The 117,845-nt window shown below is 39.4% G+C and overlaps 1 protein-coding gene across 4 annotated transcripts; it reads left to right on the plus strand.

Moving 5' to 3' along the window:
* Positions 1 to 31,773: 31,773 nt before the first annotated feature.
* On the plus strand, positions 31,774 to 108,029 carry spata6 (spermatogenesis associated 6). Of its 4 annotated transcripts, none has more exons than XM_059984264.1 (13): positions 31,774 to 31,918; positions 43,636 to 43,773; positions 47,368 to 47,416; positions 47,512 to 47,553; positions 56,707 to 56,831; positions 68,733 to 68,813; positions 69,796 to 70,080; positions 74,742 to 74,847; positions 79,809 to 79,855; positions 81,174 to 81,349; positions 104,517 to 104,616; positions 106,092 to 106,177; positions 107,119 to 108,029. In XM_059984264.1, the coding sequence occupies exons 2-13, from the start codon at positions 43,693 to 43,695 to the stop codon at positions 107,276 to 107,278; spliced, it is 1,338 nt and encodes a 445-aa protein (XP_059840247.1). In that variant the 5' UTR covers positions 31,774 to 31,918; positions 43,636 to 43,692; the 3' UTR covers positions 107,279 to 108,029. The 4 variants fall into 4 exon arrangements, with proteins under 4 accessions (XP_059840247.1, XP_059840246.1, XP_059840248.1 ...); XM_059984263.1 differs by lacking the exon at positions 31,774 to 31,918 and adding an exon at positions 39,106 to 39,285 and having other exon boundaries at positions 81,174 to 81,275; positions 106,102 to 106,177; XM_059984265.1 differs by lacking the exon at positions 31,774 to 31,918 and adding an exon at positions 39,107 to 39,285 and having other exon boundaries at positions 106,102 to 106,177; positions 107,119 to 107,254.
* The last annotated feature ends 9,816 nt before the right edge of the window (positions 108,030 to 117,845 follow it).

The raw sequence follows: 117,845 nt of genomic DNA on the forward strand, positions 1-117,845 counted from the left end.
AAATTACTGAGATGCAATAAAGCAACCTAGGCATTTTTAGTAGTCCTCATTAAAGTAATGAAAATGACTTGAATTTAATTTTTTGCCATCTGCACATATAATTTTTATAATTAAAAGTTTTGCATAACCAGCAACACTGATGAAACTAATATCACATTTCAAAAGATTTGGAAGAAAAGTAAGATTGGTTCAATTAACAATGTTGGTTGGTGTAATTCTGGCATTGTATAAAAATCAGCTTCATTTATCAAACAGAAAGAAAAGCCAAACATTCAAAATCAACCAACAGCTTAAACTAAAGCAATCAAATCACAAAGCAAGAAATGACACATAGCTACCACTTAATTGCTCCAAAAATATCCATTTAGTTCTGCCTGCTGAAATAATTTCTGGGAAAAAGTGAAGGTTTATTAACAAAACTTATACCCAAAATAAATTTTAAAATTAAATAATTTAAATATCTTACATCGTTTTCTTGTGGAGATTTCCAGCAGGCTCAAGAGCCTGTATCGAGTTTTAGATCTTTTACTTAGTAAGAATCATGTTTTCATTCTTCTTGTCAATTTTGAATGACTTTTTTTTCAGTTAGATGTTGAGTATGAATGCTGGACACACAGGAGGTCTGGTGAATTGTACCCTGACTTCATTAGTAACCTAAATTTCACCTGTGATTATTAAAGTTTGCTTGAAGCAAAGAAAGAATTTGATAGATTATATGGCATTTATTAAATGTTAAGTGATAAGATTACCTTCTCGTTGTAAAATAAAGTATCTTTCAGTTTTTAGCAAGAAAATCCACAGACTAATGTAACAAAGCAGAAATAAAAAGAAAAAACTTATGTTAGCTATAGGAAATTGCTATTGAAAGAGCTCTTTAAAGCTTATTGGGAATATAGGAAAGAATTTTCAAAATAAATTGGAACAGAAAGAGGCCATAAAATGACCTTGGTTAAGAAGGATAAAGGAAAATCTGGAAAAAAAATCAGAATATTGAAAGTAAGAGGGTAACTAAATAAATAGGACTTGAAGGCAGGGGATGTACGTGAGGTTCAGAATGAACATTTCTTATCTGGTGGTTATCTGGAAAAAGCTGCCAGATGAGGTAGTGGAGAAATATTGTTACAGTGTTTAAAAGTGTTTGGGCAGATACTTGGATAGAAAAGGGACAGAGCGATATTGGCCTAATGCTGATGGGCCAAAGGAACTCATTTCTGTGCAATACAACTTTATAATTCTAAATAATAATTAACAGTGGGATTTTCAATGTCATTCTTGGAAAGATATGAAATTATCCATGTTGCCACTGTTTCCTTAAAATTAAATTCCATCTTCCGCAGTTCAGGTTGAAAATATTGAATCTGTACCAATCTAACTTGCTTACCATTTTCAATATTTTGGTTTTTATTTCAGAAGCCCTGGAGAGATAAAACAAAGGGAAGTTCTGGATGTAGTTTTTGACCAGACCGGGGCAGTTTTGGAGTTTCAAGTTATTCATGATAGGGCAGATGCAGAGAAATGCCAAGTAATGTAGCATCACATTCTGGTGCACTGCTTTCACTGATTTCCAGGCAAAATAATTAAAGTAACTTAGGCATGAGCAAATCTGCAGATGCTGGTTATCCAAAGCAACAGGAACAGAATGCTGGAGGCCGGGAAAGGAGGAAACGCCTGACATTTCTGGCTGAGACCCTTCATCAGATGACAATTCCAAGCAAAAAGGTGAGGGAGGGAGGGATGGAAGAAGGTAGGCAATAGGTGAAACCAGGAGGGGTAAGTTAAAGAGCTAGGAAGGTGATTGGTGAAAGTGGAGAAGGGGAAATCTGATCAGAGAGGGTAGGAGACAATGGAAGAAAGGGAAGAGGGAGGAGCACCAGAGGGTGGTGCTAGGCAGGTAAGGAGATAATTTGAGAAAAAGGAATAGGAAAATGGGGGAATGGTGAAGTGGGGGGGGTGCAATTATGACAAATCAGTGTTCATGCCATCAGGTTGGATGCTACCCAGATGGAATATAAGGTGTTACTCCTCCAATCTGAGAGTGGCCTCATCACAGCAGTAGAGGAGGCCATGGATTGACATGTCGGAATGGGAATGGGAGTGGAAAGTAGTATTGAAATGGGTTGTCACCAGGAGATCCAGCTTTTCCTGGCAGACAGTGAGTAGGTGCCCAGTGAAGCAGTCTCCAAATCAATGTTGGGTATCACTGATATACACGGGGCCACTCCGGGAGTACAGGATACAGTAGATGATCCCAACAGACTCACAAGTGAAGAGCCAACTGAAGAAAGTGGATACCTCATTCGTTCTGGAATGAGAAACCTCATCCTGAGAGCAAATGCAGCAGAGACACTGAGAGAAGGGGATTCAAAGAAAGGGGCTTTCCTTCCTCCACCATCAATGCTGCCTTCACACTCATCTCTTCCATTTTGCACACGTCTGCCCTCAATCCATCCTCCTGCCACCCCAGCAGGGATATGGTTCCTCTTGTCCTCACCTACCACCCAACTAGCCTCCATGTCCAGCACATAATTCTCCATAATTTCTGCCAACTCTGACAGGATCCCACAACTAAGCACATCTTTCTCTCCCCTCAACTTACCATTTTCAGCAGGGATCTCTCCCTTCGTATAAGATGATGAGAGGTATTGACCATGTGGATAGTCAGAGGCTTTTTCTCAGGGCTGAAGTGACTAGCACGAGAGGGTACAGTTTTAAGGTGCTTGGAAGTAGGTACAAAGAAAATATCAAGGGTAAGTTTTTTACGCAGAGAGTGGTGAGTGCATGGAATGGGCAGCCGGTGACAGTGGTGGAGCCGGATACAATAGGGTCTTTTAAGAGACTCCTGGATAGGTACATGGAACTCAGAAAAATAGAAGGCTATTGGTAACCCTAGGTAATTTCTAAGGTAAGGACATGTTCAGCAAAGCTTTGTGGGCCGAAGGGCTTGTATTGTGCTGTAGGTTTTCTATGTTTCTATGTTTCGTGACTCCCTTGTCCATTCGTCCCACCCCACTGATCTCCCTCTTGGCACTTATTCTTGCAAGTGGAACAAGTGCTACACCTGCCCTACACCTCCTTCCTCACTACCATTCAAGGCTCTGAACAGTCCTTCCAGGTGAGGCAACACTTCACCTGTGACTCTGTGGGGATCACTTACTGTATCTGGTGCTCCCAGTGTGGCCTCATGTATATCAGTGAGATACAACGTCGACTCACCAAGAAACTACAATCTGTCCACCCAAAAAGCAGTGTCTCCTGGTGGCCACCTATTTCAATTCTACTTCCCATTCCCATTCCGACATGTCAGCCCATTGCCTCTTCTACTGCCCCGATGAGACCACACTCAGGTTGGAGGAGCAGCACCTTATATTCTGTCTGGGTAGCTTTCAACCTGATGCCATGAACATTGATTTCTTGAACTTCTGGTAATTGCCCCCTCTGCACTTCACCATTCTCCCATTCCCATTTCCCTCTCTCACCTTATCTCCTTACCTGCCCATCACCTCCCTCCGCTGCTCTTCCCTCTTCCCTTTCTTCCATTGTCTTCTACCCTCTCCTATCAGATTTCTCCTTCTCCAGCTCCTTATTACTTTCACCAATCAACTTCCCAGCTCTTTATTCCCCCCACCTTCCCAGTTTCACCTATCACCTGCCACTTTGTACTTCTTCCTCCCCTACCCCAATCTTCTTGGTCTGACTTTTCATCTCTTTTTCCAGGCCTGATGAAGGGTCTCGGTCTGAAACATCAACTGTTTACTCTTTTCCATAAATGCTGCTTGGCCTGCTGAGTTTCTCCAGCATTTTGCGTGTGTTGCAAAATAACATAATAGCAATCCATTCTTGAGTTCCTTTGTTAGTGGTAGTTACTTTGAATAACAGTATATGGCTGAGACATGTAAATTAATAACACAGAAATATGTATTTAACATAACAAAACATAATGAAACATCAGATCATGGTCTATAAAGCATTATATATTATCTGAATGTAATTGTTCAACAAGCAATGAAACCAGTATTAAAAAATTTCATCCACATAAAATACCGATTCAGTCTATAGTTTTTGTTTTAAGTCCCCTGTGCATTTAATAATTTAACACGTTTTAAAACAATAACATTTAATGCATGTCTGGGTGCCACTTCCAGGATTTTCAATGGTGTATATGGCTCCTGTTGTCCACAGAGCACTCAGTCCAAGGGCTGACTTTCACACACAATGCTGGAGGTACTCAGTGGGTCAGGCAGGATTTATGGAGAGAAATGGAGTGAGTGCCAGTGAGTGCTGTTTCTTTTTGACGTATAGGGGTTCCCACCTGAGCTGATCTGGGAAACGTGCTGAAAACTTGACTCCCATGGAAACCCTTTAACAAATGTACTAATTTGACTCGCTTTTGGTCCATACACTCCTTTCTGCACCTTCAAAATGAACGAAGAACAGAAAAGCCCCTCATTGTCGAAAAACAATATAGAGGACTATCCTGGTAGCAGGCTCACAGACATAACCCCTTAGTTTCCCGCTGGCCAATTTCTTTAGATTTTATTCACAGTTGGAGGAATCTAGAATTACAGAGGGTAGAGTTCAAAATTTAATGCCCGGCCTTCCAGGAGTGAAAACAAGAAATGCAGAGGATGATAGAGGATTGAAAAACATAATGAAAACTTATACCAAATAGTTGCTTTTAAATCTGAGGTTGACAAGTTTTGTTATGGCAGAATGTTAAGGCAAATATAAATAAGCCGCATATATGAAGAAGACACAGTTCAGCCAGAATATTAGCTGGCTGAACAGTTTTGAGGGGCTAAATAGATTAGTCCTTTTCCCACATATGATAATTTCACTGTTCTTCAGCACCAGACTATATTTTTCTATAGATTCTGAGTAACATTACATTTATTGTTTAGTCAGTTTGCTGGAAACATTCATAAATATATTCCAATAGTTACTGCTACCAATGGAAATTGAATCGATATGTTGACTGAATCATATTTTTATGTGAGTGAAGTACTTTGAAAGCTTATGTCAGAGCTTGTTGTGCAATAATAGTCAGGTAATATGTGAGCCTTTCTCTAGACCAGCATCTGAAGTTTTGTCCAGTTATGTTTTAGCATGCTAAATCATTCTGTCTTTTTAAAGTTATATATCTTTGTCCTATACTGTTCAAGGATCACTGGGAAACCTTGCAAAGGAACTCAAGAACAGAATTTTGAGTCAATACCTTTCATGAGCTTTCTTATGAATTTTCAGCTGCCCAGTAATTTGGGGAGGAAATCAGACATAATGGAAACTTGACAAGAAATATAAAAAATGGATGGTGACTCTAATCCAATGTAGAAATCCGGAGAAAAATCTTTAATGAGTGATTAATGTGTGGAATTTACAAGGCAAAAAAATATAGTTGATGTGAATAGCATGGATGTATTTAATAAAGATCTAAATTATTTAGGTAAGATCTAGATCAGTGGTTTCCAAATTTGTTTGGGTTACCACCCTCACTGGCTCACAGACATCCCCAGTGCACCCTCTCCTATTCCAGTCATTCCATGAAAATTCTACAGAATATTGATTTTCAATGCACAGTGAAAGAAACTAGGAACTGTATATTCAAAGTAGTTACAAATAACACAAGAATTATTCAAGTCATTTTAAAGCTACAAATAAAGTAATTTATTTGTTTAATTACTGTAAAAACAGTTTTCATCGGCAACTTTAGAGCATTCATTAGTAGTAATACCACGTTGCTTTTTCACCTTCCAATGAGATGGATGGACTGGGTGCAGTGACATCAGCTTCTCAACATCAGGCTGAGTGTCAGTCAGGGGGAGTCTCAGATCCTCAAGTTCAGTAATTTACAATCTGTTTCTTTGCTTTGAAAGAAGGTGGGTGATTGCTCTGAAATTGTGCTCCACTAAATATAACTTTGGAAAGCACTAAAGAACGTGGTAACCTCTTTCCACAGTATAGGAGAGCATTGAGAACCAAAAGTCTTGGTATGATTTTTTTGAACCTTGCCTTCTGCTCAAAGTCATTTTGCAGCACAATCAGTTCTTCCTCCATTCTTCCTGTTAATTCCTCATTACAACCGTTTGGACATGGATTTATTACCCAGTCAGAATTTGGATTGAGAAAAGATGCTGAAATCTCTCTGATCTGTTTTTATACATCACACCCAGGTGGGCACAGTATATTTGAAGGTCATCATCTGGTATTCTTTCTTTCTCTTCCAACTCGGAGAGGCCTGGAAATTGGAAAAGGTCATGATGACAAATGTTTTACTTAAATAGGGTTAACTTGGATAGAAATGTGGAGACAACTGATTTGACTTTGATAAGATTCACATCATTTCCTTGCCATTGAAGACTGATTTCATTAAATTTTGCAAATAATTCTGACAAATAAGCAATGTCATGCTTAATATTCTTGAGTTGATTGCTGAATGAAGCATTCAAGTCTCAAAGAATTTTATCACAGTTTCCAAAAGTACATGAAAGCGTTTCAGGCAGTTTCCTTTCGAGAGCCATTTGACTTCTGTGTGCAACAGCAGGTGATTAAACTGTTCATCATTCTCAATACAAATCTCTCAAAGAAGTCGAGAATTGAGAGCATGGGACTTGATTTTATTTACTACTGTGATAACAGTATTTAATGATTTGTGCAGCCAATCACTTGGGTTGTCTATGAACTACACAGTGAATGGTAAATATGTTGGATAAACCTTTTCTCAAGAATGTAATAACCCCATGGTAGCGTCCTATCATTTATAATTTCCCCATCGGTTGCATCAGCAAAAATGATGGTGAGTGGAATGTCTTTCTCTTTGAAAAATTGCTCAACAACTTGAAATATTGACCCACGCCCATTCATATCTGTTTCCTGTCCCCTTGAAAATAACTGCTCTTGAACCATGCTTTCATCTTTAATGAAGCAACCATCAGCAAGAAGCTAAGGTTTGTTGCCTGGCAAAGTTGGCTCATCCAACTGCAGAGCAAATTCTGCTGTGCTAAGTATGTTGCACAATGTACCCTCATATTCTCAGGTGTTTCCTCTATTTACCTATGAACAGAGTTTTACTGAACAGAATTGCTTTAATTATTTGGTCTGATGATTTATGCAAATCCATACTCGGAACCTCCCATACTGCTGGCAGAACCAGTTCTTCTCCAATTGTATGGGACTTTCCGGATTTAGATATGGGAAGTGAAATGTTGTATTAAGCTTACAAACAATCACTGTTTTGTCGTGAAGTGTTGACAAACATCTTTTGAAGTGTTTCCCATTTCTGAAAGTTTTCACTAAGTGACTGAATATAGTCCAAATCCTCATTTGCTTTATCAGAATGGATTCTCCTCAAATCTTCAAGGAGTCTGTACAGTTTCATTGCCTCATTTGCAAAAACCTTTTCACACAGCGGACATATTGTCTTCTCTTAGTCGCTTGATAATGGTATAAATCTATAAATCTATATTTCAGATACTCCACACTATTCAATTCTTTATTGTTTGGTCTGCTTCTGCGATTTTCATTATGGATTAATGTCCATGGTCAATCTTCTATTGTTTAAGTCCAACACCAAACATTGAGATCAATAAAGGGCAAAGTTATGACATAATCATAGCTTAGGCAAAACCTAACTCTCTGCCTGAAGGTACATTAAGTGGGGCAGCAATATCTTGGTTGGGCTGTTGGTGAGAGAAATGTGTTCAATGCCATTCAAAAGGGCAGATTCTGAACTTTACCCCATTGAAGACCATACCCTAATTCACAGGAAATATGTCACTGCATGAGTCATACCAGCTAACAATGTACTACAGTAGTGAACAGCAATAATGACAGCAATTCTTTCAATCCAGATTTCTGATGAAATACCAAATGTTGAAGTGTTACATTGCTTTTTAACAACTATCATGTGCTTCGAGCAAAGTCTATGAGAGCAACTGGTTAGCAAGAGATGAGGTGACCATGTGATCTTTGTAATCAAATCCTTATATAATAACTAATTTCCTAAATTAAGCCAGTAATCCCGCAGTTGTCCCCCTTACTATTGAGCAGCCTCCACTGCCCCCTTAGAAACTTCCACTGCTGCTGGGGTTGGGGGGGAAGCTTGGGGAGCTACTGATTGAGATGAACCTCAGTAAGGAAGAACTAGAAGATCTCTTTGGAAGTCTGTAAATGAAGTAGGGTAGAAATTAGGTAAAATAGTCTATTCAGTGATATTTCTTGTCTCTCTCTGTAACTCCTTTACAGAAAGACAAATATTATTTATGTAATACTGGAGCCATTTCTGCACAAATATTACAACAAAAATGATTTTTTTCCTCAAACCTTCTTTCGCTAGATAATCCTGAAGTTTGCTCTTAGAAATGTACCTGTCTGTGAGAAAATATCCTTGAGATTCTTGTATTTTATTTGAAACTATGTGAGGACTAATTTTGCTGCCTGGGAGCATGAAGTCTTTTATCATTTATTTAAACTGTGGTTCTCTACCCAAGGGCTTTATACTAGGCCGTGCAAACAGATTGAATGGCAGCCACAGCTAGAAAAATTACCCTGATTATCAGAATTAAATATCTCGTAAGGGACAAATGTGACCTCAGTTTTCTGGTGTTGTTTATGAAGATTATTTGAAATCTGGCTGGGTGTACTCTGAAAGGTTTATAATAAACTACATTGATTCCATTTATAAAGGTTTTCAGGACACACATTTTATAAAGTCTCCATGATTCTGATATTAAACCTATAAGACCATAAGATATAGAAGCAGAATTAGGCCATGCGATCCATTGAGTCTGTTCTGCCATTCCATCATGGCTGATTTATTATTCTCTCAACCCCATTCTCCTGCCTTCTCCCCGTATCCTGTAACACCCTGACTAATCTATAACCTATCCACCTCCATATGAAATATACCAAATGAGTTGGCCTCTGGAGCCGTCTTGTGGCAAAGAATTCCACAGATTCACTACCCACTAGCTAAAAAAATTCCACCTCATTTCTGTGCTAAAGGGACATCCCTGTATTCTGAGGCTGTGCCCTCTGGTCCTAGACTTCCCCACAAAGAGAAACATACTCTCCACATTCACTCTATCTAGGCTTTTCGATAAATGATTGGTTTCACTGAGATTCCCCCTCATTCTCCTAAACTCTAGCAAGTACATACCAAGAGCCATCAAATGCTCTCATACATTAACCCTTTTATTCCCAGAATCATTCACATGAACCTCCTCTAAAACTGCTCACAATACTTTGTGCAAACTGACCTCAGAATTACACCTTTGCTTTTTTGTTCTAGTTGTCTTGAAGTGAATACTAACATCGCGTTTGCCTTCCTTTCCACCGACTCAACCTCAGAGAATCCTGCACGAGGACTCCCAAGTCCCTTTGCACTTCTGATTTTTGAAATTGCTTCCAGTTTAGAAATAGTATATGCCTTTATTCTTTCTACCAAAGTGTATGATGATATACTTCCTTGCATTATATTCCATCTGCTAATTTTTTGCCCATTCTTACAATCTGTCTAAGTCCTCCTGCAAACTCCTTGCATCCTCAACACTACCTGCCCCTGCACCTATATTGTATTGTCTGCAGACTTGGCCTCAAAGCCTTCAATTCCCTCATCCTCTTCATGCCAGTATAATGTGAACAGAAGCATCCCTACACTGCCCCCTGTGGAATCCCACTAGTCACCAACATTCCTTTAGTGTCTTCCACAGTGAAGACTGATGCAAAATACTTATTTTCATCCGTCATTTCTTTATCCCCCATAAATGCCTCTCCAGCAGTTCAAAATCCACTCTTGCCTCTCTTTTACTTTTGGTATATACTCAAAACTTTTATAGTTGTGCCATGGAGAGCATTCTGACAGGCTGCATCACTGTCTGGTATGGAGGGGCTACTGCACAGGACCGAAAGAAGCTGCAGAACGTTGTAAATCTAGTCAGCTCTATCTTGGGTACCAGCCTACAAAGTACCCAGGACATCTTCAGGGAGTGGTGTTTCAGAAAGGCAGTGTCCATTATTAAGAACCTCCAGCACCCAGGGCATGCCCTTTTCTCATTACTCTTTTCTCATCAGGTAGGAGGTACAGAAGCCTGAAAGCACACACTCAGTGATTCAGGAACAGCTTTTTACTCTCTGTCGTCCAATTCCTAAATAGACATTGAATCTTTCAACACTACATCACTTTTTATACACAATATTTCTGTTTTTGCATGTTTTTTAATCTATTCAATATACATAATTGATTTATTTGTTTATTTATTATTACTTTTTAAATTTCATTTATAATTATTATTATGTTTTTCTCTGCTAGAATATAGATTGCATTGAACTGCTGCTGCTAAGCTAACAAATTTCATGTCGCATGCCTGTGATAATAAACCTGATTCTGATATGAAAAAGCTTTAGGCATCCACTTTTATCTCATTGGTTGGCTTAACTTCATATTTTATCATCTCTCTCCTTATGGCTTTTTAGTTGCCTTCTGTTGGTTCTTAAAAGCTTCGCAATAATTGTTGTTAGATAATATGCGCTCTCTTTTGCTTTTCTGTTGTCTTTGCCTTCCCTTGTCAACTCTAGTTGCGTTGTCTCACCTGGAAACAGGGGTCTCATCTGCCAGACTGCGTTTTATAGACCAGTTCGTCATTCAACACCATCATATCCCAGAAACTGGTGGAGAAACAGTCCTTGCCGGGTCTCAACACCTCCCTCTGCAATTGGGTACTAGATTTCTTAACAGTAAGGTCGCAGTCAGTCCACGTGGGCAGCAACATTTCTTGACACATTAAGCTGAGCAGTGGCACTCCCCGAGGCTGTGTGCTCAGCCCACTGCTGATCTCACTGTTGACACATGATTGTGTCACAGGATCCAGCTCAAACTGTGTCATCAAGTTTGCAGATGACACAGCAGTGGTTAGTGATGACAAGATGGAGTATAGCGAGGAAGTGAAGTTGCTGATGAATCAGTGTGAGAAGAATAACCTAAGACTGAAAGTGGAGAAGACAAGGGAAATCATTGTGGGCTTCTGGAACATGCAAACTATTTCCCTCTGTGAATACATGGCTCCTTCTCAAAGAGCATTAAGTACGCTAAGTTGCTGGGAGTTCATGTCACGGATTACCGCTCCTGGTCGCTTAATATCACTTCACTGAACAAGAAGGCACAGCTGCCCCTTCATTTCCTAAGATTGAGGCAAGCAAGGCTCCCCTTCCCCAATCTTAACTGCATTTTACAGACGAAGGTCCTGACAAAGGGTCTCGGCCCGAAATATCGATAGTACTTCTCCCTATAGATTCTGCCTGGCCCTGTTGCGTTCCACCAGCATTTTGTGTGTGTTGCTTGAATTTCCAGCATCTGCAGATTTCCTCGTGTTTGCATTTTACAGAAGCATCTTTGGGAGCATCTTGACAAGTTGCATTTCCATCTGGCAAGGAGGCTGTCAAGCATTGGACCAGAAATCCCAACAGTGAGAGCAGCTGAGAGGATCATAAGGGTCTCCCTACCATCTGTCGGGGAGATTTATCAGGAGTGCTGCATACACAAAGCCCTTGGTATTAATAAGTATCCCACCCATCTATCCAGCATCCTCTTTGACTACCATCAGGCAGGAGACTGCGATGCATAAAAATAAGAATAATCAGGATGAGAAACAGTTTCTTCCTAACGGTCATTTATCTTCTGAACTCCCGACCGCAACTTATTCAAAGTGTCACTGGTTAATCTGTTCTGTACCTTATAATATTTAATATTAATGCACTTTAATTTGTTATTTATGTGTGATTCATCTGTAGATTTTATCCTTACCTTCATAAGCCATTCTATGTTTTGTGTACTACTGTGTTTTACATCCTGGTTTGGAGAAACATTGTCTCATTTCTACAGTATATGTATTATATGGTTATATATGTTATATACATGATTGTAGTTAAATGACAATAAACTTGACTTGACTTGACTTATCCTCACTTTAGAATATTTCTTCCTCTTTGGGATGTATCTATCCTGGGACTTCCCAATTGCTCTCAGAAATTATAGCCCTTCCTGTTCTGCCATAATCCCTGCTAGTGTCCCCTTTCAATCAGCTTTGTCCAGCTCCTATCTCATGCATCTGTAATGCCCTTTATACTGACTTTAGCTTCTCCCGTTCATACTGCAGGACGAATTCTATCATACTGTGATCACTGCCTACTAATGGTTCTCTAAGTTCCCTAATCGAATCTGGTTCATTACACAACACTCAATCTAGAATTGACTTCCCCTGGTGGGCTCAACCACAAGCTGCTCTAAAAAGCCATCTCATAAGCACTCTACAAATACCCCCTCTTGGAATCTAACACCAACTTCATTTCCCCAATCTACCTGCATATTGAAATCTCCCTTAACTATTGCAACGGTTTGACATGTATTTTCTATTTCCCATTGTAACTTGTATCCCACATCTTAACTACCATTCAGTAGCCTGTATAGAACTCCCATCAGGGTCTTTTTACCCTTGCAATTTCTTAACTCTACCCATTAAGATTCTACATATTCCAATCCTATGCCACCACTTTCATGAAAGGATTTGATATCATGTTTTTCTCAACACAGCAATGCCAACTCCTCTGTCTACCTGGCTATCCTTCTGTGACAAACACGAGGAAATATGCAGATGCTGGAAATTCAAGCAACACACACAAAATGCTGGTGGAATGCAGCAGGCCAGGCAGCATCTATAGGAAGAAGCTCTGTCGACATTTCAGGCCGAGACCCTTCGTCAGGACTAACTGAAAGGAGAGATAGTAAGATAGTTGAAAGTAGGAGGGGGAGGGGAAAATGTGAAATGATTTTCTCCTTCTGATCCCTAACTCTGTTACAAGATCATTTACTTAACTCTGTGTGCATTCAAATACTACACCTTTATTCCCGCATTCATCACCCTTTTTGATCTTTCCCCCATGTTACACTTCAACTCATCCACTGACAGCAATTTTGCCCTATCCTTACTTACAGACTCACTACACTCTGCACATACTTATATACCAACTGCCCCATCCTCAGTCTTATCCCTCAGGTTCCCACCTCCCAGCCAAAGTAGTTTAGTTTATATTAATCTGACTGTCTTCTCTCTGATCTGACTAATTTTCTGTAATACACAATTACCAAATGAGTAAAAAATGGCACAAAACTTGTGTCGGAAATCTAAATTTAAATATACAGCCACTTCAGAATTGCAGGTTTTACTTTCTCCCATCGCACATCTCTTCATTCTGTACTAGGGGGTGACTAGTTAATTTTATGAAATGATTTATGATTACTACCATTGACCGGATCAAAGGAGGAAGACTTGCACTCACAACACAAATTTTCTCTCCCTCTCTCTCTTCTTTAGATTACATATTCAGACATGTATATAAATGTAGATTTACTTTGGAAGTATATTAATTGTTAGTCAAAGAAAAATCATTATATTTTACCTTACCTTTATAATATGAGTTTGGTGTAACTTCCATTTTTAGTTTCTTTTTTTTCGTCAATGTAACATTTCAGTCTTGATACTACCTGCAACTATTTTTTACTCCCTTTTCCCAGTCCCATTTATGCTTTCCTATTAAGAGGGGTTTCCATCTTTCTAATTTTGCCTGAATTATCTGCACAATATCTATCATATACTGTATATAAGCCAGCATACATATTAATTTGTGTGGTTGTGCTTTTATTAATACTTTACATGTGCTTGTATAGAGGAGGACTAAGTCTCAAAGTTGTGGTTTCACCTGGTGGGCAATGCATGTCGGGGCCAGTCAACAGATGATCTTGGTGGGCTGGGGGGGGGGGGGGTCTGGACTATATACATGCATCATCTTTGTTGTTGTATTTTTTTCATTTTGTATATAGGTTTATTGATTTGTATGTGTGAGGGCCGTGCATTAAGTTGTGGGGTGTGGATGGGGGGTGTGGGGTGGGCATTGGGACTCCCATTCCTTGATTGTGTTCTTGTGTGTGACTGTTGGTAATGTGTTTCAGCACCTTGGCCTCATGATAACGCTGTCTTGTTTAGCTGTACTCATGCGTACTCAAGTATAGTTGAATGATAATTAAACTTGAATTCAATTGAAGTATATCATACATATAGAATAATTAAAAATTACTGTACATTTTCTCCTCAAAATGAATTGAAGTTTTATGATACATAACCTTTCTTCCAGTACGAAGCATACATATAATTTCTGTTGTCATTTTGTATCTTTAGCTTACCTTATGGTTAATTGATCTCTGCAGTCATTAGAAGTCATTGATAAAACTAAATGCAGTTTTTTTCTTTTTATAATGCATGATTTTGCAGCAGATAAGATCAACTTATTTCAAACACATAAACCTTTAAAGCAAAGGAAACAGCTTTAAAAAACAACAGATAAACAATCAGTTGAAGTTCAAGAACACCAAATAAATCAAGAAGATTTTTGCTCCCAGGCATCATAACCATCTTATAAACAGCTATGAAAGGGATAGTGAGGTAAAATATGTCCCGATGTCATCAGAAGGGAAATATATATGTGATAATATGCACTTCCAGCTTAAATCAGTACTATGGTCAAAACTATGGTTTTGAAACTCTAAGGTTTACATATTGCGGATTTTAAAGTTTGTAGGCTAAAAAGAGGAGGGAGTGAACTGTGCTTCAATGAATTTGAATTCACACATACGCCTCTTTCTCATCTCTGTATCACTGCGCTCAGGGAAATTAAATGATAACTAAAGCCCAGCCATGATTTTCCTATGTAAAAGGAAGAAAGAAGTCTTAGTCTGAATTACTTCATTTAAATTGTTTCCAATGGTAACATTTTCAAAAATATATCTGGATAGATTGATTCTGCTGCAGAGTTTCATAATGACTTGTGTTTATCTGTTCTATTACATCTTATGCTGCTGTTGCTTTTGATGTAATGGTTCTATAAGCTATTTGAACAGTTGATAGTTTTGAAATAAAGTCTGATGATTTCCTTCTTCCTTAATCCCTCTTTGTGGATTATTTTTTTTCTGAGTGACTGACAGCTCCAAGGCTCAAAACTGTGATCTTGTTGATAATGTTATACTCAACTGAGTAAACACGTTCTCAGACTTAAAGAGCAATATGCCTTCATAGATTCCCCAGTGCTGCATACCAAATAAAATGCAAATTGGCCATCCTCTGAGTTTCATTTTAACCTCGAGGTCCGCTGAAATTTGATTTGGTGATTGCAGATGAGATGCAAACTCAAACTGAAATTCAGGGAATTCTGGGGATAAAATTACTTGTATTATGTAGCAATAAGAAGTAAAATCTCTTTGTGAACCAACAGGTTGAAGCCCAGTCCTCCATCCTTTACTTTAAGTGAAGTATAATAATGAGACAGACCTGAATATGGGTGCTGGGGGGCGGGGGACATGGCAAAGAAGTTAGCAGGTGATGGACGAATTGGCCATATAATTGATACTGAAGAGAAAAGCTTTGGTCCACAGATATAGATAGATGGATGGTCTATTTATTTGGTATGCAAACAGCAGTAAGAATTTAGTTCAGAAAAGTATGGCATAAAGCACTTAAGGAGATGCTGCAAAGCAAAGTAATGTACAATAGGCGGAAAGATATTTTAATGCAATATACGTAGGATTGCCTGGGCACGGATCCCTAAGGGGAACAGAACAGGTCAATAAGGTAGTTAAAAAGGTGTCAGACATACTGTCCTTTATGAGCTAGAGTGTAAATGGGCCATCTATTAATCTGCTACCTCATAAGCCAGAGACCTGGCTTCTGATGGTGTCTTTGTGGTTTTTGAACACTCGCTGTGTGACCTTGAGTGTTTCCTCTCACACCCCAAATATGTGCATATTGATATTGAATATTGATATCATATTGAATTGGTCTTGGTAAATTTCCTATAGTGAAGTCTGGAAGAGCCGTTGGGATTGTGGGCAAAATAAAGGATTAATGCAGGTAGGGCTTGATGGTTAATTCAAACTTCATGGGCCCTGTGATCTGAGCCGTTAGTTTCTGTGACTCTGCAAAAACAGTGAGGTTATACAGGAATTGCATACAGCACTGTTTGAGATATGCATAAAGTTTTGGTCATTATATTAGTAGGAAAGAAATGATGCACCTGAAGGAGATTTTCTTTAGAACAGAAGACGACTTCCGGTAAGATGGCGATATGTTTGGATGCAGTGGCCTCTTGCAGGCCAGTCAACAGTATTCATTTTTTTTGATAAATATGGTTTTTATGATTGTAAGACTGTTCTGGGCTCCCAGAACTAGAGGTAGAGCAAGTCTATCACATCAACAAGCTGCTCGTTGTTCGGAGTAACTGGCCAACGTGCCACGGGAGCCAGCTGGTGGGCCGCAGAAGGATGAAACAGCCAATGGGTCAGACGAGCCGGACTGGGTTTGGCGGAGCTAACCTTGGTGCAGACTGTGTTTCTGCCTGCATCAGAGTTGGTGCGCAAAGGTGGTATGTGTGTAACTGTGGGTAACTTCCCTGGAAGTTTCTCTTGTGATCGCAAGACCCTATTTGGATATTGATAACATGAGATGCCGCAGGCCTTTTTCCCTTGGTTGGTTGTTTGAATGGCAAGGCAGCAGTGTGGCCTTGGTTGTAACAAGGACTAAGCCTCAAGCCAGGGGCTTGCTGCTGTTGCTGTCCAGGTGAGGAGTCACAGGAGGTGGTATAGCTTAGCATCCATGCCTGGTTGGGGACTGGCCTCTACCAGTGGTGCTGCCCTCCTGTGTTCGATCAGTGGAATGACAGGCTGGATTGCTGGGAATTGGACCATTAATTTGTGGGACTGTATATGTTTCCTTGAATGACTGTTTTTTCTCTCTCGCTATTTGAATGTGCTGTGTATGTTTGGCACCTTGGCCCCAGAGGAACATTGTCTTGTTTCAGCTGTATCCATGCATGGTTGAATGATAATTAAACTTGATTTGATTAATGATGTTTTGTTGCAGTAAATAGAAAGGACCTGTTTTCTTCAGCATTTGGGTCAAAAACTACAGGGCATAAATTTAAAATAATTGATGGAAGAATCAGAGACTTTTGTTCATCTGCTGCCTGAAAGGATGATAAAAGCAGAAATCATCATCACATTTCAACAGTCTTTGAATGTGTACTAGGAGAACTGTTACCTGCCGGCTCTGAACTTAGTGCTGGCTGGAAAGTGGGACTAGGCTGCAGAGCTCTTTTGCAATTGACAGAGACACAACATTTTCTTTCTCATTGGAAATTAACATGATTCTATGTTGGCTATACTCCAGAACATTTTAATGTATTTTTTTAAATCTCAGTAATAAGAAACACACATTAAAAATAAATAAATGTTGCAATTTTGATAACCCAGCCTGCTTCCTCAATGATTTTGTCTATGACCTTACCAAGTTTATTTTTAGCCCTTGAATATCATCCAAAAGAATATTTTTACCGGTTCCTTCATCAGCAGTATTTTCCAAATGTACAAGCAAGGTAAATGCCTTTCATGTCACAAGATAATAATTAATGTAACACATCCCTTCATTACATTGACCTCTAACAGCATTGATTAGAAAGCAGACTGTCACTGTTGAATATATGGGAGGGTTTTATCAGCATTGTCCTTGTATTTCCTGATTGTTTACGGCGACAAAAGTTGCAGTGGCATTGAAACATCTAACAGTACAATTCATTTCAGTGTTATTCGCAATTTATTTGCATCCTTGTCTTTAACAGTATTTTATTGTGAATATCAGTAAGCACTAAAGAACGTAACCATCACAAGGCATACTAAAAGCAGGCAATGCTTGAAAATATTTATTCCTTTTTTGTTGTCTGTATGCAGAATTTGTATGCCCATGACTAATAATTGCAATCTATTCAACAGGTTTGTCTATCTGTCCTCATTTCAATAAATAAATAGAAATTCCATGAAAAGTATTTTTATTTAATAATATACTCTGCCGCTTAATTACTAAAGAAGTCATGTCACACAGCTTTGTGATATATTAAATTTAGATCGGTCTTGCTTTTTTGTATTAGATCTAAAGCTTTGGGAAAAATTGTTGCAGTTGTTATCTTACAAACAATGCCAATCAAGACAAGATGCTTAGGGAAATATTTAATTATGTTTTAAACTACATAAATAGTTGCAAATAAGTTAATATATATTTTTTTAAATATAAAGAAAAATAGGTTCAGAAATACTTAGTGCTTAATTTTTAGCTCATGTATTAAAAGATTTTTTAATTTTATTGCTTTTCTTATAAATTGCATTTTCAGCCAGATTTAAATAAAGATTGGTATTGGGATTTGGTATTAGTTTATTACTGTCTCACGTACCAAGATACAGTGAAAAGCTTGTTGTGCATACTGATCATACAGTTAAATCATTACACAGTCCACTGGGCTAGATTGTAAAACAATAACAGTGCAGAACCAAGTGTAAAAGCTACATAAAAAGTGCAGTGCAGGTAAAAGATAGAGTGCAGGATCATAATGAGGTAGATTGAGAGGTCAGGAGTCCACCTTATCGTACAAGAGTCTAATAACTGTGAGATAGCTCTCCTTGAGCCTGGCGGCATTTGCTTTTAGACTTTTGTGTCTTCTGCTGATGGGTTGAGTGGGCTCTTTGATAATGTTGGCTGTTTTACTGAGGTAACAGTAAGTGTAGACAGAGTCTGTAGAGGTGGGGGGGCTGGTTCCTCTGAGGTGCTGAGTTGTGTCCACAACTCTCTATGATTACTTGTGGTCAAGTGCAGCGCTGTTGCTGTACCAAGCCATTAAGCATCCAGACAATGCTTTCTATGGTGAATTGAGAAAAATTGGTAAGGATCAATGTTAGCTGTCATGTCAAAATTCTTTAGCCTCCTGAGGAAGTAGAGGCATTGATGAGCTTCTGTGGCCATGACACCAAACTGGTTTGACCAGGCCAGGATTTTGGTAATGTTCATATCTAGGGACATGAAGCTCTCAACTTCTCAACCTCAAAACTGTGATGTAGACAGGACCATGTGCTCTGCCCGCACTTTTTAAAGTCAGTAACCAGCTCTTTTGTTGACCTGATACCTTGTAATTTTGTTTCTGTACTCCAACTATGGATGTGGCCCACTATGGACCCATCATCTGCAAACTTGTAAGTGGAGCTACAACAGAATTTGGCCACGCCGTCATGAGTGCACAAGGAGTAGACTTGTGTAGACACAAGGATGCAACCTTCTGGAGCTCCAGTGTTTAGAATAATTGTGGCCGAGGTGTTGCTGCCTATTCTTACTGATTGCAGGAAATCAAGAATCCTGTTGCAAAGGGAGGCATTGGCTTCCAGGGTCCGGAATTTGGTTATAAGTTTGCTTGGTGGCAGTATTAAATGCAGAAGTGTAGCCAATAACTATAATCTGATATAGGTGTATTTACCGTCCAGATGCTCCAGAATTTGTTTGTAAATTCTATTATCTAGTTTAGAATGACTTAATTTCCTGAAGCATATTGGGATAAGGACACAACAGTGACTACGGATGAGATTAATGCTTGTTCAGCAATTTGGTCATGGAGACGACTGTATATTTTCTTCAGAATAATTAATATTTGAAATGTTGTTAATTGCATTAATTGTATTAATAATCAACATGTCCAATGAACAGGATTTTATTCCCTTCTGAGTCTAATTATAAAGGCAGTACCTCATTTAAGCAAGAAGGATCTTGGGGTCAAAGTCCATAGGACACTCAAAGCTGCTGCGCAGGTTGACTCTGTAGTTAATGAGGCATATGGTGCATTGGCCTTCATCAATCGTGGAACTGAGTTTAAGAGCCGAGAGGTAATGTTACAGCTACATAGGACTCTGGTCAGACCCCACTTGGAGTACTGTGCTCAGTTCTGGTCGCCTCACTACAGGAAGGATGTGGAAACCATAGAAAGGGTGCAGAGGAGATTTACAAGGATGTTGCCTGGATTGGGGAGCATGACTTATGAGAATAGGCTGAGTGAACTCGGCCTTTTCTCCTTGGAGCGATGGAGGATGAGAGGACACTTGATAGAGGTGTACAAGATGATGAGAGGCATTGATCATGTGAATAGTCAAGAGACTTTTACTCAGGGCTGAAATGGACAGCACGGGAGTGCACAGTGTTTAGGTGCTTGGAAGTAGGTACAGAGGAGATGTTTTTAATGCAGAGAGTGGTGAATGTGTGGAATGGGCTGCTAGCCATGGTGGTGGATGCAGATACGATAGGATCTTTTAAGAGACTCCTCAACAGGTACATGGAGATTAGTAAAATAGAGGGGTATGAGTAACTCTAGGTAATTTCTAAGGTAAGGACATGTTTGGCACAGTTTTGTGGGCTGAAGGGCTTGTATTGTGCTGTTGGTTTTCTATGTTTCTATGTTTCTAATAGTTTAAAAAGGTTGATATACAATTATATTTATAACTTATTAGCTTCAACTGACAATGATAACCTATAAATCTGTTCATATTTCATTAGCTGAGTTATTATACATAACATATTTCAAAATATCCTATAAGGCAATTTTATTTACAATGATGAACAACATTTTTGCTTGAATTGATTTCATTTTTTCAGAAGCAACATTTCTTCTTAACTTATTTATGTTTTTAATTTATATCTACAGCAATTATAGTGCACAACTTATTGTTGAGACTTGATAAGTTAAAAAAAAACCTTAAAAAAGAACAAAATTACTTGCTGTTTCAAAATTCTCATCTATATTTGAGATGTGATTTAATAGTACTGGAGAGGATAACATCAAACTATATTTCACTAACTCTATTTTACTTTCAATATACCTTATCTATATTCAAAAACCAAATATTTCCCTTTGTTGCATTTTCATAAAACAGCTTGCTATTACACAGAGGGACTATTCCCTCTCCCTGTGCCAGGTAGTATTTTCAAGAAACTTTTTATAAGTCACATTAAGAAAGCATATTAGTGAAGTGTAGAGGGAAACTGTAAGTATTATTTTCACAATTTACATACTTATCTCCAAAGAAAAACAAATACAGAAGGAAATTTTAAGGTAGATTAAGGCAATTTCCCTTACTTGAATGTGGGATTAAAGTATTATATCTCTAATTAATTGTTTGAGGATAAGGGTAAAATAAATTTATAATTACAGTTATTTAGTCATGGGTTCACACCAATAAATATGACCACATATTGACATATTAATTCTGTTGCCAGTATTAAAAAGAGCCTGAGGATAGCTTGTGTGAAATTGGGTGTATAGCAAATACTCCTTGCCCAGAAAGTTGCAGTTATGATTTTTAATTTAGAGTGAGTCTCTAGTATGATGTTATGAGATTGCTGAATTGTTAGAAGTGCTATTTTTAATGTGATGTTACACTAGAAGGCCAAACCAAATTAACATTGCAAGCTATATGCCTGCCTGTTTTTTATATATCTCATCCAGAGGAATATGATGAGATTATTGAAGCATGGAGTTTTAATCCTCACCAAAAATAGATCAACTAGTCACGGGCTTCTTTGCTATGGGCTCTTTTGGAGAACAAAATGAATTGCCATGTAACTGTATATAACAACAGTCACTGAACCAAAGTTATAATCTGAAATATTTTGAGACATTTGATGAAAGATCTAATAAATCCAAGACTTGGTTTTCCTTTCTGTTATTCTTTACCATGGCATGCTTGATACTAATAGTCAGTGAAGAGAGAATAATGATAGTTGCAACATTGTGGGATCACACTCAAAATCAAGAACAGAATAAAAACAAATTGCTGCTTTTGGTAAATGTTCAAGAAAAATAATCTAAATTAATCAAGTTGCCACATACTATATTCTCCAAAAAGCTGTAATGATGCAGATATGGGTGATTTCTTTAGATGCTGGAAATCTTGGGCAAAGCACACAAAATGCTGCAGAAGCTCAGCAGGTCAGGCAGCATCTATGGAGGGAAATGAGCAGCCAATATTTCAGGCTGAGACTTCTTGATTTGTCACATGTTTTCAGCATGGAGAGACTTTGTTATGATTTTGGGAAAGCAAAAATTCTCCTGTGGGATATGCTTTCCCCCAATTATTTTCAATGATTTATGGATCCATAGAGTGTAATGCTTTTAATTGCAATGTCATGGACACAAACATAGAACTAGACAAGAACATTCAACAAGTGGATTCTATCCACTTCTTACTCACACATGTCAAAAGAACACTCACCAAATCTGTAGGCATTAATATGCTAGGTGTTACCATTAATTATAAACTTAACTAGTCCAGACATATAGTATATGTGACTGCAAGAGAATATCAGAATCTGTATCAAGTGACTTAACCCCTGACCTCTCCCCCAAATCTTTCCACTACCTGCAAGTCATGAATCAGGACAATTTAGGATGAATGCAACTCCAAAATACTCAAGACGATTGACATTATCCAAAAGGATACAGCTTATTTCATTATCACCTGTGCTACTACAATCCTAAACATTTTTGCCCTTCAACAAGGGCACAACGTGGCATCGGGGTTTACCACGTACACAATACATTGCTGCAACTTGCTATGTTTTTTAATGCCCCTAAAACTCTCTTGACCTAGCTTCAGCAAGTGCTAATTCTTGCACCTTTATCTCCAAGTCCAACATTATCCTGGAAATACATCTAAACATGTCTTCTATTCCTGGATCGAAGATCTGGAAACATCCACTTAACAGAATTGTACACAAAGCTTTGTTGCTGGAACTGTAAAGATTAAAGAAGATGTTTCTCCAACAACCTTTCAAGTACATTGTGAGATGAGCATTAAATGCCCACTCTGCCAGTAATGCCTTTACCCCATGAGTAAACAATTTCCACATTAGAAATTAAAAAAATACTGTTCATATCTTATTACTACTATAATTTATTCCAGCTTTCATTTGGCTAAAATTAATGAAAGCAAGACCAAACCAAATTAACACAGAGAGCCATATGTATGCATGTAAGTTTTCCTCTATCATAGAAGGAGGCACAATGGGCTGAATGACCTAACAATGCTCCTGCATATTATGTTCTTCCCGAATGACTGGACTCTGGCATAGTTGTAAAGGAACAGGAGAGGAGGTGGTGGACCTGGAGGAAGGTACGTGTAGTTCAGCACAAAGGCTGATCTTTAGTCCTCTCTACCAGCAGATAGCAGGGGTGAGATTGCAGATTGCTACCATCCTGAGAGAGGATATTTGAGCAGCTGTCACTCCACTGGTGCCACTTCTTAAAAGTGCTGCAAGTCTGTTGGATGTTAGATAACCATACTGAGCGACATTCAAAGACCACTTTTAAGCCTTGATAATCAGAGACACAATAGCATCAGTATGAATCTGTATGGAACATGTCTGAGCTCCCAATGGAGCAGCTGGCCTGCTCTGCCATAGCAGCTAGTATATAAACAACCAGAGCATAATTATTGGTCTGATGTGCCAGTGATTTCTTCTTATTTATTCATTTATGGAATGTGGACGCTGCCAGCTAAGCCAGCATTTCTTGCCCACCCCTAGTTGCCCTTGAGAAGGTGGTGATGAGCTGCCTTCTTGAACCGCTGCAGTCCCGAAGGTGTAGGTACACCCACAGTGCTGTTAGGGAAGGAATTCTATGATTTTTACCCAGCAGCAACAAAGGAATGGCAATATGTTTCCAATTCAGGATGATGGGTGACTTGGAGGGGGATTTCAAGTGGTGGTGTTCCCTGGTATCTGCTGTTCTCGTCCTTCTGGATAGTAGTGGTCGTGGGTGTCACCAGGTTTGGATATGGCCCAAGTGTGGAGTGAGAGACACTGAAGCAGGTCGATAGTTCACAGACTTTAATCCCATCAGTGTTAAAAGGAAAATAAAACAATAAACGCTCGGCCAAATAGGGCCATTAACTAAAACTCTCAAATGGAAAATGAAGCCTACACTGTGGCTGAAAAGAAAGTCTAAACATTAAACAAATACCGCTAGTCTTCAGAGTCAGTTGACTCGACAGTCCAATTTCTCAGGGAAGGCCGAGAGCAAACAGGCAGCAAAACGTTGCTGTGCTGTGTCCAAGTCTCGACAGCACTACCACGACAAGTATGAAGTTAAGTACTATCACGATTAAATAATAATTAGCTGACACATGCATATTCACAAGCGCAGTTGCTGTATCTACTGCGCTACCAAATCGGTGGTTGTGACAGTGGGTCTGGAAGGTGCTGCCTTAGGAACCTTGCTGTGTTGTTCAGTGCATCTTGTAGATAGTACACACTGCTGCAACTGTTTGTCAGTGGTGGAGGGACTTGATGCTTGTGGAAGAGGTACCAGTCAAGTGGGCTGCCTTGTACTGGATGGTGTCAAGCTTCCTGAGTATTGATGAAACAAACTCACCCAGGAGAGTGGTGAGTATTCCATTGCACTCCTGACCAGAGCCTTGTAGATGGTGGACAGGCCTTGGGGAGTCAGGAGGTGAGTTACACACTGCAGGATTCCTAGCTTTTGACCTGTTCTGGTAGCCATGGTATTGATATGGCTAAACCAGGCCAGTTTCCTGTCAATGGTAACCCCCAGAATGTTGATAGTAGGGGATTCAGTGATGGTGATGCCACTGAATGTCAAGGGATGATGGTTAGAGCCTCTTTTGTTGGAGATGGTCACTGCCTGGTACTTGTGTGGCACAAATGTTACTGGCCACCTGTCAGCCCAAGCTTGGATATCGTCCAGGTTCAGCTGCTATTGTCCAGGGTATGAACTGCTTCACCATCTGAGGAGTCATGAGTGGTGCAAAGCATTGTGCAGTCATCTGTGAACATCTCCATTTCTGACCTTATGATGGAAGGAGGTTCATTGATGAAGCAGCTGAAGATGGTTGGTCCTAGGACACTTCCTTGAGGAACTCCTTCAATGATGTCCTGAGGACGAGATGATAGACCTCCAACCACCTTCTTTTATGTCAGGTATGATTCCAACCAGCAGAGGATTTTCCCCCTAATTCCCATTGACTCCATTTTAGCTAGGGCACCTTGATTCTACTCTTGGTCAAATGGTGCCTTGATGTCGAGGGCTATCACTCTCATGTCACCACTCGTATTTAGCTCTTTAGCTCATCACCAAGGAGATGATGAGGTCAGGAGCTGAGTGGCCTTGACAGAACCCAAACTGGGCATCCTTAAGCAGGTTATTGCTGAGTAGGTGCTGTATGATAGCACTGTTGATGACCCCTTCCATTACTTTGCTGATGATTGAAAGTAGGCTGATAGGGCAGCAATTGGCTGGGTTGGATTTGTCCTGTTTCTTGTGTACAGGACATACCTGGACAATTTTTCACATTGCCGGGTAGATGCTGGTGTTGTGGCTCTACTGGAACAACTTGGCTAGTGGCACAGCATGTTCTGGAGCACAGGTCTTCAGGACTATTGCCGGCATTTTGTCTGGGCCCATAGCCTTCGCAGCTATTTCTTGATTTCAGCTGGAATCCCTCATTTTGCCCATCAGTTCCAATGGGTTCCAGGCTTCAGCAAAGCTTTGTGCAATCTTGCTGTAGGACTTCTTTAAGCTCCTGATATCGAATGTAGACCTTCTGTCAATGCAGTAAGCTTATCTAGCTGTTGTTTTCTCCACTGGTACACACAATGTCTATGTTTGAATTCCCTGCAGAAGAAATTAAATGTGACTCCAGTAGCTGGAACCTCAGTAACCTTTCCACTTGCGTTGGGTGCAGGCCACTCCTGTCTGAAAACTACTTAATTTATTTTTTAATTCTGACATCTGCAGTGGCCCTGAATGAAAGATCAGATGTAATTCTGATCTTTAACCTTCAGAACTGTTGAAGGCCAGAGAGGAGAGATCAGTTGACTGTGATGGATTTTAAAGATGAGCCTGCTAGGTCCAGAGTTCCAAAATATGTAAAACATGAGTGTGTTTTCTTGCAAATAAGCTTATCTCACATTAGACTACATTCATGAAGGCTTTACATAAATTACCATTGATGTTCGGTAAATGGCAGTTTCAGTGCTACCTGCTGTGACTGCCAGTCTAATGGCCAACTAATCCTTTGCTATCCATGACAATATAAACTAAAGTTGTGATGATACAACAGAGAAGGTGTGAACTATTGGTGAATGAAGAATACAGATTGCATTTATTAACATCATATTTGGAAAGGGGCCTTTCTAAGATGTTTTCCTCTCCTCCACCTTTTCTTCCTCATTTTTTCTTCTGCTCACTTATCATCTATATACTTGTACCTTCTTAATGACGATCGTAAAGTGTACATAGATCAAATGAATCTTGGCAGCCACTCTGTAGGATGCCACAGGAGCAATGCTTCAATAATTCTGCTCCATCATCGTTTAGCTTTTATTGAATACATGCTCCAAATGAATGTATGGTTTACACTTCCTAGTCAAGAGCTATGTTGTAACTAATTAAACTTTATTGTCCAATTCTTACCTTTACAATTTAGATGTTTGAACATATTACATACTTTAGAACTCTACAGCACAATGTAGGTCTTAGCTTACTCAACCTATCTTCATAAAACATATTCTCTAATTCCTAATCTCCTCTACACCCTCTCTAAAGTGCCTCCATCCTTCCTATAGTAAGGCAACCAGAAATTAGCACATTGTTGCAAGCTAGAGAAAATCTGCAGAAGCTGGAAATCACACACAAAATGCTGAAGGAACTCAGCAGGCCAGACAGCATTGATGGAAAAGAGTAAATAGTCTATCTTTCAGGCCGAGACTCTACATCAGGACTGCTGAAGGGTCTCAGTTCAAAACATCAACTGGTTACTCTTTCCCATAGAAGCTGTCTGGTTCCTCCAGCATTTTGTGTGTGTTACAATATTTCAAGTGTGGTCTAACTAGGGTTTTTTGAGCTACAACGTTACCTCACAGCTCTTGAACTCAATGCTCCAACTAATGAAAGCCAATGCATCATACACTTTCTTAATGACCCTATCAACTTGCACAGCAGCTTTGAGGGATCTATGGCTGTGGATCCGTCTCTTCCTTCACACTGTCAATAATCATGCCATTAATCTTGTGTTCTGTCATCAAATTCAACCTTTCAAAATGAATCACTTCACACTTTTCCAGAGTGAACTCCATCTGCTACCTCTCAGCCCAGCTCTCTATCCTTTCACTGTCCCAATGTGACCTACGACAACTTTCTACACAAACGACAATTCCACCAACTTTCATGTCATCTACATCCTTCCACTTCCTCATCCATGTCAATTATAAAAATCACAAAGAGCAGAGATCCCAGAGCTGATTCCTGCAGAACACCACTAGTTACCAGAGTAAGCTCCATCTACAAACTCCCTCTGCCTTCAACGGGCAAGCCAATTCTGGAAGCACGCAATCAATTTTCCCTGGATCCCATGACTCCTGTCTTTCTGAATGGCCCTAACATGAGGAATCATTTCAAATGTCTTACTAAAATCCATATACTCTACCTTCATCAATGTGCTTAGTCACATTCTCAAAGAATTCATTTAAAATTGTGAGGCACGACCTGCCACACACAAAGCTATGTTGACTATCACTAATCAGACTAGGTTTCTTCAAATGCTTCTAAATCCTGTTTGCTCAAATCCTCATGGTAAACAAACTGCTATAAATATAGGTAGTATAATTAATGCAAGGATATCGAGTCTGAACTGCATGATGCACCACATGTGGTTGTATGCAATCTGGATGCTGATGAAATAGGAACTTTTCACTTTTGAATTAATATAAGACTATAAGATATAGGAGGTGTATTAGGCCATTTGGCCCATCAAGTCTGCTGCCCCATTTCATTATAACTGATCCAATTTTCCTCTCAGCCATAATCTCGCACCTTCTCCCCATATTCCTTCATATCCTGACCAATCAGGAATCCAACAAAGCAATATATGCTAACAGTGCCATCTTGAACTATGGGGAAACCCATGTGCCTCACAAAACAGCATGCTTCTTCTATGTGCGGGTTTCTGGTGAAATGTATTCAGACCGTTTTGATTATATTATATCTTATGTAGAGTGAGCAACAAATTACAGGTGATTTAAATATCTCTAGTTCCTGCTTGGTGGTCCAATGTATAAAACTGGTCTTGACAGGTATCGGGGAGGCCACATGTTTTCTGATGTAGCCATCACGGCTGTGGCAGGTAGTCGATATCAGTGAGGACATCCTCAAGTGTGGATGCCATTGACAGTGTATGGAGGTTTAGGCACCTGAACACCCTGAACGGATAATGTGTCCTGCTGAGAACATTTCAGAGAACACAGAGAACAGTACAGATCAGGTCCTTTGGCACACCATGCTGTGCCGACCTCTTAACCTTTTTCAAAATCAGGCTAACTCTTCCCTCCTACATTGACCTCCATTATCATCCATGTACTTATCAAAAGTGTCCCTAATATACTGTATCTGCCTCAATCACCACTTGAAGCAGGGCATTCCACACACCCACCACTCTCTGCGTAAAAACTTACCTCCAACATTGGCTCTATTCTTTCCTCCAATCACCTTAGAATGATGCCCCCTTGAATTAGCCATCAGCATCCTCCTCTGTATCCCCTCTAAAACTTCCACATCCTTCCTGTAATGAGATGACCAGTACTGAATACAAGATTTCAAGTGTGGTCAAACCAGAGTTTTAGAGCTGCAACATTAACTCGTGGCTCTTGAACTAAGTCCCCAACTAATGAAAGCTGACACACCAGATGTCTTATTAACAACTCTATCAACTTACACAGCAACTTTGAGAGACCTGTGGGTGTGAAGCCCAAGATCCCTCTGTTCCACACTGACAAGAATCCTGCCATTAGCCCTTTATTCTGCCTTCAAATTCAACCTTCCAAAATGAATCACTTCACACTTTCCAGGGTTGAAATGCATCTGCCACTTTTCAGCTCAGCTCTGCATCTTGTCAAAACCCTGTTATAACCTATGACAATCCTCTACATTATCCACCATTCCACCAATCTTAATGTTATTTATAGATTTCCTAACCCACCCTTCCACTTCCTTATCCAAGTTATTTTTAAATATCACAAAGAGCAGGAATCCCAGAATAGTTCCCAGTGGAACACCATGGGTCAACTTCTAGACAGAAAACACTCCATCTACAACCTCCCTTTGCCTTTTATGAGCATGCCATGGTTTTCCTGGATCCTATGCCTCGTGACTTTCTGAATTAACCTACCAGAGGGAATCTTATCAAATGCCTAGCACCATACCCACTACTCTACCTCCATCAGTGTGCTTTGTCACATCCTTAAAGAATTCAGTCAGATTTGTGAGATATGACCTGCACTTCACAAAGCCATGCTGGTTATCCCTAATCATACTATGTTTCTACAAATGCTCATAAATCCTGTCTATAAGAATCTTTCCCAATAATTTGCCCACCACTGAAGTAAGACTTACTAGTTTATAATTCCTGGGTTATTCCTACTCCATTTTTTGAAGAAAAGAATAACATTTGCCAACCTCCAGTTATCTGGTACTATCCCTGTGACCAGTAAGGAGACAAAGATCAACGCCAAAGGCACAATATTCTCTTTGCTCACTTCCCGTAGATACCTACCCATTCTCTGACATATCACTCCAGTGCCCATACCCCGTCCAAACTAGTTTAACCCCTCCCTAATAGTTCTAACACACTTGCCTACAAGCATATTAGTCCCCCTGAAATTTAGGTGTAACCAGTACTTTTTGTACAGATCATACCTTCCACAGAAGAGATCCCAATGATCCAGAAATCTGAAACTCTGCCCCCTGCAATAGTTCCTCAGCCACACAGTCATCTCCCAAATCACTATTTTCTTACTCAGGAATAAACACCCGAAGGCTAGTAATTTCAGGATTTCTGCCTTTGCCTCGCCGACTCATGGCATGGGCAGAAAACCAGAGATTACTAGCCTAAGATCCTGCTTTTCAGCTTCCTACTTAGCTCCCTAATTCTCTCTTCAGGATCTCATCCCTTTTCTTACCTATGTCATTAGTACCAATATGAATACTGGTTGCTTATCCTCTCCCTTTAGAAATCACGGGCCTAATTTGAGATATCCCTGACCCTGGAACTAGGGAGGCAACATATCACCCAAACGTCTCTTTCATGTCCACAGAATCTTTTCTCTGCTCCTCAACTATTGAATCCCTTATCACCATTGCACTCCTCTTCTCCCCCTTCCCTTCTGAGCCACGGAGCCAGATTCAGTTTCAGAGATCTTGTGATAGCTTTCCCCTGGTAGCTGGTCTCCCCCAACAGTATCCAAAGCAGTATCCTTGTAACTGAGGGGATCAACTACAGGGTGCACTAACCTGCCTGTCTATTCCCTTTCCCTTTCCTGATAGTCATCCAGCTATCCTGCAACTTAGGTGTGACTACCACCGTAGCTCTTACCTATCACCTCTTCATTCTCCTATATCAGCTGCAGTTCCAGTTCCCTAAGACGGTCTGCAAGGATCTGTAGCTAGATGTATTTCACACAGATATAGTTATTAGGGAGACTGGAGGTCTCCCAGAACTCTCACATCTGACATGAAGAATATACCACTAACCGTAGATCTATTTTCACTACTCTATCTATGCCTAATAGACAAGGAAAGAAAGAAACTTAACGAAAACTTACCTTACCTCCACCTCTTTGTGCCAAAATCTCAAACTCTCCACTCTAACACTGACCCACTCACACAATAGGCTCTCTCACAGTGACCTAATTTCTTTGTATAAATCTTTGCCATGTTTCTAATAAACTGTGGTGTCTGAAACCTGCCATAAAGTTCTGAAAGGCCTTGCTTGCGTTTTGAATATTGTGCATAGCTCATATGCCTCCAACAACAACCTCAAGCCCACAGAAATATTTCTGCCCTCCTCTTTCTACCAGCTTGTCATCCTCTCTTTGTTCTGCCAGTGATTTATTCCACTTGAATGCAGATTAATGAATTAATTTAAGGCTCGGACAAAAGCAATTATGTTGACAGAGCGTTTCACTGGTTACCATTACCACTGCCTATGACCTTCGTGAATATAAACAACTCTAGAAAGCACAAACAATTGTAGAATTGGTGCAACAACCAACAAAAATCAACTTTCAGCCAACTGAAGCTAGTTAATGATCTCTTTTAAAAAATTCTAGAGAAGGGCCTTTCCCACTGAACATGTACTCAGCTGATAGGGGTTAAGAGCAATAATAGCTAGAGCAGCAGGCAACAATGGCTTGGGAGCTCTGGATAGAATAAATATTTAAGAAACTTTTATGGAATATTGTAATTTCATTATTATCAATATTTTCTGATTGTCAGGTGACAGTGAAAAGATAAATGGCTCTGGAATTAGAGAAACACAAACTGAAAATTGCTAAAAAGTATGTTGTTTGTACTTGGTTCATATAAGGTGGTGAATCTGTGAAATCTGTTGCTGTGGAGGCCAAGTCCTTATGTAGATTTAAGGCAGAGCTTGATCAATTGTTGACTGGTCAGGGCATGAAGGCAAATGGGGAGAAGGCAGGAGATTGGGGCTGAGAGGAAAATTGGATCAGCCATGGTGAAATGGCAGAGCAGATTTGATGGGCCAAATGGCCTAATTCTGCTTCTATATCTTATGGTCTTATATACTGAAGAGGCTGTTGTGATAATCGACTCTGAGGACAGAAAAAAATTTAGCAAGAGTGATGAAAGGAGAAAGTGATACTTGCCTTTCACAAGATTTGGATTTCTTTGGAGCTGTGGGGGCAGTATAGTTTATTGAGACCCTTGGATTTCACTGATTTATGTTTTTACACATGCATTACAAGCTAAAAAGAATGGTTCCTTGGATTCTTTTACAATTCAATTAGATGCAAATTGCATTTGTGGAAAGAAGGAAGCAGTTTATCAACGCAAAATAATACCACAGAAGGAAGACCCTTTTTTTCATGCCTTGGGTGAATAATACATATTGATGAAATCTTTATTGGCAAAATAAGACCATGGTAAACAGGTAAGTGACCACTGTGAAATCTATTTGGAGGCTTCATTTTGTGTGAAGCTGAAAATGGGATTAAAAAGAAACCTTATAGACCAAGTAATCTCCAAACATGTTGAAAAAGTGAAATAGGATAGGACTGAATTGGTATTTGGAATGTGAAGGTGAGTTGAGAGCAAGAGTTGGCTCTAAAAAATAAAGGTCTAGCCTATTTTTTCCTTATATGACAGACTTGCCTTCCTCAAACCCAGATACACGAATCATTGCTGCACTCTCTTTAGAGCTGGGGTTTCCAAACTGGGGCCCACGGACACATTGGTTAATGTTGGGGTCCATAAATGCTTGAGAACCCTTGCACTAGAGTTGCAGGAATGTTATTGTAAGGTATCCTAAGGGACACGATATATGAGTATTTGGATAGAGATAGGCCGAATAAGGATTGTCAGCATGACTTTGTGCATGGTAGGTCATGTCTAACCAATCTTACAGAGTTTTTTGAGGAAGTTACCAGGAAAGTGGATGAAGGCAAAGCAGAGGATGTTGTCCACATGGACCTTAGTAAGACATTTGACAAGGTCCTGCATGGGAGGTTGGTCAAGAAGGTACAGTTGCTCAGCATTCAAGATGAATCAGTAACTTGGTTAAGACTGGCTTTGTGGGAGAAGTCAGAGAGTGATAGTAGATGGTTGCTTCTCTGACTGGAGGCCTGTGACTAGTGGAGTGCCAGAGGGACTGATGCTGAATCCTTTGTTGTTCATCATCCTTATCAATGATCTGGATGGCTATGTGGTTAACTGGAGCAGCAAAATTAGGTTAAATTAGATTAGATTTAACTTTATTGTCATTGTGCCAAGTACAGACACAAAGCCAATGAAATACAGTTAGCATCTAACCAGGTGCAAAAGAGCAGTATTATTTACAAAATAACTGCGAATAAAAAGTAAGACAGACAGACATACTTTATTGATCCTGAGGGAAATTGGATTTCGTTACAGTCACACTAGCCAAGAATAGTGTAGAAATATAGCAATATAAAACCATAAATAATTAAATAATAATAAGTAAATTATTCCAAGTGGAAACAAGTCCAGTACTACTGCACACAAATATAAAAGTACTGAGACAGTACAATATGGGTGCAATATTGCTTAGCGTTGTGTTGTGAGGGAAGAAGCTCTTCCTGAGCCTGCTGGTGCAGGAGCGGAGGCTCTTGTAGCACTTACTGGATGGGAGGAGAGTAAAAAGTCCATGGTTAGGGTGAGATGCATCCTTGATAATGCTTTTCACCTTGCCCAGGCAGTGATTATGGTAGATGTTCTCAATGGTGGGCAATTGGGTGCCGATAATCCACTGGGCAATTTTCACCACCTGCTGGAGTGCTTTGCGGTCTGATACAGGACAACTGCAAAACCACACTGAAATGCAGTTGGTGAGTATGCTCTCAATGGTACTGCGGTCCGTCAGTATCCTGGGACAGAGGTGAGCTTTCTTGATGCTCCGCAGGAAATAAAGGCGCTGTTGCACCTTTTTGATCAGGGTGGAGTAGTTCAGGGACCAGGTGAGATCCTCGGAAATGAGAACACCAAGGAATTTGAATTTTGATACACTCTCCACTACAGCTCCGTTGATGTAGATGGGGGCATGAGTGTGTACGATAAATATGCGATGATACCAAGATTGGGGTTATACTGAGCAGCAAGGAAGGCTATTGTGGCTTGCAGAGGGATTTGCATCAGTTGGCAAAATGGGCTGAAAAATGGCAGATGGAACTTAATGCAGACAAGTGCGTGGTGCTGCACTTTGGTAGGACCAACCAGGAAAGGTCTTACACAGTGGACAGTGGGGACCTGAGGAGTGCGGTAGAACAAATGGATCTGGAAATATAGGTCTATAATTCACTGAAAGTGGCGTCACAGGTAGATAGAGTCATGAAGAAAGCTTTTGGCACATTGGCCTTTATAAATCAACATATTGAGTACAGGAGATGGGATGTTATGTTGAAGCTGTATAAGGCGTTGGTGAGGCCTAATTTGGAGTATCATGAGCAGTTTTCCTCACCTACCTACGGGAAAGATGTAAGTAAAGTTGAAAGAGTACAGAGAACATTTACAAGCATATTGCTGGGTCTGGAGGGGCTGAGTTATAAGGAAAGATTTGATAGTTTAGGACTTTATTCCTTAGAATGTAGAAGATTGAGAGGATATTTGATAGAGATATACAAAATTATGTTGGGGTATAGATAGAGTAAATGCAAGCAGGCTTTTCCACTGAGATAGGGTAGGCCTACAACCAGAGGTCGTGTATTAAGGGTGAAATATAAAAAGTTTAAGGACAACATGAAGAGAAGCTTCTTCACTCAGAGGGTTGTGGGAGTGTGAAATGAGCTGCCATTACAAACTCAATTTCAACATTTAATTAAATTTTGAATAGGTATATAGAAAGCAAGGGCTATGGGCTTGGTGCAAGTCAATGGGTTAGGCAGTTTAAATGTTTTCAGTATGGACTAGATGGGCCAAATGATCCATTTCTGTGCTGTACTTCTCTATGACTCCAGAGCAAGCACTTTTTTTTTTCAGGAAAAGCAAGCAACATTTTACCTAAATCTCTTGGTCTGGTTTTGTCAAGACTCTATATAATAGCAATTTAAAAAAAAACTATAGATGTTGGAAATCTGAAATAAAAAGAATGCTGGAAATAGTCAGTAGATCAGGCAACATTTTGCAGAAAGAGAGATGGAGTTTACACTTCAGGTTAGTGACCCCTTCTTCAAAATTATATCATTCAATATAACTACAGAGCTGTAACTGCTGTGTAAAGACAAATGTAATTTTTATTCAAATCCTCTTGCCATAAAGGCCAACATACCAATTTCATTCCTGATATCTGTTACATTTGTAATTTAGCTTTTAGTAACTTGGGTACAAGGACACCAAAGTCCTGTTGAACATTTCTCAATTTCTCAGCAATTAAAAAATGCTTAAAATTTCTGCTTATCCTACCATTTACAGGGAAGCTCTTTCAACTACAGTATTCCATTTGCCAAGTTGCTTCTCACTCATTCAGTTTGTCTATATCATCTTAAATCTCTTTGCATCCATTTGCATCTTGTGCCAAAGGCAAAATTGAAAATAATTATATTTAGTCATTTCAGCCAAATCATTGACATAGATTGTGACTAGTAACCTCTGATCCCTCTGGTATTCCACTATTCAGACTTTGCCCACCTATGAAGAACGTGAGAAAAACCCATGTTTCTATCACTTAATCAATTGTCATTCTGTGCTAGTATGTAATCTCCTGTTCAATAGGTTATACATTTCTTCAGCAACTTTCTAGCTAAAACTTAATTGAAAGCTTTCTGAGAGTCCTAATACATCATATCTTCTGGGGTCACCTCATCCACTCCATTAGCTAAGTCCTCAACGTATTCTAATACATTAGTCAAAACATAATCATTCTCATAAGCTCTACAGGCCATCCAAGGATTATGAGCAGGCTCCATTTTTACAGACATTCAGAATTTGATTTTTTGAAGGTGGAAATACACAAAAGAAAGGAGAGGAAATGATAGGGTGTATAATAGAGCAAAAATTAGTGGGAAGTTAGAGGATTGGGAAATTTTAAAAAACCGACAGAAGGCAACTAAAACAAAAGTCATAGAGAAGATGAAAGATGAAGGAAAGACAGGCAATAGTATAAAACAGGATGCCACAAGTTTTTCAGATGTATAAAGAGTAAAAGAGAGGTGAAAGTAAATATCAGACCACTGGAAAATTACACGAGAGGTAGTAAAGGGGGACAGAGAAATGGCAGATGAACTTAGCAAGCGTCAGTCTTCACTGTGGAAGATATTAGCACTATGCCAGAAATTCGAGAATGTCAAGTGACAGAAGTGAGTATATTTGCTGTTATCAAGAAGATGCTTGGCAATCTGAAAGGTCTGAAGGTAGATAAGTCACCTGGATCAGATAGACTACACCCCAGGGTATAGGGGTAGGTGAAAGGATTGTGGAGGCATTAGTAATGATCTTTCAAGAATGTTTGCAGAGGACTGGAAAATTGCAAATGTTACTCCACTCTTTAAGAAGGGAATAAGGCAGAAGAAAGGACATTATAGGCCAGTTAGCCTGTCTTCAATGGTTGGAAGATATTGGAGTCTATTATTATGAATGAGGTTCTGGGGTACTTGGAGGCACATGATAAAACAAGACAAAGTCAGCATGGTTTCCTTCAGGGGAGATCTTGCCTGAGAAATCTGTTGGAATTGTTTGATGAATTAACAGCCAGAAGTAGACAAAGGAGAGTCAGTGGATACTGTTTACTTGGATTTTCAGAAGGCCTTTAACAAGGTGCCACACATGACGCTGCTTAACAAGATTAGAGCTCATGGTATCTTGCAAGTAAGACACTGGCATGGATAAAAGTTTAGTTGCTGGCAGGAGGGAAAGACTGGGAATAAAGTAGGCCTTTTCTGGCTAGTTGCCGGTGACTAGTGGTGTTCTGCAGAGGTCAGTGTTGGGACTGCTTCTTTTCACTATGTTAATGATTTGGATGATGAAATTGGAGTCTTTGTGGCCAAGTTTGTGGGTGTGGATGTGGTCAAGGGGCAAGTAATTTCTAAACAGGGTAAATTTAAAAATCAGAGGTACAACGGGATTTGGGATTCCTTATGCAGGATTCCCTAAGGGTTTATTTGCATCTGGTAAGGAAGGCAAATGCAATGTTAGCATTCATTTCGAGAGGACCTGAAATATAAGAACAAGGATGTACTGTTAAGTCAAGTCAAGTCACTTTTTATTGTCATTTCGACCATAACTGCTGGTACAGTACACAGTAAAAACGAGACAATGTTTTCAGGACTATGATGTTACATGAAACAGTACAAAAACCAAACTGAACTATGTAAAAACAACATAGAAAAAAGCTACACTAGACTACAGACCTACCCAGGACTGCATCAAGTGCACAAAACAGTGCAGGCATTACAATAAATAATAGACAAGACAATAGCCACAGTAGAGGGCAATAAGCTGGTCTCAGTCCAGGCTCTGGGTATTAAGAGACTGATAGCTTGGGGGAAGAAACTGTTACATAGTTTGGTCATGAGAGCCTGAATGCTTCGGTGCCTTTTCCCAGATGGCAAGAGGGAGAAGAGTTTGTATGAGGGGTGTGTGGGGTTGCTTTGCAGATGCAGCGTGTAGTGTAAATGTTTGTAATGGTGGCAAGAGAGACCCCCATGGTCTTCTCAGCTGACTTCACTATCCACTGCAGGGTCTTGCGATCCGAGGTGGTGCAGTTTCTGAACCAGGAAGTGATGCAGCTGCTCAAGATGCTCTCAATACAACCTCTGTAGAATGTGATGAGGATGGAGGGTGGGGGGGGGGGGGGAGTGGGAAATGGACTTTCCTCAGCCTTTGCAGAAAGTAGAGATGCTGCTGGGCTTTCTTTGCTATGGAGCTGGTGTTGAAGGACCAGGTGAGATTCTCCACCAGGTGAACACTAAGAAATTTGGTGCTCTTAACGATCTCTACCAAGTAGTCGTCAATGTTCAGCGGGGTGTGGTCGTTCCGTGCCCTCCTGAAGTCAACAACCATCACTTTTGTTTTGTTCACATTCAGAGAAGGTTGTTGGCTCTGCACCAGTCCATTAGCCGCTGCACCTTCTCTCTGTAAGCTGACTCATCGTTCTTGCTGATGAGACCCACCACGGTCGTGTCTTCGGCGAACTTGATGATATGGTTCGAGCTGTGTGTTGCAGCACAGTCGTGGGTCAGCAGAGTGAACAGCAGTGGACTGAGCACGCAGCCCTGGGGGGCCCCTGTGTTCAGTATGATGGTGTTGGAGATGCTGCCTCCAATCCAGACTGACTGAAGTGTCCCAGTCAGGAAGTGAAGTGAAGGACGGTGAAGTTTTATAAGCATTAGCAGATCGCACGTGAAGTATTGTGAGCAAGTTTGGCCCCATATCTAAGAAATAGGGTGCTGGCATTGAAGACAGTCCGGAGGTGGTTCACAAGGATTATTCCAGGAATGAAAGCACTGACGTATGAGGAAAGTTTAATGGTTCGGGGACTGTTCTGTACCTGCTTAGAAGTTTGGATATTATTGAATATTGAATATTAATTGGATGTGGAGAGGATGTTTGCTATCGTGGGTGAGTCTAGGGCTAGAAGGCACAGCCTCAGAATAGAGAGCTGTCTATTTACAATAGAGATGAGGAGATATTCCTTTAGCTAGACAGTAGGGTATCTGTGGAATTCATGCTGGGATGGCTGTGGAGGCCAAGTCGTTGAATATATTTAAAGTGGGAGTTGATAGGTTCTTGATTAGTCAGGGTGTCAAAGGTTATGGGGAGAAGTCTGGTGAATGGGGTTGAAGGGAATAATAAAACTGCCATGATAGACTGGACCTTCACAATGCTGCATTGAATGATCTTGATAAGGGCCAATTAGCATGAAATTGTATTTATTCTCCCCTGCCTTTGACAATTAATTGAAATGAACCTTTGATTTGATACAGCATCAGTAAGGCTAACGGCTGGGTTCAATGGACCTGAAGCATCAGTGATGTTACATCACTTAATAGAGTATTATTGCACAAATTTCAATATGTGATTAGCAATTTCTAAAGTAACAGTTTTAAATGGACTCTTGTGGTTGAATAAGTAGACTGAGTCAATGGTGTGATTATTTGCGAAGAGTGAACAGGCTTTTTCCCTCAAACAGGTTCTTTCGGAGCTTGTTGCTATGTACGTGGTGTTAATAATTTGAAAGTAGGGGTTGTATCATTCTTTAAATATCTTGCTGTCACATTATTTAAGATTCCGGAGCTTTTTACTTCGCTGTTTGCCCTTCTGTCGGCGACTTAGTATGGTCCAAGTTCAAAGCCTACGCTGCTAACGTTCCCCACTCCTCCTCTGCATCCGTGCTGAGTTCGTCAATTGAATCAATTTTACCTTCCACCCTGTCTTCAAATTTATTTGGTGCAAAACCCTGATGACTCCCCATCCCACCAAACGTCGTCTGCTTTTTTTTTACTCCATGGGTGCTGCCTGACCTGCTGAGTTTCTCCGGCGTTTTGTGTGAGTTGCTGTTATATGGCTTAATTACTGCCATTTATTATAGTGACTGCAGGCAAATCTAACTTACACCGAGAGGTGCTTGTACAATCCCAGACGGCAGCGATCGTCACGGTAACGAGACGTCACTTCCTTTATGTGGCGTCACGCTGTGGCCAGACACCATGACAACGTGGTAACATTGCGATTCGATTGGTAGTTGTTTGCTCCACAACTTCCGGAGATTGCGATTTAACTAGTTTCTTAACAGAGGGAAAAATGCCGAAAAAAGTTCTGAAGTTAACAGTGCATCTGAAAATCCAGGCGGTGAGTGTGGACGCCGACTAGGCTGGCGGGGTATTTCATTCCTGGAAGGATGGGGGAGGGGTGGGCGAGGTCAAGGTTGGTTTGCCGTTTGGTTGACGTATTTCAGATCAATAGCATATGGAAAATGCTGTTTAGTTGGGATTCTGAGCTGTTAATCTAATTATGAGGCACTGTGGGGAGCGGGGAGTTTCTGAACCTGAGGACAGCAGTTAATACAGAAAACAGGCCGTTTTGCCCCAATATTAGTGTTTCACACCCCCCCCCCCACTTAACTGATCCAACATTTTGCCGCTCACCAATGGAACTAGATTTCTTAATTTTATTTGGAGACGTGATTAATTGAGGATACTTTTTAAGTATCCTTAAGGGAATAGTAGACATTCAGCAATATGCTTAAGAACAGAATCCCTCTACTACAGATATCATAGTATGACCACATAATGTATCAGTCACCTGGCCCTGACACACCCAGGAACCAAGGACGCGTTTCAGAAAGCTGTTTCTGGATTTCATTTCGGCATTTAACACTTTTTTTCCACATTTCTTGATGCGCAAACTCCTACTCTGATCTAAATACACCACTGCACAACTGGGTATTGGCTTTCCTAACCAACGGGCCTCAGGCAGTCGGGATACACAACCTTTCCTCCCTCCCCATCATCCACAACACAGGTGCACCCCCCCCCCCCCCCCCCCCGCCACCAGCTGAACCTGCTGCTGTACACTGTGCTCACGACCCAAACACCTAAGCAATCACATTGTCAAGTTCGCTGATGACACAACACTAACAATGATGAGGCAGCCTGTAGAGAGGAGGTGGAGGAGCTCAAGGTCTAATGCAGGGGTCAGCAACCTTTACCACTGAAAGAGCCACTTGGACCCGTTTCCCACAGAAAAGAAAACACTGGGAGCCGCAAAACCCGTTTGACATTTAAAATGAAATAACACTGCATACAACGTTTTGTTTTGCCTTTATGCTATGTATAAATAAACTATAATGTGTTGCATTTATGAAATTGATAAACTCCTGCAGAGAAAACAAAATTACATTTCTGCATGCAACAAAAACATTTTGAACTCCGAAAAAAAGACGTTGGGTTGAAGGTTACTTTTAAGTAAAATACTCAACGTCTATTTGAGTCCTTCTTGTATTTATGAAAAACGCCAAACTTAAATTTGCCGCCAGCAGCAAACCAAAAATAACGTCTGCCAGCTGTCAACCTGAAAAATAAAAGGACTATTTCACTGAACAATGAAAACATATGAATATACGTAAAATAATACGCAATTAAAATATTTATCATACTTCTTCAGGTTGACTCACACCTGACAATGAAGTCGTATTCAGTAGGGATGGATCGATGCTTAGGGGAGTGACCGGGAAGGATAATGTGTTTTTTTCCTCTCTGAACTCACAGAAGCGTTTCCCAAACGATGTTTGCATTGCGATGATTGCAGAATGTAAATACTCCGAATTTATCATGTCGTGACATTGTTTGAACTCTCTCAAATTGGGGAAGTGAGACAATGTGCCTTTCTGTAAATCTCTGGCAAGCAACGTCAACTTGCGCTCGAATGCAAAACATCCTCCAACATGTGCAGGGCTGTACGTCCTTACCCCGTTGAAGAGCTGTGTTCAGCGTGTTCAGGTGCGCTGTCATGTCTACCATGAAGTGTAGCTTTTCCAGCCACTCTGGCTGTTCCAGCTCAGGAAAGTTGAGCCCTTTGCTGCCCAGGAAAGTTTTCACTTCTTCCAGACGCGCGACAAAGCGTTTCAGCACCTCCCCTCTGGACAGCCAGCGATAAAAACACGTTGTAGCGGTTGCTACACGCAGTCAGTAAACTGCAGTCAAAGATAGCTTTATTCGAACTAAACAGCCTTGCTTTTAAGCCTCCCTCAACCCGCCCCCCATGGGCGCGGATGCTGCAAAAGACACGTACTCACAAACCCCCGTAGGCTATCTCCCTTAGCCTGAATGCTGGCTAATTGTGAGCCGGTTCGGATGTGTCAGGAAATGGGTCGCCACAACGTCTTATTTAGATTGTACAAGATCACCATAATCTTCAAATTTAGATTTACATTTCAAAAACTAACAAACTAACATAAAATACATTTTAATTAAATACTGACCATGTAGCGGTGTGCTACACGCAGCGCTAAAATTACGACACGGAGTCGGTAACTGCAGTCGAAGGAAAAAACTTTATTCGAAATCTTCAGCCTCACTTTTAAGCCTCCCTCAACCTGCCCCCCCCCCCCCCCCAATGGCGCAGAGGCTCCAAAGCTCTGTGCTCGCAAATCCCCGTAGGCTATCTTATTGTGAGTCAGTTCGGATGTGCCAGGAAAAGGGTCGCCACAACCAATTATTTCCCAAAGCAACAGGGAGCCGCAGCACAGACGTAAAAGAGCCACATGTGGCTCCGGAGCCGCGGGTTGCCGACCCCCGGTCTAATGCCAGGCATGTAACCGCTTCTGCACCATTCACACTCCTCTTCACATTGGTGATATAGCAGTAGAAACTGATTAAACTCCTCCTAGTGCACATCTCACACAACCTCTCATGGTCCCAAAACACACCCTCCACCATCAACAAAGTTCAGCAATGCCTCTACTTTCTGAGAAAGTGAAGAGAGCTGGACTATGCACATCAGCACTTGCATCTTTTTACAGATGCACAGTTGAGAGCTTCCTAGCACGCTGCATCACTGTATGGTATAGAAACTGTACTGCGGCAGGTTGAAGGGTTCTACAATGGGTAGAGAGAACTGCCCAGTGCATCACTAGCACCATCAAGGGCATATATACAGAAAGGTGCCAGAAAAAGGCCAGCAATATCGTGCAGGATCCTACCCACCCTACTGTTGGACTGTTTGTCCCACTCCCATCATGGAAGGAGCTATGATGCATCCACATCAGCACCAACAGACTCAAAACAGTTGCTTCCCTGAAGTCTTAAAGCCCACCACATCTACACAGACCCTCAGCACCACTCATCAGAAAATCCTGGATATATAACAGGATAGGGCACACATCTGTGAGAAGAAAAACCCTTCATCAGATCACCCATAGGATGATCCATATGTTTAATTCCATGTCTGTGAGTGGTCTGGCTGTTCGATTTTGTTTGCTTGATTGGCCTGTGCCCTATATGGGGCAGGCCCAACAAGATGAATTTTTTAAGGGGCATAATAGGTGCTGTATTTACCAGCTTTCACTGAGCTTGCATTATCACGTGTTTGAAAGGTGCAAGGCCAAATTAATGCTTCACAAGAACCATTCAGTTTAATTGTTTTGCATGGAGCACAATATTATTGTATTGAATGGAGCAATTTCTAATGCTGCAACGGATTAACCTCAGTATTGAGGAGGTAATGCTTAGAAGTCAGGAGATGGCAGTACTTATTTTGGAGAGTCATAGAGCACCACAGTACTATGTATTTGGAACTGAATCTACCAGTGCGGTCATGTGTCAGGAGTGTGAATAGCAGCGGCCTGGGCACGCAGCCTGGGGGGTGCTGGTGCGCAGTGTGATAAAGCCAGAGATCTTGCTGCCAACACAGATGTTTGAGGTCTCTCCGTCAAGATCCAGTTCCAGAGGGGGGTGTTGAGATCCAACAAGGACAGTTTACCTATCAGCTTCTGAGGAATGATCATATTGAACATTGAACTGAAGTGAATGATCAATATTCTGATGTAGGAGACACCATTCTCCAGTGGGCTAAGACTGAGTAGAGGGCAGAGGCTATTGCATTATCAGTGGACTGATTTGGGTGATATGCACACTGGTAGAGGTACAATGCAGTGGGAAGGCAGGATTTAATTCATTATTACAAATATGTTTTGTATCAGTTGAACAATTAAAAGGATTTATCCTTGCTTGTTTGATCTTAAACCTAGTTGGAGGATACATTTCAATTATTTCATTGATACCTGCAATATTCCAATCACAGCAACTAGTTTTCTTTATTTTCATTGAAAATCCAATAAATGTTTGTAAACTGCTTTCTATATTTAAGGATATTTTTATGTTAACATTTAGGAACTGCAAGGTTTGAACTATGAAGTATTCAATTTTTTTGTTTGTGAAAATGTACATTTATCAAGTTTAGTGTTTAATATGATCTTTCATCAGCATTATTAATTGCAATTTAAGTCATGAGCATAAAGACAGAATTGCCATAAAAAGAAGGGATGGAAAGTGAAAAAAGCTTTGCCAAAAGAATAATTTAAAGCATTAACATTGCAATATTGTCAAAATGAGTGATTTCAATTAATGTTGGTAAAGTTATTAGGGGTTATTAATCTATATTAATATTGTAATGCTATTCATTTGAAATAATTTATTATAGGTTACATGTCCTGGAGTATACCTATCGGAAAAGGATGATGTCTACGTCAGTGTTTGCATGTTAGGAAAATTCCAGAAAACCAAATTTCTCCCTTCTATCTTTCCATTGACCTTCAATGACAAAATGAAGTTTGAAAAGGTAAGTTCAAGCATTTTCTTTTGAAAGGAGCTGTTCTAAACATTGTAAATGAAAAAGGTGGAAAACCAGGAAATGGAAAAGAATGGTTCAGGAATAAATTTTCTGATGAAGGGCCTCCATTGAGACTATTAAATATTTTCACTTTCTGATATGTTAGTGTGACCTTGTGCAGTTCAATTGCTGTTTTTATTTTATTATATTCTGAACATCAAAGACTTCATTTTCTTTTGCAGCTTAGTTTTGTAACACTTAAATTTAATTGAACTTATAAAATAGTTTCTGTGTTTCAAAGTAATTAAGTTCTCATAAATAACTTCAGAACTTTATGCAATTTGATGTATGCAATTTCATGCTGCTTTGTGATGTGCTTGTACTTTACCTTTCTATGTTGTTACGCATGTATGCAGAAATAGGTGATGGAGGGTAATTGGGATGAGGCCCACAGGTAAAATTTATTCTTCATTATAAAACTTAATTTGTTTTCATTTTTGAATTTCTATTACTATCTACTTGCATTTACAACTGCATTACATTTCATCCCTTACAATTACATTTCAACCCTGTACTTGTAGTACAAGTTTCTTACCATATTATGTGGAACTTTAAATGTTAAGGATGCCACAATACTGTCACTACTGAGTATAGTGTCTCTAATGCTGCTCTACTCAGTAGATGCAATTGGCTGTCTTGCCTGTTTTTTAACCAATTCAGTTGAACACAAATTAGGTATTGATGTTCATCTTCGCAGTATATGTATTATGAGTATAACAACTTCAGATCTTTTCTAAAATAAGTATTTTTCATTTACGTACACTTGCTGTTTGCTGCATTTACTTTCTATGCCACTTCATTTCTGCAGCTGTATTACATTTAATTGTTAGGGTTTTGTGTTTATTAGGTAATAATCCTTGAGTTCTCTTGAGACTAGGTAGCACCATTACTTTTACAAACTGAATCTCTGAAACCATTTTTTCTAGGTGATATGTGTGTTTTAGTTCCTTCAGATGGTTCACAAAACTACCTTTTTCATTTTGTTTATTTCATCTTTTTCTTTCAAATGTGGTTCTGTTACTGTTGGAGCCTGTGATTTACATTTTGGTGGTGCATTTTTGGGCCAATTGAGCAGTCTCGTGCTTTGCTGTCTCCAAAGGAGTTCAGTGAAGTTTCAAACTCCTGGACACCGAAGGGCCAGGATGGGCGCAAGACCATGATTGACTATTTTTTTGCTGATCTCACCAATTAAAGCGTTGAGCAAGATTGAAACCGACAAGGATGAGAGTGGAAGGCAGGCAGGTGTTCAGCGCTGTCTATCTGCATGTGACTGGTTTTTCTCTCCCTCTTGCCCACTGCTTGTGGAGGAAGGTGCTGGACCTTGGGCAAGGTTTAATTTGCACAGTTTATTGATTGGACTCTAGTTCATCTTATGATGTATTTCTGGTTTCTTGTCACTCCTTTTTTTTTGGTTGCTATTTTGTTCATTTTTGATCAGGGTGGACTGGCGCTGTGGCCTGCAGATGGCAAGCAGTGTGATACTGGATTAAACTGAACTGAGCTGAAATGAATATGCCTGGACTCGTTCGATAACTTTGTGATTTGGTGTTTTCTACGTTGTGTTTTTCGCTCTTTTTTTGATGTTTGTGTGATTTGTTCTTTTGCGTGTTGGGGGTTTGATCTTTTTCTTTGAATGTGGTCCATGGTATTCTTTGTTTTGTGGCTGTCTGTGGGGAAGAGGAATCTCAGTATTGTATATTTCATACATACTTTGATAATAAATGTACTTTGAATCTTTGAGCATGGTGTAGATTTTGTAACATGTTTTAAAATATTTTAGTTTATACTGTTTTTATTTTCTGCTGGTATCAGGCAAATTCTTTTTGAAGCGCGTTGGTTAAATGATCCTAACATGGTGGAGCAATAGCCAATGTGGTGGGGCCTTATAATATCTAGCCTTTACTTCAATGATATGCAGAAGAAGACTTTTAAATCAGGAAATTCGGAGGAAGTGGCTGAGTCTAGTGCAGAAGTAGATAAAAATTGTGGGTTACAAGTGGGGTTGTATCCCCAGGTGAAACTTCGTACACTATATCCATTCTACCTTTCTAATTAACTGTAGTCACTACTGAGAATGACTTTCACATATCCTGATTACACCTACACCCATCTACTTGAACATCTTGCTGCTTTACATTACCAAATTTTGAAGAAACTTATCTTCTCTGGAGTTCTATTGCCTGTATTATTTCATATGACTATCAGCCAAAGACATGCTTGTATTCATTATTTTGCTCCCCTGGGTAACCACATCAAAAATAGTCTTTGTAATATGTAGGGCTAGTTTACTTGTCGGTCGAAAGCTGCTTTTGTATGCCAGTCATTGATTGGCCTGTTCACAGGATGCAGCAGCTCTTTTCCATTGATTGCCTTATGTGCCATGGCACCAGTGTCTGGTTTTGGACACCACAGGGTTATAACAGTAACATATGAGAGAGACTGGGTGGCTTTTCCTTTGTCTCCAGGGGCTCCTCTGGGAAAGTATGCTGCAGATATCACTAAGTATCCGTTGAATGTTTAGTTTTGTATCTGTGTAATAAAGCTAATAAAGTGTAATAAAGACTTAATAAAGTACCTGTTTGAGTTTGAAGTGCTATTGAATGTTTAGTGTTGTAGTTTCTGTAACTTCGGGTGGATGTTTTTCTGTTTGTAAATAAATGTTTAATGTGCTTATCTGTAATCAGTGTCTTCTGTCTCACTTACCAAACCCGTGAACCTGCTTCCTTATAACAGTCTTAAATTCAGTATGTATTACCTTGAGATAAACCTAGTAAATCTCTACAGGGATTCTGAACTACAGCTAAACTTTCTTGCCATATGTTCCTGCTTGCATCTTTTTCTCACTTGAATCAACTGTTCTATTCTCCTTCGCTCTACTCAACCATGGTTAAGTTGCTGTGGTCTAGAATTACCCCTGCAAACCAAAACAATCTGGCTCATCTCTTCCCACTTTTCAAAACATTTATTTTTAACCATTGACAAATCTGACCTTCTTCAAACCCACCTTTTCCTTCTTGGTAACTGGCTTGGAAATCTGCCTGTTCATTTTAGCAGATAGCATGTCATATCTTCAGTGCTTTGAAAATAGAATGAATGTTGGCTTCTTTAAAGAAAACAGACCTATACTAAATCTAATTTCGGGATATTCTATATTCATAGAAACCTAATAGAAGTTATTTTCCTGATGACATTATTTGTACGCTAAATAAATTTTAAAAATGGAGAGCTCTGACTTGAATTTTTAGTAGTTCAGTACATTCCACAAGTTAAATTAATTGCAAGATGTATTGCATGAATGCCACAGTTATTGATTCCAGCAGAAAATTGTTACTATTGACCATTTAAATATTCCCTTTTAATTTCAAATTAATATTGGTCCCGATTTGTATGGGTTTTCTAAAACATCCCCCTTTGGTGTTTCAAGGACAGCAATTACATTTTAATTATGTCTTTCCTGTTATGGGAAGATTATTTCCAAGTGATGAATTAGTGTGTTTGTTTTTGCAGTTAATCTCTTATTTTCTGTTTTTTTTTATAAAACAGAGCTTTCCAGAAGCTATGAATCCAGGGGATGTTGCAGACATGCTGGAAAGTAAGAATAATGCATTACATCTTTAACACCCATTTATCATTTAATTACTGCTGAAGTTCTCTTAGCTACTCTGATTCTCTCTTTTTCTTTCGTAGTAGACACAACAAAATTTGAATTGATACAACTGACTCCACCAGGTACTATGAAAATTTGCAAAAATATTAAAATGTGTATTTATCGGTTATTGTTTGCTCAATGTAAATATTTTCTGAAGATTGCTATCAGCAGTAGAGCGCGGCTGCCATTATACATGCATAGTGAGCAAGAGATTATCCTGAGATCCTGAGATTTCTCTCTTATAAATAAGCTGAGAAGGAAAAGTAATAGGAAAAGTACTTTGTAAGGTAATGCACAATGTGAGTAGAAATAGGCAAGCAGAAGTGGAAAAAGAGAAGTGCTTAGATATTAGATTTGTAAGCATGTTTTTACATGGAAATTGCACATAACAGGTATTATTCAGATGCTTTGAATTGTCTGAAGAATTGATGTTATATTTCAGATGAATTATGACAGGAAGTGTCAAGTCCTAGACACTGGCACTCCTGTCATGACTTACCTGAAATATAATACAAGTCCCTTATCACATTTTGTGCATTCCATATCAAAGAAAGTGGTTCAAGCTTCTTGTCTCTGTTACTCATTCACTGAGACTAATCAAGTACCTCATGGGGACATTTTTTTACTGACTCATGTACATTTATTTACAAATGTTGCCTTTTCTGCAGGTAGTCTTGAAGAAGATTGCAGAATCTGGGCAGTAATGTGTAGATGCAGCAATCTGTCACTTGTGATTGCAGTGGCATTGCAGGATCTAATTAGACTGCTGTATTGATTGGAGGGCTCCATTACCGAACACTGCCTTCCTTTGCTCAACCTTTCCCTTCTTGATTTTCCATCCTCCTTAACCTCGTTCCCCATAATTTCATGGCAGCCTTTGCAGCTTCAATGGAGAATAATCTTTATTAGTACTGACTCATTTCTCATCCAGCATTTCCCGTTTCTCATCCAGCATTGCACAATAAGATAGCAACCATGAGTCTAGGCAGTAGCTATCCATGAACTTATGAATACACCAGGACTTCTTAAGGTGCTTCTTCAAATGGGGGGAAACCATAATAGCAATTTATTACAGTAATGTTTATGGCCTATCTACCTGGCATCACAGATAGATAAGGTTATAAAGAGTTTTTGGCACATTGGCTTTTCATAAATCAGGGCACTGGGTAGTGGAGTTGGAATGTTGTATAAAGCACTGGTGAGATTGAATTTGAAATATTATGTTCAGTTTGATCACCTACCTACAGGAAAGGTATCAATGAGTTTTAAGAAGTGCATATAAAATTTCCATGGATTTTGCTGGGACTTGACCTAAGTTACAGGGAAAAGTTGAGTAGGTTAGGACTTTTTCCAGCATTCCAGTGAATACTGAGCGTAAATTTTAGAGGTATACAAAAATATGAGGGTATAGATAATGTGTTGGGTGAAACCAGAACTAGAGGTGAAAATTTAACTGTTTAAGGGGAATCTGAGGAGCAACTAATTTACTTAAAAGGTGCTGCAAATGTGGAATGAACTGTCAGTGTAACTAGTAGATGTGAGCTCAATTGAAACATTTAAGTGAAGTTTGGATAGGTACATTGATGAGAGAAATAGAGGGCTACGATCTTGGTGTAGATACAGTGCCTATAAAAAGTATTCATTCTCCTTGGAAGTTTTCATGTTTTATCGTTTTACAACATTGAATCACAGTCAATTTAATGTGGCTTTTTTTTGACACTCATCAACAGAAAAAGACTCTTTCATGTCAAAGTGAAATCTTTACAAGTGATCTAAATTCATTACAAATATAAAACACAAAATAATTGATTGCTTAAGTATTCACCCCCTTTAATATGCACACCAAATCATCACTGGTGTGGCCAATTGGGTTTAGAAGTCACGTAATTAGTTAACTAGGGATTGCCCTGTGCAATCAGCATGTTTCAATTAATTGTAGTAAAAATACACCTGTATCTGGAAGGTCCAAATGCTGGTGAGTCAGTATCCTGGCATAAACTACACCATGAAGACAAAAGAACACTCCAAGCAACTCTGCAAAATAGTTATTGAAAAGCACAAGTTAGGAGATGGATTCAAGAAAATTTTGGAGTCACTGAATATCCCTTAGTAAACACAAAGTGCACTGCAGATGCTGTGGTCAAACCAAGACGTACAAAAAAAACTGGATGAACTCAGCAGTTCGGGCAGCATCCGTTGAAAGAAGCAGTCAACGTTTCGGGTCGAAACCCTTCATCAGGACTGGAGAAGGAGGGGACAGGGGCCCTATAAAGAAGGTGGGGAGAGGGTGGAAAACCAATCAGAGGAAAGATCAAGGGGTGGGGGAGGGGGAAGCAGGGAGGGGATAGGCAAGAGAGGTGAAGAAGGAATCTAAGGGGAAAGCACTATGGCTAGTAGAAGAAGGCAGAGTCATGAGAGGTGATAGGCAGCTAGAAGAGGAGACAGAGTAGAGGTGGGATGGGGAAGGGAGAGGGAGGGTTACTGGAAGTTGGAGAATTCGATGTTCATACCAAGGGGTATACGAGACGGTATATAAGATGTTGTTCCTCCAACCGAAGTTTGGCCTCATCATGGCAGTAGAGGAGGCCATGTATGGACATATCCGAATGGGAATGGGAATGAGAAGGAGAGTTGAAGTGAGTGGCAACTGGGAGATCCTGTCTGTTGTGACGGACGGAGCGTAGGTGCTCGATGAAGCGGTCCCCCAATCTGCGTCAGGTCTCGCCGATGTAGAGGAGGCCACACCGGGAACACCGGTCCCTGTTGTGGTGACGGGAGGATGGGGTGAGGGCTGAAGTGTCTTTATGTCCATCCCAAATGTCCTCTTTCTTTAAGAATTGTGGTTTCCCTTCTGCCATCATCAATGATGCCCTCACCTGCATCTCCTCCATTTCCCGCACTTCAGCCCTCACCCTATCCTCCCGTCACCACAACCGTGTCCCCCTTGTCTTCACCTACCACCCCACCAGCCTCCAGATCCAGCTTATTATCCTCCGCAACTTCTGCCACCTTCAACGGGACCCCACCTCTAAGGACCTCTCTACCCCTCTCTGCTTTTCGCAGGGATCGTTTCCTCCGTGACTGCCTGGTCCACACGTCCCTCCCCACGGATCTCCCACCTGGCACTTATCCCTGCAAGCATAAGTGCTACATCTATCACTACACCTCATCTCTTACCACCGTTCAGGGCCCCAAACAGTCCTTCCAGGTGAGGCAACACTTCACTTGTGAGTCTGTTGGGGTAATCTATTGCATCCGGTGCTCCCGGTGTGGCCTCCTCTACATCGGCGAGACCTGACGCAGATTGGGGGACCGCTTCATCGAGCAGCTCCGCTCCATCCACCACAACAGACAGGTTCTCCCGGTTGCCACTCACTTCAACTCTCCCTCTCATTCCCATTCCCATTTGGATATGTCCATACATGGCCTCCTCTACTGCCATGATGAAGCCAAACTTCGGTTGGAGGAACAACATCTCATATACTGTCTCACATACCCCTTGGCATGAACATCGAATTCTCCAACTTCCGGTGATTCCCTCCCTCTCCCTTCCCCATCCCATCTCTACTCTGTCTCCTCTTGTAGCTGCCTATCACCTCTCATGACTCTGCCTTCTTCTACTAGCCATAGTGCTTTCCCCTTAGATTCCTTCTTCACCTCTCCTGCCTATCCCCTCCCTGCTTCCCCTCCCCCACCCCTTGATCTTTCCTCTGATTGGTTTTCCACCCTCTCCCCACCTTCTTTATAGGGCCCCTGCCCCTTCCTTCTTTAGTCCTGATAAGGGTTTCGACCCAAGACGTTGACTGCTTCTTTCAATGGATGCTGCCTGAACTGCTGAGTTGAGTACAGTTAAGTCAATCATTAGGAACTGGAAAGAAATTGGCACAGCTGTGAATCTGCCTAGAGCAGACCGTCCTCAGAAACAAGTGACTGTGCAAGAAGGGGACTAGTGAGGGAGGCCACCAAGAGACCTATGAGAACTCTGGAGGAGTTATAAGCTTCAGTGGCTGAGATGGGAGAGGCTACACATAAAACAACTGTTGCCCAGGTGTTTCACCAGTTGCAGCTTTATGGAAGAGTGGCAAAGAGAAAGTCACTGTTGGGGGCAGGGGAGAAGACTCACGTGAAATCTCGGCTGGAGGTTGTCAGAAGGCATGTGGGAGACTGTGAAATCAGTTGGAAGAAGGTTCTATGGTCTGATGAAACCAAAATTGAGTTTTCTGGCCATCAGACTAAATGCTACATTTGGCATAAGCCAAACACTGCACATTATCAGATTAAGTCCACCCATTCAGCAAATGTGGGCTGCTTTGGGAAGTTAGTAATCATAATTTATGAATGAATTTATCATGGGAAAGGGTGAACAGTGTAATCTGGAAAAACAGCTATGAAAAGGAGTAAACAATCAATGTTTTGGGCTAAAACTCTTCAAGACTGGAAAGGAAGGTGGGAGGAAGGGAGGAAGAAGTACAAGGTGGTAGGTGATAGTTGAAATCAGGAGAGGGGGAAGAGGTTAAGTAAAGAGCTGGGAAGTTGATTGACATCTGATGAGCTCATAATAGTTGGACTGAGAACACTTCCCGAAGGAACTCCTACATTGATATCCTGGGGCTAGACTAATTGGCTTTCAATAACCACAGCCATCTTCTTTTGTACAACGTGTAATATGATCCATTGTGTCAGTTTTAAATTTTGCTGGCTAGATGTTAATGCAATTGTATAAGTCTTCATTTGGGATGTTGTCTAGTCCTAAAGTGTCCTTTGTATTCTCAGTCGTCATCTGACAACGTCAAATTATGAACATCAATCTGCCAATTTATTCCCTCCATTGCTTTCTATCTCATAGCCAATTCTCTGTCCATGGTAGTATATTACCTCAGATGTCGTGTGCTCTTGTCTTGATTAATCTCTATGTGGGACTTAATCAAATTCATTCTGCAACTCTTAAGTGCACCATACTTTCTGGTTTCCTTATTATTTATTCTATCAATCACATGAGCCCTGATCTACTTCTCTGCTCTAATACAGTTCAGTGAAAGTTTGGAGATAAAGTACCTAATAGTTTTTTTTTACTATGACATGTTATAGCTGGCAAATTCTGTACCTAAATTCAAGAATACATGGTCATAATCACCATTCCTGGTGGTTTTCAGACAACAGCTTCTGATGACAATACTGTGTTGCATTTTACAGCTCCACTAATTTACCATCCCATTTGTCTTGCACCATCATCCTCATCACTAAGTACTTCCTTCTTTATCAGATATCTTTCACCACATCATTGGAAAGTATATAGAGGACATTCAAAAAATGTTGCTGGGATTTTAGTTAAGAGGAAAAGTGAATGATTTATACTTTGAGGAGTATGCTACAAGCAAGGAGAGGGAATAAATAAAAAGTGTACAAAATTCTGAGGTGCATAGAAAAAATAGATTAAATGGTTAGAGGTGGGAAGCGTGAGCTGCTTTAAGCTCCTGGGTGTCATCATCTTGGAGGTTCTATCCTGGGGAAAAAATACTGAAGCAAACATGAAGATACAGCAGCGGCTTACTCCTAGGAGATTGAGGAGATTTGGTACGACACCAAACACACATGTAATTTTCTATGTATAGCAGAGAGCATTCTGACTGGTGGCACAGTATGGAGGCTCCAGTGCACAGGAATGCAAGAGGCCACAGAGCGTTGTTACCTTGTTGTGGGCATAACCTTTGCTACCATAGAGTATATCTTCACGAAGCAGAACTTCAAGAAGGTGACATCCAACACTTAGGATCCTCACTGTCCAGGACATGCACTCTTCCCATTATTACCATCAAGGAGGTAAAGGAGCTTGAAGACCCACGCTCAATGATTTGGAAACAACCTCTTTCCCCCTCCCCCCCGCTATCAGATTGCTGAATGGTCCATGAACCTATGAATACTACCTCATTTTTCTTTTTTCTTTGCACTCTATTTATTTAAGCTTTATCTTACTGGAGTTGCCTGACATTCAGCAGAAAATGCCATTAACCAGACTGTAAGAAAGTACAACAGGAGGTGATAATTTTACCTTCCCTCTCACCTTCCATCCAAATTACTGTTCTTTCCTCTTACAGTGAATCCCTGGAAACAGTCTAAAGCTTTTTTTTTGCACTGCCTCTATGGCAAGTTTTTTATGTTCTTGGATCAGGACAGCAAAATTCTACACATTACTCCAGGTGACCTCTTAGCAAAGCTTAACACAATGTAATAAGACTTTCTTGCTTCTGTAATCAAACCCCCTCATTACAAAAATTGACGTATCATTTGCTCTTCAAATTGCCCAATGGCTTCAGTGACTTGTGTATAAGAACATCTACATTCTACTTCTCGCTTTTCGTGTTAACTTACATTGCCATATTCTCACCCACTCACTTAGTTGTCTATTTTCCCCTGAAGCCACCTTGCATCCTGTTCCATACTCACAATCCTCTCTTGATTAATACTGTTACCAAACTTGCAAATATGGCACTTGGCTCCCTCCACTGAACTGTTGATACAGATTGGGTTCTAAATATTGACCTCTGTGGTTCAGACAAAATTACTTTGATCTGAAGAGTCAACTCTATTGATTATCCCGTAGATGCAGCATGACCTGCTAAACTTTAATGGTATTGTTTCAGGTAAATGGTATTGTTTCATTTCTGCCACCATGATTTTGTTCAGTTTTAAAACAAACTGGTGGTTTTGTGGTCATTTAAATAATGTAGAATTGCAAAGTTAAAAATTTCTGCATTATTTGCTCATTTCAAATAACATTAAGTGAAATTCTACTGAAAGTATACTGTGATAGAGTTGGCATTTAAAAGTCTTTGAGATGTTAGTTTGTATATTGTGATCTCAGTTTGCAACTTTGCCCTGTTAACATCTGTTATTTTGTAGGAGGGGAATTTAAAAATTTGACAGGGATATGAATAACTATTACTAAAAATCATACTTGAACAATGCACATTATTTCCATGCTGAGCAGCAAACAGTAGTTGAGAGAATATTTTCTTTAATACTTTGTTCTGCTCTATAATCTATCTTTCTATTTTGGCTCAGACTTACAATGAATGCATTTGAAAAATTGCAGTTTTGTTGCATGTTGTGTACTGTCAATTACAGAACTTGACCAACACCATCCACTTGCTCCTTCAAAATTACTCTAGTTAATCAGAAGCTAGAAAATGGTGCTGTGGTTGATGACGAGTTTTGATCTTGATGAATGGCCTGCTCCTATTTATCAAGCATTTGTTTTTGTTTGAGGTCCCAAGTGATTGGAAGCTCAGAGTCACCTGGACAGAACTGAGATGCTCAGTAAAGAACTTGCCCAATATATCTTTGGCCTCCCTGTAAAATAGGTCCTGCATAGATCTGCAAATGCGTAACATTAAATTAATAAAAGTACAAGTAAATTGTTGCTTCACCTGAAAGCAATATTCACAGCACTAACTAGTGGAAAAAGTTGAGGTAAAATTGCATCTCCTATGTTTATATCAGCAAGGAAAAAATCATGTTCTGTACCACTACTACATGTACATTTATCATTAATGAATTTCCCACATATGATTGCAAAGATTATCAGTGGTCTTACTGCTGAGTTGGAGAACTGGTTTGTGCTCGTGTGAATGCAGTATAAGGAGAGGGTAACAGAGTCCTTCAGATGAAATCTTAATCTAAGTTTGTGAACATTTGCTAAAATTTAGATTTTAACAGTTTTATTGTAATATTTGAAGAACAAGAAATTCTACTAAAGCTGTCATTTAAAAGATACAGATAATCAAGTTATTAATTAAATTGCTTATAGAATTTTGTTTATTGTGCACAAAATTAATTTCCACCCTTTACTACATAAAATAGTGAGTCCAGTCCTTTGGTAAATCATTGCTAAAACATTCAGAATGTCTTAAACATATGATAAAGGACATAGAAATAAAAATTCTTTTGTCATACAATTGTGTTCAGTTCATTTTATTTCCAATGTAAATGTTAACAATATGACATGATTAATTGATTGGCATTGTTTTAACATGCATCAGGATTTCCTCTGAATTTGTGTAGTTTTTACCTCCGCTTCCTTGGAGTTCAATGGTAGGAATAGAACCAAAACTCATTGGACTATGACATTAACTGTAATTGGGTCTGAACTTGAAACATTGACTGTCCATTAAACATTGTAAATGCTGCCTGACCTGCTGAGTTCATTCAACATCTTGTGTGTTGCTCTAGGTTTTTAGTATGTACAGTCTTTCTTGTGTCTTAGATTTGCTGTTAATCCTCTTAGTTCTTACTCTCATGTGTGGAAAGGACTGTACAGACATCCACTTGAGGATTAATTTGGCACATTTGAACTGGCTTGACCTTCTGCGTGATAGATTTTCCTATCGTGATTCTAGCAACAGGAGAGTTGCGTCATTAGTGCTAGTTAAAGACATGCTGAAGTTCTTACAAATCAGTCTTTGTTCTGTTATGAAACAAAGAACAGGACGACTGTGAGGCAGGAAGAGGAGCAGAGTTGTTAAGAGGATATGGGTGTGTCAAATTAGTTTTATCAATTGTAAAGGTTTTACCATTGTTATCATCTCCCAACCATATAATAATTACAGCACGGAACCAGGCCATCTCGGCCCTTCTAGTCTGTGTCGAACGCTTACTTTCACCTAGTCCCACTGACCTGCTCTCAGCCCATAACCCTCCATTCCTTTTCTGTCCATATACCTATCCAATTTTTTTTTTAAATGACAAAATCGAACCTGACTCTACCACTCCTACTGGAAGCTCGTTCTACACAGCTACCACTCTCTGAGTAAAGAAGTTCTCCCTCATGTTACCCCTAAACTTTTGCCCCCTAACTCTCAACTCATGTCCTCTTGTTTGAATCTCCCCTACCCTCAATGGAAAAAGCCTATCCACGTCAACTCTATCTATCCCTCTCATAATTTTATATACCTCTATCAAGTCCCCCCCCCCCCCAACATTCTATGCTCCAAAGAATAAAGACCTAACTTGTTCAACCTTTCTCTGTAACTTAGGTGCAGAAACCCAGGTACCAAATTATTGTTCTTGTATTATCTTTTTCAGCACCAGTCAAGCATTTGGCACACTCACCCTTATTTCAGTGTTCATTGCCTAATGGGGCAATGAGGGGTTAGGGGTTCTGAATTGCTATTATTGCAGAAGAGAAATGGGTCATAAGTTTCAAGGTATGATATCTTCAAAATATTTCTTTGCAGTGGGTGAAACACTGTCTATTTATGAGCAGAACACGAGGGAGTTTCTTTATCCGGGTCAGAGGCTAACACCAAGCTATCCAGGAATGGACAGAGAACTATTAATGAAAAGATCAATTGATTTTCCTGTAAGTATTGATGTACAGTTAATGCAGAATATATATTACATTGCAACATATTTTCCAAAATTTCATTCTAGTGTTACGTATCCCGTAACTGGATAACTTACTAGCAAAGATAGAGAGGTCTGTTGAAGTCTGATGTCACTATTTTCAAACGTTTTTATTTATAAAGGGGCACAAAAGTAAGGTTAATGCAAACATTCAGATAATGCACATCACCAATACGCAATCTAAAGCCCGGATATAGTCATAATCATCATTAATCTTGGCTGCTGTCTAGGGGATAATATTTTTCTGTCCATTGGAAATCTAAAGAGTCATTCAAAAGTCTTTCGAGGAATTGCTGGGTGTCACGTGTCTTAGAGGAATCGGTGAGAACGAAAAGAAGACTTGCCCGTATCTTTTGACCACTCCATTAAAATCAGGGGAGCGTTGGTTTCCCCGTTGATAGTTCGAAGTCCTTCTCGGTAGTATCAGCCACCCGCTCCCCAGGCAAAGGAGTTAGGAGCACACGTGGCGCTGAGTGGTTTCCAGCTCTCCTGGGAGTGTTGAGCGAGCAAGTTCCTCTGGTGCATCGCTAGGGTACTGCCTCCTGCAGTCCACTTTTATCTTTACTTGCAGAGTTGTAGATGTCCATCAAAGTAGGGGGATGCAATCTCCACCCCCACATGGCCCGAGGGTGTTCAGGTTCATGGTAGTTGTCACGTAGCCGGGACTTGCACGTGACCCAGGTGCCTCTAAGAACAAATGGTCAAAACCGTTGCATTGTCTCTCACTTCCGAGTCCCGAATTAATAGCGATCTTGCGATTCTCCGGAAGGAGGGGGCTGCTCCTGCTCCTTCGGCCCCTCAGAGCTGTGGTACCTTCATAACACTAACAAGTAATCATCTTTAAGAAATTGAAGGTGAATTTAAGGTTTATCAAGTTCAAATATAGTACCTCTGCTGAAAGAGACAAGAATCCATTTTAGGCATATCGTATTAGAAAAAGGAAGTATTATTTTACTTTGACAGTATTATCACCCCTCTGCATAAGCAAGACAGTTTGCATAAATTGGGAAGCATTTATCTGCCCAGTGACCTAGATTAAACTTGGCTGCTGAAGGTAATAAGTCTGCTAGGCTAACTTATTACGCAGCTCAGTATACACAATGCTCTTCCACACATCACAGCTTCTTCTGTACTGTGCTTTCTGACTGAGCAGCAACTAACATGATCTTTTTGAACAGCACTAGTGACAAGAATGGAGAACTTAATAGGATACAACACTTGAAAATTGCATGCAAATTTGCTAAGATTTTACATTTGAAAAATTTAATTCAAACTTTTTCCAACAGCATAATATCAAACTATTAATCCAAAGCTTCTTAGTTAACCTTAAAGTAGAATCTGATTTTAATGGAAACAGTTGTGTTTTAAATATTATTTATAATTATTGTAGTTCATCATCTGTGTATGACAATGTATATTTTAAATTCTTTTCTTTCAATTTTAAACTGTAACCCTTTTCAATCTTTATAGACTACTCCCATGCTGTGGGGGTTGGGGAGCTTATTCTTATGGTTTTCTGTAATGCAAATCTGTGTTATCTGCACATACATCAAGAAATGAGTTGAAAGCAATGTATTGTGTTATTTATTGGCTTTTCATTTAAATTTCTGGGAAATAAATTTTATTATGCATCTCAAACTTGTATGATTAAGGAATTCAGTAAGCGTGAATTTCTGTTATCTAAATTTCAGTAATACGGGGATTGACTGTATTTGAATATAAGCTGAGAGAAGTATCACTTTTTATGTTCTTATGGGTAGAAAATTCAAGTTATTTTTGGTTGAGAGAGAAGTTTATTTCTAGAACTAGGTTTCTGGAGATCTATGACTCCAAATTAGCAGCTGATGACTTCACAAATGGAATCAATGCCAATTCAGTTCCAGTGTTTTTGTTGCCTATTAGCAAATTAGGCAGGCATTGAATGTAGCATGTGATGATGCAGTGATTAGATTTTGGAGTTTATTGAGAATTAGTGGCCATTGGAAAGTGCTCAAGAAGACTTGTTTCTTTGTTCTTACCAGTAAGAACAGGAATTCCATTGCCTTCCCAGCAAAACTATGGATTTGGTCTAGTCTGCTTACTTCCTGAACCCAATTCCCTACCCACAGAATTTACATGTAGATTGGCTGGATACTTAATTTGAGTATACCTGGTGTTACGTACCCTGTAACTGGGTGTCTAACCAGCAGAGAAAGAAGAATCCGTTGGAGTCTGGTGGTACCAAACTAAAGTTGTTTATTAATAAAAATAAGCAAAACCATATCAATAATGCAAAAAAAAATATATAAAACAAGTTAGCAGTAATAAACCTAAAAGTGTAGTAATAATAATAATAATCAATAATAAACAAGCTCTATCGATGTCTAGGGGTAAATAAATTGTCATAGAAAAGTTTAAAGTTCAGTTCATGAGTGCTGATGTAGTTATGGTTGTTGTAATCGTTGGAGAGAGAGAGTGAGCGAGATGTAACAGCTACAGACAGGCAAACCTTCCTTTGCTTTCTTAATCCGTCGTATCGGTGTGTTCAATCAGTTATGACCTCTCCGTCCTTCTGCTAGACCGTTCTTCTGTGGTGGACTCATCACCCTGGCATGAGTGGACACATACACAAGTCCCCACCAGCCCTGCTTTAACACTGATTGCCTTAATGACCGGCCTCCTGGTTCGGTCTTTGAAGCCCCCACCTTTCTTGTGGGTTCCAACACTCAATCAGTGTCCACTGGCATGTCTGGATGGTGTCTCTCCAGACCTGTCTTTTATCCCTACTCACGGGGACTCGGCTATCCATCAATTCTGAATGACTGTGTCCATCAAATAAGGCCACTCCTTCAGTCCACTGAGGAATGTTCATGAGCAAACTATTGTCCTTGCAACGAAACAGTAAATAATTCAAAAAGGAGTCACGATACGGTTAATTAGCAATTTCACCCTCTCTCTTATCTATCGCCGATGTTCTTGCTTGTTTTTCCATCTCTCTTTCTCATGGTCAGCATAGTAACAGTAATAGTTCGTGTTTCTCTGGGGGGATGGTTAACTCTTCAACCCATTGTCCATCAGGTCTGTTCATCACCCATGACACTGGGAAGCAACACTGGCGTGAATCAGTGGCCTCTGATATTAGCATCATGAGCTAGAAATCTGCCTATTGCACAAATAAAGCTCTGGTTTTGTTTTTTTTTTAAGTGGTATATTTTGGAATCATGTCTGAAGACAAAATTGCTGACAGTTATTTACAAGATTTTTCAGTTCATATTGGAATCATATTGCGAAAGTGAATGTAGGTTAAGTGTAGAGTGCCAGCTTAAATGCGTTAGAAAATTGTTCTTGATGGTTTTGCAAATAAGCTATTATGATTGTGCTTGTATCAGCAGCACCACATTTTCACAACAATGCCATTGCTGTCTCTGACCAAAGATTATTTCAGTGAATTAAGGAGTTAATAATATTATGAATTGTTGGCTCACCATTGAATTCACCATTGGTGGACATTGATTGTCATTAAATCCTTTGCAAAAACATAATATTAGAAGACCGATGTCATTCACAGACAAGCCAGACCTACATATCATTCGAAATATCACCTTCAAAATTTGAGTTGAACTTTTAACCATTTTGGCCTAAAATTATAAAAAGGCTTGTCAGATCTCTTCTGATATTGTAACTGTGGGTAAAGGAAAAGTTGTTATGATGATAACAACATTGTAGTACTTGATGGATTATATATTTTTTTTGCATGTAAAATTTGGTTAAATTTTTCTGAATATAGAACTTGCTTCCATAAACATAAATATGACAATTTATTTTTTTTGGAGGAACACTGAAGAAATAGCAGCCTTTCATTATTGACATATTTATAAGGCATTTAAAATGGTTCTTGAAAAAATATTCAAGGTCATTTCAAAACAAAGTTCTAATAATCAAGATTTATCCTCTTGCCATAATATGATCATGTGTTAGTGGCTAAGTTGTTTATATATTGAAATACTTAAATTAACATTTGAATGCCTATTAAAATATTTTGTTTGAACTACTTATTGTGCTCAAAAAGATATTTCATTAAGCAGGGAAGATTAAATACATTCAATCTACAATTTGCAGTTTCTCAAGATCCATTAGAAATAAGAGCACACATTTTACAAAATTAAAACAACCTTCAAGGGATTAATGTGGTGGGCACTATGTGTACATTATAATATTCAGATTGCCTTTCTGCAATCTGATTGCTTTTCTGTCATCCAACCAAATAGATCTTGCTCATTGCTATTAACATCAAATCTATCACAAAGAAAAATTTGCTCAATTCCTTTTCAGTTGATTGCTGATTAGGAATTGCCCTTTCTCAAAATATGTTTGCTCATTTATCTGTTTCAGACAATATACCTTGGGAGTTGAGATATTCCTGTATTTTCATTGAAGACTCTTAGGATGGCCACAAGACTTTTTGTCTTGATCACCTCACTACAGGCAATAATCTTCTGGAGCTAGTTATTAAGATTGAGGTCAAAGTTGAGTTTATTGTCTTGTGCACAAATACATGTATGCACCTGACCAATTAAAAACTTACTTGCAGCAGTATGATAGACACATATAAGCAGTATTTGTGAGAAAAACGTGCAAGATTTTGATAAACAAAGTTAATCAGAATAAAAAAAGTTCATTTTTGTGGAAAGTGGTCAGAGTGTTAATAATGTTGCTAAGCTGTAGTAATTAGATTTAGCTGGTTGGTTAAGAACATCCTTGGTGCACCTCAAGGATGCATGCTTAACTGACTGCTGTATTCTCTCTACACCCATGACTGTGTATTCTCTCTACACCCATGACTAGGCACAGTTCAAATGCCATCTATAAATTTCCTGTTGACAACTATTGTTGGCAGAATTTCAGATGGTGACAAGAAGGTGTACAGGATCAAGCAAAGTGGTGCCACAGCAACAACCTTACACTCCATGTCAGTAAGACCATAGAACTGATTGTGGACTTCAGAAAGTGTAAGATGAAAATATGCCAGTCCTCTAGAGGGATCAGAAGTGTAAAGAGTGAGCAATTTCAAGTTCCTGGGTATCAGCTTCTCTGTGGATCTATGCTGGGCCCAATGTATTTATGCTACAAAGAAGGTACTGCAGCAGCTATATTTCATTAGAAGTTTGAGGAGATTTGGTATGTTACCAAGGACGCTCCCAAATTTCTACAGATGTACCATGGAGAGCATTTTAACTGGCTGCAAAACATCTGGTATGGAGGTGTGGGGGGGGGGGGCGTTGGGGGCTACTGCACAGGATTAAAAGAAGCTGCAGAAAGTTGTGAACTCTATCAGCTGCATCATGGGCACTAGCCTCTGTAGCATCCAGAACATCTTCAAGAAGCGAAGCATCAAAAAGCATCCATCAGTTCCCCAGCATCCACAACATGCCCTCTTCTCATTGCTACCTTGAGGAAGGAGGTACAGAAGGATGAAGGCACACACTCAATGATTCAGGAACAACTTCTTCCCTTCTACCATCAGATTTCTGAATGGACATTGAGTCTATGGACACTACCTCACTACTTATTTAACTATTTTATGTATATACAATAAATATACTTATTGTAATTCACAGTTTTTATTACTATGTATTGTGTTGCTGCTATGAAAGCCCCAAATTTCACAACATTCGCCAGTGATATTAAATCTGATTTTGGATGAAGGGAAGTAGCTGTTCTTAAACTTGGTAGCATGGGACTTCGGACTACTCTATCTCCTGCCTGATGATAGCTGTGAAAAGATGGCATGGTGCAGATGGTGGGGATTTTTTATATTAAATATTGCCTCCTGGAGGTAATACAAGTTGTGGGAGGGATATGCCTGGGATGTGGGTAGAATCCAATACTTTAGTTTCTTATGCTCCTGCACCTTTGAATTGCCATTGAAGATCATGATGCAACCAGCCAGGGTACATTTAAGTGTAGGTTTTAGTGTTCAATGATAAGCTGAACTTTCTTAATCTCCTGAGAAAGTAATGATACTGGCATGATTTCCTTGTGATTGCATCTATGTACTGGCCCAGGATGAGCCATCGGATAGAGTAACACCCAGGAATTTAAAATTATTGACTCTTTGGTGTAGACCAGTGCATGATCATCCTCTTTCCCCTTCCTGAAGTCAACAATCAGCTCTTTAGTTCAGCTGATAAGCGAGAGGTTTTTGCAGTACTTATTGAACCATGTAACTTATCTTGCTCCTGTAAGTTGACCCATCACCACCTATAATTCATCCATCAACAGCGGCGCTGTAGTAGATTTGAAGATGATATAGGAGCTGCATTTAGCCACACTGTCATGTATGTATGGAGATAGAGCAGAGAGCTAAGCACACAGGCTTGAATTGTACCTGTGTTAGTGGTTAGTGAAGAGGAGCTGCAACTTTCCTAAAACTGTATAAGTATTGGATGTAAGAATGATATAAACTAGAAACTTCTGCCACTGCTAGCATTGCCACAAGGCAGATGACTGTTTATAAAGCAGAACAGAAGCCGTTGGAGGAAAAGTATTGAGTGAAGGTATGAGCAGGAGGTCATTAAAGGAAAATAACAAGTGCAGTGCACATTTATGTAGTGCTTTAATAAACAAAACATTCCTAAGAACTTTATCAAACAATATGAAGACTGCATACAGTTTTCAAAAGCTTTGTTAAAAGCATGGGTATATGGAGAATCTTAAAGGAGCAAGCTCAGATGAGAGAGAGAGAGAAATTTTATGAGAGGGTGAAAGGGTATAGAGAAAGCAACTATTAATTTGTCAGTGATTTGGGAGTTCTTTTGAAACTTGTTTTCTCTAGAGTGTCAGAGGCTGAAAGGAGTTTACAGAAATTGAGAGGTGTTGATAAATTAGACAGAGTTCTTTCCTCAGGATGGAAATGTCAAGTACTAGACGGCATAGGTTGAAGGGGAAAGTTTAAAGGAAGTTTCTTTTATACATAAGTTAGTGCTTAGATTAGGCTGCCAGGGTGATGCTGGAGGCAGATATCATAGTGGTGCTTAAAAGGCATTTAGTCAGAGAATGAAGTGATATGGATAAAAACACAAAATGCTGGCAGAACTCAGCAGGCCAGACAGCATCTATGGGAGGAGGTAGTGACAACGTTTTGGGCCAAAACCCTTCATCAGGATTGTAGTAACATGGGATGATCAAGGGGGTATAAGAAGTGTGGGTAGGGATGAAGTAGAGAGCTAGGAAATTTTAGGCTACAGGGAAATGGGCTAGGGGGAAGGTGGAGAATTATGGGAAATAAAAGAGAAAGAAAGGTAGGGCTGGGGTGGAGATTAGTGAGGGGGAAAAACGGAGAGAAAGAGAACCAGACTAAAATAATAGATAGGGATGGGGGTAAGGTGGGGGCAGGGGTATCAACGGAGGTCTGTGAGTTGGATGTTCATGTCGGCAGGTAGGAGGCTACCTAGGTGGGAGATAAGGTACTGCTCCATCGACCTGCGTATGGCCTCATCTTGACGGTAGAGGAGGCCATGGACAGACATGTCGGTGGGAGTGGTCTGTGGAATTGAAGTGTGTGGCCGGCATGCGATGGAATAATACCTTATCTCCCGCCTAGGTAGCCTCCTACCAGCCGGCATGAACATTCAACTCACAAACCTCCGTTGATACCCCTGCCCACCATCCCTATCTATTATTTTAGTCTGGTTCTCTTTCACTCTCTTCCCCCCCTCACTATAATCTCCCCCCCAGCCCTACCTTTCTTACTCTTTTATTTCCCATAATTCTCCACCTTCCCTCCAGCCTATCACTTCCCAGCTCTCTACTTTATCCCTCCCCCCCCCCCCCCACTTCTTATCCCCCCTTGACCATCCCATGTTACTTCACTCCTGTGGGAGGAGCCCAGGTCATAGTATGATGGACACTCACTCCTGGTTCCTTCTTCCAGTCAATAAAAGCCGATATCTCGCCTTACGTCTCAGTGTGAGTTATTGATGGTGCATCAATTTTATTGACTGGAAGAAGGAACCAGGAGTGAGTGTCCATCATACTACGACCTGGAGACTGAGGCCGAGCGTCAGGCCTCAGATCGCCTTTATACAGGGGCCTGTGGGAGGAGCCACAGGAGCAGTCAGCAGGGGGCGTGTCCAGACAGGCACATAGTTCACCACAACTCCTGCTGAAGGGTTTCGGCCCGAAACATCATCACTACCTCCTCCCACAGATGCTGTCTGGCCTGCTGAGTTCTGCCAGCATTTTGTGTTTTTATTTATTTCCAGCGTCTGCACATTCACTCGTGTTGAAGTGATATGGATCATGTCCAAGCAGAAGGAATTAGTTTAAATCAGCATAGTGGTCTTATAGACATGGTAGGCTAAAGGGCCTGTTCCTGTGTTATAATGTTCTATGAAATAAATAGGAAAAAGGATTAGAGATGTGATTAGAAAAAGATATGACTAAGTGATCAGAGATGGTTTTTTAATAATTTAGGTCATGGAAATAAATAAATTACAGAAGCTGCAAAATAGGCAGCTATGAACAAGGATGGTGAAGTTTGTTTGGGTAGAGAGATTAAGCAAAGCAAGGGAGGGCAATAAATGCAGGTGAGATTGCCAGAGGGTCGAGCTGGAGACTAATGTTCCTTAGAGCAAGTATTAAGGGAAAATAAACATTTTTGTGATATTTGGTGAGCAATGACAAGAAAATAAGTCAAGAGTTTTCTAATATAATTTGCCAGATGAGCAGGTGGGCAAACTGAGGCCATTTTATCTCAAATTTGTTTCACCCTTAAAGCTCTGCAAAAATCAGAGGAACAACAGAAAATAAGAATGGTCCACCAAACCTATTGCAGATGATTAGAAGAATTCTTGCAGCAATTAAGCCCTCTGATTTTTCAGATTGCAAATATTTATTCAGCCTCAGTTTTTTTAAATAAATTTTTTTTATTGAATTTTCAAATGGTTACAGAAGGGAAAAAAAAATCAACCCTTCCCCCCTCCCCCCTAACATACCCCTTTAGAAAGAGAAAAAAAAAGAGAAAGAAAAAAGAAAGAAAGAATGCCAGGATATTGGAAGATCCTCACATGCTCCATGGAGTTCATAATAGCTTTAGTATGTATATTTATTTCTTTCCCCAAATAACCAATAATTTTATCTTCGGAGCACCTATATATTTAATCCACACACAAAATGCTGGTGGAACACAGCAGGCTAGGCAGCATCTATAGGGAGAAGCGCTGTCAACGTTTCGGGCCGAGTCCCTTCATCAGGACGCCTGATGTCTCGGCCCGAAACGTTGACAGCACTTCTCCCTATGGATGCTGCCTGGCCTGCTGTGTTCCACCAGCATTTTGTGTGTGTGGTTTGAATTTCCAGCATCTGCAGATTTCCTCGTGTTTGCTTTATATATTTAATCCTATCTGTAATTCTGTATTTGTAAATAAGGGCGCCAAATTTTCTGAAATATTTCATATTTTCTCTTAAATTATAAGTAATTTTTTCAAGTGGAATGCAGCTAAAAGCTATATCTATTTTCATTTACTTAATGTAAAAATTCTTTTTCTTTTCAGCGGTCCATTAAGCCCATTAACATTAAAACTTTAAAAATTCAGTAAATTAGTCATTATTTTTAACAGGGTTACTCCAGTCTATAGTAATACCTAACTTTTTAACTTTCGTAGTACCTTGGGGAATCTTTTTAAAATTTTCAGTCCTGCTATGTGTCTCCCCCCACCCCCCGATTGTCCAGGCAAAGAAAAAAAGATTAAAGAAAAAAATAACAAAATATCCCCCCTACTAATGTTGTGAATAAAAAAACACATTCCCCCCCCCCCCCCGTTGTACGGGTCATGGCAATCGCCATGATTATACACGTGAATCCCGTAGCAATCGATCCGAAGTTCCCCCAGCTCCCCCATAACATAAAAAAGTATATATAAGAGAAGAAAAAATAATATCACTACTCTCGATTAATATTGCTCAAATTTTTGCCTTTCTCCCCCTGTATCATATAATTCAGAATATATTTAAATATTCTTCTGTCCTTAAACATCCATCAACTCCATTCACTGTCCCTGTTTTCATCTTTAATTCGTTTCACTTTTAAATCTTTGGCTGTGGTTTGCGAATATTTGGGAGTTCTTGTGCAAATTCTTCCGCATCCCGATAATCAGTAAAAGATCTTCTTTTTCCGTCATCCAAAAAAATTATCAGGGTTGCCGGGTGGTGCAATATAAATTTATAACCCTTTTCCCATAAAACTTTTTTCGCTGGGTTAAATTCCTTCTTTCTCTTCAAAAGGTCATAACTTATATCAGGATAGAAAAGAACTGTTTTCCCTTCTATCATCAATGGCTCATTTCTCTTTCTGGCACGTCGGGTAGCCGCCTTCAGGATCTTTTCTTTATCTTGATATCTTAAGCATTTTATCAAGATTGATTGTGGGTTTTGATCAACTTGAGGTCTTGATCTTAAGGCTCTGTGAGCCCTTTCAATTTCAATTAACTGGGTTCCTTCTTCCATTTTCAAAATTTCCAGAATCCATTTATGAAAAAAATTATTGGATCCTCTCCCTCTATACCTTCTTTAAGTCCAACAATCTTAATATTATTATGTCTGCTAAAATTTTCAAGTACATCCACTTTTTCCAACAACCGTTTTCTTTCTGATGTCCAGGCAGAAATATTATCTTCCATTTTATTCACTCTATCAATGGTGTCTCCTGTTGTTTCATCCAAGTTTTTAATTTTCTTGTCCATTTTGTCCTGTCTTTTCATCGTTTTATCAAACATAATCTTCATATTTTTAATATCTTTTTTATTACTTTTAATGCTTTTAATTCATGCATTATTTGCACCAAAGATTTTTTTGTCTCCAATATCACCTCCAACCTCTTCCTGTTGCTCTTCTTTGTCTCTTCATCTTCGTCTGATTTATCCAGAGAATCTGATTCCACCTCATATTCACTTTCACTTTCAGTCCCGATCCTAGCTGGGATTTGTAGTTTAGGTTGCTCGTGTTTGCGCATGCCCCTTCCTTCACGCATGTGCAATTCCTGTTGCTCTTTTTTTTTGGGAAGCGGTTGATGTTGCCGCAGTATCCTGTTCTGTATCGCCGGAGGTAAAATGCACTTGAGCCCGAGGCTCTTTCATGGCGGCCGGCCTTGATTCTTTTACAACTTGTGTTGTCTTCAAAGTAGTAGTTTTCTTCTGCTTCTGTTTAGGAGACATATCTTAAGAAAATCCTGAGTAGTTTATAAGTAATTTTAAAAAAGTATTTACTAACTTTTCTTCACTTAGACATTATTTTACTGGTTTCTTATGGGAGAGCTGGATTTCCACGTCTCGATCCTATGTCATCAGTTCTGTGGAAATCTGGAATTGTATCTGATTCTCAGGAAATTGCACCTATTTTTATGTACAAAGAATTGATTTAAAAAGTGAGGTTAGTGTGACGTGTAGACAGGCTGGCAGCCTAGTAAGGCCCTATAAATTCAGATTATGTAAATAGCTGTTTAACATGTATTTAGTGGTGATTGAAGAGAGGAATCTTGGGTGCAGTAATGGAAGTATATTTATCTCCAGAAATCTTAATCAACACATAAAAAGATGATACCTCTCTGGCCAAGAAACAATCCCTCTGCACCCACTTTAGTGAACTTCTAGTAGATCACCTCAGACACACTGTGAAGATGCTTGAAACATTAATTTCTGAAGTGGAGAATTATGAACTGGTTAGAATGAATATATGGTTTTCTGTAATTAGGTAATGGTAGCGGTAGATCTGTGTAGGATGATGTTTAGGTATGTTCTGATAAGTCATGTTTTTTTTCTCATGATATTATGTGAGAGATGTAGATTTAATTGTTGATGTTATTTGGTCTTTTCTCCTTCAGGGTATAGCTCCCCGACTAGAATTTTCAACAACATCAATTATCAAAGAATGCCTACTCAACCCTATACAAATAGAATATGCGGTGAGCTTTGCACTAAATAATTGACTAAAATATTGTTTTAAAAATATTAATTATTTATTCTGCCATGTATAGTAAATCTGCCCACATTGCTGAATATGTTCTGGATTAATGCTCCTGTCAGTTGTGTGAATGTCCTTCTCATTAAAACAACTATTTCTTTAATGTTTATGTAACTCTGTAATTCTTCACACACATCACATAATTACTAGAAAGAAAAAATAGTGTTGAAGGATAGTTTGCAGTCTTTTAATTCAAGGATTAAAACTGAATTATGTATTACACACAGGTAGATTAAAAGTAAATTGACATAATTGGAAATGCAGCAAAATACTGTAAAAATTGACAAAATGAACATTATGTTTGCAGCATTAAAAACACATCAAAATTAACAGCCTTTCTCATTCTTTGAGATACCTGAAGCTTATTAGGATCTCTTAATACCAGGGAAAGGAGTGAGATGCATAAAGAATTGCTTATACCATCTTTGACTAAACTTTTCACCCTGTATTGGAGACAAATGTCTTTACTGAAGGAAAAAAAAATTCTTTCCATTCTGCGAAGGGAGATTAGTAGCTGGCACACACTTCCTGCACCCAGTCTAATCTAGGACAGATTCAGCAGGATTCTCATAAGCTTCAGAAAATCTTTGTGTAGTTTGTTGACAGTACTATTGAATTTTTACTCTGGGGGATCCTGGAGTCTTCGGAGTACATTATTGAATTTTAGATTACTATAAACTTTTAGTGAGACTGCTAAAGTACGTTGGAGGTGCTATTGTTGAAGTTACCTACAAGGATATAAAGAGCACTGTTGTTTGGCAATTTCAATACTTCCCTGCATTTATATTCCCTGTAATAAAGGCCAACAACCCATTAGTTTTCATAATTATTTGCTGTACTTGCTTGCTAACTTTTTTGTGTTTCATCTACTAGATTATTTTATTTCTTTTATTAATGCCTTTGCGCAAAATAATCTTTTTTAGGAGAACAATATGAAGTTGGAAACACAGACCTCCCCAGTCAGACAATCTTTGACAAAATCATCTAAGAGGAAAACTTGCCTTGCAGAATGCCCAAGAAAGTTCAGCAAACATAACCGCTACGAGGAACCTACAATCGCATCCCAGACACGGTCTCCATCACCATATACCAAAAGACGAATGGCAGCACTTTCAGAGGAAGCAAATCAGAGACTTGCGCACCTAAATCTAGGACCTTATGAATTTAAAAAGACAACCACTAGCAAGCCTCCATTTGTAATAAGACATGTATGTGATCAAAGATAATCAAAAAATTACACTGACTTGAGATATTAACATTCCTTTTTTATTTCCACATATGCTTCCTAACATGTTGAGTACTCAGAATTTTCTGTTCTACATTAGAAGTAGCAGGAGAAGCCCACTGTTCCCACATTGTTATTCGATAAGTCATATTTGATTTACCTTTTTAGCACAACTTTTCTACACAAATCTTATCCGTTAATTACCAAAAATCTTTTCATTCCCATCTTGAATAAACTGAGTGACTAGGGTTCCATAGTCATTTTGCATTGCAAATTCAAAAGATTCATTGTACCTGGTGAAGAAATTTCTTATGAACTTTGTCCTTCATTACTAATAATTAAACAATTTGATGCTGCGACCTCCTGATTGTGGAAACCTGCCAGGAAAAATAGCAATGTGGCATCTATCCTGTTGAACTCCTTAAGAACTTGTATTCTCTTTTGCATCAGGTGGCTCAGTTTACTTAAACTCCCCTTGTACAACAAATCTGCCATATCAGGAATTAATCTGGTGAATCTTTGCTGCGTCACCTCTGCATATCCTGACTAGGATCTACGCTCAGTAATTCAGTTATGTTTTCACCATAACCCTATGTATAAACGTAAGTGAAGCAGGATAATTTACTCTTGTACTAAAATCCTCATTCCATAAAAGCTACTTTGTTATTTGTCCACTTGCTTGCTGTAGCTGCAAGTTAACTTCCAGTGATTTGTACAGGCAGCCAGTTCCCTCTGAGTACCAGTGTTTTTCAGTCTCTTACCATTTTAAAAACTCTGGATTTTATTGTTCTAGTATTTGGAGCATTCATACTAATCTGCTTTTACATAGTTCATGTGTTGATTCATTGTCAAGCATTTGTATGTGTTTTTGTCGGCAATGCACATATGATAGGCAATTGAACTGAGCATTAGGAAAATTGGAAATATTTAAAATAACTTGTTTAAAACCCTATCATAGAATTGTACAGCACAAAAGGTTCTTTGGTCTATCAATGTTAACTTTGCCCATTTGCACCAATCCTATTTGGCCATATTCGGTTTATATCTTTCTGTGCCTTACCTAAATAAGTGCCAGTCTAAATCTCTTTTAATTGTACTGATTGCATATGACTCCTCTGGCAGTGAATTCCAGATATAGATTATTCTCACTTTTTTTTAAACTCTTACCCTCAAATGCCCTTTAAAACTTCTTCCTGTCAGCTTAAATTTATCCTCTCTTGTTTTTGAGACCTTTGCAGTAAAAAAAATAACTCTGACTATCTGCATATCCATGTCTTTTCTAATTATATCCATCTCTGTCAGGTCACCCTTCATCATCCTTTGTTCCAGGAAAAACAAAACCAGCCTGTCCAATCTCTCTAAATAACTAAGAATCATAGAGCAATACAGCACAAATACAGGTGTTTTGGTCCAGTGAATCTAAGCCGACCATGGTGCCCACCCAGCTAGTTCCTGTGTTTGGCCCATATCGCTGCTAGCCCCACCACTCCATTTACCTCAACCATTTCCTTTGGCAGCTCGTTCTATGTACTCGCTACCCTTTGTATGAAAAAGTTGCCTCTCAGGTCCTTTTGAAATCTTTTCCCACTCACTCTAAACTTAGCACCCTAGTTTTAGACTCCCCAATCTCGTGAAATGACTTTTAGCATCAACCTTATCTACACTTCTTTATCTTTTAATCACTTCTATATCTTTATTTTCCTACATTTGGAGGAATAAACCTCTCTTTAACTCAGGCCTTCTGGTCCTAGCAACATCCTCATAATTTTTTTTGTAGTCCTTCCAGTTTAACCATGACCTTCCTATAAAAGGGCAGCCAAAACTGTACACAGTATTCCAAGTGCAGCCTCACCAATGAATAATACAACTACAATATAATGTCCTAGCCCCTGTGTTTGGTGCTCTAACTTAATGGAGGCCTTTTTATCATCTGATGTGATACAATTTTCAATGAGCTATGCACTTGCATTGCTAGATCTCTTTGTATCATTACACTTCACATTCATTGTATAAGTCCTTCGTTACAGTGGATGCAGTCTCACTAGCTCCTCATTCAGCCTTGAATCACCTGGACAATAGCAATACCTACATCAGGCTGCTGTTTATTTGTTACAGTTTAGCATTTAACACCATCATTTCTTCAGCACTAATGAACGAGTTCCAAACCTGGGTGTCTGTACCTCCCTCTGCAACTAGATACTTGCCTTCCACATTGGGATACCACAGCCAGTGCCGATTGGAAATAACATCTGTTTGCTGACAATTAACATTCGCACATCTCAAGGATGCGTGCTTAGACCACTGCTCTATTCTCTCTAACCCACAACTGTGTGGCTAGGCACAGCTCAAACGCCATCTGTAAATTTACTGTTGTCACAACTAGTGTTGGCAAAATTTTAGATGGTGATGAGGAAGCGTACAAGAGTGTGATAGATCAGCTGGTTGAGCGGTGTCACAACAACAATCTTGTACTCAACATCAGTAAGTCCAAGGACTTGATTGTGCTTTTCAGGAAGGAGAGGTCGAGGGAACACACACACCAGTCCTCATCCAGGGATCAACAGTGAAAAGATTGAGCAACTTCAAGTTCCTAGGTGCAAATACCCCTGAAAATCTATCTTGGGGCCAATGTATTAAATTACAAAGAAAACACAGAGCAGCTGTATTTCATTAGGAGTTTGGGGAGACTTTGGATGGTATCAAAGGCTCTCGGAAATTTCTACAGATGTACCAGGTAGTGCATTCTAACTGGAGATGGAAGGATCGTAGTGCAGGATTGGAAAGAGGTGCAAAAAGCAGAGAACTCAGCCAGCTCCATCATGGACATTGGGCTCCCAGGTATTGAGGACATATTTAAAAAGTGATGCCTCAAATGGGCAGTATCCATCATTAGTGACCCCATTTGCCCATAACATTCCCCTTTTTCATTGATACCATCAAGGAAGAGGTGTAGGTGCCTGAAGATACATACTCAACATTTTAGAAACAGCTTGTTCCCCACCACTATCAGATTTCTGAATGAACAATGAACCCATGTACACTGTCTCACAAACATAAGAAAATCTGCAGATGCAGGAAATCCAAAGCAACACACAAAAATGCTGGAGGAATTCAGCAGACCAGGTAGCATCTGTGGAAAAGAGTAAACAGCTGACACTTTGGGCTGAAGTGTCCCTTCATTAGGACTGCTGAAGGGTCTCAGCCCTAAACATTGACTGTTTACTCTTTTCCATAGAGGCTGCCTGGCCTGCTGAGGCCCTCCAGCATTTTGTGTGTGTTACTCTACCTCACTATTTCTTTCTTTTTCTTTGCTCATTTTTGCGCTTTTTAATATATATATTTCTTATTGTAATTTATAGATTGTATTATATTGCTGCCACAAAGCAACATAATTCACAACATATGCCAGTGATATTAAACCTGAATTGGATTCTGCTGGTTTGACTTTTCTCATACTTAACTGTGTTTAATCCACTTGCCATTCTTCGGCCCACTTCCTTAACTGATCAAGATCCCCCTATGATCTTCACTATCAACAACTCCTAAAAGGTGTGATCTCAAATTTACTAGGCAAGTATTGTGTATTTGCATCCAAACAGTTTGTATAAATAAATAACGCCAACCCGTATGCCACACCACTAGTCACTGATTTCCATTCTGAGAAATAACTCTCAACTACCACTCTTTGCTTCCTTACTCTGAGCCAGTTGACCTCCATAGTTCACAGCATGGACATTATTACTCATGTAGAGTTAATAGACATTGCACATCATTTTAAAGAATTCTAATAAACTATTCCTAAATTAACGTGCTGCTGAAGAGATTTTCAATTAACAAGCTAATTGAAATCTGTTATCTTGGTTTCTTTGAGCAATATCCCTTAAACTGCTTCTCTGACATGGGAAAGCTTTCTTTGTCTCTCTTTAGGTATTGTACAAAAGCATCAACAGAGTTAAGTGCTGGAAGTTTATTTTAAGTTTTTGCTCCTTGTTGGCGTCAGTGTTGATATAATTGTTGGATTGGAACTGGCAGTGTTGCAATGAATTATTGAAAGCAGCTTCAGATTTTTTGCAACATATCATGCAAATAAGGCAATCCCAAAGTTGCTATCAATTTTACGGAGTAATTTTGGTCTCATGCTAACATAAAATCTAGACCATTGTCTTAATGTATTGTCTTCCTCTTGGGTCATTACAACTGGCAGACCTGCGTTAAACTAGAGATTTAATCACCTTTCTATGTTTGAACACAAAATCTAGGATGATACCACAGTGAATTATTGAGAGAGTACTGCACTGTAGAAGAACTATCTTCCAGAGAAAATGTGCCTCTTGTTTGATTTAAAAGATATAACTGCTATTTGAAGAAAATATTTTATGCTGTTCTGGCTAACATTTAAGCTTCAAGCAATATCATTAATGTAAATTAACTGGTCAATTAACACAGAGATGTTATCTATTTTTCCACAAAACAGGGCAATGATTGGCTTTCCTGTTCAATATATCGATGATAATACTTAATTCTATACATTAGGTTAAAGTATGGGATTGAATATGAAAACCTGAGTTTGTATTGAAAAGAAACATAAATCAATGAGGAAAGATACTTTTGCATACTTAACTTAAACTTTATTTGTATCTTCAGATTGATCATAAGTTGTTGACCACTGATGATCTATGCATTAACACATCCATTTATCCTAAACCGAATTATCAGAAGAGTTGGCCTCTGAGTTCATCATTTTATGATGGTAGGACCAATACCTTCTCTATTTTGTGTTCTTAAGCATTGGTGATTAAGTTCAAAGTACTTTATTTAGTTATTGTATTTTGTTATAGCTACTTCTCTGTGTTGATCACAGCCTAGAATATTATAATTCCAATTAGTCAGGAGACTTGTCAGATGTCAACTGTTTGGATTGGCTAAGATTTTGTCCTTGTTGTATCATGCTGTGATGTTAAACCAGCCATATAAATTAGACTACCACGTGACATCAAATTGTTACACAATTCCAAGAAGCTAGGATCTAAAAACATGGTTTAATAGATGGTAACAATGGCGACATTGGCAAAGATACACTAATAATGCAGAATGAAGAATAATGAATATCAGATTTTTAAAGCAGGATATTATAGATAATTTCTAATGGATATTACAATATGCATTATAATTAATTTTGATTCAGTTAGTATGAGCAGTGCTGCATTGCACATTCTCCAAAGAGATGATGCAAGCATATTATTAAGAATGATTAACAAACTTCCAATACAGATATACAGGTTCTGCTGAAAAAGAGTTGGAGTGCCCTTGGGCAGTCAGTGACCTGTGTAAATTACCTTATCCTGCTTATTTCTAGAATTAAGCTGATATTGTCAACCTTGCTCTTTGCTGTGTCAGCACAAGCAACCCTGCCCTGGGCAGATAGTTTTAATATGTGTGCATGTGGCTCTTCACCCTTTAACTAGAAAAATGCCTAATAAATCCGAAAGTTCATTATGAACCTTATTTTCTTGCCAATTCTATTTATTACTAACAAGCAATTTGGCCAATCTTAGAAAGTAAATTAGTTTGCTGGGTTTTTTTGTAAAAATAGCTTTGGAAGTGTTTCTTTTAGGCTGAAAGCAATCTCTAGAGGTCCCTCTGTTTGCAGACTTCCAGTGAAACAACACTGAGTACTTACCAAATTAATTTTCTCATGGAAAAATAAGAGCCAATGATGCAGGAGTAGTTAGTTTTATGGTTCTAATTTTTTATGAACTTTGATATGAACCAAGATCCGTAAAGTGCAGCATTTTCCAGGATTAGCTGACGCTAGTAATAGTAAGGTGTATCTGATGAGAAAATTCTGGAGTTTTATTAGCAACTTCTTAAAAATATTTTATTTTTATCTTTTTAATCTCAACACTTCCATTGTTCTGTTAGAATGAAGGTTTTCACATATTTTCAGAACCTCCTTGCCTCCTAACATAATCACTATGTACATCCACCTTTTGTGTCATTATTTGCAGGGGAGGGGTAGCACAACAAAGGTGTCTCAGTTGGTGTTCCATTTACTTATCAAAGTACTTCAGTACATTACCCACGTGATGTAATTGTTTTAATTATGTAGCTTATTAACTAATTCATTCCTATCTCTGGAAATTTCCTTATCTTACTATAAAAGTGATAGATTTTTCAGAGGCACCATCTTAGCTATCTTTATGCCTTTGTCTTTGCATCATTTCGCAGCTATTTATTTGGTTTGCTTAGTATTTGTATGTTTGTTTATACTCTAAAATAAATGGAATTTGTAGAATTAAGACTGTTCGTCATTCCTGACTCCTGAAAAAACCCTAAGGATCAGAAAATAAACAGAGATCCAGCGGTACAGATCAAGTAGAGCAGGGCTAAGCACACAGTCTGTGGTGCACCTGTGCTGATGGCGATTGTGGAGGAGATGTTGTTGCAAATCTAAACTGACTGGAATCTGCAAGTGAGGAAATTGAGGACCCAGTAGCACAAAGGGGTTTTGAGGCTAAGGTCATGAAAGCTTATTGATTAGTTTTGAGAGGATGATGGTATTGAATGCTGAGGTGTAACTGATAAAGGGCATCTTGATGTTCCAGAGTTCAGTGAAGAGCCAATGAAATGGCAACTGTTATTGACTTGTTGTGGCTGCAAGCAAAATGGAGTGGATCCAATTTGCTTCTCAGGCAGGAGTTGATATGTTTCAACACCAAGCTCTTAAAGCACTTCATCACAGTGGATGGAAGTGCTACTGGAGGATTGTCACTGAGGCAGGTACCACATTCTTCTTAGGCAATGGTATAATTCAAGTCTACTTGAAGCTGTGGGTACCTCAGACTGCTGAAGCAATGAGTTTAAAATATCGGTGAACGCACCAGCCAGCTGATCAGCACAGGTCTCTGGTACTCTGACCAGGTACCCCATCTGGGCTGGATGCTTTCCATGGGTTCACCCTCCTAAAGGATGCTTTCACATCAGCCTCAAAACAAATCACAGGGTCATTCAGAGCTGTGGGAGTTTGTGAAGGTTCCTCCATGATTTGATGTTCAAAGTAAGCATTGAAGGCATTGAGCTCATCTGGGAGTGAAGACTTTTTGTCATCTATGTGGCTTGGTTTCACTTTGTAAGAAGTAATAGCGTTCAAGCTCTGCCACTGCTGTCGAGCATCCTTCAGTGATACATCTTTGGTTTGGAATTGCCACTTTGCCCATATGATTGTTTTCCAGAGTTTACACCGGGACCTCTTGTGTGTTACTTGGTCACCAGACTTGAATGCCACTGATCTGGCCCTCTGCAGATTGTGGCTCTCGTGGTTCATCTAAGGCTTCTGGTTGGGAAGAACTCTGATTTTGTGGACACACACACATGTGCGATTGTTTTTATAAAGTCTGCGTATTCGTTTAGATCCTCTGATAAGTCCTTGACCCAGGCTCAGTCCATCGATTGGCAGCAATCCCATAACCATCCCTCTGCCTCCCATGACTAATTCTTTGTTGTCCTCATCTCTGGAGGCTTGTTCTTTAGTCTCTGTATGCAGGTAGGAGAAGGACACTCAAATAATCAGATTTCCCAAAGTGTTGTCTGGACATGGAATAGAAGGCCTTTAGAAGATTGTGAAATTGCTAGTTCATTAAGATGGTTCAATAGTACACTTATAGGGAAATTACAGGCTTCGGATTACAGTGAGAGCAATCCAAATGAGGTATATTTAGAAGTTCTGTAAGCAACCCGCATTACGTTGCCGTGGCTCACTGGAAACATCTTGCCAATAGCCTGTAATATTCAAATCAATCTCATATCTCTAAATAACAATCGACATTTAAATTTGATACCAGTGGCTGAAGTGTGCTCTTGCTATAAGATGTTAGCATGTATAATTTTAAAAATTATTTGTTTATATTAATCATATTTATTTTTGTTCTGAAGTTGGAGACAAAATTGTTATTTGGACTTTTCAGCTGTTCATTCATACAATCCAAATTTTCTAGAATTTTACCTCCAATGTGGCATGTTGAGGTCAGTGCTAGGTTAATAATAGGTTTTATGTGGTATAGTTTGCATATCATTCACACAATCATACACATAGATGAGCAGGTTAAGATATAGAAGTAGGAGGCATTTGAGCTGTAGCTTCTGAAATCAATATAATTACTTAAATTAAAAACTTAAATGCTCTATGAAAATAATTGTAAAAGTTAATGTATGTTTTCTGCAATCTCTCATTATGAGTACCTTATCATTTTCTGTACAGATTCTTGAACTGGGCAGTGAAGACAATGGTTGATTTCTCAACCTATATTGATAAATGTGACAGAAATTTGAGGCAATGTCTTTAGGATAGATCCTTGCACCCAAAAAAGCTGGTACCGTTGGAAGCGGATGAGCCTCTCTCTGCCCTGCCAGAGTATCTAATTGTTTCATGTTTCCTGCAGGAGAGATCTGTCATCAGCTGAATGCATTCTTTGATTAATGTTACTTTGGAGAAATGCTGCCAATTTCATTGCCACTGAGAAGGCTGTCTGGTTGGTGGATACACTTTAGTTCTTCCCTGGATAGCCCTTGTTTTCTTTCTGAACCAGGTGATAGTGAAAATGGGTTATCAAATCATTTAGATGGGTTGGACATTGAGTTTTCAGACTGCCACCAACTTGAAACCAACTTTTAGTTGCTGTTATGTTCAGGGGAACATTTGTGTTTATTTTGCCAGGCATTATTTAATTAACACATAGAGTCATAGAGAGCACTAAAGCATAGAAACAGGCTTTTTGGCCCAGCTAGTCCATGCTGAACTAATATTCTGCCTCATCCCAACAACCTGCACCCAGAACAGAGCCGCCCATTCCCCTCCCATCCATGTATTCATCCAGACTTGCCTTTGATGTTGAAATCAAACCCACATCCACCACCAGCTTGTTCCACACTCCTACCACCCTCAGAGTAAAGATATTCCCTCTGAAGTTCCCCTTAAACATTTCACCTTTCACTCTAGTTCTGATCTCACTCAATCTCAGTGGAAGTTGCCTGCTTGCATGTACCTTATCTATACCCCTCATAATTTTGTAAACCTTTATCCCCTCATTCTCCGAAGCTCCAGACCTACATCCGTAATCTTTGCTCCACAAACCCCTGATGTCAGTCAGTAAACACACCCCTCTGATTCTGAACCAGATCTTCATCATTCCAAAGGTTGACAGACACTTTCCCAGTGAACCCCTCTCCCATTAAATCCCTGGGATTCTGTCCTCATCCTCTCCCTAACAACCCATCTTACTTGACCCCATGGACCACCTCAGGCAAAGACACTTATTCTTCTCCACAACAAAGCACACCAACTTTGAGTAATCTTGGATGAAGCAGAAATTTCACACAGACAGGAAGGAAGGAATAATTGAACGCTCATTGGCAGCCCATTACGATACAGATCCAAAAGCTGAATTGGTCTATGAGAAGTTCAACATCACAGAGCAAGAGAATGAGAGACCCCGATGGACACAAGATCTAATACCTGAGGATGTCTCCCACTGAGAGAGAGGATGGTGATGGGGTGGGTTGACCTGTAGATGATACTTTGGACTGATCCATTGTGGAAGCCTCCAGGTCTGAGTTCACAGAATGAAAAAAAAAGAAAAAATTTCATAATGGAATGAAAAAATGTTACTCATTTTTTTGTGAAAATAATCAGTCATTATATCATATTTTTTTCAGATCCATCGCTACGTGGAAGTTACAGACCCAACAAGACTTCAGAAAATGTATTTTTATTTTAATTTCTTCCAAAAAGTGTGCATTTAATTGATAATGATTGACATTGTTCATGACACATCTGTTCTTATGTGTTAGTTTTTATATTGAAGGTCTTGGAAAACTGAACTTGAAATGAACATTTTTTAAATTATCTCTTCAACCATTTATAGGAATGTTATTTGAATCAGACACTTAAATACAGAAATGTTATTTTTATGTCTACAGGAGGTACTAAATTACATTTATTTCAGTTTAGTTATATTTATATTGGTCTTTTATTGATTTTGTTTTTACCTATGCAAAATTTGCTAACTACATAATAGAAATGACCACATTGTAAGCTTTCAGCAGAATTGGCTCATAAGAATAGAATGTTCATGTTACATCTGTGACTGATTATTCTGCAACTTATGGCAATATTCATAAGTTCTAGGAGCTCCAGGTGCAGGTGCATTTTCAAAGCCGTAATATTTTGTGTTACAGAGGATTCACTAATACTAAGCTCCAAATTCCAGTCCCACATAAAAACCCAATCACATAAAATCAACTTTTGTGCTATGTGGAAATTATATGCCTGCTAGTAATTTTTTAAATCACCATGGTTGTTGAAAAAAATTTCCAAAATTCATAGATTTTTCTTACTGTATGTGCTTGATTTGTTTTATATTTCCCTATTTATTGTCATTTCTTGTTTCTTCTATTGGCCTTTGACTTAGATAATTCAAACATAAATTATAATTTTGAGACACAAGGAAGGCTCCAGATAGGTGGAAGAAGCAAAGGGCTGAATAAAATGGAATCTGTTGGAACCCATCACCTTCCAGATTCTCACTTCATTCCCACTTCTCCCACCCCTACCCTACCTTCCTATCTCCTGTCTTGTCAACCTGGATTCACCTATCACCCACCAGCTCATGCTCCTCCCTCTCCTCCCACCCTTTTGTTCTGGCTTCTTCCCCTTTCCTTCCAGACCCGATGAAGGTCAGCCCAAAATATTGAGTGATCACTTACCTCCATAGTGTTGCCTAAAATACTGAGTTCCTCTAGCATCTTTGTGTTGAATTGTAATTTGTTTGTGAATAGGTAATTTGTTATTTACATGAAGCTGTGACACCAACATTTTCATATGTGAATGCAAAACGTTTGAATTTGTAATATATAACTTTTATTTTTTTTGCCATTTAAAAAGCATAGACGGTGTTTTATTTGGAGCTTCTGTTAAATCAAGATACAGTGGTATTTCTAAAGACATGATTTGCCAAGGTCAAAGCTCCCTCTGTGTATTTCTAGTGATAATAATTACAGCCTTTTTTTATTACTTTCTAGGCCATCAAGAAGCCTCATGAGAAAGATCTAGATGTTTTTTCTGAAGGCACTGATGCACATATTATGTCAGGACCAGCTGGCAGACAATTCTCTCCTGCGACGGTAATGAACTGTTCAGCATCATCATATTTCCAGAAACAAAGCCCTATCTTAAAGCGATTATCTCTTCGAGAGAGGTAGTTTTCTACATTTTTTTTTTCTTTTCACATTTATACTTATTTTAAGGCTAGTAATATTCTGTTTCTGTGAACATAAGTATGGATGGAATGTCAATATAAATTTGTAATTTTAGAAGTATTGTATGCAATCTCCACATTTAGAAGTGATGGGGCTGGAAGTATTTACATCTTTTAAAAGAAATTTTCACAGATATGTGGATAGGAAAGGTTTCAAAGGTTATGACCAAACATAGGCAACTTGAGGACAAGTTGGGCCCAAGGACCTGGTCCCATCCATCATAATTCTAGGACTCTGTCGCTGTAAGTTTGGGAATAAACAAGCCTAAATGATGTTGCTGGGAACATGAATAAGAAGATTGTTATGATTTTATAATAGATGAAAAGAGAAATTGAGACAGGGACATGGTGACTCTGATGACTTCTTGGAATATGGTCTACAAATATTGGAACTTCTGACAATTTCCCTCTATACACTGTCCGTACTTGCACCACCTTTTCTTAAGCAAAGTTAAAGGAACCACAATGAAAGCATCTGTTATCAGGAGTTTTCAAGTATTCACATAATGGTAGAATTCACTGGAAGCTTTTGTGGTGAACTGGAGCAGATTTCTAATTGAGCAGTTATCATACAGAAGACTGCAGTAATCGATGCCCTTTAAATTACATAGCTGTAAAATGCTGAAAACTTGGTGTGTCATTAATGGTCAATGACTTTCAAGGTTCTAGACAATGTGAGCAATGATATCAGTGGTATTTTTCAAGTGTTAAAAATGTCATGGGTACATGGGAATACATGATCATCTTTTCAGAGATAGTCTGAAGTAATTTAAAGATAATGAAGTATAAAATAATGTATTTATTGCAAATACTGTTTAGAAGAGCAGTGTTACAATCATATTTATGTTCTACCTCTACCCATATGTAGATCATGTTAGAGAATTTAACAAACTGGACATGCTGAGCATTTGCAGATGTACTGCACAATTGTAGTTTAAAATAAGACTTTTTGAAAGAAACTAGAGTCATTACCTTTTTTTTAAAGATGCACTGAAAATAGTGGGTAATTTTATCCATATTATTGTGAGATGTATATTTATTTTGTCCAACTGTTTTGCATTCTATTACTTTCAGTTGCTAATATTTTTTGAAATTTAAGTGATTCTATTAAATTATCAACAAACAGTGTCAAGAACTGTTTGCAAAATTAGATTAATAGATAATTGGTTAAGCAGAATTTTTACACCAACTTATCATTTTACTGTGTTGAAAGATTTTGTCAACTAGCTTTTATATACACAGAATAATACTTACAAAATGCTAGAGGAATTCAGATATATACACAGAATAATACTTACAAAATGCTAGAGGAATTCAGGAGGGTCAGGCAGTATCTATGGAAAGGAATAAACAGTTGACATTTTGGTCTGAGATCCTTCATCAAGTCTAGAAAGGAAGGGAGAGGAAGCCAGAATGAGAAGGTAGGGGAAGGGAATGGTGACAGGTAAATCCAGGTGGGCAGGGAAAGAGAGGATTAAGTGGCACCATAGTGATTAGTGCAATGCTATTACATCTCGGGGTGTCTGAGATCATTTTCCGGCATCCTCTGTGTGCACGTTCTTCCCATATGCAGGCCATTCACCTTTTCCCCCACCTCCATTCTGGGTCCCAATTAGTCCTTCTAGGTGAGGCAGTGCTTCACATGCAAATCTGTTGGGGTCATCTACAGTATCTGGTGCTCCTGATGCCATCTCTTCTACATCGGTGATACTGATGTAGATTGTGGGGCTGCTTTGTTGAGTACTTTCGCTCCATCTGCAAGAAGTAAAACTTCCTGGTGGCCAACCACTTTAATTCCGATCCCCATAACTTTATCGACATGTTAGTCCATGGCCACTCTACTGCCAAGATGAGGTCACTCTTACCTCTTCTCTTCTCCTCATCAGCCTATCCCCTCCCATTGTTGCCCCTGCTTCTTCGCTTTCTCCCATGATCCATTCTCCTCTCCTATCATGCCTTCTTCTTCAGCCCTTTACCTTTTCCACCCATCATCTCCCTGCTTCTCACTTCAGTGTTTCATCCTTTCACTCATCGAGTTCCTTCCTTCCCTGTTCCTGGCTTCCTCTGCTTTCCCTCTTTCCACAGTCTCTCTTCCCCAGCAGCCTTCCTGTCAACACAACCTCGCGGTCTACCCTTGAGAATAGCCCTAGCAAGATGTTTGTAGTGGATTGATATCTCTGTTATCAGCTGGCCACCTGGTGTTGCTTTTGAGTCTTTGTGTGCCATGCAGTGTAAGTACTATAGTAAGACAGGATTTCAAACTGCCCTGCTTTCTGAGGCTGACAAGGTTGGGATCTAGTTCATCCTTTCCTCAGCTTGGAAACACTTCATAGGCACCCTAATGGTCCCTAAACAAGAGTGAATAGAGTATATTCATAAGCCTGGACTGGTCTGAGTTCCAAGACTATTGCCACCTATGTAAAGACTCTTGGCTTCTCTACCTGAATACATCTGGTTTGACTTGATAAGAATGATCAGGATTATCTGGGTGCTAATTATCTAAGCATAAAATGATCTTGCATTAGGAACTCTACTGAGGGCTGAGGTCCAGCTGATTGTGTAAAGAACAGATTGTATTGGAAAAGCTGCAGAAGATCCAGCAACTATTTGACAACCATTTTGTGGACAACAAAAATAAGTCGCTGTGTCTCCTTAGAAAAAGTATGGCAGTTTCACTGACCACTGGGATTCCTTAGCCCACAACAATTCAAAATGAAGTAGAAACATTCAGAATGACACCTATAATCCTGAATTCCTTCAGCTGGAGCATGCAGAAGCCCAGCATAACTGGTGGAAAGGGCACCAATTCCCAAATTACCCTTTTTACCAACACTGTCATTGACCACCAGCTCCACGTAGCGTTCACTATGCAGCTTCAACACTGGTCTTGTGACTATCACTAACCCACCAAGCTGAACTAGAAGCAAGTCATCCTTGACACCTGAGGGGGACAGCTGGAAGTGGGTGGGGACAGAGGGGAGCTATGTTAGGACTTGTTAGTTACATTATAGGAAATTTAATGTAAGAAAATACTCTACTCTGCTTTATTTCGCGTGATATACTCTAAATAAAGGCTGATTTATATTTCTGCGTATCGGCTATGCCATAGCCTACATTGTAGGCCTGATTTTCACTTCTGCGTTGGCAGCGGGGTTTCGATGCCACTGTGTTGAGTTTCTTCGTGAGAGACATGGACGAGGAAATGCATTTCAAACATTTTCGCATGTTGGCAGGTAGATTTGACGATTTGGTTCATCTATTTCACATTGGTGTACAGACATGGTGGAGAAGAAACAACCGGAAATGCATAGGAGGAAATGCGATGCTACCAAGCGGACCAATCACAGTTGTTGCGGTCTACGTCACCGTAATGTGTGAGTTACTACTTTGGGGAGGTGCATGTCACCGTACGGTGTAAGGTACATGGTACCTACGGTATAGATTCAACGCAGAAGTATAAATTGGCCTTAACACTATATAACACTGCTCTACTCTCTCCACATTCATGACTGTGTGGTTAAGTACAAGTCAAATGCCACCTATAAATTTGCTGATGTTGGTCAAGTCTCAAGTGGCAATAAGTAGGTGTTCAGGAGAGACGTATCAGCTGGTTTAGGGGTGTCACTACTGCAACAACTTCAAACTCAGTGTCAGCAAGACTGAGGAATTGATTGTGGACTTTAGGAAGGAGGAGTGGGGAGAACATACAGGAGACCTTATTGAGCGATCAATGGTGAAAAGAATGAGCAAATTTTAAGTTCCTGGGCGTCAAAATTGGAGGCTCGATTTTGTGCCCAACACATTGATTCAATCACAAAGCAGACATGTCAGCAGCTCTGCTTTGTTTGGAGTTTGAGGAAATTTGGTATGTTATCAAATACTCTTTTACATATTTATATAGATGTAAAGTAGAGAGCATTCTGACTGGCAGCTTCAATGCACAGGATTTCACAAACCCGCAGAAGGCTGTAGAGTCAGCGAGCTCCATTATGGTCACAGTTCTCCTCACCACTGATGATATCTGCAAAGGGCGGTGCCTCAGGATAGTAGGATCTATTACTAAAGGCCCTGTCCCTCTGGGGCATGCCTTCTTATTACTACCATTGGAGAGGAAATACAGGATTCAACAATTCAGAAAACAGTTTCTCTCATCTGCCATCAGATTTCTGAACAGTCCATGAACACTACCTCATTAATCCTTTTTATGTCTATTTATTTATTTTTGCAATGTGTAGTAATTTCATGACTTCGTACTGCTGCTGCAAAGCAATAAATTTCATGTCAGTTTAGTAAGTGAAAATAAATGTTTTTGATTTTCTTTACAATAGAACAATTTCAGAGGTGAGGTTAAAAACTTAAGAATTGAAATAGCATCTTGTTTTAATCATAATGTCTTTTAAAAATTGAGTTGTTCATGCATTATATCTTTTGTTTTTTTAAGTAATGTTGTAATGTTCTGAACTTCCAGGCTACAAATGCCATTTTTAAAGAATTGATCGGTGACTTGATTCACAGCTCTTATATTGATTACATGATCTTACTTTTTGAAATTACATTTCTTTTGCAAGAAATTGTTATTGATTCAGTATTTGTATGGGTCAGTATGCTTGGGCTTTTGGACAGATGTCGCTCAGGTGAATCCGGGATTCATCTGATTGACCTGTTTTGGTAGTTTGTTGCAGTATCTCCACTGTATGAGGGTTGATACTTATCAATAACCAATTAAAAATACCAGTATTTGTCTCCTGATGATAAATGAAATTATTGTTGGGGCAACAACGCGTAACTGCCAATGTTTTCTCATTTCTAAATCTTTTGCCACCTTTATAATCTGATCAACATTGCAACGACAGCAAACCATAATCTAGAAACAGTCATTTATTTCCATGGACATTTTTTACAGATATGCAATTTAGGTTGTTTGGTTTTGACCCCCACCCCCAACTCCATTAAGATGCAAGATTATTGTCATTCTTCAGTACACAAGTGTAAAGGAGATCAAAGTGATTGTTACTGCAGATCTGATGTAGCATAAAAGAAGCATAAGCAATATAATAAATATAAAAATAATCCTATAAAAGACAATCTTTACAACTGTAAAATGGAGGTGCATGGGGGATACTGGATGCTGAGGGGTTGTGGAGATGAGTGGCAAATGTGGATGTAGTGGTAGTGGAGGTGTTGATCAGAATGGATGCTGTGTAGTCCCCTTCCTGATGGGAGTGGGACTAACAGTGCATAAGCAGGGTGGGTAGGATCCTTCATGATATTGCTGGCCTTTTTTTGCCATCCTTTTGTATATGTGTTCTTGATAGTGTGTAGGTTAATGCCAGTGATTGATTGGGCACTGTTAACTACCCATTGTCGAGCCCCTCTGTCCATCACAGGGCAGTTCCCATATGATGTTGCATATTAAGGATGCTCTCAACTGCACATCTGTAGAATGATGAGAGAATTGATGTACATAGTTCATTCAGCTTTCTTCAGTCTTCTCAGAAAGAAGAGGCATTGGTGAGCTTTCCTAACTGTAGAGGATATGTTCTGAAACCATGAAAGGTTGTGTGAGATATGCATTCCCAGGAGTTTGAAACTGCTTGCATTTTCCACTGCTAAGCCACTGATGTGAAGAGAGGTGTAAGTGGTATGTGTTTTCCTGAAGTCAATAACCATCATCTTTGTCTTCTTGCCATTGAGGAAGTGGTTATTTGCCTGGAAGAAAATATTTGCCTCGATTAAATCCATGCTTCTAGATTGTTTTGTCAGTATGCTCTTTGATAGGTTTGACACCAGTCACATCTACTGATCTATTTGTTTTAACTTTTAGGAATTAGTGAGGGGCTCATCAAAAGGAATCCTGTTTCTTTGAAAAAAGAACAATATTGAAGTTGATATGTCTATACTGAGTAAATAGCAGTCTAAATATGTATGTAATATATCTCTGATGAAGTTGTATTTGTTAACTACAAAGTAAGCACAGTTACTCAACTTCATTGGAATGTAATTCCTGGCAGCTTCAGAAATGGTTTTGTTCTTTTCTGGATTCTATTCTTCATGCTTTAGGTCTCCCAGCAGTATGTTGCAGCACTAGCTCCAATAACCCCCTTAGTTGATAAAGGAGCATGAGATATTGGATCATCTAGAAATTTCATTTTAGTTGAGCTTTTGGTGTTTAGACAGAGATTACATTCACACTGATATATAAAACATACCATTGCAGCAACTAGCTTGGGTTATAAAGGAAAAATTATGCAGTATCTTTTAGTTGCTTTTTTGCAGTTAGCAGTAACTTTTAGCTGTTAGCTATCTACGCTAAAATAATATAGCGTTAATAATACAATTACTATATCATAAAGTGTTTGAAATGTAGTAACTGTGGAATTGAGTTAGGTATAAATAGTGATGCACAGCTGTATTGTTTTACCTTTAATTTTGTGCTATAGGCCCGAACAATTGCCATTTTTTATCCCTTTTCAAGAGAACATTTAGAGGAGAGTATTCTTGTATGCTGTGATTTACAAAAAGGGCATTGGAGGTTGAATATATTGTCTGATTTAAACACATTTGGTGAAAGGAGCAAAGGAATTTTTCCATTTATGCTACAAAGGCTGTGAGTTCTCATGAGAGGCTTTTGCAGGTTTTACCTTTTGTCATTCCATTCAGTAAATTCTAAAATGACAATTTGGATTGCAAGATTGCTTCCTGTGCATTGAAATATAATATGGAACCAAGAAGCTTGTTCTTAAATTTACTTAGCATACAGTAGCTTTGAGATTAGTCTTGCATTTAGTGTGATTATCAGATATTTTTATTTGTATTTTGAGGATAATCCCCTTGGTGTTTTGATTTCCTCCCATAATACAAAGATGAACTGGTTAGGGTTAGTAAGTTTTGGCATGCGCTGTTGGCACTGGAAGCATGGCAACACTTGTGGTTTGCCCCCAGCAAATAGTCAGACTGTCTTGGTCATTGACACAAATGATGCATTTCACTGTACGTGTCTCTATCATAATGTACATGTGACAAATAAAAGTTAATCTTAAATCTTTCTCTGCCTCTTTATAATCTGCATTGAAGATCTCTCCTACAATGCAAAGCTATCTCTTCTAATGACTTCCATGAATAAAAGTACAATTTAATGCAGAACTTGAGTAGTTGTTGATATGAATTGACTCCTAACATTTGAATTCCATCTGCCAAACTTCTGTATTGAAGAAGGACAAAGAGTAAAAAAGGAATTCTACCATGAACCAAAGACCAAGGTTGAATTTTGAACATTGTGACTTGGAATAATTTCACTTGTTTTTACAGAAATCTTGAGTTTTTGCAATGTATTATCATCTGCTGACATTTCAATCCAGTTTCTCTAATCAGGCATTGTATTCATATTTAACTTAGCCATTATAAGAGACATCAAACAAAATCCAGGCCATGTTCCTCATGACTCCCAACACTCGGATGAGGAACTGGAACATGTGCAAATCATTAGTTTAATGCTGTACAGATACTTCTGCAGCTGGGAGCCAACAGATATCATTAATTGTAATATCAGATTTATTATTTCCATAGAAAATTAGATGAATAAGGGCTCTGATAATTAAGGATCAAGAACAGTAAGTTATTATAAATACTTAGTAAATGCTAAAAGTATAGTAAGACATTGCAGTATTTTTGTAGTTCACCGTATTTATTGGGAATATCTATTTTGGGTATTGGATAGGTTTTATATTCAAATTATTATATAGATTTGTACATAAAATGAATTACAGAATACTATAATTTAGAAGATTTTGGAGCACCAAGAGCAAATGCAGCCACAGATATCTGAACAGCCTCTTGTTTACATTTGTTGGATGAGCAGCCTGTGGTTACAAATTCTAAGTGGATGCATAATTCAAAGGTAGATGAAATGTGATATGAATCAAATAGTGCTTGATTATTAGTTCCTGACAGTTAGGCAAATTGCTTTATTATTGTGGCATGAAGGTACAGTGAAAAAGTTTGCAAATGTTTATGCATTTGTATCTTTTTTTTGTTAGCTTATAACAGTATTTTTAAGAATAAATTACAATAGACATTTTATTTGATTACTCTCTTCAGTTACCTGTAAGAAGCCTGAGAAGAGCCTGAAAAGATTTTTAGAAGGAGGTTATTGAAGAATGCTTAAAAACATTATGCTTTGCAGAGTTCCCGGCATTTTGGTAAATTGAGAAAATTGTGTATTTATCTTGTAGCAATCTTTACAGTAATCTAAAATCCTATGACTAGAAATTGTCTGGTGCTGGTACAGCTAAAAAGCATTGTGTATTTCAAAACAGGTATTGTGCAATCAATGGTGTACATGCTGTCATTACTCAAGTGAATATGGGTTTAAGAAATTGGAGATTTTTGAGGAGACAAACATGGGGGTTGATGAAAGTGATTAGAAATTATATCAGGCCGATCTGATGGATAGAGGCATAGGACCAAGGATCAATTGGTTGCAGTGGTAGTCCTGAGAATGCAGTTGGTGGATCCAGAGTGGTATTTGAGGAAAGATACTGTATTTAGGAAATGCTTGTATGAGTGCTGACAACGATCTTTGGTGGGTTGGGGATCTGTCAGGTTTGTAGGTAGTGGGTTTTGCTGCAGTGATTAGGGTGAAAGGCCCCAGAGGAGAATTGTGTATGTGCTTCCCATGATAGGGACCCTACATCAGTTGTGTTTGCAGTGCCGGAAAACAGGTTACCATTAACTCTTGGTGAAATAGCCTGCATCAATATGTATTAGTGGGCCATTAATGTAAGATAAAGATTTTGGAAGAGGCAACCAGGCATGCATTGGACACTTGTGATCCTCTGTGCAGAGGCTGAATCTAGTCAAAGGATCCAGAACATAACCATGGATTTTGAGCAGTTTGTATAGTGTTCCTAATTTCCAGTTAGTTTTTCTCTTACTTTTCATTAAAATTTGTGTTTACATAACCTAGTTTCAAGGTTCTGACGGTTGTGGTTTCATTGCCTTTGCATGTTGTGCAAAATTCACCATGATATCAGCATGGACAAATTGGACCAAAGGGTTTGTTTCTGTGCTGTCTGCTGTGCGACTCTGTGACTCTAATAAAAAGGAATTGACTGCTTAAATGTACATGTTATTTCAATTGAAGCATAAGTTAAATAAATAATTAATATTCCTGTCTTAGTGCCATTATGCGGACTAGTGTCATCTCTAATTAGTACTCTATTTTTATGATGTTTCTACATTAAGAAACAGAGATTGAAGATATTTTTATTTTTATGATGTCTTTCAACTAATTCTTTATTTGTGGCTTTACTTTCCTTTCATCCATTTCATCTGTTCTTCAGCTTTGAACTTGACCTAATCTATGAATGTTGAACATTTGCAATGTTAAACTCTCCAGATAGCTGACAGCAATATTTTGTAAACACAAGAGATTCTGCAGATGCTGCAAATCCAGAGCAACACATAAAATGCTGGAGGAACTCAGCAGGTCAGGCAGCATTTATGGATATGAATTTTGACATTCCTTGCCAAAACCCTTCTTCAAGACTGGAAAGGAAGGGGAAGATGCCAGAATAAAAAGGTAGGGGGAAGGGAAAGAGGACTAAATAGAAGGTGATAGGTGAAGCCAATTGAGTGGTGAAGGTAAAATGCTGGAGAAGGAGGAATCTGATTTGAGAGGGGTGTGGACCATGGGAGTAAGAGAAGAAGGAGGAACAACAGCTGAAGATCATAGGCAGGTGAGGAGAAGAGGTAGGAGGCCAAAGTGGGATACAGAAGAAGAGGGATGGGGGGGGGGGGGAGTTAAAAAAAAGGGAAAAAATATTACCAGAAGGAAAAAGCGATGTTCATGTCATCAGGTTGGAGGCTACCTAGACAGAATATGAGGTGCTGCTCTTCCACTCTGAGAGTGGCCTCATTGTGGCAAAAGAGGAGGCCATGAACTGATGTATCAGAACAGGAATTGGGATAGAAATTAAAATGGTTGGCCATCCACCAGGAAATTCCGCTTTTGGTAGTTGGAGCGGAGGTGCTTGAAAAAGCAGTCCCCCAGTTTGCTTAGGGTCTCACTAATGTGGAGGAGTCAGCATCAGGAGCACCGGCTACAATAGACAATCCCAGCAGATCTGCAGGTGAAGTGTTGCCTCACCTGGAATACTGTTTTGGGTCCTGAATGGAGGTAAGGAGGTAAGGGAGGAGGTGAATAGAATATCTTGTGAATTCTCTTTCACGGCAGGAAGGACTTGGTGTCAGAACCTGATACCATTGCACAAGAAGTCCCCTTCACCTAATATTGCAAACATATCATTCTATTTTTTTCCTACGGTACTCAACGACAATGCTCTGGATACTCCTGGGCTGGTCAAGTATTCAGAAAATCTAAAATATCAACTTGCAAGTAAAAAAAGTTTTACTCAATGTAACATTTTCAGCATATTTGATCTGTACAATAGCACAGACTAGTGGATAGGAATGGCAAACAGCAGAATTATTTTATCTCAATTGAATAAAATTAAATTCTATTACTGATAGGTTCCCAGAAAAATCATTGACCAAAAGGATAGCTTTAGGTGTATCGCATTTCCTTAGGTCCATCGGTTAAGATATTCTGAATAATGCTGGTTTCTGGCATTGCTACATTTTCATGTTGACACATTACCTGGTTGAGGAAAAAATTGTCAATGCCTCTAATTTTTCTAACAATTATTTTAATTCTATAACTCCTCTCACACTTACCCTGTGTAGGGTGCCCTTAATTTTTACACCTTAATTAAAATTCACTTTGGTTGTCTTTTTCAGGAAAACATTCTCTCCTCATAACTAGTCTTCTCCAGCTGTGACAAGATCCTCAAATCTACCCTACCTCCTCTTTTATGCATTATATCCTTCTTTTCAAATGGTGAGCGACGCAGTGAGAAATTAAAGAGCAACTGTATAGGTTTGGCCTAATTGTTGTTTGATGCATATTTGCATGATCACTGTCTCCACCAATAAGAAAAGCCTATGACCCATTGAAGACCCAAAGAGGTGGATTCCTGTTTCGATGTGGTAATGCCTTTGTCAAGGGCAAATAGTTTGTTTCGATGAGTTGAGATTATTGAGGACAGAGGAGACAGAGAAAGCACTGCCAGTACTGTAAGGTACAGAATATGAATTTACTAAAAGCCTGTAATAACAGAGGATTTTGTAAATGCTCAGCATGTCAGGCCATGATTCTGAAAAGCAAAGCGTAGTGTTTACATAACAAACTGGTAGTTTTTTATAAAAATATTTAACTGATACAAAATGGAAAGACTGATCATCTGAATTTATTGAATTTAGTGTTGAGTCCTAGCAACTGAAATGTTCCATTCAGGAAGGTGATATGCTTTTTCTCAAGCTGTGTAAGAGGCCAAAAGCACAAATTTGGATTGAGATGGAGAATTGAAGTGACAGGCACTGGAAGCTAAGAATCACCGTTGCAAACTGAACAGAGGTACTCACCAAAGTAGTCACACAATCTGTCAAGCATCTGCAGTCTTTTGTGTCTCTAGTTACTCAATCTGTGTTTGGTTTCTCCAATGTGGAGGAAATCACATTGTGAATATTGAATGCAGTATACAAAATTGGAAGAAGTCCATATGGATGGAGTGTTTGGATCCCTGGATGATGGAAAGAAAGGAGGTAAAAATGCAGTTCCAATCTCCTATGACTGCGTGAGAGAAGGAGGCCTAATAGCAGTGGTAGGGTAAACCAGTGGGTTGTAGGGGGAACAGTATGTTTACAATGTTGCAGAAGGGAAGAACTGTCTGGTGGTATTATTTTTGGAGATGATGGCAATCAGGAGGGTGATATGTTGAATATGAGCTGGTAGAGTGGAAAGTGAGAAGAAGCTGAATCATCCACACAAAATGCTGGTGGAACACAGCAGGCCAGGCAGCATCTACAGGGAGAAGCGCTGTCGACGTTTTGGGCCGAGACCCTTCGTCAGGACTAACCGAAAGAAAAGATAGTAAGAGATTTGAAAGTAGTGGGGGGAGGGGGAAATGCAAAACGATAGGAGAAGACCAGCGGGGTTGGGATGAAGCTAAGAGCTGGAAAGGTGTTTGGCGAAAGTGATACAGAGCCGGAGAAGGGAAAGGATCATGGGACGGGAGACCTCAGGAGAAAGAAAGGAGGGGGGGAAGCACTGGAGGGAGAAGGAGAACAGACAAACAACTAAATATGTCAGGGGAGGAGGGGCATTAACGGAAGTTAGAGAAGTCAATGTTCATGCCATCAGGTTGGAGGCTACCCAGCTGGTATATAAGGTGTTGTTCCTCCAACCTGAGTTTGGATTCATTTTGACAATAGAGGAGGCCATGGATAGACATATCAGAATGGGAATGGGACGTGGAATTAAAATGTGTGGCCACTGGGAGATCCTGCTTTTTCTGGCGGACCGAGTGTAAGTGTTCCGCGAAACGGTCTCCCAGTCTGCGTCAGGTCTCACCAATATATAAAAGGCCACACTGGGAGCACTGGACGCAGTATACCACACCAGCCGACTCACAGGTGAAGTGTTGCCTGACCTGGAAGGACTGTCTGGGGCCCTGAATGGTGGTGAGGGAGGAAGTGTAAGGGCAGGTGTAGCACTTGTTCTGTTTACAAGGATAAGTGCCAGGAGGGAGATCGGTGGGAAGGGATGGGGGGGACAAGTGGACAAGGGAGTCGCGTAGGGAATGATCCCTGTGAAAAGCAGTAAGTGGGGGGAGGGAAAAATGTGTTTGGTAGTGGGATCCTGTTGGAGGTGGCGGAACAAGTTAACGGAACAAGTTGTCAAAATGAATCCAAACTCAGGTTGGAGGAACAACACCTTATATACCAGCTGGGTAGCCTCCAACCTGATAGCATGAACATTGACTTCTCTAACTTCTGTAAATATCCCTCCTCCCTTTCTTACCCCATCCCTGACATATTTAGTTGTTTGTCTGTTCTCCATCTCCCTCTGGTGGTGCTCCCTCCCCTTTCTTTCTCCTGAGGTCTCCCGTCCCATGATCCTTTCCCTTCTCCAGATCTGTATCACTTTCGCCAATCACCTTTCCAGCTCTTAGCTTCATCCCAACCCCGCTGGTCTTCTCCTATTGTTTTGCATTTTCCCTTCCCCCCCACTACTTTCAAATCTCTTACTATCTTTCCTTTCAGTTAGTCCTGACGAAGGGTCTCGGCCCAAAACGTCGACAACACTTCTCCCTATAGATGCTGCCTGGCCTGCTGTGTTCCACCAGCATTTTGTGTGTGTTGTTGTTTGAATTTCCAGTATCTGCAGATTTCCTCGTGAGAAGCTGAATCATGCTCTCTTTGTATGAGAAAGAAAAAAAGTTGAGGGCAAAAATATGAGAAATAGGACAGACTTGGTGGAGAGCCCTGTCATGTTGCGGAGAAACCACATTCAGGACAGCTTGGCCAAATAAAGAGATACATGGTTGGTTGTAGAAAGCTGACAAAATAGCTTTGGGTTTGTCATGGATATTAGTTACCAAGAGGGGAAAAGATTGTAAGGAATATCAAGAATTCTATATAAGAAAACTAAAAATATTAAGAATACCTCCTTAGCCACCTTAATTAACTGCTGGTTTCCAGGAGTCTCTGGGGATGTGCCTAATCACCCTTCGTTCTTGAACAATTTCTTGCATAGTTGATTGCCTTGTTCAAAGCACTTTGCCTCCCATTTCATTGGATTCGGTTCTGTTCTCTACTAAACTAAAATGGGAAAAAATAAAAAGTCCTGCAAGAGCATTGAATGTGTTAGGACATGCTTGGCAAAAATTAATTAGGATTGAAAGTAATTATAAGTAAAAGCACTACTGGGTAAGATTAAGAAAGATCCCAGAACATTTATAAACTATGGAGTTCCTCAGTCATTATTAAATAATCCATTCACCAGTCTGACTGCCTTTCTACTCATTCTATCCTTTTCTATGATATTAAATCATAGTCCCAAGTTAACAGGTTCCAGCAGTTTTGGAAAATGGTCAGAGCCTCAGCTAATTCTCCTCTTGTTTGTGGAGGGTTGGCTATATGTATTGTAGAGATAATGGGACGTGGGAAGCCCCTAATACAATAGAGAATTGCATGCTTCAGATTCAAACAAAGTACTTTTGACTGAATTTACAGAAGCTTTTTGTTTTCATAGACACAATTAACACCTGCCTTCAATATTGGTTCTTCTATGTTAGTCTAATTAACTCTTAGATATGGGAAGTGTTACCAAGATCTAATCATTAATGCTTAATTTCCAGCTGGGGCTTTTACTTAGTAATAGTTGAGATTCCATTACATCACCCTGACAATGCATCCTTTGGGATACTAAATGAGAGATGTTTACAACCAACCAAGTGCATTCAAGTAGATGTGAGAAAAATTTCTTTATTATTTTCAAAGAAAATAGCTCTTAACCAAAACTGAGGATAAGGACAAAATATTAAGTATCATGCCTAGCTGAAGAGAAACATTGATGAGAATTTGATTATCCAAACTATTGTATTATCATAGATATAAAATATTGTGAATTATTAAAACATTTTGGTACAATTTTGTCAGTACATGTTTGACTTTTTATTCCAAATTTATTAGGGGATTTTCTGTAGTGCACAATTAAACAAATATTGTGGAGAATATTATTTTACAAATATTATTGGTATATTAGCCAGAACTTTGACTGTGTGACAAAGGCAATGACCAACAGTTGATGCTTTCACTGGCTAAGTCTAAAATATTTTTTTTTAATTCATGTGTCTTACAACATTGAATCACAGTTAATTTGGCCTTTTTTGACACTGATCAACAGAAATAGACTATTTTGTGCCACATAAAACACAAAATAATTGGATGTACAAGTACTCATCCCATTCAACCCAGTATTTAGTAGATGCACCTTTGGCAGCATTTATAGCCATGAGTCTGTGTGGATAGGTCTCTATCAGCTTTGCACATCTGGACACTGAAATTTTTCCCCGTTCTTTACAAAACTGCTCAAACTCTGTCGGATTGCATGAGGATCATGAATGAACATCCCTTTTCAAGTCCAGCCAGAAATTCTCAATCGGCTGTTTTTAAGCTATTCCTTTGTAGCTTTGGCTTTGTACTTGATGTCATTGTCTTGCCGGAAAGCAAATCTTCTCTCAAGTCACAGGTCTCTTGCAGACTGCATCAGGTTTTCCTCCAGGATTTCCCTGTATTTTGCTGCATTTATTTTACTCTTCCAGGACCTGCTGCACTGAAGCATCCCCACAGCATGATGGAGCCGTTACCATGCTTCACGGTAGGAATGATGTGTTTTTGATGATATGCAGTGTTTGGTTTATGCCAAACGTAGTGTTTAGTCTGATGGCCAAGAGGCTCAATTTTGGTATCAACTGACCATGAACCTCCTTCCAGCTGACTTCAAAGTTTCCTACATGCCTTCTGGCAAACTCTAGCTGAGATCTCATGTGTGATTTTTTTTCAACAGTGGCTTTCTCTTTGCCACTCTCCTGTAAAGCTTTGACTGGTGAAGCACCTGGGCAACTGTTGTTGCATCTGCAGTCTCTCCCATCTCAGCCACTGAAGCTTGTAACTCCTCCAGAGTTCTCATAGGTCTGTTGGTGGCCTCCCCTCTCTAGTCTTCTTCTTTCGTGGTCACTCAGTTTTTAAGGATGGCCTACTCTAGGCAGATTTACAGTTGTGCCATATTCTTTCCATTGTTTTGATGATTGACTTCACTGTACTCTGAGGGATATTCAGTGACTCCGAAATTTTCTTGTATCCATCTCCAGACTTGTACTTTGCAACAACCTTTCCATGGAGTTCTTTGGAGTGTTTTCTTATCTTAATGATGTAGTTTTTGCCAGGATACCGACTTCCCAGCAGTTGGATCTTCCAGATACAGGAGTATTTTTACTACAATCCATCAATTAAAACACCTTACCTGCACACAGGTGACCTCCATTTAATTAATTATGTGACTTCTAAAGCCAATTGGCTGCACCAATGATGATTTGGTGTGTCATATTAAAGGAATAAATACTTATGTAATGAATTATTTTGCATTTTATATTTATAATTATTTTAGATCACTATGTAGAGATGTGCTTTGACATGAAAGAGTCTTTTTCAATGAAAGATTATTGTCAAAAAAAAGTCAGATTAAATCCACTGTGATTCAATGTAATAAAACAATAAAACATAAAAACTTCCAAGTGGGTGAATACTTTTCTCACACTGTACCTGGGCAATTTTTCAATGTCATCTTGGCCAGGGGCAGAATTGACTCCTCTCTGATTTGGCAATAATGCTCTTGACTGCCTGTAACTCATAAATGATATTGACAAGTACCAATTGTTTTCTTTCAATATTTTTGGCAAACTCTGATCTTTAGATAACAATTTCATTTTAAAAATAAAAGAAAAATAAATCACATATCAAGATGTGTTGCAATTAAGGCTGTTGGACAATTAGAAAGATTATGATAGATAGATAGATACTTTATTCATTATGGGTTTGTTTGCAGTTTGATTATGGGTTTGTTTGCAGTTTTTTTTTGTGTTTAAAAAGCCCAATGCAAAATTATTTCCTCTTGTATTATCCAGTGATGAAATTTAATCCTTATTGTGCTTATTTTTGTCTATGGATATTTTTTAATGTCCAACTTCCATTAGTCCTGCAGTCTTCAAAGCTCTGTATCCCTCCAGTTCTGACTTCCTTCACATTCCTAATCTCCTCAAATGCCTCATCAGCAAGAATTCGAGCCAAAGGCATCTATAAGCCAGCAGCTTAGCACTGGATAATGGCAGTCCTTGTCATTTCACGTTGGCATGTTATGTAAGAAGAACTCCCCTGATTGCAGCCATCACTGTCCTCATGTAGAACCTTACAGTGTGTGACAGTCTGCAGTTTGCTGTCAACAATAGTCTTAACAATTACTTTTCTGATTTTAAAGCATATTATTAAGGTACATAATTAATGAACAAAAGTAATTAATGCATAATTTACATTTTCCCCCGATTTCATTACTGTATGTAGATTAGTTAACTGCTGTAATTGGGATCTTTCCATCAGTAAAGTTGATCACATGTACTGTCAGAATAGCTAAGAGTTGCATAGCTTGAAATAGGCTGACCATGTTGCCTGTCTGATCTAATTCTGTTTGCCTGTATTTGCCTTTAATTCTGTAAACCTTTGCTATCCATGTATTCATCTGAATGCCTTAAATATTGTAAATTGTACCTACTTCTATTTCTCCCTTAGCAACTCATTTCTTTTAACCCATCATCCTCTTCGTAGATTGAAAAGATACCCTTCTAATCTTGCCCCGCTCACCTGAAACTTATGCCTGCTAGTTTCCCCTGCCCTAGGAAAAAGACAATGACCATCTATGCCCTCATGATTTTGTATAGCTCTATAACAGCCCTCAGCTTCTTGCTTTCTCAGTCTCCCTTTAATGTTCATCTTTTTTCCTAAAGAAGTACAATTTTAGTGTATACAGTATAACACTGCCATTGATCATGGATGCGGGCCCTTCAGCCCAATTAATCTATGCTGCCCACAGTAGCTACCTAACTAATCTCAATTACCCATGTTCAACCCATACCCCTGTGTCAGTACTCTGCATGTACCTATCCATGTGCTTAAATGATACTATAGTATGTGCCTGAAACATTTCCTCCGGCAGCTCATTGAATATATTCAACACCCTCTGCATGGAAGTTTCTCCTCAGATCCTTTTTAAAGCTCACCCCACTCACCCCAAATATATGCCCTTTAGTTTTGGTCTCCCCAGCTATGAGGAAAAACTCCTACCATGCACCTTACCTACATCTCCCATGACTTTATAAACCTCTAAGATCACCCCTCATTCTGGAATACTCCAAGGAATAAAGACAGAATTTGGCAGACCTCACCCTATAATTCAGGCTCTCTTGTCTTGGCAACATCCTTCTAAATGTTTTCTGCACCCTTTCCAGTTTAACCACATCTTATTTATGGATGACCAAAAGTGTACATAGTATTTTCCATGTATGGCCTCAACAACAATTTAACATTGCACTCTCTAGTGCCCTATATTCATACGACAAGTCCTATGCTGGTTTAACTTACCAAAGTACATCACCTGACATGTATCCATTTGCCACTCCTTGGACCACTTCCCTAACTGATCAAGATCCTCCTGCAATCAATGATAACCTTCTTCCCTGTCAACAACTTTTTGCTCATACCTTCACCTATGCCAATGTTGTCAATGAACAACATGACCAAAGACGTCGCCCTTCAGGCAGTTCACAAAACATCTTCTTTTATTACTTTTTCTTTCAAATATGCTTCTGCTGCAATTGGAAGCTGTGATTCACATATTGACAACATGTTTTTGGACTCATTGAATGAACTGGTGATGTGCTGTCTCCAATGAAGTTTGGATGGGTTTAGAGTGGAGTATGAAGTCTGAAAGCCAAGAAGCCTGGAGCCAATGATCAACTCCATTTCTCACGGATTAGAGCATTGAGCATGATTGAAATCAGCAAGGATGAGCGGGTGTTCAGTGCCACGTGCCTGCGTTTCACTGATCTTTCTCTCCCTCCAGTTTGCTGCTGCTAGAGGATGGTGCCAAGCAAGGATTAATTGATGTGTTTTGTGGTTGGACTCTGCAGTTCAGGTTGTGTGTGTTTCTGGTTACTGGTTTATTTATTTTGTGTAATTTATCAGAGCGGACTGGCTCTGCAGCTTTGCAGAAAGTTCGAAGTTAATAACTCATCTCCTTCTACCTTGGGGCATGAATTTATCAATCACTCCGATGAGTTATTAACTTCAAACTTTCTGCATAATCACTCAAAGAGTTGACCTGCATGTGTATGTAACGAGAGCTGTGTAACGCTTCTCCTTCTACCTTAGGCCACAAACTTATCAATCACCCCTGCTGTGGACACTTTCTGGAGGACCAAAATCCGTATGCTCCACTATCACTGGACTAAGTTTATTGTCATCTGACCGTGTATATGTATTGCATACGACAAACGAAACAACATTCCTCCGAATCATGATGCACCTATAAAACATATACACAGCACATAAACCAAAGTATTACCATAAATAAGTGAATAAAATATAATTCAAAATGCATGTACTGCACAGCACAGGTAAACAGTAAACAATATAATAAACAGCTCGCTGTCCTAGTGACAAGACCTCGGTGATGCCAGAATATTCATTGGTTTCACAGCCTGAAGGAAGAAGCTATTACATAGTCTGGCAGTCCTAGTTCTGATGCTTCTGTACCTCCTCCCTGATGGCAGTGGGTCAAAGAGATTGGAGGGGTTGGGTGGGTAGGGATCATCAACAATGCATCAGGCCCTTTTTCTGCAATGCTCGTGGTAGGTGTCACAAATAGAGGGGTGAGGGAGACTCCGGTTATTCTCTGGGCAGTTTTTACTATCTTAAGAAGTTTACTAAGAAGTTTTACAGGGGATTTAAGGAGAAACATTCTAACACACGGAGTGGTTGATATCTGGAACTTGCTGCCAGAGGAAATGGAGGAGTCAGATACAACCATAGCTTTTTAACTGTGTAGAAGTTGGTGGCTGGAAGCTCAGTTGTCTCATGGCCTGGGGGAAAAAACTGTTTCCCATCCTAACAATTTTTGTCCTCATACCTGATGGTAGGGGTGAAAGAAATTGTTGGACAAATGGGGAGGTGGGGGGAAGATCACTGATATTGCTAAGGACAAGCTTATGCAGCACTCTGGATAAATATCTCTGTTGGGTGGAAGAGAGACCCTGATGACTCTCTCAACAGTCCTTGCAATGCTTGATAGGGTCTTGTGCTCAGATGCCTTGCAATTCCTGTACCAGACAGTGATGAAGCTAGTCAGGATAAACTCAATGGTGTTCTGTACAAATTGATCAGAATGGGAGGGGGAAGCTTCACTCATCTCAGTCTCCTCAGGAAGTGGAGATGCGGATGTGCTTTCTTGACCAAAGAGGTGGAGTTGAGGTGAGATTGTCAATTATGTGCATTCCCAGAAACTTGATGCTCCTAACTCAATCCACTGAAGAGTTGATTGCAGTGAGGAGTGGTCAGCTTGCACCTTCTTAAAGTCCACAATCATCTCTTTGGTCTTGTCCACATTAAGGCTCAGGTTGTTGTGCTTGCACCATTCTACCAGCTGCTCTACCTCCTCTCTGTACGCTATCTCATTGTCATTGATGAGGCCAGCCACTGTTGTGCCATTGTCAAGCTTGGTGATTCTGTTTGAACTGGATCTTGTAGTGCAGTCATGCATCAGCAGCGTGAACAGCAGCAGGCTGAAGTGATTCTGCCAACACAGACTGACTGGCCTTTTTGTCAAGAAGTCCAGGATCCAGTAACAGGGAGAGGTGGTAAGCCCCAACGAGGACAGTTTACCCACCAGCTTCTAAGGAATGATTGTATTAAATGCCAAGCTGAAGTCAGTGAACCATATCCTGGCATATGAGCCACCATTATCCAGGTGGGACAGGACAGGGTGGAGGGCAGAGACTATGGCATTGTCTGCTGAGTGATAAGCAAACTGGAAAGGGTCCAATGTAGCAGGAAGATAGGTTTTAATATAGTCCATAACCAGCTGCTTAAAGCACTTCATTATAATACCACTTGACTCCAGGTATTGAGGTAAGTATCTGTCACTTTTCTTGGGTACCGGGGATGATGACGGCCACCTTGAAGCCTGAGAGGATGGTATACTGTTCCAGATAGATGTTGAAGATATCTGTTAGAACCTCTTAGCTGGACTGCACAGTCCCTCAGCACCTGACCAGGTATCTTATCAGGCCCTGCAACTTTATGTGAGTTGACCTTGGGTAAGGTCTTCCTCACATCAGTTGTGGCCAGGCAGAGTGCCTGCTCTTTACTTTCCTCACCCATACATCATTCTGTACATCAAACAGCATGTAAAAGACATCCAGCCTACTAGGAAGAGAAGCATCACTGTGTTGATGTACAGGGTGGACTTGTAGTGTGTTACTGCCTGAGTACCCTGTCACATATGCCTCATGTCTCTAGTGTTAGATAAATGGCTGTATATTCTTTGTGAATAATCCTGCTTTGCTTTCCTTATGGCACAAGAAAGCACAGCTCATGCTGACCTGAGAGCTGTCTTATTCCCCTGATTTGAAAGCAGCATCCCGATCTCTTAGCTGTGCCCGGACCTCTACTGTCAGCCATGGGTTCTGATTAGCCTTCACATAGATGTACTTAATTACGATGACATCCCCTGCACTTCTCCATATACCAGTCACAGATTTCAAATATTCATCGATGTTAATATAAGATTGGCAGTATCCACCTCCCTGAACATGTTGCAGTCCGTGCTTTCAACGGTCCTGCAATGCTAAGGTTGCTCCTTCTGGCCAAGTCTTTATCTCTCTTTGAACCTGGCTACCCTTTTAGGACCGTTATAGAACCTTTTGGTACTTTCCTTAATTTTACCTGCCCAATCCATCTCAAGCCCTCTCTTTATCCTCCTCATTTCTCTCTTAAGATTATTCTTCATCTTTTCATAATCATCAAGGTATTCACTTGTCCCCAACCTCCTAAGCTCAATGTATGCATCCTTTACCTTGAAGAGAGCTTCAGTATCTTATCAGCAAAGGTTCCCTAAACATGACAGGTTTACCCTTCACCCTTATAGAAACATGTTACTCCTGACTCTAGATATCACACTCTTAAAAGCCTACCATTTGCTACTTTACTTTATTGTCACCAAACAATTGATACTAGAGCATACAATCATCACAGCGATATATGATTCTGCGCTTTGCGCTCCCTGAAGTATAAATCGAAGTAAATATAATAAAAATGTAAATTATAAAGCATAATTAGAAAATAAAAAAGGGAAAGTAAGGTAGTGCAAGTCAGGTCCGGATATTTGGAAGGTACGGCCCAGAACCGGGTCAGGATCCATTCAGCAGTCTTATCACAGTTGGAAAGAAGCTGTTCCCAAATCTGGCCGTACATATCTTCATGCTCCTGAACCTTCTCCCGGAGGGAAGTGGGATCAGTGGGATCACATTTTTTGTGGATTTTGGAGTTGCATCTTTAGTGCAAGACAGGCAGAATGGCAGAATCCTTTCTGCACAAACATAATCTAGTTGACAAGGAACCTGGACTGTGTTTTCTCTGGCATTTTAACTCTGATGAGTTAAACCAGAGTCTGTCTTTACTCAATATCCACATATATTCATCGTGTAAAATTATCTGTGGGGAGAATTCTGGCTGTTGTTTTCCTTCCTATACTCGTGATTTGAAAATAAACACTGAAAAATCCTTCAAAGACTGCTGTTGTTTGCCATGGGCATGTGTGTGCCTATCTTACAGATGTTGAAAGAATAGTGTTTTGAATACTTTCATATGATATAACACTGATTTTGTATTAGCAAGCTGTTCTTTGTCTGGACTCTCATTAAGGTTTGCAACTTGGACAAAATTGATATAATTTTAAGGTCAATAGGCGTAGTAAGGCAAAAAACAATTTTTTCATAAAGAGGACTAATTTGTCATGTAAGGACTGTAAGAAAGTAAAGCTGCGATGTATCCAAACTAAAACAGATATTAGATGTTGTGTGCTGTTTCAAATGCAGTAGACTGCCATGAGGGCAGCTTTGGATAATATGCAGAAGTTTTAATGCTTATGCCAGAATATGCTGCTAGACTTTATTTATAAAGAATAATTAATTTTGATTCATTTTATGAAGCCTGGAACCTAACACTCTCAATAATGTTGCACTGTTGTTATGGATACGTTTTGCTTCTAGTTTTTTTCTAAAAAATGCATACATAAGTTATTTTTCTTAATAGTTCTCTTCTATTGCACTATGCACAATAATAGAAATTATTTTGGGTAATATAGGTTAATTTGCGTAATTTCACAAATAAACTGGTGTTACATGCTGTATTTAATTTATTTAAATTTAAATCCTATTTACTTTTTATTTTAATAAAACTTTTCCTTTACACCACCAATTTGCATTTGGATGATTTTAAATAACTTTGGCCGCCATCCTAACCAAGGCCCTCCAAGAGTGTGGTTTTGTAAGGATTGTTCTTGTTACTTAAGACATCCATCTTTCTTTTTATAATTTAGATTTTATCCAGAGCCCTCTACACCAACAAAATGGGAAGAGATCCATCAACGAGTAATGAATGTTTTGAAGACGAGCAGTGCAAGGCAAAGGCTGACATTTGTAAGTGGTGCGAGAATTTGACTCAAGGTTTTAAAAAACCACACCTGGAGACCATATAGCCAATCCAAAGGTCATAAAAAAGAATAGATTAAATGTGGAAAACTAAATGATTGTGAATATCACACATCAATCATTGGCAAAATGGATGGCAAGTCTACTTTCAAACCTGTCTTAATAGAATATGTTGCAGATATCTGACAGCATTTGGCTGACAGATTCCTCCCAAGATTTCTAGTATTATCATTTCTTCCTATGCTGCATAGATAATTCTGATCAAGACAATGTTGAGTGGTATTTTGGCATGGGGGGGTGGGGCAACAGACAAGAAGACTGCCCATATTGACATAAAAAAATTATAACAGTCAATTTTCTGAATGTTGCTGCTGTTAGACCTGAACTACCTTGATCAACAAGATCTCTTCCATTCTGTTCTTTTTCTCCTTGCTATGATGACAGTCAATATCTACTCCAACCACTGATCATCATTCTTTTACCAATCTCCTTTTCCAGGATTTATTCCCTGCTTCCATCACTCATCTGGAAGTTTAATCATTTCTTCCCCAACTCTTACCCTAACTCCTCTGGGAAGTTACATGATAACAGGCTTGTTTCGGACAAGCTGTAAAAGATAGGGAGTTATTTTTTAAGTTGGAATAGATTCAAGAGAAGTTTCAATATTATATTTTCTTGATATTTAAGATTACTTTTTGAAATATTCATCTGCGATATAGGTGTTCTCCAGGTTATGGCAGTTTCTGAGTTCAGTTCATAACCCAGACAGCTCACAACTTAGGAATGCACCTACCAACCAAGTTTGCTCCCACAAAGCAGACGGAATCTACATCACTGAGTTTCCCCAAATGAGTAGGTAATCTGAAAAGGCATTTTAGATCTCATTTTGCCAGTCTTAAAAATAGGGCTGATGATAACAAAATCTAGCCTGAGCCTGTCTCTGGCTAATAATCATATTCTTCTGAAAGATTTTACTGCAAATGAATTTTTAAATGCTATTGATGGTTTCGAGAAATATACTGCTCCTTGTCCGAATGGTGTGTCTTTAGGTAGGATTTGTAAAATAGGGATCGATATGTTAACTAGAATGTATTCTCTTTGGGTTTTATGTGGAAAAATTCCAGTTAGTGCAGCAGCTGGCAAATCCATCCCGGCAGTCTTCAAATGCTCATTCATATGTACGAACTATACATAAATTGCACGTTCAAAACGTAGGGAGTATTGACCATTGTAATTTTCTGATGTTCCTTCTTTGGCAATACTGGAATTTTTTTTATAACATAAAATTTGATAAGCTGGTTAGAGTCAATGATTCTACTCTGGGGAAAATGAACTTGGCCAATTAGCTATACCTTTAGCATGTATATTTGCTTATCTAAGAGCATTGATAATTCTTTATGACTAAACCAGTGAAGCTGATTTGCTGTTGATTATCTTCTTTTCTCACTGTTTTCATGCTGGAGGATTCTACAGCTGACACAGATTATCTTTCGGGTAGAAGATCTGTCTCATCTATTGATTCACTGAATGATACAACAGAACATCTCAGGTACAGCGGACTTGTAAATTTCCAGTTTATTTGTAAGTTCATTTTCAAATTCTGGTGTATTGAAACCCTTCAGATGGTTTCCAGGGAGGGCAAAGTTATTTTAACTAGCTAGGTATTAATGCTGACATATTTAACTGGAGTTATTCAAATCAGTCATTTCCTTATTATCTAGATACCCACTAAAACTTAAGTGTATTTTAAAATGGTTGCCATTAATTAATTAGAGTCAAAGGCAGGAAATTTTTGATGGATAGTGAGGAAATGGCTCTGGTGGTATTCCTAGTTTCATTTTTATTTAGTTCCTGTTTATTTGCCTGAGAAAGGTTTGAATCTCTCAACTAATTTCTATATATCACCTTTTTCAGGGGCTTTCTAAGGGTTAATCTTAATTTTAATTATACTGAAATGAGTTTTAAATTACTCTCTTGGTTCATAATACATGAATGCACAGGATCAGAAAGACAACTTCAGTCATTAGGAAGATGGTGGAGCAACTTATTTCATAACCTGGCTTAAACCCCCTGTGGAAAAACCAGGTTCTGTCAGCTGTCTTGATTTTGGAAATCCACATTACAAGACTAATTGGAAGAATTCCCAAGAAATTTCTTGGCATGTGTTTTTTTTTCCCCTGAATGGCCGTAAGACTTTTTTCACTACCTCACGGCCTCAGTGGCCTAAGTATTGCACGGCTTCTGTTTTCACCCTGAGGAATTCCCTGTTACTTATTAAATATGCAGCCTATGACAAATCTTACAGTTGCTGAAAGTGAAACCACTGTGAAAACATTATATATGGGTCTTGCAATTTTTCCTTTAAAATATTTTCCCTACATAGTAACAAGTTATGTTTTTCTGGAGTGTATTTATTAACTTTAGAATTGATAAATTGTGAGCATTAATTATGAATCCACAATCAGATAATCAATCTTTCTGTCCAAACAGTTCAGCACTCCAGCATAATGCATCTGTACATCTGGGTGATGGTGATTATTGGTCGAATCGTGCTGCTCTTTATAAAGGAAAGTCTCACAGGGCAATTTTTGAAGAAAGTCTGGAAAAGATCTATAGAAATATGTACAAGAAAGCTGCTGAAAACACATGAGGATTATATAGACCAGTATATTTCAGACCGGTCATGACAGAAATGGTGCTTTTTCTTATTCAGTGTGTGAGCATTATAATTGATAAATGTTAATTGATAATTGCTTGTATTATTAGTTTGTTTTGTGTATGCAGCAAAAATTAATGATGCTTGGGTTTTACACCAAAATATTAATATATATTGTGACTTACTACTTGAAGAGTTTGGAAGAACCGATATTTGATAAGATACTTGAAATATACAAAACAAAATAAATACTTAGATCAAAGACAATCTGGTGGGGAAAAAATCTCTGCCTGATATCAAAAAAAATTCACTCAACAGTATGGCACATTGCATTGATTAACCATGTTATGTAAAAGATTGACTGTCAGTAAAAGGCAGAGGTCTGCAATGATGGAATATTGATTTCCAGGAAGTGTAAATGTATTTAAAAGGTCTTAAGTTTTGTATATACTAAACATTATGGACTAATATTTAAATCATTTTAGAATTCACATATATTTACATATTATTAACAGCTTCAAATTATGGATTTTGTTTTGCGTTATTTTTGGTTTTGTAGTTGTTGTTGTAGCAAAGGTATCTTTACCATTATTTTCACTGAATAACTATATATTATTATAAGAGATCTAAGTGTTTATATATGGCTTAATTGGTAAACTTACTGGGCCTACAGAATGCTCATTTTGTGTATGTGGATTGTAATTTCCTTACCTAAATATTGCAAAATATAATGGCGTTTACAGAATTTATTTTTCATGAAGCTTGTTTGTCGTATTTCATCTTATTCCATAATCTTGTTTATTCTTGTCTTCATTTAGTATTCATAAAATATTTAGAGAATTAGTTAAAATGGTGCAAATTTTCCTTCCAGATTTATTGCCTATGAATATTCTTTTCTGTGATTGAACAGCTGGTTGACAAAGGTCTCTTTTAGCTGAGATTTGATGGCAAACAAATTTGGAAAAAGAATATTCTGCAGCACCAAAATTAGTAGATCTGTTTTGCGGGGATTTCTTCTTTGTCGCCAGCAAGCTGTGTTAATTCACTACTGGCCACAATTCTGTCGTTATAATTTCTTGATGTTATTAACATTTAAATTATGGCTAATTTAGAATCTTAAATTATCATTTTTTTTTACTAAATACTATTTTTAATTGTGGGAAGAATGATTTACAGTCTAATAAATGACTCCTGAATATAATGAATATCATTTGACAATGACTTGGATAGGAATTTTCTCAATGTTCTGTTGTGACTTTGGGGAAAAAGAACTATTAAAGGAATTCTGATCTGTTTTAAATAGAGAATAGAATGTTTATGATGCCACCATGTAACTGGTTTGTGAACTAATGCCTTAATGTGAAGTATTTTTATGAAATAAATAAAGGGAAAATGCTAGCAATAAAATAACAAACAGCATTTCTTGCAAGAGATACAGAATTGACCTTTCATGACCTGTTCAGATAAAGGTAATTGACTGAAAATACTAATTCTTCCTGTCACCTTGGATGCTCCCCGAACTCCTGAGCATTTCCAGTATTTTCTATTTTTTATTTCAGATATTCATACTACTTTAATTTTGTTTTGCTAAGAGGTTTTGGACGATAGAAAATTAAGTAACTGATTACATTTAGAGGAACTTGGATTATGTTGGCTGATGGTCTGTTCATTTTATTTGCTCTTTTTATGTTTGTCAGCTGTAAATATCATAACTAACCAAATTTAATTATGATTTCAATTTAGCAAATTCAAATTAGCACAATTAATGTTAATGCCTTTCATAATTGGTTTGCATGAAAAAGCTCATCTGATTTTAAGTGTTTGCATCATGTCTTAGGCACCCTGATTTTACATTAGTGCGAATGGCTTCTCATCGTACTGTGGAGGAGTTTTTTCTATAGAAAACTACAAATTATTTGTTTGTTTCTATAATAATGGAGCCTACATGTAGCAGAAATGCATTGCCTTGTCTTCATACAGTCGGAGCAATTTTAAAATGTCACCATTAAACTGTCTTAAATGTGTTAGTAATAGGAAGTCAACAGCAGAAGTTTATCTCTTGGCCAATTTTGCACTACTGACTTCTCCAAAGTACTTATAATAATGTGTGCAGACTAACTGCCCTATACTAGCATCTGCAGATTTCCTCGTGTTTGCCCTATTATGCAGATGGTTTTGTTTACATTGAGGGGGAAAGGTGGATACTTATCCAAAACTGCATAATGTAGAGAACTCGTTAAAAAGACCTAAAAGACTAATACACCATATACAGTAAAGTTTGCTAAAATTCTTCTATGTAAGGTTTGTGGGTCAGTTTGTCCCACTGCTGCTAGTAAGCAGTTCCTGTATGCATGTGTTTATGCTCATTGTGTACTGATCATGTGATTTTTTTTTTCAATTTTTGGAACAGTCACAGCAGTGGCATCAAAAATATTTGAATGGACACGCCATTACACAGACTCTTTGTGTAAGTGATGGGCATTCTCAAGGGGGTACAATAAGTCATCAAAACAGAAATTCAGTACTGATAGAAAGAGGTGGGCAAAACAATCAGTGTCTTAATTGATGTCCCAAGGACTTGTGACACTAGAACCAATAAATCTGGTTGAGAGTCAGAGTTATACCACATGGATAAAAACTGTGTGGTCCATACTTGATGAGGGACAAATGAAATGAATGCCACAGGGAAATAAGGTCATGGTGTTCATTAGTTTAATGTAATTATAACTTGCACTGTAATTATCCCAAGTCAAAATAATGCAATGTCTTGCTCTACCTGATTATAAGCTGTCTTGATTTGAGCTTTGATTTATTGATATGTGGCCCTCAGGAATATCAGACCTGGATGTGAAATGGATAAGGATCTCTCTTCTTTGCCATTTGCCATGATCCTCCTCTTGCTTCATCCTGCTTTTCTTCCTCCAGTTGTTGTGCAGCACGACTGTTGTGCTGTCATACCAAGGTTGCATGGCATGCTGCAGGTTGTCAAAAAGAATGAAGTCCTCTCTGGAGTGCAGTATAGAGCATCTTTTGACCAATCCAGACAATGGATCCCATCTTGAGGAGCCCTGTGGTATGCTTCAGCAAACACTTGTTGAACATGTGGCAACAGTTTTAATTGCACATTCCAGACTGAGAAACAAGGTTACCAGAGACAGCGTGAGTCCCCGGAGAAGCATCCATCCTTTTGGCTGAAACTGTCAATATGTCAAATGCCTCAGGATGAATGAGTCTTGCAAGCTTTACCAATGAGTGGGTTTAACCACAAGGATTACTTAACAAAATATTAGGAATACTCAGAAGATCAGGCATCATCTATGGACAGAGCAACAGAGTCATCATATCATATTGTTGACCTTTCCAAGCACGCAGTGCATTTTGCATTTTTTAAATTCTTTGTTGTTTGATATATGCTATCAAGACATTCAGAGTGCTAGATTTTTCCAGTTCACATGTGGAGTCCAGAGTGATGAGTGAGGTTTTTTGGAAGCCACAGTATTGGCTGGTTTGTATTGGCTAGTTTGGGTGACCATGATGCCTATTGGAGCCTGCATTTTAGACATTCTCTCTAATTGTGACATTCCACATAAATTAATATTTTTTGCATTTTGTTGTCTACAATGGTACAAACAGGATAAGCTGAATTCAATATTGAACCCTGACACTGTTATCAATTACTGTAGTTTTCCACTCGACTCCCTCTCACACTGACTTACATATTGTAAGTCATCCTTGTAAGTCTCTGTAGCATCCTCATTATTCGAAAGAAACCATATAAGTTTGAAAACCTCATCCTTCTATGGGGCACATTGGAACCTTCAGGACTCAATATTGAATTTAACAATTTGAGATAATTTGCTTTCTCTGTATCAGAAGTGACCAGTTCTATAGTAATTTAATATTTCATCTGAAATATTAACTTATTTTGACTCTCTTCACAGGCACTGTCTGATCTGCTGGGCATTTCCAACATTCTACTTTTGGTTTCAGTTCTCTGCACAGATTTGGCCTGGACCACATAGCTTTTTAATGTTCCTTTTCTCCTTTTCTCATTGCTCATGTGTATCGATCAACAGATGTTGTGTGCGAATCACCACAATGAACCTGACCTCCATAAGACTATGACCATAAGGCATAGGAGCAGAATTAGGCCATTCAGCCCATCGTCTGCTCTGCCATTCCATCATGGCTGATCCCAGATCCCACTCAACCCCATACACTCATCTTCTTGCCATGTCCTTTGATACCCTGATTGATCAGGAAACGATCAACTTCTAACTTAAGTATATGCATGGATTTGATCTCCACCACAGTCTGTGGCAGAGCATTCCACAGATGCTGTGGCTAAAACAATTCTTCCTTACCTCTGTTCTAAAGCATCGTCCCTCAATTTTAAGGTTATGTCCTCTATTATTGGATACCCCCACCACAGGAACATCCTCTCCACATCCACACTATCTAGTCCTTTCAACATTCAGTAGGTTTCAATGAGATCCCCCTGCATTCTTCTAAATTTCAGTGGGTACATTTGAGGAGGGAATTGGAATTGAGACCTTGGGTACCTGGCAGATTTCCAGCTCTCAAGTTTGTGTGTTCACACCTTCATGGCAGATGCAATTTAATGTGGATAAATGTGAGGTTATCCACTTTGGTTGCAAGAACATGAAAACAGATTATTATCTGAATGGTGGCCGATTAGGAAAAGGGGAGGTGCAACGAGACCTGGGTGTCACCGTACACTAGTCATCGAAGGTGGGCATGCAGGTACAGCAGACGGTGAAAAAGGCAAATGGTATGTTGGCATTCATAGCAAAAGGATTTGAGTACAGGAGCAGGGAGGTTCTACTGCAGTTGTACAAGGCCTTAGTGAGACCGCACCTAGAGTATTGTATGCAGTTTTGGTCCCCTAATCTGAGGAAAGACATTCTTGCCATAGAAGGAGTACAAAGAAGATTCACCAGATTGATTCCTGGGATGGCAGGACTTCCACATGAAGAAAGACTGGATCGACTAGGCTTATACTCACTGGAATTTAGAAGATTGAGGGGGGGATCTTATTGAAATGTATAAAATTCTAAATGGATTGGAAAGGCTAGATGCAGGCAGATTGTTTCTGATGTTGGGGAAGTCCAGAACGAGGGGTCACAGTTTAAGGATAAAGGGGAAGCTGTTTAGGACTGAGATGAGGAAAAACTTCTTCACACAGAGTGGTGAATCTGTGGAACTCTCTGCCACAGGAAACAGTTGAGGCCTGTTCATTGGCTATATTTAAGAGAAAGTTAGATATGGCCCTTGTGACTAAAGGGATCAGGGGGTATGGAGAGAAGGCAGGTACAGGGTTTTGAATTGGATGATCAGCCATGATCATACTGAATGATGGTGCAGGCTGAAAGGGCCGAATGGCCTACTCCTGCACCTATTTTCCATGTTTCTATGTTTCAGTCTGCCATGGTGAAAAGTGGTCGTACCCCTCAGAACTCAGAAGACCGATAACAGCCAGAGTTGCTCCCATTAAGGAAGGAAATATTTGTTCCAGTCTCTTTTTCCACCCTCTGGCCAGACCATTTAGCAAAGTCCTGCATGTAAAGTATTCACTGGCACAGCTAATTTGATTTGTAAGACACTCTTGTCTACATGAGGCATTCTCAACTATTCCACTGCTGAAGTGCCAGACAAGCTCCAGCACTGCAATAATACTGTAACATTATAGCAGTGGTGAGAACTCTTTCTCAAGAGTCTCGTCAGATCCTTAATTGTCCCCAACCTAGAAAAGTGTGTTAATTTTTTTTCTTGAAATTCCTGGGCTGTTAGTTGAAAATGGAGAACATTCAGAAAATATATTGTTTAATGAACATTACCTAAGCATTCAAATTTTGGTCCTTCCAGGTGAGGCAACACTTCTCCTGTGAGTCAGCTGGTGTGGTATACTGCGTCCGGTGCTTCTGGTATAGCCTTTTATATATTGGTGAGATCCAACGCAGACTGGGAGACGGTTTCGCTGAACACCTACACTCGTAGAAAGCAGGATCTCCCAGTGGCCACACATTTTAATTCCACGTCCCATTCCCATTCTGATATGTCTATTCATGGCCTCCTCTGCTGTCAAAATAAATCCAAACTCAGGTTGGAGGAACAACAACTTATATACCGGCTGGGTAGCCTCCAACTTGATGGCACGAAAATTGACTTCTCTAACTTCCGTTAATGCCCCTCCTCCCCTTCTTATCCCATCCCTGACATATTTAGTTGTTTGCCTGATCTCCATCTCCCTCTGGTGCTCCCCCCCCCCTTCTTTCTCCTGAGGCCTCCGATCCCATGATCCTTTCCCTTCTCCAGCTCTGTATCACCTTCGCCAATCACCTTTCCAGCTCTTAGCTTTATCCCACCCCCTCCGGTCTCCTATCATTTCACATTTCCCCTCCCCCCACTACTTTCAAATCTCTTACTATCTTTCCTTTCAGTTAGTCCTGACAAAGGGTCTCGGCCCGAAACGTCGACAACGCTTCTCCTTATGGATGCTGCCTGGCCTGCTGTGTTCCACCAGCATTTTGTGTGTGTTGTTTGAATTTCCAGCATCTGCAGATTTCCTCGTGTTTGCTATTCAAATTTTGGTTCCTATTTTGGCTTGTGTTCAAGATACATTTTTCAGTATTGTGTTCAGCACATAGGCAATTTTAACAACACCTCTTTTAGTGATGCGCATTAATTTTGCCTTATTTCATAAAACAGTTTTCAGAATCAGTGCACAGACGTGTGTTGAGAACATTATATGTTTTGAGAACAAATCCTGGCAACGTTGTTATAATTGTATACCTGCACAATGTCCACGAAAGCACAACAGAATCTTCTCCATGTGCATCCTTGTTACAGAATGTGAACAGAATACTTAGAACCCAATCACCATGTATGGCTTGGCTTTCATTAAGTGTATTGGCTGTTTTTTTTTAAGTGATGACTCTACATGCTTGCACTTATGTCATTCACTTCACGTCACTTCACTTTACAGAACCTTGTGGATGTTCAGAGTTCAAAGTAAATTTATTATCAAGGTACATTGTTGTCACTATTTATAACTGTGAGATTAATTTTCTGGGCATTCATAATAAATACAAAGAAACAAAAAAAATCAAGCAACATAAAATAATAATAAAACTTACAAGAAAATAGGGATGATGCCATGCTTTCTATGTAATGGCACTTACATGCTGGACCCAGGATACATCCTCTGAAATGATAAGGCTGAGAAATTTATAGTTGCTGATCTTCTCCACCTCTCATCTCCCCCAATGAGGGCTGGATCATGTACCTCCACTTTCCTCCTGTAGTCAATGATCAACTCTTTGGTCATTGAGAAAGAGTTGTTGTTGAGGCATCCAATCTCCCTCCTATATGTTGATTCATCACCTCCTTTGATTCAGCCATCTACAATGGTGTTGTCAGCAAACTTAAATGTGACATTGGAACTGTGCTTAACCTCACAGTTATAAGTAGAAAGTGAGTATAGCAGGGGGCTGATCACACAGTCTTATGATGTAACTATGCTGATGGTGATTTTGGAGGAGATTGTGTTGCCAATCCGAACGGACTGAGGTCTGCGAGAGAAGAAATTGGATATATAGTTGCACACAGAGGTATTGAGGCCTTGAGGTCTTGGAGCTTAATTGATTAGTTTTGAGGGGATCATAGTACAGAACACTGTCCAGATGTTCCAGGACTGAGTTAAGAGCCAACAAAATGGCACCTGTAGTTGACCTGCTGTGGCGGTAGGCAAAATATAGCAAATTCAAGTTCTTACTTGGGCAGAAATTGATGTTTCATCACCAACTTCTCAAAACGCTTCATCACTGTGAATGTAAGAGCTTACTGGACAATAGTAAGTAGGGAGGTTACCACATTCTTCTTAAGCACTGGAATAATTGAAGACTGCTTGAAGTAGGTGGGTGCATCAGACTGCTGAGAGGTGAAGTTAAAGCTATTGATGAATACTCCAGCTTGTTCATCACCACAGGTCTTTAGTAATCAGTAAGGTACCCCATCTGGGCTGGATGCTTTCCATGGGTTCACCTTCCTGGAAGATGCTCTCACCTCGGCCTCAGAGGCGAATTTCGCTGGGTCATCGGGGGAGTTGGTGAAAGTGCCTCCATGCTTATATGGTCAAAGCGTACATAAAAGGCACTGAGCTAATCTGAGAGTGATATCTTTCACTGATGTCACTTGTTTTCACTTTGTAGGTGGTGATAAGAGTCAAGCCCTGCCACAGCTGGTGAGTATCTGTCAGTGATTCCAAGTTTTGTCTGGAGTTACCACCACATGGGAGATGGCTTCCTAGAGGTCATACCAGGACCTTGTGTATTTTACAAGCAAGAGAAAGTCTACAGATTCTGCAAAGCTGAGCAGATTGCACAAAATGCTGGAGGAACTCAGCAGGCCAGGCAGCATCTATGGAAAAAAGTACAGTCGACATTTTGGGCCAAAACCCTTCGGCAGGACTGGAGAAAAAAAGCTGAGGAGTAGATTCGAAGGACAGGGGAGGGGAGAGAGAAACGCCAGGCAATAGGTGAAACTTGGAGGGGGAGGGATGAAGCAAAGAGCTAGGAAGTTGATTGGTAAAAGAGCCAGAAGGCAATGGAAGAAAGAAAAAGTGGGGGGGGGGAGGAGGTAGAGGAGCACCAGAGGGAGGCAATGGGTGGGCAAAGAGATAATATGAGAGAGGGACAAGGGGATGGGAAATGGTGAAGGGGTGGGGGGGGGGCATTACTGAACGTTTGAGAGATTGATGTTCATGCCATCAGTTTGGAGGCTACCCAAGCAGAATATAAGGTGTTGTTCCTCCAACCTAAGTATGGCCTTATCTCAATGGTGGAGAAGGACATAGATGGACGTATGAGAAAGGGAGTGGAATTAAAATGGGTGGCCACTAGGAGATCCCACTTGTTCTGGCGGACAGAGCGTAGGTGCTCAGTGAAGTGGTCTCCCAATCTATGTCAGGTCTCATCAATAAGGGACACCTCACATGTTCTTGATCTTTTCAAGAATTTCAGGTTTCCTGGCCCCCATCATACTTTTACTATGAATGTCCATTCCCTATATGCCTCCATCTCCTGCCAGGAAGGCCTCAAAGCTTTCTGTTTCTTTCTAGACACCCAGAGCCAACCAGTCCCCATCCCCCCCACCCCCCAGCACCATTTTCCTCTGCCTAGCAGAACTTGTCCTCACTCTCAATAATTTCTCCTTTGGGTCCTCCCACTTTCTTCAAACAAGAGTTGTAGCCATGGGCACTCGCATGGGTCCCAGCTATGCCTGCCTGTTTGTCGGCTACATGGAGCAGTCTATGTTCCAAGCCTACACTGGCGACTGTCCCATATTCTGTTTGGGTAGCCTCCAACCTAATGGCATGAACATAGATTTCTCAAACTTCCTGTAATGCCTCCCTTGCCTCTTCACCATTTCCCATCCCCTCCCCCCACCTTTCAAAGCTACACTTCAGCATTTCTTCTCCATCCCTGACAAAGGGTTTTGGCCCGAAATCTCGACTGTACTCTTTTCCACAGATGTTGCCTGGACAGCTGAGTTCCTCCAGCATTTTGTGTGTGTTTCTTGTGTATTTTACTTGGTCGCCAGACCCAAATATCACTGATCTGGGTCTCAGCAGATTGCAGATCTCTTGTTTCATCTATGGTTTCTCATAGGAGAAGATTCTGAATTATTTTGTGGGACACATTCATCACTCACATACGATTGATTTTATAAAGCCCATGACAACCGTGGCGTATTCGTTCAGTTCCTCTGATGAGTCCTTGAACACATTACAATCCACCCACGCAACGCAATCCTGTAGCCATCTATCAGCCTCCCGCAACCTCCGCTTTGTTGTCCTTATCTCAGGAGTCTTGCTATTAAGCCACTGCCTGTATGCAGGTAAAAAGAGGACAGCCAGGTGGTCAGATTTCCCAAAATGTGGACTAGGGATGGAATGGTAGGTATTCCTAATCATAGTGTAACAGTTTGCTGTCAAACTAGCAAACCAGTAAGTGCTGCAGCTGTGGCTCTGTTTCAAAACAGTTCACCAGCATATCTTTTTTTATTGTTGCTTCATTTCTACCCATGTTATTACCATTATCAAGCCACTCACCTGAGAATTCCAGAGACAAACACAATTGATCAATAGTCTAAATGTTGATTACGAAAACCTTGTGCAGCATTCCAAAACAGAAATGCAAATTCTGCATGATTGCTCTTTATTGCTGGCATGGGAATTTTCTCAGTGGAAAAAAAATCCATGTTGGAGTTTGGGAATTTTTAGCTTACACCAATTAAAATATAAAAAAATCAAGCCCTACTTATAATGCAGCCTCACTTCAGTGCACAAAGACATACAACTAACAGTGTAACTTGGTGGTTGATTGGATTTGATGTTTGATTGGATTTACACTTGATTGATTGTTTTGGACAACAAATGTGAGACTCTTAACCAACTGGCAGTAGACGCATATATGCTCCAGCTTGCTGTAAAGCTGCACTTCAAACAGACTGTTCCTTGGAATGACCTAATGTTGGCATA

This window comes from Hypanus sabinus, chromosome 11 (genome assembly GCF_030144855.1).
Source record: "Hypanus sabinus isolate sHypSab1 chromosome 11, sHypSab1.hap1, whole genome shotgun sequence".
Classification (NCBI taxonomy): domain Eukaryota; kingdom Metazoa; phylum Chordata; class Chondrichthyes; order Myliobatiformes; family Dasyatidae; genus Hypanus; species Hypanus sabinus.

Coding starts and splice junctions, on each gene's coding strand:
- spata6 (XM_059984262.1), top strand. CDS start 39,238: ATGCCGAAAAAAGTTCTGAAGTTAACAGTGCATCTGAAAATCCAGGCG. Junction 43,774..47,367: donor ACAAAATGAAGTTTGAAAAG/GTAAGTTCAAGC, acceptor TTTATAAAACAG/AGCTTTCCAGAAGCTATGAA. Junction 56,832..68,732: donor AAAGATCAATTGATTTTCCT/GTAAGTATTGAT, acceptor TTTCTCCTTCAG/GGTATAGCTCCCCGACTAGA.